Raw genomic sequence first — 144,179 nt, 5'->3', positions numbered from 1 at the left:
ACAATGTCCATTGATAGAGGAAGTTTTCTCACCAAAGAGTTCCCTTTACTAATGAAATCATAAGTCTAATCCCCATTCCCATTATTCCCAGTGCCTAGCATGGTTCCTTGCATGTAGTAAGTGAGCTCAATTGATTTGACTCATCTAGTCGAACCTTCTCATTTCACAGGGCCTAGGAAGAAAGCACCATGAGGAAAACTCATTCCCTTTGACTCTGAAGGGACTGAGAGAGAAGGAAAAGATAGAAAAAGTTTAAACTTATCCCTCTGGATCAAAACATGTTTAACAATTATTTCTAAGAAAAATAAGTATTCAAAATGCAGCATTATGGAATTAACCAATTTGCCCTCCTGAGCCACCTGTAGACAAAATGTTGTTCTAACTCAGGGAGTTTTTACTTGGGGTTGGTGAACTTTTTTTTTTCATATTTTGATAACTTAATGTCAATGTCATCGGGTTCCTTTGTAACTCCAATGTATTTTATTTAACACATTTAAAGTCATTATTCTGAGGAGTCCATAGGCTTCACCTGTCTACTGGAGGGGTCCACAACAACAACAATAAGGTTAATAACCTCTGTTCTAGACTTTGAATGACAAATTCAACTTGTATATATTCTAAAACACACAAAAATCCCACAAAAAACCCAACATTTTCATCCCATCTAAGGCCATGATGGAAGGAGATAGATACTATCCCAGCCCAAGGATATTCAGGCTGACCAGGCTAGACTAGATCTGAGATAACTTTAACATTAGTATAGCTTAGGAAATTTAGGATCGTTCACTCTGGATAATGTGCATTTATTTATGGACAAATTCTTTATCCCAATGTGCCTTAGAGGAGCTATAAAGGGTACAAAAAAGAAAAGATATCTACAAGCAACTGATTTAGACCAAGTATATACACCGAAGATACACACTGGTGATGATACCTCTGTGAGGGTATTGATGGACTGATATACAGAGCATCTGCAAGAGGGAAGATACCAAAGGCATACAGAAAAATCTCAGACTTAATATCAAAAAGGTGACCAAGAAAACATATAATTTCATATCTACATGTTAACTTTCCCATCTATTTGCAGTAATCAAAGGCATCATCAATGAGAGTGTTAGTAGGGAATAAGTAGGCTCCACAAGCAACATTCAGTGATAGATGACTTTAACACTTCACTATTAGCTGAAGGATGAAGGGATTATAAGATCCCATTGTGTGAATGATGTGTTACTTAGAAAAAATAACTTTATTTGCTTTACAGACTCTTTTATTTTAAGGCAAATCTCATTCATACACATCAGAAATTCCTTGAAAAATGTAACAACAGGGAAAAAAGTCCTTAATGACTGCCTGGTAATAACAAATCTCACTAGGGAGCATGAAAGAGGGAGATACACACACACACACACACACACACACACACACACACACACACACATATATATATATATATATATATACATACATACACACGTATGTACAAAGGGATAGGTTACTATGAGTAAAGAGACCTAGCAAAGAAACATGTTTGATGAGGGATTTCTTGAGATTGATGCTCTCAGATGCTCCTATTTGTGCTAATTTAGTCTGGAAGATTATAGTGCCTCCTGGAAGAAATCTATGATTACTGAAAGGTGTTCGATTCATCTTATCCACACAAGAAAGACCAGATGGATTGAAGAATGGCTAATGCTCAACTCATCCAGAACTATGTCTATCTGGGATAGGATGGTAGAGATGGACAAAGACTGGGGCCTAGAGTTGACCAGGATGAGTAGAGAGGACTGTATTGCTTTTAGGAAAATGCAGAGCTCTTTTACTGAACTCCAAGTTTCCCTTGGAAGAAAAGGCTGATTTTTTTAAACACCAACATTTTACCAATGCTGATACATGGATATGAAACATCACTGCCTCGGGCAAATTCATGATTAGTAACCCCAGAAGACAATGGGGATGCCCAGGGGATGTGAGCATGCAACAACACATAACCAATAAGAAACTGCAAAGGAGAACCTAATATTTTGTACACTTTTCTATAGCTGACACAAATGCTCATTGTTTTGAACTGGATTGTATTGCTGTGGTGGCAGGAGAATTTCATTGTAACACTAGTGGGTGACTTTATGATTCCCAAATCAGACTTATCTAATGCTAGAGTAGTCATCAGTGAGACCCATCAATCACTAGCTCAGTCCAGATATATATTAGAGAAATTTAATAAGAAAGGAGAGTTTACATCACACCAAATCTCTCAACCCTATTTCCTTTTTTAACCCTATTTGCTTGTATAGCCTATGTCTACAAACTAGTTAGATGAACCATATTAAGGCTCAACTTCAGCCAGACATATGAGTGTGGTCTATCTCCTTTCTGCAGACTCAGAAGTACTGCTCAGTAGTTCCAGATATGTAGCAAACTTTCAAGTATTGATCAGTTTGATGACATGTGACAGGTGGAAGAGAGAACATTAGATTTGGGGAGACAAGATGTAGGTAGTTTTTGTTTTGTTTTGCTTTGTTAGGATGTAGTTTTAAAAACCTGACTGTGAAACTGATAGGACCTCAGGAAAGTCATTTAATCTCTGTGAGCCTCAGTTTCTTCATCTTAATGAGGGGTTGGACTAGGTGATCTCAAAGGTCCTTTTGATCACCTAAAATCTATGATCCTATGTTCCCATGACCTTAGGCAAGCAACTTCACCTCTATAGGCCCAATTTTTTTCTATTAAATGAGGATCTTAAACTAAATGATATCTAAGATCCTATCTAGCTGTAAGTCTATGATGTATGATCCTATGTGATTTGAACAATGATTCAAACCTTCTGTTGTTGAACATGCTAGTAAGACTTCTGAAAAACTGACTTTGTAGCATTTGATGTCAGTTAGGCAGACCAAATTCCACCCCCCACCTCACCCCCATTCCTACATTCCTCAGATAAAGAGCTATTAAAGTCCATTTGACACCAAGCTCTCAAAACTCACAATCGCTCCATACCCTCCACTAAGAATCTGTGATCCATGTTTCCCAGAAACCTAAAGCCAAGACCTCCCTGCAGAACTGCTTCAGTGAATAGGAATGACCCTAGATGAAAATCTTGCCAGCTAAGTATTTTGCCAGAATAGCTAAGCAAAGAGAAAACGGCCTACAGAGTGATATACACATCCATGTACACTGATGAACCTCAGAAACGCAGTTCTAAAGGGGACTTTTTGAAGAGTGACATGGATTGTCAAGAGAGAATGGAAGAAACTGGAAGCAGGGAACAGATTATAAAGGGATATTAAATATACATCACCCCCTCAAATTCTACCATCAAAATGGTTTTGAGTGGAGTCACTTTCTATGTTGTTATTCCCAAAAAGAGGCATAACTTGGTCTTTCTTACTCCTTTGGAAGTAAGCATGGGGAGCATGGTGGCAGCAGGAATTTTTTTTCTCTTACATCTCCAAGGAAAGCCAAAGGAAGTGCTTGAGCTCACAATAGCACATGAATTGCAGCCAATCCTTCATAGATTTGGGTTCCATAAAAATGTGTTTTGGCACCTTAGAACAATGAAATGTTGCTTCTGTATATCTAATACTGATTTAATTTTTTTAAAATTTTTGGTTTTTTAAAGATACTCGTTCCTCCCTCTTTTTCCACACAAATTTTTTCATACTTTCAATAATCTTTAGCTTTCCAGCCCCTCAAAAATATGAGCATGAGAATTCAGAATAAGGCTAAAATATTCCAGGATCATGTCTCTATAACAAGGGAAGAAGGCAGGGAGAGAGAGACAAAGACAGAGATAGATGTGTGGTTCAAGAGAAGTTCAGTTTTTCCATGATCTAGTTACCCAGATGATAAACACTATATACATTCTCCTAAATAGTACTAAAACCCTGAATAGAGGATGAGCTGTTTCTTTGCTAACATGTAGGAGAAAAATATTGAATTTTCTGTCAACATACTTTACTGGTTTCAGGGACTGAAGGGCTATGGTAAATTCAACAAACATTTATAAATAAATTACTCTGGTGAAGACACTGTGCTAGACAGTAAAAATACAAAGAAAAAGGCAAAATGGATCCTGCCCTCAAGGAGCTTATATTTTACTAGGAAGATATAATATATATGTATACAGTTATAGAATTCAAAGATTATACAAATAAAACTTAATTTCAAGAAATAGGGTATGAATAATTGGGAAATCAGGGAAGACATTAGGTAGGGTGTAAATAATTGAGGAATCAGGAAAGACATTGTGGCATATTAGCTTGGTTCTAAAGAAAATTAGGGGAACTCCTGACACAATTACCCCCAAAACAGCAATAGAACGAGCCCTGGAGCAGAAAAACCCACAAAAAGATGCTGAGATTATTTTCCAGATTAAAGGAGACTGTACTGAGCTGCTAGCAGAATCCAACTCCTGATCTCGCTAATACAGACCCCAAACATGCTGCGCAAGGGGAATTTACCCCCAACCTCTGAAATCAGCTGCAGCACCGGTCTCTTCTCTTCTGGAGCTAAGCTTACCATCAGTTAAAAGGGCTGAATGGCTAGCCCAAGGGATGGAAAACACAGGGGTGTCTTCGGGATCTGAGAAGGAGTTCAGATATCCCACCCCAGCAGGGAACCAGGAAGAAATCTTGAGTGGCAGGAGGCCCAGGTGGGGGAAGGGCGCAGGCTCGTCAAGCTAAAAACTACCTCAGCACTCTGCTGGCTGGTTAACTAGCAAGTTGGCTTGAGGTTACCTTCAGACCAGAGAACAGGCCAGCTGAGAGAAAAACCTGCCCTCCCTCAAACTGAAATAACTGGGATCCTCTAAATCTTGACACAGTGTAGCTTGTAAGTAGGACCCCACCATAAGAGGGAGCTAAAAGTCAAGTAAAAAAATGGCAAGAGGAGCAAGCAAAGAAAGTTGAGAACAATAGAAAGTTTCTTTAGCAACAAGGAAGATCAAGGTGCACCCTCAGAGGAGGATAACAAGCTCAGGGCCCCTACATCCAAAGCTTCCAAGAAAAATATGAATTGGTCTCAAGCCATGGAAGCACTCAAAAGGGACTTTGAAGAGAAAGTAGGAGAGATAGAAGGAAGATTTAGAGAGGTGGAGGAAAGAATGGAAAGAAAAATAAGAGCAATGCAGGAGAGCTATGAGAAAAAAGTCAACAGCTTATAAAGCCAAAAAGAAAAGGAGATAAAAAATCTGTCTGATGAAAATTATTGCCTAAGAACTAGGATTGAACAAATGGAAGCTAGTGAATTTATGAGAAACCAAGACACAGTAAAGAAAATAAGGGGTTGTGTTTCCCCTGGCTGGCCGCATGGAGCCCGCACGATGCCCGGAGTCATGGTGAAGGACGTGAACCAGCAGGAGTTCGTCGGGGCCCTGGCCGCCTTCCTGAAAAAGTCAGGGAAGCTGAAAGTCCCCAAATGGGTGGACACAGTCAAGCTGGCCAAACACAAGGAGCTGGCACCCTATGACGAGAACTGGTTCTACACTCGGGCTGCCTCCACTGCCCGCCACTTGTACCTCCGAGGCGGGGCAGGGGTGGGATCCATGACCAAGATCTACAGTGGGCTCCAGCACAACAGGGTCATGCCCAGTCACTTCAGCAGAGGCTCCAAGAGTGTGGCCTGGAGGGACCTGCAGGCCCTGGAAGGCCTCAAGATAGTGGGGAAGGACCAGGATGGGGGCGGGAAGCTGACACCTCAGGGACAGAGAGACTTGGACAGAATCCGGACGGGTGGCTGCTGCCAACAAAAAACATTGGGACAGACCACACTGGATTCACTAATAAATTGCCTTGTTCATAAAAGAAAGAAAGAAAGAAAGAAAGAAAGAAAGAAAATTAGGGATTGTAAAAGGTATAGGAAAGAGTATGTTTCAGAAGTAAGAGAACTTTAATGACAAGAGGCCGGAGAAGACTATGTACAGGGAACAATAAGTAAGCCACTTTGGTTGGAACAAAAGGTATATGAAGGGAAATAATGTGAAATAAGATAGCAGAAGTAGGTAGGGTCCTATTTTGTTTCTAACACCTTCTTTGAGGCAATCTCTCCAAATTTTCCCTGCACTAGCAGGTTGCATCAACAACAGAGTACTGGCTCCTTTGGATTCTAGGGAATAAGCCTCTGGGGCAGCAATAGTTCCTGAGCTCTCACTGGTGTACTTCCCATTAACAATAAGCTGTTGACTCAATTAGCTTTTAGTAATGCTATTTATTCTACAAGCATAGCAAGAGCTATAGTTATGAAAACATTCTCTCCAGACCCTAGAGTATGAATATGCATGGCATCTATTAGAAGAGTAGCCTCAAATTTTGCGTATGATGGTAATAGAGTCCTCACTCAGCTCCCCATGGGAAGGGAAGATGTCATCAATATTCTTTTATCCCACAAGGGTCCACACTCCCTGAAACTGACCATCCTCATGTCACTGTCTCTCAGTATCCATCTGTCCTTGATATCTCTGCTCCTGCTGTAGATAGCTCTCCCTGCAGTCTTCCAGTGACACTCTGGGGACACCATGACTGCTGGCCTGTAGTACTCTCAGTATCTTTGGACATTTTGTGAACTCACAGTCATCTGGATACTTCCATCTCAGGATACTCATTCATCTTAGGTCAGGAAAAAATTTAACACAGAGACAGAAGCAGCCATCTGCTAATGGTCATCATGACCCTGTAAAAGCCAACAGCCTCCAAACCAATCCAGCTCTAAGGAGGCAACTCAAACTAGTCCTCCCTTGATTGTCACCAGTGAGAAAAGGAGTCAGAAGAGTGCATTGTCATTTTTTAATATCCACAATTGACTGAGTTTATCAGTCAATTGTAAGCCCTTATTCATCAACCCTTAGTGGGCCCTTCCACAATGAGTCATATAAAGTCAAAGTTGATTTTTACCAAGTTTATATGAGGTAGAGTGGAGTCAGTTAGGGAATATCTGTGCATGCTCTAAGGAATGGGTCCCATAATCTAGTCTACCCATATACAATATGTTTGTTCATTTTAAGCACAACATCAAGAGCCAGGCTGAGAATTTTTTTTTATTCTAGAGATAATAAAGAGCTATTAAAGATCTTTGAGTGAGGAAAAAGCATGGCTAAATCTATATTTTACAAGTAACAATTTGGCAGCTGTGGAGGATGGATGGGGTCAAGGAAAAACTGGAATCAGAAAGAGCATTTAAGAGGCTATTGCAACAGTCTATGTAAGAATGATAAGACCCTCAATCATACTAACAGTTCTTTGAGTAAAGTGGAGAGAGAGGGACAAATCCAAGATTTGATGTGCAGTTTGAACTGACAAGTCTTGGCAACTGATTGGATGGGAGGAAGAGGGATAAATCAAGGATAGCCCCAAAGCTGTGAATCATAGTTCAGCCACATACTATCCATGTGGCCTTGATGATATTACTTAACTATTCTGACCCTCACTTCCATAATCTTTAAAATAGATCTAAATTTGTGGCCCTATAGTCCTTTATTTACATCTCATCTTTATGTCCCATAGTCAAAATACTGACTGTTGATTAACTATTGATGTGTTCCAAGACAAGTCAAGTCAACAAGCATTTTTAAATGCTTACTATATTCTAGGTAGGAACTGTACTAAATGCTGGGAAAACAAAGAAAGGCAAAGACATGCTCTCAGGCAACTCATATTCTAATCAGGAAGACAACAAGCAAATGATTTTATATATATCCAATATATATATGGTGAAAATCAAAGGTAATCTCCGAGGAAAGGCATAGGGGAGGGAGAGGGAATGAGGAAAGACCTTTATAGTAGGTGGGATTTTAGTGAGGCTTCAAGGAAGCCAGAGAAGATAGAAGGTGGGGAGGTGAGGAGGTGAGGAGGGAGAGCATGCCAGGCATGGAAGACATCCAGTCACAAGGCGTGGAGATGGGAAATGCTGTGTTATGTTCAAGACCAGTGTCCTTTTTTTTTTTAATTGGGTAGTTTTCAACATTCATTTTCATAAGATTTAGAGTTCCAAATATTTCTCCCTCCCTCCCTTTCCTCCCCCCTCCACAAGATCACAATCAGGTTATATATGTACAATCCACAAGTGTTCTTTTTATCAGTTCTTTCTATAGCAGTGCATAGTAAGCTTCCTCATTAGTTCCTTGGGATTGTCCTGGATCATTGTACTGCTGAGAGTAGCTAAGTCATTTACAATTACTCCCTGAACAATACTGCTGTCACTAAGCACAATGTCCTCTCAGCTCTGCTCACTTCACCATACATCGATGTTCATTAGTCTTTCCAGGTTTTTCAGGGATCATCCTGTTTGTCATTTCCTGTAGCACAAGTCCATTCCACTACAATCATATAACACAGCTTTCTCCATCATTCCTCAATTGATGGACATTCCCTTGATTCTCAATTCTTAGCCTCCACCAAGAGTTGCTATAAATATTTTTTGTGCAATTTTTCCCCCTTTTCTCTTTTTCATGATTACTATTGTTAACTGTTCCCTTCCATCCTATTCCCTTCCCCATGATGTTTATTCTATTATCCATTTTCTTTCATCCTATCACTCTTCAAAAGGGATTTGCTTCTGTCTGTCCCCTCCCCCACTCTGCCCTTCCTTCTTTTGCCCCTCTCTCTTTATCCCCTTCCCCTCCTATTTTCCTGCAGGGTTATAGAGATTACTCCACCCAATTGAGTGTGTACATTATTCCCTCCTTGAGCCTATTCTAATGAGATTGAGGTCTTTGAGCCAATTTTAATGAGTGTTAGGCTCATTTACTGCCCAGATTAAATAGATTACTCCACCCAGTTGGGTGTGTCTATTAGTCCCTCCTTGAGGCAGCTCTGATAAGTTTAAGATTTTTGAGCCTTTTCTGATGAGTATAAAATTTATTTACTGCCCTGCTCCTGTCCCATCTCTTCCCCCACTCCATAAGCCTTTTCCTGTTACTTTCATGTAGGATTTCACTTCTGCCTCAAGGCCAGTGTCTTGATCATAAGTGTGCATGGATGGGTATAAAGTCCAAAAATAATTGAAAAGTAGGAAGAGGCCATGTTGTGAAGGGCTTTAAAAGTCAGAGGATTTTACAGTTTATCCTGGGGGTTATAGACATCAGAGTTCATTGAATAGGACAATTCAACTTGCAATGTGTCAGAATTCTAGGGTGGTTTGGAGGCATGTGTGACCAGAATAGGATAATTCTAGAGAACCAATCTGTGTGGACTGCACTTCTCTGAAGAACCAAGCTAGGCCTTCAAAGGGAATTCAGAACTATTCCACCCATCCATGGATTCTGTGATATGGTCAATGACCCATGTCTTGAGTAATAGTTGTATCTCCAGATCTGACTGATTCTGACTTGAAACCCCTGGGATGCTGAGGGATTTTTAAGTGATGTAAAGGTAAAAGCTAAGACCCTTCTAGACCTCAAGAATATCAGTAAACATTGTTGCTGGGCTACAGAGGTTGGGGGAGGATAAGGAGATCTAGATTTGTCCACAATAACAAATACTGGAAAAAGCAATGGAAAGCTAGACACCCCTTAGGGAAGCACCTCCCTGTTGTTCCACTCCCCGGGGCATCTCACACTCTGAATGTTGCTCCCAAACATGATTCAGTCCTAAAATGACTCTGGAAAAAAAAAACTTGCAGCAGTGATTTGTGACTCTGTTGAAGTTTTAAAAACACTCCCAGTGAAACAATTTTTATGGCCAGTACTTCTGATAAAGGCCTCATTTCTAAAATATATAGAGAACTAAATCAAATTTATAAGAATCCAAGTCATTCCCCAATTGACAAATGGTCAAAGGATATGAACAGGCAGTTTTCTGATGAAGAAATCAAAGCTATCTATTCCCATATGAAAAAATGCTCTAAATCTCTAATGATTAGAGAGATGCAAATTAAAACAACTCTGAGGTACCACCTGATACCTATCAGATTGGCTAAAATGACAAAAAAGGAAAATAATTAATGTTGGAGAAGCTGTGGAAAAATTGGAACACTAATGCATTGTTGGTGGAGCTGTGAACTGATCCAACCATTCTGGAGAGCAATTTGGAATTATGCCCAAAGGGCAATAAAGCTATGCATTACCCAGCAATACCACTTTTGGGTCTTTTGCCCAAAGAAATCATGGAAAGGGGAAAGGACCCACATGTACAAAAATATTTATAGCTGCTCTTTATGTGGTGGCAAAGAATTGGAAGTTGAGGGGATGCCCATCAATTGGGGAATGGCTGGACAAGTTGTGGTATATGAATACAATGGAATACTATTGTGCTGTAAGAAACAATGAGCAGGAGGAGTTCAGAGAAACCTGGAGGGTCTTGCATGGGCTGATGATGAGTGAGATGAGCAGAACAAGAAGAACATGATACACAGTATCATCAACATTGTGTGTTGACCTACTGTAATGGACTAGATTCTTCTCACCAATGCAATGGTACAGAAGAGTTCCAAGGGACTCATGATGGAAGAGGATCTCCAAATCCAGGAAAAAAAAGAACTGTGGAGTATAGATGCTGAATGAACCATACTACTTCTTTTGTTTTTGGTGCTGATGTTTATCTATTTTGAGGTTTTTCCTCATTGCTCTGATTTTTCTCTTAGAACATGACATGCAGAAATATGTTTAATGTTATTATGTATGTATGTATATATATATATATATATATATGTATGTATATATATATATATATAACCTATATCAGATTGCCTGCTGTCTAGGGGAGGGGGGAGGGAGGGAGAAAAAATCTGAAATTGGAGAGCTAGTATAAACAAAAGTTGAGAACTATCTTTACATGTAACGGGAAAAAAAATAAAATACTTTATTAATTTAAAAAAAAAACAATCCCAGTAAGTCTCATTGCAAAGTTCTTCTAGGAGTTATTCTGCTTTGCAATTCCTGAACAAAGCCAAAATCAGATTCACTTTAGAGTGGTTCCAAGGTGTATACATTATTCAGTTAGGCCTCTTTGGGGGTTATCAGTGGCCACTCAACACTATTGGGCCTTTAAATGCATCCTGGCATGAGAGACCTGGATGAGAGACCTAACCTCATACGCCAGGAATATCTGTGTATAAATACCATCCTGGTCACCCAATACTTCAACCACCCTATAATATTATAAGTGACAGAGAAGGTGCTGATGAACATGGGTTGAGGGAGTTTCTTCACCTGGGGATTTTCTATGCTGATGAAATTAAAGTACAGTCTCCAACCCTATCCTATTTTTCAATTGGTCATCTCTGCTGCCTAACATGTCCATCATGTTTCTGCTGCTATCCTAACAGACTGTCCAGGCAACAAGGTGCCTCCCTGGTGGTCCCCACTCACAGTCAGTGCTGAAGAATTTTTTTTTGTTTTATTTCAAATAAATTTTTGGATATGCTTTGTTTTTATGTAACCTGAATACTTTCATTTTTTTCTTTTATTAATCTCTCCCTCCCACTACCCCTTGCTGAGAAATTTTTAAAATAAAAAATAAAACCCTCAAAACATAGATATATAGTCAAGCAAAACAGATCCCCACATTTTACTACATCCAAAAATGTGTCATCACCTCTCTGACAGGAGGTGTTCAAATAACATTGTTTCATCATTATTCTTTTGATTTTGTGGTTTTTTGTTGTTGATCAAAGTTCTAAAGTCTTTCAAAGATGTTTTTCTCTCTAACATTATTGTTCTATAAATTGTTCTGGTTCTGCATACTTCCTTCTGCATTAGTTCATATAAATTTTCCCAGTTTCCTTTGAAAATGCCCATTTCATCATTTTTATGACACAATATTTATTACATCCATTTTACTACAATTTGTTTACTATTTCCCCAAAAGGAGGACACCCTCCTTAGTTTCCATTCTTTTTGGCTATCATGAAAAGAGCTGCTATAAATATTTTCTGTACCTATAGGAATCTTTTCCACTTTCTTTGGTTTCTTTGGGCTGTGTGCCTTGTGGTGTGACTGGGTCAAATGATATACACAGTTTAGTAACTTTGGGGACACAATTCTATACTACTTTTCAGAATAGCCAGACCAATTCATGCCTGTAACCATACTAATCACTCACATACAGCCTATGGTAGAAATATTTCTCTCTATGGTGCTTTGATGTTTCTTAAACTGAAGGATTTTTAAATGTTTCCTAAACCTTATCTCATTTTGGAGGGCTTAACTTATAACTTTATTCTGTGAGGCAGTTTTAATTTGCTGTAGAAATGTATTAGCTTGGGGCAGCTAGGTGGCGCAGTGGATAGAGCACCAGCCCTGGAGTCAGGAGGACCTGAGTTCAAATCCGGCCTCAGACACTTAATACTTACTAGCTGTGTGACCCTGGGTAAGTCACTTAACCCCAATTGCCTCACCAAATTAAAAAAAATGATAATAAAAAAGAAAGAAATGTATTAGCTGCCTTGCTAAGCCTCCCCCAACCCCACTTGATGCTGTGGCCTCCCCTGACTGTGTATTGTGATAGCCTACCATCCCTGGCCTATAGCCAGCACTGCAAGTGGCCCTAAGGCTAGGCTATTGGGTGTAGGCCCTTCACCACCCTATATCAGGAGATGAGACCTATAATGTCTCAGATGTTCAGGGGAAGCACCCCATCCTCAATTCAAGGCCAAGGAGAAATGCCCCCACCTTGCTGGGAGGCAAAGAAGAATGCCTCACTCCCTTCTAGATGGCCAAAGTAGAGAACACTCCAGAAAAAAAAGAAAGAAAAAAATATATATATATGTACACACACACACACACACATACACATACCTGAATTTCTTGATAGTCTTACATTCTTGGCTGATACCCAGAGATCTCCCTCCCCATCCCACAGGGATCACTTAAACTCCTGTACAGATCTCCCCTAGGCTCTGCCCTTTTTCCTCTCCCTTATCCCCAGTTAGATTTCGCTGTGCTGATTGTTACCTACTCATCAACTGCTGGTGCTGATAAAGGTCAACATGGGCTAATGAAGCCTCCAAACAAACCAGATAGATGGGTAATAAGTCAAACCAGGGTCCCAGTTATCTCTCTTTAGTCCATGAGCCACTGAGCAGAAATGTAACTAACTGCCCTGACCACTGAATCCACCATGGATGAAAAACCTAAAGCCTCAGTACTACTTTCCATCCTTCCTTCCTTCAGAAGGCAAAAGAGTTGGGCTACTAATCTACATGCTCCAAAGGATCCCTGTACCCCCTTCCTCTAGTTCATTATACCAAACAAGGATTACTCAGCCAGGGAGATACACTAATATCCTTATGAACATAGTAATGTGACTCAGAGAGGACTATGTGTCTCAACCTCCATGACTCAGTAATAGGGAATACCTTTTTCCCTTAGATCTATGAATGCGGACTAAGGCTAAGACTGCTGCTACCTGCACCAGGATCTGAACCTTGTGCCTCAGCAACAGGGAATCCCTTCCTCCCATGGCCAAGGCAAGACTAGTGCCCTCTAGAAAGTGTGTCTAAATTAGCAATGATGCCACTATTAAAACATAGCCCCTCCAACATCTATCATTTTACTCTTTTGTCATCTTTGCCTATCTGAAGGATGTGAGTTAGACCCTTAAAATTACTTAAGGTTATATTTTTCTATTAATAATGCAAGAGTATTTTTTCATATGATTGTTGATAGCTTAGATTTTCTCTTTTTTAGATTGTTCATATTCTTTGACCATTTATATACAGGGAAATGCCTCTTAGTCTTATTGAGTCATATATGTCATTCATATATATATATACACACACACACACACATATACACACATCATATATATGCCCTATATATGTGCCTTATATGTGTCATATATACCCATGTATATAGTCATGTATACATATAAAGAGCCATATTTATGCATATAAATACATCCATAAATAGAAAGCCCTTTATCAGAGAAAGTTGCTACAAAGATATTTTCCACTCAGTTACCTCTTTCCCATCTAATTTTAACTACATTGGATTTGTTTGTGAAAAAAAAAATTTAAACTGTATATCATCAAAATTTTCCTATTTATCTTCTATGATCCTTTCACTCATTTAGTGATGAACTCTTCCCCTAGCCCCAAATCTGAAAATTAATTCCTTCAAGCTCCTTTAATTTCTTTATGATGTGATCTTTCATGTCTTGGTTGTGTATCCATTTGGAATTTATCTGGGTATTTAATATGTGTGCTAGTCCAAATCTAATTTCCCTCAGTCTGCATCTAATTTTTTGAGCAATTTTTGCCTAGTAGTCCTTTCTCCTAGCTATTAGGGTTTTAGGATTAATTCAACACTATGCTACAGTGTTTATTTGCTTCTGTATGCTGTGTGCCTCATTTGTTGCATTAATTGACCTCTCTCTTTTTTTTAACTAATACCAAATCAGCTGAAGCTGAGGTGTCAAACTCACAGATGCCAACCACATGGGCCCACAAAACTCCCTAGTCCAAACCAGATTAAAATGTCATTGGGAAGTGTTTAACAAAATTAATAAAAATACAATACGAGATTGGTATCTCAGAGCCATACTCTGTGCCATGCCTTTTTCCCCATGAGAAGAAGTCTAAGGATTTCTCTCTTGGTTTCCCTTCCCTTCCCATGCCCCTACATAAACTACTATCTTATTCTAATTGCTTTTGTGTGCAAGAGGGTGTAATTCTTTAAAGAGGAATTCCTAAGTACCCCAAACCCCTAACCCCTATTCCAAACCTCCTACCTATTTTCCCCACATCACTATCATAAAAACCCAGAGAGCAGAGTACCCAGGATGAGAAGGTGGTCAGCAGTGCCTAATGCTGCAGAAAGGTCAAGAATTATGAGGGGGGGGGGCGGGCAGCTAGGTGGCACAGTGGGTAGAACACCGGCCCTGGAGTCAGGAGGACCTGAGTTCAAATTTGGCCTCAGACACTTAACAATTACTAGTTGTGTGACCCTGGGCAAGTCACTTAACCCCAATTGCCTTGCCAAAAAAAAAAAAAATTATGAGGAAGGACTCTCCAGAAAGACTGAATGGAAGTTACTGGATTTTAGGACCTAGGGAAAAATTGAGTATAGGATATTAGTCAAAAAGTATCAGTAACATAGATTCTGAAATCTTCAAGGATGGTGGCATGGGAAGGAGTACAAAGAAAGATTGTAAACTAGGCACTAAGGACATGAAGGAAATCAGTGGAAGAGGATTAAACAACAACAAAAATCAGGGAAGTGTATGATAGTTCGGATGAATTCAAAAGATTGTTGAATGATGGTTGGACGGCAGTGGGGAACAAATATTATGCCAATTCCACCTCTAGGTCCTCTGAGGCAGAGAAATGGAAAAAGGAATGGCCAACATTAGAGAAGACAGAAACTGATGTGGAGTCCTCGGATTTTATTGATGTGAGGAGGTAGAAAGAGAATAAGAACAAGAGAGCAAGGTCAAAGAGGAGTTAATTAATATCTTGGGGGGAAGAGCCAATACCTAGATATTCCTGGGACAAATAGAATGGGAGAGTAGAAAGGAGGTCTGGGGTGAATAAGAATGAGAGCTTGAGAGGAAGTAGCAACTTGCTTAAACACTCTTTAAGGGCAGGAATGCTTTCATTTTTATTTTTCCAATGCTTAGCACTGTGCATAGCACATAATAGATACATCTGGATAGGGAAATAAAAAGTTGGGAGGTGGTTTAAACTGAGAAGTAGAAAAATACTCCAGTGGGCAGAGATGGCTAATGGGAAAGCTTATAGATTCATTTATATATTTTTGTATTAGTGTTTCCAAAATCTAGACCCCATCTAGGTACTGTGTTCCCCCTGATTTCTTAACTGTGGGAAAGGAAGTAGCACCCAATAAATATTGACTGACTAATTCAATCTCCATTCCAGACCTATTAATCCATTTTGGTAGGAATACCAATTCTTAGTCAAAACAATAACCTGGCTACTTCTATTGCTATAAGAATGGAAAGGAATGGTATGACATACAGATGTATCAATCACTGAGTTATAGTGTCCCTCTTCTCTTGTCATTATATCAGTAAGTGGAATAAATTGAAAATCACATTTCCCAAGCAAACTCTTAAGGCAGAGCTCCCAGCTCCCTTGTTATTTCATGACTACTAGAGAGACAGAGACAGAGACAGACAGAGAGACAGACAGAGACAGACAGAGAGAACAAATACATGCATACACACATAATGCATACATACATAAATAAGTGAATGAATAAATGAATAAGTAAATAGATAAATAAGATTCCCTATTCAGTTGATAATTGTGCAGTGTGGGGGCTCTTTGTGCCTGTATATGTCATACATTTATCATCTGAATCATTTCATAATGCAGTAAGAACTGGCTGGAGAAATCTACAACCCTGGATTGCATTAAGAGAACTCTTTTTGAAATTTATAGCAATATTAGTTCCATATGATATGACATATAAAATACAATCCAGGGGCCAACAGGATTAGAGAAATGTGGTTTCTCCCATTTTATACAGATAAGCAGAAGGCAGTAAAGATTTTTATTTTTTAAAATTATTTTAAAATTATCGCCTGAGGTATTTCTAAAAAAAAAAAAATCCCTCTGTGACATACTAGGGAGATCACCATTAAGAGAGTGACAGCATATTAAGGCCAGAAGGGACATCACACAATCACATCAGGAGTGGTTGCTCAATATAGCATCTTGCATTATGTTCAAGTATCTGTTATCCTTGTTAATGGAAATGAGAAGAGGCAGGAATAAAACAAACACTCATTTACATTTGGATTTGGACCACAGGCAAAACCTTGCATATTCAGATGCTCACTCAATGCCTTCTGGCTCAGGCCTCCTGTCAGTGACTTAGGATTCAGCTGGGTGGCATGGGAAGGGAGACCTAAAATCTCTGGAGATCATCCATAATGCAAGATGATAACTGGTTGCATATTGCATGATAATGAAATTCAGGGACTATCTCAAACAATCTGAGATTGTTGAATCATGAGTAGATGTGACACTTGTCCTTTGTGGGAACTGACAAATAAGTCTCATGTTCAAGTTACCCTTCTAATACCAGAGTGAAATAGCTTAAGGAAGGCTCTTAAGTCCAGTATCTATTTGGCAACATAGTGTAGTGGAAAGAACACCAGCCTTAGTGATCTGACTTCATAACTCAATGAGTCAATAGTATGAAATGGCAGCCAAGAAAACTAACGTAATCTTAGGCTACTTAAAGAGAGACAGGAATAAGGAGGTGATAGGAATTCTGTTACTATGCCCTACTCAGACCACATCAGGTCTCGCATCTTAGTTCTAGACACCACATTTTAGGAAGGAAATAAATGTCCACTGATTTACTGGAAAGTGTCCAAAGGAGGGCAACCAAAATGATGAAAGACCTTAATTTCAGGAAGGCTTGAAGAAACTGGAAATGTTTGGTCTGGAGAGGAAGTTCTAGGGGATACATAATAGTGGTCCTCAAGAATTTGGAGGACTATCACATGAAAGAGCAGCTAGGTTGTACAGTGGATAGGATATCAGACCTGGAGTCAAGAAGACTTATCCTCATGAGTTCAAATCTAGCCTCAGAAATTTACTAGCTGTGTGACCCTAAGCAAGTCACTTAACCCTGTTTGCCTCAGTTTCCTCATCTATAAAATGAGCTCAAGAAGGTAATTAAGAACCATTCTAGTATCTTTGCTAAGAAAACCTCCAAAAAGAGGTCATGAAGAGTCCGACACAATTGAAAAATTACTAAACAACAACTAATGAGAGTAAGATTATACTTGTTCTGTTTTACCCCAGAGGACAGAACTAAGAAACTGAAGAGAGAGAAATTTAGACTTCATGAGAAGGGAAGATGCCTTACTATTAGCTATCTCAAAGGAAAATGTTTGCCTCAGGAGGAAGTGAGTCCTCACTCTACACTGGAGTTCTGTTTGATGGGCTATGGAGGAATTTCTTTTTTTTGGGGGGGGGGCTAGAAGGAAACATTAAAGTCCCATCCAACACCAAAACATAGACATGGAATCAGAAAGACCTGAGTCCAAACCTGGCCTCAGATATTTTACTAACTGTGTGAAATACTAGGTAAGTCACTTGACTACTAATTGCCTCAGTTTCCTTCTCTGTAAAATGAGAATAATAATAACCTACTCCTCCATTTTCTTGAGGGGAGTCCTCAATTCTTTTTAAAAGATAAAGGGCTGGGGCAGCTAGATGGTGCAGTGGTTAAAGCACCGGCCCTGGATTCAGGAGGACCTGAGTTCAAATCCGGCCTCAGACACTTAACACTTACTAGCTGTGTGACCCTGGGCAAGTCACTTAACCCCAATTGCCCCGCAAAAAAAAAAAAAAAAAAGATAAAGGGCTTACTAGCTGTGTGACCCTGGGAAAGTCACTTAACCCTCATTGCCCTGAAAAAAGAAAGTTAAAGGGGTCCTGAGACCAAAACATTTGAGAACCACTATACTATACCATGCTGTCTCTTGTCTGGAAAAAAGGAATAATAATACACTGGAGCTACCTGTCTCAGCATCAATTGAAGAAAAGAGCTTCACAATCAGTATATTATCATCTTCATGTCAATAGTCCCTAACAGCCTGATAAAAACAATGCTGGCACATTGCTAACTACATACAGATGATTGGGGAAGTATTCTCCCTAAAACAGGGACCACCCTCTTTTTTTCTTGGGATCCCCAGAACTTACTGCAGTGATTGGGACATGGTAGATACTTAATAAAGCATACAACTGAATTGAATTGAATTAGAATGAATGCTATAAATGCATGCATATTTTCTCTTAAATAAGTTTTTCCTTCATCTCTGCCTGTTTGTGAGTAGATTGTTAACACAAAGGGGAAGGAAGAGCAGGAAGGAGGAAGGAAGTTCTAATTGGCAACTCCATCCTGGACCAACAGGTTCCCAGTGTTTCATTTGGAAGGAAAACACCCAGATGCTTTCCCCACTGTTTGCTTTAACCTACAAGGCATCTGATCCATCCAATTACATCCCCTAGTGAGGGCTAATGGATATTAAAATTACATGGGTCAGGACTCCAATAGAAGTGAAGTCTTTCGGCTTGAGTCAAATCAAGTATTTACTTTGAGACCAAAAGTACAAATTGTGGGCTGTTGAATCAGCTGGAGTTCTCAAAATAGAATTTGACCTGCATAAAGATAATTCCATGAAAACACTACTGGAAATCCAAATACTTATCTAATCTGCAAGTTTGGCAACATGGATAGCATTACTGATCGCTGGGCCTGGTGAAAGGGGCCTAACTTTTATGTCCGGAGGAAACTGAGCCAAGGAAAAGAGAACCATTTAGTTCAGAGGAAAGATGTTCATACATTTTATACTTTAAATGACTCCATTTGAGAACTTGGAAAATTAAAGGGGCACAGGGCCAAAAATAGCTCCATGTCATTGGGCTGTGTGTAGCCTAAATAAGGCTTGGCCTTATCTTACTTCTCAGAAGTACACTAACCAGAGACGCTGCACAAGAGTTCCAAAACTATCATATGCCTACAAGGGATTAGAGAATAACTAAAGTGAAGAAAAGCAATTTATTCATAATGGGGATCTAAAGTGCCTGGGACTAAACTAGGGCAGATAGAGTCTGTGAAAAGAGCTATTCAGGTCATCCAGTAGACCTTCAGGTTCATCCTCAATGAGCAGCTGATTCCGAGGTGTGCAGGAAAGAAGATGTGTTGGAATCCTGGTCAGAAGTACTGTTGGTCTCTGAATCTCTGTAAACTACCCTTTTTCCATTGGCTGGGACACACTTGGTACCTCTCTGAGGAGGGGAGGGAGGAGGCACAATGTATGTTGCTTTTGAGTTCTTGCCAGTTTGGTGATAGGGTTCTGTCAAAGACAAGGTGGTATAATTTTGTGGGAAAGCAGATGTCTAAAACTCACTCTTCTCCTCCCCCTGCCCTAAACCTACCTTCTCCATTCATAAAGCCCGTGCCTGGAATTCCACAATCAGAATACTGTTTCCTTGGGCAGAATCCTTATCAAACACTTACATGTCAGTGTCAGGGTTTTTTTTCAGAACCTCACTGAAGATAGGTTTTAATGGAAATAAGTAGTAGGAAAAGAATGTATGTAGGAAAAATAGTAGGAGAATGTGAGAACATTGATCATCTGTGATTGGAAGTGAAAGGGCACTCAAGGTAAGAAAAAAGACAAGAAAGGCTTAAAAGCTAACTCCGTCTGCTTGACAAGTTTTTCTAGGCCTGGTCCTGGGTGCTGGGGTTAAAACTTAGACTCTAGTGGGGTGGCTAAATGCAGACAAGAAAACCCAGAGTTAAGAAAATGTTGTTAAGGAAAAATGAGTGATTCCCACATAGAAAATCTGAAAGAACTGTTTACCATGAGGGGACAACATGGATGGGAAGACAAAACTAGATTTCTAGGAATTTGCTTTATAATTATTTAATTTTGTTATATTCATAGCCATGAAAAAGAAACTCAGTGGCTAGCACATAGGTGTTTTGTAAGTATTTATTGAATTAAACGCATGTTTCTAAGAGTCAGATTGGCTTTTTTTTTTGCCCACTAATTTTTCCTCTCTGTAACCCCAGTGCGTAGCAGAATAAATAAATGTATGTTGATTCACTGATTTATTCCAAATACATTCTCTCTCGTGATTTTTCTCTTTGACCAACTTCCAAACTCCTCCAAAGTTGAATTTCCCACTATTGCTTGTAGAATTCATCCAGGCTCTTATTTGACAACAAGTTGGACCAAAGACCATCTGTGACTACTAAATGCTTTTCTTTGGCTTAAGTTTGAAGACCTGGATTCTAGAAAAGGTAGAAGGGGTGGGGAGGTAGGGGTGGTGACCTATGCAAATTACCTTGACAGAATCCTTTTGTCAGTCCTCTAAAAGCTCTACCTTCCATCCCACCCTCTAGTCCGCAGTCTCTTAGTTCTATTAACAGTACGTAGAAGAAATACACAACTAATTAGGGATGAAGCTGAGACTAGAACCTAGTTGGAACTCACAGTCTGGGTGAACTACTACACTGTACTGAACCTTCCATAGAAGAACATTGGATGATTCTGTTCATTTATGAGGGCAGTTATCACAGGATTATAGATTTTCAATTGTACAGCCTGTGTTGCCGTTGGTGTTCAGTCATGTCCAACTCTTTGTTACTTTATTTGAGGTTTTCTTGGCCCTAATTAGAGGGTAGGTAGGTGGCATAGTAGATAGAGTGCCAGACCTGGAGTCATCTTCCTGAGTTCAAAGCTGGCCTCAGACACTTATTAGCTAGGTGACCCTGAGAAGTTACTTAATCCTGTTTACCTCAGTTTCCTCATCTGTAAAGCAAGCTAAAGAAAGAAATGGCAAAGCATTCCAGTATCTTGGGTCACAAAGAGTCAGACAGTACTGAAATGACCCAACAAGTGGCAAAAATGGGAATGATTAAACAGAGTTAAGTAATTTACCCAGGATTACATAGCTAGTAAGTATCTACAGCTATAGAAATCATCTATTCCAATGCCCTCCTTTTTACAGATAAGGAACCGCAGGTTCAGAGGTAAAGTGACTGGGTCAATCGAAGTGACTAATAAGTGATAAGGCTAGATTTAGGACCCAAGTACTTTGATTACAAAGTCAGTCCCCTTTCCACTAAACCACACAGCATCTATCACTATACAGGATATATGCAGTGACTGCATATTTGCAACCTGGAACATCTGTTCTCATACCATAGACTGAGTTCACATTATATGCATGTGGCTACAGTGGGAAGTCTTCCCTGTACTAGAAATAGGTAGAAAGGAATGGAGGATGAGAGTGGATGGGGAGCTGTTCCTAGTTTCACAGCTTCCACTCCCCTACTTCCAAGTGAATGATGCAGACCACCTACAGGGGCCTCTTCATTTCCTTCCCTTCTTTTTCCTTTGTTCTTTACCTAATCAGAGTAACAGAACCACAGAATTTCATAGTTGTATGTATGGCAGATCAAGGGCTATCTTGTCCAATCCATACCTAAACATCCCTGAGAATTGGTAGAGTAGACCATCCTAGAAGATCTTTTATGAAGGGCTAAGGGGAGGGAGTATTACACCAACTTCTTCCTAGAGCAGCTCATTCTGCACTTGAATAGCTTTAATTGTTTAGAAGTTTTTCCTCTCTATTCATTCTTTTTCCATGCCTCTTGCTAATTTCCTCTTCCCAAAGCCCTCAAATAAGGATGGATATGGTCTGAGTTGAAGGGAAAAGGGTAATCAGAGTTGGAGGAGAGAGAAAGTATTTTGTTATTGTTTTTTTTCTTTGCCCAATTCAAGCCCCAAGCCTGGAGCTCATCCAGAGGTTGTGCAATTAGCCTGCCACCCTTCACCCATCTGTCACCTGCTGCTCACCCGGCAGAGACCCCACCACAGCCAGAGTCAAACAGTGGGCACAACTGCAGATACCAACACACCCTAAGTCCCTGAGGACTGAACACTTGGTTCAGGGGCTCCTAGGGTCTTCAACAAAAGAGCTTCAAGGCGATCCAAACGCTAACCAGATGCCCCAGCTGCTTTTGAATGTTCTCAGTTGGATGTGGGGTGGCGTGAAATGGGATATTTGGAACCCAGCCACTTCCAAGGCTGCAGGCTGCTGAGCCTGAGGCAGCCATGCCAGGGAGAATGCAGCTGCTGCCCCTGACATGGTGCCCATATAATGAAAGATGGGTTAGGCTTCCAGTTCTCTAGCCCAGAACAGAAAAGGGGAGAGGACCAGGGCGGGGGAAAGCATCCACCTTACTCCTCTTTTCCTTTTTTCCTTTAAAGTTTTTTGGCCATGAAAAGGAAAGCTGCCAAGAGAATGGGGCAACATGGGAAGAGAGAAGATTCTTCTACTTGGGAGGGAGTATCCCTGCCTTCACATGATGTATCGGCCTTTGGAAGCCAATAGCCTCTGAAGATAAAGTGTATTTGTTTTCTGCTGCTTCAAGCTGACATGGGGAGGTTTTCTGGCGGGATGGTTTCCGGGATAATCATTCCTCTGGTAAAACTGCATACTGTATTAGGAGAAATTGTCTGCTATGTTTCCTTTCCCCTCCGATGGACAGCTAAGCACTTGTTGGGAACAGGGAGCTACTGCTAAATAACACGTGGGAACTGGACCTCATAGCTGGGTCACATTGGGTGCTGCCATCCTACTGCACCAAGGATACTTCTAGCAACCCCTTACTTACTACTACTGTTAATTACTATTCTAAATGTGATAGGCCTAATGGTGCGAAGGTCTTCTACAAAGGGGCAGGGAACTCAGGGCTCATATAGCCTTGCATATGACATTGGCGGAGCTTAGTTTATAGAGAGGTGTCAGGGTTTTTCTCATTGCCTCAGACCCATCAATCACCATTCTCGAAAGTCCAATCATTCAAACAGTTTTGAATTCATATTGTCTTCCTTTGCCTGAGGAGAGTTATTCATTCCTGGGGGAAAAAAACCCAAACCTTGGGGCGAATAAGTTTTTATAAGTTGAAAATGTAATTACAATTAATTTCAACAGGTTAAATTTTAAAGAATTCCTGAGGCCCTAGTTAACACCAATGGATACTCAAGTTTTATACAATTGAATCTTTAATGTTAAAAAAAGCAGAAGAGCAAAGATGAAAGAAATCTATGAAAACAATACAAGAACAAGATGTGGAAAGAAGGGAAACATATATCTGTGTTATTACCAAAAGGTTTGGAAATCCAGAAATCCACCAAACAAGAGGGAGAGAATATTATGAAATGCAAAATAGATTCTTTTGATTACACTAAATTAAAAAGTTTCTGTACAAACAGAAGTAATGCATCCAAAATTATAAAAGAGGCAGAAAGCTGGGAAATAATTTTTATGGCCAGTACTTCTGATAAAGGCCTCATTTCTAAAATATATAGAGAACTAAATCAAATTTATAAGAATCCAAGTCATTCCCCAATTGACAAATGGTCAAAGGATATGAACAGGCAGTTTTCTGATGAAGAAACCAAAGCTATCTATTGCCATAGGAAAAAATGCTCTAAATCACTATTGATTAGAGAGATGCAAATTAAAACAACTCTGAGGTACCACCTGATACCTATCAGATTGGCTAAAATGACAAAAAAGGAAAATAATTAATGTTGGAGAAGCTGTGGAAAAATTGGAACACTAATGCATTGTTGGTGGAGCTATGAACTGATCCAACCATTCTGGAGAGCAATTTGGAATTATGCCCAAAGGGCAATAAAGCTATGCATACCCTTTGACCCAGCAATACCACTTTTGGGTCTTTTCCCCAAAGAGATCATGGAAAAGGGAAAAGGACCCACATGTACAAAAATATTTATAGCTGCTCTTTATGTGGTGGCAAAGAATTGGAAGTTGAGGGGATGCCCATCAATTGGAGAATGGCTGGACAAGTTGTGGTATATGAATACAATGGAATACTATTGTGCTGTAAGAAACGATGAGCAGGAGGAGTTCAGAGAAACCTGGAGGGTCTTGCATGGGCTGATGATGAGTGAGATGAGCAGAACAAGAAGAACATGATACACAGTATCATCAACATTGTGTGTTGACCTACTGTAATGGACTAGATTCTTCTCACCAATGCAATGGTACAGAAGAGTTCCAGGGGGCTCATGATGGAAGAGGATCTCCAAATCCAGGAAAAAAAAAGAACTGTGGAGTATAGACATACTTTTTCTTTTGTTTTTGGTGCTGTTGTTTTTCTATTTTGAGGTTTTTCCTCATTGCTCTGGTTTTTTTCTTATAACATGACTAATGCAGTAATATGTTTAATGTTATTATATATATATATACATATATATATATAAAACCTATATCAGATTGCCTACTGTCTAGGGGAGGGGGGAGGGAGTGGAAGGAGGGAGAAAAATCTGAAATTGGAAAGCTTGTATGAATAAATGTTGAGAACTATCTTTACATGTAACTAGAAAAAAATAAAATACTTTTATCAGAAAAAAAGGAAAGAAATCCAGGAATCCAGGATTATGGATATAGAATTAGAAAGGGCTCTCTAGTTCAGCTAGGCCAACCTCCTCATTTTCTAATTTTAGAAATGAGAAAACTGAAGCTCAGTGAGTAAAGTGATTTTACATAGGTAGTAAGTGTCAAGGAAACAGCTAGGTAGCTCAGTAGATAGAGGTCTGGGCCAGGAGTCAAGAAGACCCTGAGTTCAAATCTGACCTCAGACACTTACTAGCTGTATAAACCTGGGGCATCTCACTTAACCTCTGTTTGCCTTACTCCACTGGAGAAGGAAATGGCAAATCACTCCAGTATCTTTGTCAAGCATTGGCTGTACTATGGTCCATGGGGTCACAAAAAGAACACACCTAAACAACAATAGTACCAAAAACAGGATTTGAAGCTGGGTCCTCTGACTCTGAGAGACAGCTTAATACAATGGATAGAGAACTTGCTTTGAATACAGGAAGGATTTTGGGTGGGGAGAGGGGGGACACAAGCATTTATTATTTAAGACTATGTACCAGCCACCATACTAAGCACTTTATGCAAATTATCTCATTTGATTCTCAAAACAACCCTAGAATGTAGATGCTATTATGAACCCCATTTTACAGTTGAGCGTTTGCTCAATGGAGGCAGAGTTTAAGTGACTTGCCTAGTATCACCAGCTAGAGTCTAAGGCCAGTTGGTTTTTGTTTTTTTGGGTTTTTTGGGTTTTGGTTTTTGGGGGTTTTTTGCTGGACAATGGGTGTTAAGTGACTTGCCCAGGGTCATACAGCTAGTATGTGTCAAGTGTCTGAGTCAGGATTTAAACTCAGGTACTCCTGAATCCAGGGCCGGTGCTTTATCCACTGCGCCACCTAGCTGCCCCTTAAGGCCAGTTTTAAACTCAGCTCTTCCCAACTCCAGACCCAGCACTCTATCCATTGGGTCATATAACTCAAGTCTCACCTATCCCTATCTTTTGACTATATCCAGTGCTCTTTTCCATTTCTACATATATTTAGGGAGATGATTCTTTCTGGTGGAGACCACCATCTTCACACCCTAAACTGGTATATCCACCTTATACTTCCATTCTCAGGTCTTGTTGCCATGACATCTCTTTCCTGGAGTCTGTCTACCTTTCTCTTAACATCTACAGAGCATGAGCCAAGGTTCATGAGTGACAGCCCACCCCATTTCCCATTGCATCTGTACTGGTGACCAAACTCTCCCCTCTGCTATTGTCATTTCTTACAAAGTAAATTTAGTTCAGGGGCCATGACTACTAATAAAGGTTCTCTCTATTTGGGCTGATTGGCAACATGCATTGAGTGCTAGCCAATTGTTTGAAGATGATGACAAGAAAAGCAGCTTTCACTAAAAAATGAAAAGTAATACTTTGTTGTGGGTGTTATTGAGTAGAACTGTTTTTCTCAACATTTTCTTTGCAACTCAATGCATCCCACAGACTAGGTAAACTCATAGGATAAGAGAAATAAAGGTACATCCAGGGATCTTCCAGTCCATTTCCTGCCACCAGGTAGCACACACCCAAGTGAATGGAATAAAAGATTCTGCTCTTAAAATTATCTTTGGAAAGAACTTGCATCACGATCTCCATTCCAGTTTGAACACTTTATCTCCCTGTCATTAATCATCAAATTTGGCAGAGAAGTTTGGGACCAAGAACACCTCCAGGGGGTGGCCGTAGAGACCACTAGAAGGCTGAGGACCCAGTCCAACCATGCCATATAGCTTCCACCAAATTGGGATGAATTCAGAAGAAACCAGGATATTATACAGAGCTTCCAGGGGCAACAGGCCATTTCTACTCTCTGCCCAACATGGAAAACTACCAAAAATGCAGACCATGCAGACTCAGCCAGTTAACAACATCAAGACCATAAAAAAAAAAGAAAAGAAAAATCTGTCAGTTAGCATGGAATCACAGAATCATTAACTTTCCAAAGTTGCAAGGGACCTCATAGGTCATTTAGTCCCAACTGACCCCAAACAAGAATCTGCTCTACAACTTCCCCAACAAGTAGTCAGGACTCACCACTTCCAAAGCAGCCCAATCCACTTTGGGATAATTCTAATTATGAGGAATTCTTTCCTTCTATTGAACCAAAAGCTGCTTCATTGAAACTTCCACCCACTGCTCCTAATTTTGCCCTCTGGGGCCAAGAAAAGCAAGTGTAATCCTTCTTCTACATGACAGCCTTTCAAATAGATGAAAACAGCTATCGTGACCTCTCCCCTACCAGCACCACCAACTCTTCCATTCTCCAGAATAAACATTCCCAGCTCCTTTGACTAATCCCGTCATGGCCCGCTTTCTAGTCCGCTTGCCATGCTGGTCACCCTTCTCTGGATACACTCCAGCTTATAAATGTGCTTCTTAAAAAGTGATGCCCTGAACTGAAGACACTCCAAATGTTATATGATCCGTACAAAATACAGAAGAATTCATTAACTAATTAATCTTTAATTCTGCATAGAATGCTTCTTTTGGTATTTGTTGAAGCCCTGTTCTGGTGCCTCATCTCAGTGATTCTCAGAGGTGATGCCAGCAAATTTCACTCTCTGATGGGTCCTACCAAGCAGAGAAGTCTTTGAGAGTGTAGTCTAGTGATACACTAGATATTTGGAGTCCTGGTACCAGCCCAGCCAAATTTATAGATGCTTATAGCTAGAGGATTGGTCTTTCAGTAATAATTTTTTTGGCCATAGCAATTCATTAAACTGTTTCCTAAGGGTGGAGTGGTTACAATATAAATTAATAGAAGGAGTATGCAGTTGGATGAAATCATGGATTCTTAAAATTAAAACTGAAGATGAAATGCCAGTTCTGGCTTCAGTCTCACAAACTCCCTGCACACTGGCAGGCAGGGTCTCCAGAGGGTGTCTGGACATTTCTCTCCTAAGGGTATAGGGATAATCCAGAAGGATTAAGAGTGTATTTCAGGGGCAGCTAGGTGGCACAGTGGATAAAGCACTAGCTCTGGATTCAGGAGGACCTGAATTCAAATCCAGCCTCAGACACTTGACATTTACCAGCTGTATGATCCTGAGCAAGTCACTTGCCCCTCATTGCCCCGCAAAAACGTACAAACAAACAAAAAAAAGAGTGTATTTCTAATGCTATTGCTCATGAGCCCCCTCGGGTATGCTTCCTCACATTATCAGTTGATATTATCTAGGCAGCTAGTCTTAATTAGCATTTAGAAGTGAATATTTGCTAAAGTGGTGTGGTAAGAAAAGTTGATATGAAACATCCCAATATAGGGGTATATCCTCCCACAAGAACATACAGAATCCAAGGGAAAGAAGATTCTGCTTTGAAAGCAAAGGGGTAACTCACAGTTCCTGAGTTTTGGAAGGCTTTTCTTTAATTTATGGGGTCCTAATGAAGCTTCCTATAAGCACAGTATAGCTATCTTGACTCCAGGCCTGATGCTCTGTCTACCAAGGAATCTAGCTTCTCCTACAATGATGTAGGAGTGATTAATTGATTGAAAATTGCTTATCATTTTTCTCAATCCCCACCCTTGATCACCCCAAGTTAGATCTTAGTGATTATTGATTTTCTTTCAAATGGCTAGTAAAGTCATCCTTTAAGAAATATATTTTAGAATTTTCCATGAATTTAAATCAAGCATATTGGAATTTAGTTTTGAGAATCTACCTTAGTTTCCTATTATATTCTTTCATTCCTTAGAATGTACCTGACCTGGGTTTGATAACTTGAACTCTTTGAAAGCAGCTCTCAGTCAGTATTCTCCCTACAAATATAACCAAATGAAACTAGTTCCCTCTACTACCTACAGAAACAAAAAAACACAGACAAAACAGTTTTCTAATTTAAGATCCTGATCTCTAAGAGGATATATATATATATATATATATATATATATATATATATATATATATATATATATCTTGTGAGTCATAAATGAGACAAGAGAGTTAGTTGAGCAATCCTTTTGAATTGAGCACTATGATAATCACTTCTAGAGGAGTGAAGATAGTGTAGAGACCAAAGTTGTGTTTTGTTGATATTTGTTTTACTAAAGATTTTATTACTCTCATTTGCCCTAATATTTTTTCTCTTTCTCCGAGGTAAGTCAAGTTAGTGTTGATCTCTGGTCTTTGCAAGTCTCTGGTTTCATCTATGACTCACCAGCTGCTTTACTTAGGCCAATATTTAATTTTAAAAATCAGCTTGTTTTATGTGCTATAAGTTGTTTTATGAAACAGTCAAAACATTTGCTGATAAGTACATAGACTGTTAGAATTGGAGAGGATCTCAGAAATCATCATTGCTCTCGTTTTAAAGATATGAAGTAAGGAACAGGGAGTTGAAGTGACTTTTTCAAGAGCATCAAGCTGGCAAATTCAACCTAGGGCTCAGACTCTGAGTCTAATATTTTTCAGCAATAACCATTCTGTTAAACTTTCAAATATGGTAACTTGCTTCCCACATCTGATTCTTCAACGTTCAGTGGCCTGGTGTTTGATCTTTACAAGGAAGGCTGTTTAAATGGCTGAGACAGTAACTGAAGAGGTGAAAAAGCAACTGTCTACAGTTATGATTCTCTCGGGTAAAATTGGAAGACCAACTTTGGCCCTGCATAGTACAGGAAAAAGAGTGCTGACTTGGGAGCCAGGACTAAAACAAAATCTGTCTCTGATGCTAGTAAGGACCTGAGTAAGTCATTTCAACTTCATGACCCTTCATTTTCTCATCTTTAAAATAAAGGCATTGACCTACATGGCCTCTGAGGTCTCTTGTGGCTCTAAATCTACAGTTCTATAATCTGACATATCCAGAAAGTGAGGTCAACTTATGCAAAGGAGCTACACAAAATATATTGACTTTCTTAGCTGGCTCAGCTGGAGAGTTCAACCCCTCAGTAGAAAAAAATAAGGTCTAGAAAGGTTTTATTCTACAGATTTTATACTGAATTGAGAATACCTAAATAACAAATGTAGAAATGATTTATTTCAATCACTTTCAATTTAGTGGTTTGCTAAGAAGTACTCTTCTGGTTTATCAGACCTACCTATGGTCAGTTGATAACTATTATCAATCATAAGAAAATCAGAAAAAAGGATCCATCCTTTCTTTGTCATTGATACTCATCCCCTGCCATTCCATGGGCATTTTTTTCTGCCTGGCTCAGTCAGTATTAACAAATTCTTCTTCTTTTAGTTCTTGCATCTTTTTTTTTTTTTTTTTTTGCTGAGCAGTGACGGTTAAGTGACTTGCCCAGGGTCACACAGCTAGTAGGTGTCAAGTGTCTGAGGCCAGATTTGAACTCAGGTACTCCTGAATCCAGGACCCGTGCTTTATCCACTATGCCACCTAGCTACCCCCAGTTCTTGCATCTTTTTGAGCAAAGGTCAGTCTGAGGTTTTATCTCTATAGAACTTTTTCCATATATACAATGTTTGATTGATAAGCTTAATAAAATATTCAGCACTTGTGTATCCATGTAGCCAAAAGTGCCCTTTAAATGGAAAGCAATATGTCTTTTTTGGGGGGACCCTGGGACATTCCAAGATTGTGTTCATTTCAGAGGGAAAATAGGAAATTGAATAAATGAAAGAAAAAGAAAAATGTCAAAGAAATCATGGTTATTTGGCCTCAATACAAAGTGTCTACCCATACCTTCACAGGATTGAAGTGACTAAGGATCAAGGGCACCTCACAGCACTAGGAATGCTTATCAGAGGGTTGAATAAAAGACCTTGCCTCAATAGAACCTCACGACATGTATGAGCTTCTGTTCTTGATTTCCCTCATATTATTGAAAGACTTAAGAAGGAGATAGTAATGTTGAAAACAGGTTAGAGCTCCCTTCTTCTCTCCTATTCTGTGTGGCCTATACCCTCACCATAACCACTCATTTCTCTAGAAATTAATTTTTACAGGGTCACTGCAAAGTGTTTCCCTCTACCAAATTTAGTAAAAGTTGTTTCCCATATGGAATTAGTAAGTTATGTTGGTATTTTCATCCCCAATCCACAGATGAGAAAAACAAGGCCAAGGAATGTGAATACTTTCCCAAAGCCAACAAACAGTAAAGAAATGGGAAAAATCTGCCTTTGTAAGTAGTCATAGGATCATTAAAAAATTAGGGCTGGAAAGTAAAAAATTAGAACTAGATGACCTCTCCTATCTGGAGGTCATCCAATACCTTCCTTTTATACATGAAGAAAGTGAAGTATAGAGAGGTCAAGGATCTTATCCAAGACCACATAGATCGTATTTGGAAGAACTAAGGTTGCTACCCAGGTCCTCTGGCTCTGAATTTATCTCTTTCCACTATGACATAATGTTTCCCACAGGAGGTTCTAAGTCACAGGCTCTGAGTTTCTTGACCAAGTTTTATCAACCTTTCAGAAACTGGGTGTCAAGGTTCTGATGCCTATTCTGTTATGGGAAGTTGTAGTGGGGTGGAAGGAGAAGTGGAACTAGGAAGCCATAAACTGTATAAAGTAGTTGGGGGAAGGATTAATATGAAATATGCAAGGCCCTGATGTGTGAAGTAGGAGGAAGATAAGGATGGCAGTTATAACTAGTTCAAAAGCTACCTTGATGTGATCTCCTCACCACTTTTCTTTCCTTCAGACTCTGATAATAAAGTGACTCTTCTATTTACCCTGCCAATCTCTCTTTATATGCCCTTGATCCCATCTCTTCCCATCTTCTCCAGCAGATGGCTCCCTCAATCATTCCTCCTCTCTAATTTAAAACTTCCTATTTATTGGTTCCATTCCTACTACCTTCAAATATGTCCAAGTTTTCTCCATCCTTAAAAAACCTGAATTATTATAAGGGAGTTATACTTTCGATGAATAACTCTTTGAGAGTATGAACCTTGACAGTTTACTTGTCTGGGGAATAAATCTGTTTCTGTGAAAATATTAGTTACTGAGATAATTCTACATTGACAATTCACTTCCCTGAGACAGAGGTCTGCTTAGAGTTCTAAGAGAAGCATGTAAGAAAGAATTTGGAGGAAGTATGGAGAATCCATTGAGACGGGAGGGGTGCAGGTGGAAGAATGAACAAAGATTAGGTAAAAAGCTATTACAATGGTCCCAGCAGGAAGTAATGAAGATGTGTTTTAATATAACAGCAATAGTATAAAAAGAAAGGAAGGGACAGGGAGACTGAAGAAGTTGAGTTAACAGGAATTTGCAATTGATTGAATTTGATAGATGAGGAGAAGGTAGGTTTAAAGATAACAATGAGGTTTTTAAGCATACGTGACTAAGTAAATAGTGATGCCATTGACCAAAACAGACTTATTAGGAAGAGATGTGTTTGAAGGAAAGAGAATAGATTACATTTTGAACAATCCCACTTCTCTGCCTACTACTGTGCTCCACTCTGCAAATACTGTGTGTGTACATGTGTGTGTTTGTGTGTGTACATTTTTGTGTGTATGTGTATGTGAGAAACAGAGAGAGGGATAGAGAATGACAGTATGATATAGAAGATATAGTTGGAATCAGGTTCGAGTTCAGCCTCTAAAGAAGACTCTGAATTCAAGAATAGTTGTGGATCTGCTTTGGTAGAAGAATCCTCATGAAAATATTCCAAACATCAATGAAATCACAGGTCTGGACTATCTCGACCTACTTATCTATTCACTTACCTATTTATTGATCTATTGACCTATAGATCTATTATCTCTATTTGTGTGTGTCTGGGTATATATGTTTATTTACCTATATATATATATGTATATTTATATATGTATTAAGTGTATATCAATTACTGGGGGAGGAAAAGAGATCATTACTCAGCATCTATATTCAAAAGAGCTTCTGCTTGAAGTGAGATTCATCTAAAAGGCTTAGAGGGAAGTAGTCTAGTGTGATTTTGTTCAATGTCTGATTCTCACTCAACTCCTCTAGATGTACAAGAGCAAAGTAGGCACCAAGATCTCCACCTAAAGTTTAAGCTCTAAACTGCCTCTTGTTGACATGAATTTAGATGTTTCTTCACACAGAGACCCCTCAGAAGGTGGTCTTTGAGCTTGTATTGGTACATTTTCAGCCAAGGTCAATGGACCCATCTTTTTTAACTGGGCTTATTTGTTTTAGGATAGGGTTCTACTGGGGAGGTGGGGTAAGGGAAAGTCATTGGGAAGTTACAGTGACAAAAAGAAAAGAGATTACCAAACAAAAAACATAACTGAAAGAGATTTGTATGAGTACATTCAAGAAAAAAAAATCAATCAAAACCTAGAGACACCCAGCAAGAACATAGGTCAAATGCATCAGATCAATTGATTCTCCTATTTTCATTTCTTCTTTTTATCCAGAAGATGCTGCTGTTGCCGCAGATGTTGATTGCAGTTACAAACACATGGAATTAATTAATCACCAAATTGGTCAAAACAAACAAATTTGCTGCATTTGTTTTAGTTTCTCTTCCTTTCCAATTACTTTCAGTAAAGGAAATCCTGAAAACCAGGCTTTGAAAAGAGGCAATTCCACCGTGATGGGATGTAATCTGGAACACCCAGAGTCCTTGGCAAAAGCCATCATTAATCCCAAAGGACAAGTGAGCTACCACCCTCTATGCATATGGAATGAGAAAGAGTACAGAGCTGTAGGCATGTTCATGAAATTACAGGATTGGAAGAGAACTTCAGAGAGGAGCTAGTCAATGTTCCTGCCTCTAAGCAGTACTGAAAATAAATGATCTGAAAGAGATGGCTTCAAGCTGATATCTATGGCTACCAGGCATTACTTTCTCAGACCCTTTGATCACTTCCTTAAGTCTCAGGCTTTAATTGCCAGTGCTATAGTGAATGCATTAAAGAAGGCCAACAAGTGTTCTAGCCAAATTGTTGCATCCAGGGAAGCCACAGATGTGGAAATCGCTATACAACCTAAAGCTATTACTAAGGCAGGGTGACTAGGGCTATGCCCCAGGGGACTGAAATTTAGAGAGTGCTGACAGTACTCACACTCTTTCAGCAGTGAAGAAAAAGATCAACTTAGCTAGGTGCAATAATATTTGGTTATAACAAGAAGTTACCAGATGGCAGGCTTCCTCTCTTCCTGTCCCATCCCAATCTACACCCCAGGTGATTTCCTTCCCAGCATGAATTTTTCTCACTCCTACCTAAGTGACCTTCACCAAAGTAGTTTGATGGGGTCCTAAGATCCCACTCACATGATAAGCAATTCAATACCCTGCTGAGCTGAGACAGTAGGAACTCAGTTGCTGATCTATGCTGCAGCTAGGGGCTTTCTGCTAGCTTGCCCATATACCACCTGTGCTGGGTTGTACTCTCCTTTTATCCAAGTGAAAAAGACCTTTCCTGCATCATTCTAAGTTATTGTAGGCTATAAAATTGTTTCACCTTGTCTTTTGTGGGTTCTTTTACTCCAGAATTTATTTTGAGGCTTTATTTAAAGTTGTTTTGAGGGAAACTGGGAAGAGCTCAGGCAACTTCCTACCATTTCTCTGCCATATTGGCTCCACCTCCCATAGTGGCTCTTTGTGCTTGGGTTCTTTTGTTTGTTCATTCTTCCAGTCTCCTTTTTGATTTTAGACTTTATGTTGCATTCTGCTAACTTCTGGGAGAGAATGTCTGGCCTGAGATTCTGTCTTTTTATTATCTTCCTCTGTTTTCACAGCTCAGGCTGGGGGCTTGCAACTTTTTGTTACTTCCAAGGTGATGTAGTCTGGGGAGAGGTTTGGTTTTTTCCTTTCTGATATGAGCTTTGCAAATTCTTGACTTGTTTGGGTTTGTTGGATTATGTGTGGTTGAGTTTCAATAGATTGTTGTACTGTTAGCTGGCTGGGAGGTTTTGCAGGTTCAGAGTTACTTAGCTGCTAGAATCCCCTTCGGTGTTGGTTTCTTACTCTTGCTATTCAACTATAGGGTTAAAAATTGTAACTGAGTCTCCCCTCTAGTTTTGGGCTCAGAACCACACAGTTATATTTTTGGACAGTGGACCAGCCATGAGGCTTCCATCCACAATACAGCAAGCTAGTAGCCAGGCCTGGCAGGCCCAGAAAGTGTTACTGGGCAGGTGATCCCATTGCAATAGGAGAGCAACCAGTCCCAGAGGCCCCAGCTCAGCAAGGTGAACCAACTGTGCCCAGCCCTTTGGCCTCTGGAACAGAAAGCTTGTGGTAGTGTCCTCTGTATCCTGGGAGCAGAGCTCAACTTTAAGTCACAAAATAGAGACTGGAAAATGAGCAAAAAAAAAAAAAAAACAATCAAAAAATCCCTTAAAAAAAAAAAAGAACGGGGCAGGAAAAGGTGGTGCAGTGGATAGAGCACCGGCCCTGGAGTCAGGAGTACCTGAGTTCAAATCCGGCCTCAGACACTTAACACTTACTAGCTGTGTGACCCTGGGGAAGTCACTTAACCCCAATTGCCTCACTAAAAAAAAATCCCTAATGATAGAAAACTACTATGGTGACAGGGAAGATCAAAACACAAACTAAGAAAGGACAACAATGTCAAAAATGCCTACATATGAAGCCTCAAAAAGAAATATTAATTGGCCTCAAACCCCAAAAAAAACTTCATGGAAGAGCTCAAAAAGGATTTTAAAAATAAAATAAGAGAGGCAGAAGAAACATTGGGAAAAGAAACAAAAGTGTTGCAAGAGAATCATGAAAAAAGAGTTAACAGATTGGTAAAAGCAGGACAAAAAATAATAGGAAAAGATGCACAAAAACTCACTGAAGAAAACAACTCCTTAAAAATTAGAATTGGCCAAATAGAAAAGGAGGCCCAAAAGCTAACTGAAGAAAACAATTTCTTAAAAATTAGAATTAGGCAAGTTGAAGATAATGACTCTATGAGACATTAAGAATCAATCAAATAAAATAAAAACAATGAAAAAGCAAAAGAAAATGTAAAATACCTCATAAAAAGCTGCTATGGTGACAAGGATGCTCAAGAAACAAACTTGCATGGTTGTTTGCATGGTTGCAAACAAATGCTTCAAAAACAAAATGCAGATTGGAAACATGCCCAATAGTTTCTTAGAAGTGTTAAAGAAAGAGATTTTAAAGGAGAAAAAAAAATTTTAAGACCTAATAAGAGTGGTAGAGGAAAAATGGGAAAAGAAGTGAGAGTTACAGTAGATGGTGGAGCCAAGATGACAGAGGAGAGGCTGTGACTCCTACAAGCTCCAGATAAATCTGTCCACTCACTCCCAAATAATGAGGTAAAAAAAAAAACAGAACAGCCAAATGCACATAAGAACAGAGTGAGATTATTTTTCAGCAAAAGAGGGGAATTGCAATGACCTACTAATCAGGCTGAACAGCTCAGCATGCAGTCTGGACCCAGCCAGCCAGGAACAGACAGAGCTTCTAGCACCCATCAGAGTCTTCAGCCCAAGCAGCTTCTGAGACTTTGATCGCAGACTGGTAAGGGGGTTCGGCAATAGACCAGAGTAAAGTGGAGGCAGTGTCTACTGGAGTTGGGGTGAAGTGCCCTGGTTCTGAACCAGGGGGCTGAATTGAGTGGTGTTGGCCCAGTGGGGGAGAGGGACAGGCATGCCAAGCTTCAGACCATAGAGAAGCAGAGTTCAATCAGACTTCTCTTTCTGGGTCAAAGAGAAAGTTTCTATGGTTACCCACAGGCCAGGCAGCCTGAGAAGAAGCCCAATCACCCCCTTGGTCACACTGTAGTTCAAAGCTGGAAGCAGCAATACACTTTAAGAAGGACTTAAAAGCCAAAAAATAGCCAGCCAAGATGAATAAGCAGAGTAAGCAGAAGACCATCAAAAATGTCTTTGGGGGAAAGATAGACCACAATACATCCTCAAAAGAAGAAGATAATAACAGGGTCAAAGCTCCAACATTCAAAGCTTCCAAGAAAAATATGAATTGGTCTCAGGCTATGGAAGCTCTCAAAAGGGACTTTGAAGAGAAAGTAGGAGAGATAAAAGGAAGATATAAAGAGATGGAGGAAAGAATGGAAAGAGAAATGAGAACAATGCAGGAAAGTCATGAGAAAAAAGTCAACAGTTTGAAAAGCCAAATGGGAAAAAAAAAATAGAAATGCTATCTCAAGAAAATAATTGCCTAAGAATTAGGATTGAACAAATGGAAGCTAGTGATCTTATTAGAAATCAAGATATAGTAAAGCAAATCCAACTGAATAAAAAAAACAAATAGAGTATGATATGAAATATCTCCTTGGAAAAACAGCTGACCTGAAAAACAGATCCAGGAGAGATAATTTGAAAATCATTGGACTACCTGAAAAGCATGACCAAAATAAGAGCTTAGAAACCATCCTCCAAGAGATTGTCAGGGAAAATTACCCTGATATTCTGGAAGCAGAAGGCAAAATAGAAATTGATAGAATCCACCAATCACTTCCTGAAAAAGATCCCAAAAGGAAAACCTCCAGGAATATCATTGCCAAATTCCAGAGCTCCCAGGTCAAGGAGAAAATACTGTAAGCAGCTAGAAACAAGGAATTCAAGTACTGTGGAGGTCCAATAAGGCTAAAACAGAATCTAGCAGCATCTACATTAAAGGACTGGAGGACATAGAATATGATATTCCAGAGGGGAAAGGAACTGGGACTACAGCCAAGAATCATGTACCCAGCAAAACTGATTATAACCTTTCAGAGAAAAAAGTGGGACTTCAATGAACAAGAGGACTTTCAGGCATTTGTGATGAAAAGACCTGAACTGAATAGAAAATCTGACTTTCAAATACAAGACCCTGGAGAAGCATAAAAAGGTAAACAGGAAAAATACTTCATGAGGGATATTAGAAGATCAAACTGTTTACATTCCTACAAGGGAAAATAATACTTTGAAGTTATAAGAACTTTCTCAATAAGGAATTCACAGAAGACACAGGTCTGAACTGAATATGAAGGGATGATATCCATAAAGCATTTATGTTTTGTTCTCTGTGAGGCAAACAGGGTGGGGTGTCTTGTGTCTGGGACCAGATTTTGGCTTGGGACCTCCTGGGTCCAGGGCTGGTGCTTTGTCCACTGTGCCACCTAGCTAATCCATGATGACATCTTTAAAATAGGGTTAAGGTGTAGGAGGAATAGCCTGGAGGAAGAGGAAGGGGAGAGATAGTCTGGGCAGAGGTAGTTCACATGAAGGAAACAAGAAAAAAGCTTATAGAGGGGAGGGGAAGAGGGGGAAGGAGTGGGGGAGTGAGTGAACCTTAATATCATCAGAATTGGCTCAAAGAGGGAATAACATACATACTCAAGTAGGTATAATAATATATTTTTGCCCTGATGGAGGGGAGAGAAATAAGGGGTGGGGGGGGAGAAGAAGGGAAGGATTGAAGGGCAGATTGGGGGAGAGAGTAGTAAAAAGCAAAACACTTTCAAGGAAGGTGAAGATGTTCTGCATTACTGCACAAGTATGACATATTGAATTGCTTGATTTCATAGGGAGGGTTGAGGAGGGAGGGAGGGAGAAAAATTTAGAACACAGAATTAGTTCAAAGACCTTAATCTCATCAGAGTGGGCTCAAGGAGGGAATAACATTCACACCCAATTGGGAGGAGTCATCTATTTAACCTTACAGGAAAGTAGGAGGGGAAGAGGATAAGGAGGGAAGGGTGAAAAAGGGAGTGCAGAATGGGGGAGGGGATAGTCAGAAGTAAAACAATTTTGAGGAGGAATAGATTAAAAGAAGATAGAAAACAGAGTAAATATCATTGGAAGGGAATAGGATGAAGGGAAATAGTTATGGTAATTGATTATAATGGCAAAACATATGGTACCTACTTTGCTGAGCTAATATGAAGAAAATTCTTTGTCAAGTTTAAGGTACTATATACAGGTTATGATGAACAGGATACTATCAGAAAAACCTGGAAAAAACCTATATGAACTGAAGCAGAGTGAAATGTACTGTATACAAAATAATAGCAATAGTGTAAGATGATCTGCTGGGAAACATGTGGATATTTTCAGCAAAGCAATGATCCAAGAAGGATTTATTAAAATTGCAATCCATCTACAGAGAAAGAACTGATAGTATCTGAACACAAATGGAAACATTTTTTTTAAATTGACAAAAAAAGAGCTTAGCATAGTACTTGGAACAGTAGTTGCTTAATAATTGCTTGTTTCCTTCCTTCCTTTCATATCATACTCACCCTCATGACCCCACCCTTGGTCATTAGATTACTCATTTTCTCACGTTATTCAATTTCTTCATTTTGAGGTTGTTGTTCCTTCCATTTCTATTGTTTATTTTAGTGTATTTCATTTTCATGTCTGCTTTCTTTGCATCAGTTCATATAAACCTTCTCATGATTTTCTGAATTCTTTATTTTCGTAATTTCTCAATGCATAGCTATGATCATGGACTATAATTTATTTAATTATTCCTTGGTCAATTAGCATCTACTTTGTTTCCATTTCTTTGCTACTACAAAAAAGTATATTACTTTCAATGACCCCCCCACCCCTACCCCCAAGCTTCAACTTGAGTCAAAACCCCACATTTTAAACATAGATTATTCTGGCAATTTTGCATGGTTGTAACTGATAGACTATATAAAAGAATCTCTGAAGAATTAACATTGAGGCTCACCCAAAAGGCAATGAAAAGGTGTATGGTGGGTGTGAGCAGGCTGCAACACATTACCCACAATGAATCACATTGGAAAAGTGGAGTAAAATATAGTATCTGAGAGATGTATGGTTGGAAAAAAAACAGATTGCTGATTAGATTTTGAGATCCTTGGGGGCAGGGGCTGTCTTTTTAGAACTCAGTATAGTGCCTCGTACATAGTTGGCACTTAATAAAAGCGTGTTGACTTGGTTAAAAAAAAAGTGAGAGTTAGAAAAGAAAGTTATTAAAAGAGAATTAACAGCTTTGTAAAAGAGGTGCAAAACCTTACTTAAGAAAATAAATTCTTGAGATTTCTTTAGAGTCTCTGAGAAGCTACTGCAGCCAGATCCCTCAGACCATGACTCAACTAGGATGGGCATTGCTGTTCCTGGGCCTCATGACCATGGCTGAAGGGTGTCTGGATCATATGCTCAATGTCTGCATGAAGTCTAAGCACCACAAGTTACATCCTGGCTGAGAAGATAACTTTTATAACCAGTGTAGCCCATGGAAGAAGAAAGCCTGCTGCATAGCAGACACAAGCATTGCTGCCCATGAAAACCCCTCCTCCCTGTACAGCTTCACCTATGACCACTGTGGGATGATGACCCCAACCTGCAAATGCCACTTTATCCAGGACACATGTCTCTATCAGTGCTTCCCCCACTTAGGACCCTGGATCCAACCGGCGTCCTCAAGTATGAGGAAGGAATGGGTCCTGAATGTTCCCCTGTGCACAGAGGATTGTATCCAATGGTGGAAGGACTGCCAAACTTCCTATACCTGCAGAGATAACGGGCACACAGGTTGGAATTGGACTTCAGGGATTAACAAGTGCCCCGCTAATGCTGCCTGTCACCTTTTACCATTTTACTTCCCAACACCAGCCTCCCTATGTGAGAACATTTTTAGTCATTCTTACAAAGTAAGTTCTTTTAGCTGGGGCAGTGGCAAATGTATCCAGATGTGGTTTGACCCAGCCTCAAGAAACCCCAATGAAGCTATGGCTAAATACTATGCTTTTGGCTCTGCCCCAGGCATCTTCAGTTGGAAGGCCAGTTTCCCCTTCTTGATTTTGACACTGCTGTTGCTTCTCTGGGCTCAACCCTCATCAGGAAAAAAATCTCACCAATCTACATGGAAAACCATAGCCAAAAGTACTCCCAGTGTGAGACACTTGGACTCAGGCACTTCCTGCCTGACACAGCCTGGCCCTCCTGAAACCCTGACTTTTCCTCCCAATCTGGATTCTTCTGACTGTGGGGACCAATTTTTAATTGGGGAGTGCTAGCTAAGCGGCTCGCCACAATATTGGGGCAAGGAAGGAGACCTGCAGCCTCCCTCAAAACAGAACAAAATTTATTTTAACAAGAACGAACTTAAAAAAAACACACACAAAAAGGATCAGTAGGATCAAGGGAAAGGAAATAAAATGGGGAAAGGGAAATTATAATACCTGAAAAAATACCACCACCCAGGAATCAGCTGAAAATACACAGCAGAACACCTGTCGATTTCCAGCTTTCACCTAGAATGCCCCATTCTCCTCCCCCAAACCTAGAAACACCCCACACAGCCCCAGCCAATGGGATGGCCGCTCTGACAGTCACATGACTGCCCTCACTAGGCTTCCAATCATTTAAATTTTGCCAGGCCCATGTAGGCATCAGCGAGTGGTGATGATGTGAGGTGCCAGAGCCCTGGCAATGGCTACAACCAGTGGGTGGAGCACCATGTGGTTTGCAGAGCCCCAGGCCAGTGCGCTCCAAGGCATAAAAGCCTCAAATAACAATTAATTCTTTACACCCCTCAAACCTGATAGGAAACCTCCAACCCCCTACACATTACTGAGTGAGGCAGGGAGGGAGTGCCTTCCTTTCTACCCACTTTTAAGTGACTCCAGGTCTAGACTCCTACATTTTTCTCTGCATAGCAAAATCCACCCTTCCCTCCTTCTTTTCTTTAGGGGAAATTAAATATTGTTTCTGCCCTCTCTAAAGTGAAATCCTCCTTAATACTACTCCTCTCAAGTAGGAATTATTTCATTGATTATATTTGTATCTCTAGTACCCGGTCCATATATGTTTAATAAGTTTAATAAATTTTGATTGATCAAAAAAGAAAAGAAAAGAAATTCTTAAAAATTAGAATTGGCCAAATGAAACCTAATCACTCCTGAGACATTAAGACATGCTAAAAACAAAATCAAAAGACTGAAAAAATAGAAGAAAATATAAAATATCTAATAGGAAAAACAACTGACCTGGAAAATAGATCAAGGAGAGATAATTTAAGAATTGTTGGACTACCATGCAAAGCCATGAACAAACAAACAAACAAAAATAGAACCTAGCCAATACATTAGTAGAAATTATAAAGGAAAGATGCGTTAGAACTAAGATGGAACCTTAAAATCTTAGAATCTTAGAAACAGAACAAAAAGTGGGAACTGAAAGAATCTACCAATTACCTCCTGAAAAAAATTTTAGTTCCCAATAATATTATAGCCAAAATCTGGAACTCTCAGATCATGGAAAAAGTACTGCAAGCTTTCAGAAAGAAATAATTCAAACACCAAAAAGCCACAATCAGACTCACACAAGATTTAGCAACTACAACTATACAAGAATGCGAGCTTGAGGAGTGATATTATGGAAGGCAAAAAATCTAGGATTACAGCCAAGAATAACCTATCAGCAAAACTGAGCACAACAGTCTTACTAGGAGGTAGGAGTAATGGACATTTAATAAAGAGAATAGTAAATAGAATACTATTAAACAACTAAGAAAATGATAAAGATAAAACTTTCAATCATTCCTGATGAAGAGTACAGAACTGAAAAAAATGGACATTCAAACACAGATCTCAAGAGAAGCATAGAAAAATTAGACACAAGGGAAAAATCATAAGATATCAAACAAAGTTCAATTATTTACATTCTATGGGGAAAGGATATATGTAACCCCTCAGAATTTTATCATCACTAGAGTTCTCAGAGTCTAATTAGAAGACATGGGTGTGATTCTATTATGTTGGGATCATCCTAAGAGAAGAAGGAAGTGTAGAGAAGAGTAATGCACTGGGAGAGGAGGAAAAAGGAATGAATAATGTAAATATTTACTTCACTTAAATGGGACACACAAGGAAGACTTTATACAATGTATGGGACACAGGGTAGGGAACAGGTAACACTTGAACCTTACTTTCATCTGAACTGGTTCAAGGAAGGAAAAACAAACATGCACACAGTTAGGTACATAAATTCATCTTGCCCAACAAAGAAGTATGAGGGAAAGAGGTTAAGAAAAAGGGGAGAGGAACAAGGGGGGGTAGATTAAAAGAGGCAGCAGCCAGAAGGAAAACAGACTGTTGGGGAGGGGACAGGATTAAAAAGAGAAGGATAAATTCAAGAAAATACATAGTAATTATAACTGTGAATATCAATGGGGTGAACTTACCCATAAAATGGAAGTAGATAGCAAAATGGATTAGAAACCAAAATCCAACGATATGTGATTTATAAGAAACACACTTGAAACATAAAGATAAACAAAGATATAAAATAAAAACTGGACCTGAATCTATGCTTCAGCTGAAGTAACAAAGGTAGGGGTGACAATCATTATCTCAGACAAATAAAAGCAAAAGTAGACCTAATTAAGAGGGAAACAAGAAAACTACATTTCACTAAAAAGGTAACATGGAGAATGAATTAGTATCAACATTGAACATATATGCACCAAATGGCAACAGAATTCATCTAGGGGAACAAAAGGTCAAGAATATCAAGGGCAGGGGCAGCTAGATGGCGCAGTGGATAGAGCACCGGCCTTGGAGTCAGGAGTACTTGAATTCAAATCTGGCCTCAGACACTTAACACACTTACTAGCTGTGTGACCCTGGGCAAGTCACTTAACCCCAATTGCCTCACTAAAAAAACAAAAAACAAGAATATCAAGGGCATCAGTTAAAAATGGGAAGGAAGGGAGTCTAGTGGTATAAGAGCTCAAACTATACTACAAAGCTGTAATCATCAAAAACAATTGATGGTGGAAAAAATAGGTACACAATATACACAAGCAAGTGAGTATAGTAACCTAGTATTTGATAAATCCCAGGTATTGGGGCAAGAACTCACAATTTGACAAATACTATTGGAAAAACTAGAAAATAGTCTAGCAGAAACAAGGCACAGATCAACATCTCATACTGTATACCAAGATAATGGGTACATGGTTTAAACATAAAGGGTGAAATAATAAGCAAATTAGTGGGGCAGGAAAGAAATTATCTATCAGATCTATGAATAGGAAAAGAATTCATGACCAAACAAGAGATGGAGAGGTTCAAAAATGGTAAAATAGATCATTTTGATTATATAAAATTAAGGAGCTTTTTCACTAACAGAACCAATGTAACTAAAATTAGAAGAAAAGCAAGGTATATCACCCCAATAAGAGAAAGGGGGAGAGGGCAAGAGGGAAGGGATCTATATGAACAAAGAAATGAATAAATGGATGGATGACTAGATCAACAAAAAACATGTTATGCCCTTATTATATACTGTGTCAAGATAATGGAATGTGATAGATGAGATTTAGCAGATACTCAGGGGCTCACCTGGAGATTGGTTTAAACTGATCGAATTGGATAAAGCGACTGACTGCTGACTGGATTACTGGCTTACTTCCAGTTAACTAGATTGTAAGCACATCTGGCATGTGCTTAAGGGTACTTAAGAAAGTAATCGTTCTCAGAAGTTAAAAACTTTGAATTTTACATCGAGACCACCTTCAGGTCCAGTGAAGCAATGAATTTGAATGACACTAGCCAATCAGCTTGAAGAACCTCCCATTTCTGGGAAGGGAACATGAAGCAGGAAGTGGACACTGGGGAGAGAGTTTTTCCTCTTTGGCTGTGAGATATCAGCGTGTTGGCAGAGAACTTCAGAAGGGAGAGATTAGGAAGGCTAGATTTGCTAGGTTATAGGAAATCTGTTCTCAATCTTTCTTTCTTTTACTATTTTTTAAATAAACCCTTAAAAAACCTAAACTTGTTTATCAGTGATTTTAGTCAGTTTCCCCCCAAAACTTGGGGGACAGATTAGAACCCACATTTAGAATTTTAAATTACACAATACCAAACATTGTGCTAAGTTTGGTGAAAGCATTCTCTGCACTTGAGAAACATACATTCTAGTGGGAGAGAAAACACATTTGGGTAAGTGATAGCCAAGAAAGAATATATTAGTCTTTAAAGTGAAGGGGAATTTATTAATATAATCATAGGGGATTAAATTAGCATACCCTTTCCAAGAGGAAGGGTCATTTAATTTTGATTCCAGAATAGGAAAAACAAGGTGGATTTTGGAGGGAGCTAGAAGTGCACCCATATAGTAGCATGGCAATTTGTGAGATGGAAAAAATATAAAAATATCAATTGCAGAATGGATGAATAAATTATGGTTTATGAAAGTAAAATATTATTGAGTTCTAAGAAAGGATGAAAGGGATGAACTATGGAAATCTCAGAAGACTTGTATGAACTGATGCAGAGAAAAATTAGCAGAATCATAACAATTTATTCAATGGACACAATATTATAAAGGTAAGTAATTTTGCAAGACTTCAGAAATCTGATCAATACAATGACCAACCACAACTCCAGCAGACTGATGATGAATTATGTTTTCCCATGGCTTGGCTTCAGAATGAGACATGAATTTTCAGACATGACCAATATAATCCAGATTTGGTTTGTTTTACTATATTTATTTATTATTATGTTGGGGGAGTTTTTATTTAGGTAGGAGGAGTGTTGTGGGGTGGGGAGAATAAGGAGGTAGTGATAGTGATACCAAAAAATGAGGAAAACAGCATCAATGAAACATTTCAAAAATATACATGAGGGCAGAAAGAAATTTAGAATGGGGTCCAACAAGCAGGGCAGTTCTTGTTATTAGCATATTAGATTTAATAGTATGTTTTGGATTTTTTGTTTTTGAGGAAGCCTTCCACCTTATTTTTTTCTTTTTAAAAATGTAATATATTTTACTTTCCCCCTATTACATGTTAAAAACAATTTTTAACATTTTTTTGTTTTGAATTCCAAATTCTATCCCTCCCTCCCTGTTTCCCTTCCCTCCCCTCCCCTCTCCCTAATGTGGGAAGCAATCAGATATAGGTTATACATGTGCAATCAATAAGACTCAAATAAAAGAAAAAGAATGAAAGAAAGTGAAAATAGTATACTTCAGTCTATATTCAAACAATATCAGTTCTTTCTCTGGAGGCAGATTGCATGCTTCATCATTAGTCTTTTGGGATTGTCTTGGATCATTGTATTGCTGAGAATAGCTAAGTCATTCACAATTCTTTGTTGTACAATATTGCTCTTACTATGTACATTGTTCTCCTGGTTCTGTTCACTTCACTTTGCATCACTTTATGTAAGTCTTTCCAGGTTTTTCTGAAATCATCTTGCTTATCATTTCTTATAGCACAATAATATTCTTTCATAATCATATACCACAGCTTGTTTAGCCATTTCCCAATTGATGGGCATCCCTTCAATTTCCACCACAAAAAAGCTGCTATATTTTTTATAAATAGGTGCTTCTCACTTTTTTATGTCTTTGGGATATAGACCTAGAGGTAGTACTGCTGGATCAAAGGGTATGCACAATTTTAAAAACCCTTTGGCATAGTTCCAAATTGCTCTCCAGAATGGTTGGATCAGTTCACAGCTCTACCAACAGTGTATTAGTGTCCCAGTTTTCCCACATCCCTTCCAACATCCATCATTTTCCTTTTTTAAAATATTAGCCAATCTGATAGTAGGTGTGAGGTGGTACTTCAGAGTAGTTTTAATTTGAAATTTTCCAATCAATAGTGATTTAGTGCATTTTTATATGACTTTGGTTTTGATTTTGTTGTTGTCTGAAAACTGCCTGTTCATATCCTTTGACCATTTATCAATTGGAGAATGACTTAATTTTTTATAAATTGGACTAAGTTATCTATATATTTGAGAAATGAGACCTTTACCATTAATACATGTTGCAAAAAATTGCCCCCAGTTTTCTGCTTTCCTTTTAATTTTGGTTGCATTGGTTTTGTTTGTGCAAAAGGTTTTTTATTCTATTTAATCAAAATTATCTATTTTACATTTTGTAATTCTCTTTATCTTTATTTTTTCTTTGGTCCTAAATTTTTCCCTTACCCATAGATTTAATAGTACTTTAAATAAGAGATTCATGGTCTCATGCACACTCCTATTTTTCTATCCTTTGTATGTGGAAATATTCAAGTTCATAAATAATTATCAAGTTCATAATAGAAATAGAAGAAAAAGTCATTTAAACTCCCTGAGCCTCACTTTCCTCTTTTGTAAAATAAAACAGTTTATATAGCTTCTTTTATTTCTAAAACACTGGTTATTTAGTTTAGTTAAAAAATTAATTCCATGTATGTTTACTCTTAATATTTTATAGGTGATCATCTGAGAGCTTTTTTTTTTTCTGACCCAGACCTGTTTTCATCAGTGACAGACTTTTATTATAGAAACTTCCTCCACAGATACAAATCAGCACTCATCTGTAATTTATCTTAGAGCGCTGTCCGGGGTGCTGACCTGCATATGGTCACACAGCAATGTATGGGGAAGTTCTTCCTGACTCCAAGTTCAGTCCCTCTATCTATCATCATATGACTTCTCATAACGCATTGATTAGTTTTGACCTATAAGGCAGTATGGAACACAATAGTCCCCTTCTACTTTTTCAATAGGAGCTTAAGGATTCTAACTAATGTGCCAATAAATACCCCACAGATGAGTTTGGAGACAGTGTGATTTCATGGAAAATGCTAGGCTTGAAGTTAGAGGATCTGGGCCCAAAGATGACTCTGTAATTTACTACCTCTATGACATTGAGAAAAATCACTTAACCTCTCTAAGGTCTCAGTATTCTCATCTGTAAAACTGAAATCTTAAACAAGATACCCTTCCAATCCTAAATTTGTGATCTTCAGCTAGATCTGGCTCTGAATGAGAATACTCTTTCCCCTCTGTCAGGAAACCACCACATATCTCATTAGGGGAAACTATGAAGATCCCCAGCAAGGGCTGGTATCCAGTAAGATCCCCCTTCCCTGCTTCAGGCCGGTCAGGGCACACTCCAAAACTTTCTGCCGATGTCTTTTTTCTTTTTTTTAAATCAAAATGCATTTATAAAGCACTTATTATTGCCAGCACTGTACTAAGTGCTGGGAATACAAATAGAAGCAGAAAGGCAGTTCATGCCCTCAAGATGCTTATGTTCTAATTGGTGGAGACAGTATATAAAATGGGAGGTTATGTAGAAAAAAATTCTGTAGAGAGTACAGGACGATATTCTGGTTGTACACTGACCCCTCCCCAACCCCACCCCTAAAGAAAGGAAAGAATCTCTGTTCTAATCTGACCCTTAGACTCACTTATCCCTACCCAGTGGTGGTGAGCCACCTGCTTCCATGCTCTCCATTTTAAAGGATAAATGTCTTGGCATATTCTAAGTATTCCTGGGCCTCTGCATCTTCCCTGTACCTGAAACCTCTTTCTTATCTGGGCTATCTCCTCCAATTAGAGGGTGAGTCCCCTGAGAGGTATTACAAGATTTAAAAAGGACAAATGTCTCAATTTTCACAAAAGGGAAGAGAATATACTGTATACCACAGAGCAGTGAGCTTGGCTTCACTTCCTAAGAAAATTCTAAAATGGTTCAATAAAAAGACTGTTGGAGAACACATAGATAAGGAATCAGAAATAACAAAGGGATGACATGGTTTCAACCAGAATAGGTCACACCAATCAATCAACCAATCAACAAGTATTTATTAAGTTCTAGTCAGTGGGGTACAAGTACAAAAAAATGAATCATTTCCTACATTCAAGGAGCTTACCTCCTAAGAGGTAGACAGCAAGTATATATAAAAATTAATAGAAAATGAATAAATGCAAACTTACATAAAGTAAATACAAGAAAGTTTAAGAGGGAGGGCACTGACTGCCGTAATAAGTGGGGGGGGGAAGGGCAGTCAAGAAAGACTTCATGCAGGGGCAATTAGGTAGCACAGTGGATAAAGCACTGGCCCTGGATTCAGGAGGACCTGAGTTCAAATCTGACTCCAGGCACTTGACACTTACTAGCTCTGTGACCCTGGGCAAGTCACATAACCCTCATTGCCTCACAAAAAACAAAAAACCAAGAAAGACTTCATGCAGTAGATTGTACTAAGGGAATGGCTTAAAGGAAAAGAGGGACTGTGAGGCAAGAAGTACATTCCAGGCATGGGGGATATTCAGTGCAAAGGTACCAAGACCTGAGATGGAGTGTCATGTATAGGAAGTAGAGACAAGACTAATTTGCCTAGATTGCAAAGTGCCGGTCAATAAGTTAGTCAGGCAACAAACATTTATTAAACTGTTACTATGTGCCAGGCACTATACTGAGCACTAAAAATATAAGGAAAGGCAAATATGCATTTGCTGCCCTAAAGGAGCTCACATTCTAATGTGACAGACAACATGTAACAATGAGGGGGTGGTAAGAGAAAGTCAGATGGAGAGAGAGGCCATGAAAATGGAAGATAATCTAATAAGGAAAGCACTGGGGTGAGGTGGGGGTGAGGCTAACAGAAAAAAGCCTCTTACAAAAGGTGGGATTTGAGTTGAGTCTTGAAGAAAGACAGATAAGTGAGCAAAGTAATCAGAACATAGAGAACATTCTATACAGTAACAACAATATTGTTTTAAGAATCACTTTGAGGGGCAGCTAGGTGGCGCAGTAGATAGAGCACCAGCCCTGAAGTTGGGAGGACCTGAGTTCAAATCTGGCCTCAGACATTTAACACTTACTAGCTGTGTGACCCTAGGTAAGTCACTTAACCCCAATTGCCTCACACACACACACAAAAAGAATGACTTTGAGGGGCAGCTAGGTGGCACAGTAGATAGAGCACTAGCCCTGAAATTCGGAGGACTGAATTCAAATCGCACCTCAGATACTTACTAGCTATGTGGCCCTGGGCAACTCCAGTTCCCTTAAATTTTATGGAGCCCTCTTCAGTCATCCTGATACATATCTAAAAAATGACTTTGAGTGAATAAGTCTTTTTGATAGCTATAAATATCCAAATTAACTATTAAGGACATATGAAGAAAGCTGCTATCTGCATCCTAAAAAGAACTTAGAAATATGTATAGAATAAATTTACATATATAATTACATATTATACCTATCTATGTTTAATGGTAGCCGTCTCTGGGGTGGGGGGAAAGGAAAAAAGAAAAAAAATATGCATGATAACCTTATATATTTTAAAAGAGTAGCAAGTTGTACATAGTGGATTTGCAGTTTCATGAACAAACATCTCTTTATTTTTCTATGTTATGGAAATGCTTGTTTTATTTAATAAAATAAATGTGAAAAAAGGAAAAGGCATAGGTTCGGGGAATGAAATATGGTATATTGGATCATGAAGCACATGAAAGAGAGTGAGGCATAAGAAGACTGAAAAGCTATGAAGAATACTGCTCATAAAGGACTTCAAAAGTCAAAATAGAGGAGATTTATATTGAATTCATGAGTCAACAGGGATTCACTGAAGTTTACTGAGCGGGGAGGGTGATATGATCAGACCTTTTCTTTAGGAAGATCAATTTGACAAGTGAGTGGAAAATGAACTAATATGAAAAGAGAATTCAAGCAAGATTATCCAGAGGGGGACAGCTAGGTGGCACAGTGTATAAAGCATGGGCCCTGGATTTAGGAGGACCTGAGTTAAAATCCAGCCTCAGACACTTGGCACTTACCAGCTCTGTGACTCTGGGCAAGTCACTTACCCCTCGTTGCCCAGCAAAAAAATATATTCAGAAGCCTATTGCAATAGTTAAAACTTGAGGGGCTGAAAAGCTGGACCAAGGTTATGGCTTTGTGAGTAGAAATCAAGGGACATGTACAAGAGATGTTAAGAAGTTTGCAATGACCATACTTGACAACTGTTTGGTTATGTGGAGTAAGTGCCAATGAGAAGTCAGCATGACATGGAGGCTGAATAATATCTAAATCCATGAGGTTGGAAAAATAGGCTATAAAAGGTGTTAAAAGCTAAACAGAATTTTCATTTTATATTGCTTAGATACAATAGGAAGCCACTGGAGTTAATTGCTTTGGCAGCAATGTGTAAGATCTACCAGGAAAGTCAGAAAGTAAGACCAATTAAAAGGTTATTTCAATAATCTAAATGAGATGAATCCTAAACTAGTGGCAAATATTTTAGTGGAAAGAAAGGGGGCAGGATATGAGAGAGATGTTGTAAAGAGAGAAATGTCAAGTGTTGGCAAATGATTTGATATGTTAGAAAAGAGAGAATGAGGAGTCCAGGATAATTCTGAGATTATGAATTTGAGACATTAGAAGAATGATGGTGCTTTTGACTAAAATAAAGAAGTTCGAAAAAGGGGAAGGCTTGGGAGAAAAGAAAATGAGCTCAGTTTTAGATAGATAGTTTAAGATGTCTCTGGGATACCCCACTTGAAACATCCAATAGGCAATTGGTCATGTACTATGAAAGGTTAGTGGAGAGACTGGGGTGGGATTTGTAAATTTGTGAGTCATAATAGTCACAGATAAACATTTAAGGGTAACATGATAGCTGCAGAGGGATTAGACTTGTCCTGTTTGGTCCAAAAAAGCAAAATTACAAGTAATGAGTATAAGTTGCAAAGAACCAAGTTTATGTTTAAAATAAAGAAAAGCTTGCCCAGAATTACAACTGACTAAAAGTGGGCATGTACTGCCTAATGGTGGTGATTTCCCCCTTATTCCCACCCCACTGTAAGTTTTCGAACAAGAGAATTGACAGCTTGCTACGGATACTATAAAGAGAATTCTTGTTCAGGGATGGGCTGGACTAGACATCCTCTGAGGTCCTTCCAATGCTGACCTCTGTTTATCTGAATCTCTCTCTCTCTCTCTCTCTCTCTCTCTCTCTCTCTCTCGGAACCATGGTTACATGTACTGTAGGGGCACACACTCTATCACTCTCATAATTATTTTCTAACACAAAGTCACATAAAACATGTCATTAAGCTCAGGAAGAGGTATTATTATTATTAATGGATATATCATTATTATGGAGCTGGATAAATATGGCCACTGTAATCAATTTCAGCATAACAAAGTTTGGGGATTTTTTGAGATTATATTTTATTTTGGTTTTCAAGATCCACACATCTCTAAAATCATTGTGCCCAGGAGACATCTAGGAAGTGTCTATCCCAGGCTCCCTCTTGTGCTTATCTACAGTGTGTCTGAAAATGAAGCATTCTGTTTCATGCTTAGCTTGGGCTTTTTAAAACAGATTCAACTGACAACTGATTTACACACCCCAGCCAAAATTCCCATCTTTATTGCCAGGGAGAACTGCAGGAGTGGGAAGATGTGAATTCTTCCCGAATCACCTAATAGGAAAGGAAGCTTGTGCGAGACAGTATCAATGCTACATGCCCCCTGCCCCCCTAAATTTCTGGCCTGGAGCCATTTCTACTGCAGAGAGGATTGTTTTTAAAATGTCTTCAGGGCTGCAAATTATTAGTGGACATACTAGATTCACTCCTGGTTCCTTATGACTTGAAGAAATTGATTAAAAACTATAAACACAAGAATGTTGACTTCTCCATTGTTTTACTCTAGGTACCCAGAAGCTGTCAGTCTCTCCTCTTAATATGTTTTCCTAACTGCTTTCTTTTCTGGCACCACTTACCTCCTAGCAACAAAAGGGAAAAAGATTAGGCAGAACCTGACCCACACTGTGGATTTCTTCATCCCCGCCACTGACACATCCCCTCCTGTTACCTTATTCCCCTATTTCCCCCCATTTCTCCCTTCCAGCCCAGCTAGTACCTCCTGCTTAGGCTCATTAGCCCTCTCCTTCAGCCAGTTCAGGAAATCTTCCAAGGGCTCCCTGCAAAGTACCTGACATTTCCCCCGTCCCCCATTTCAATTTCACCAAAAGCAGAGATAAATTTGAAGTTTATGGAATATCTTCTTTCTTTCACACATTCTGATGATGCCAGAAACCATAAATCATGTCAGAATAATTCATGAATTTTCAAGGTAGGGAAGAGAAGTGGTTGGTAGGTGTAGAAAGTGGGGAATGAGTGGAGCAAAAGGGTCTCCACTGTTTGCTAAGCCTTGCAGTAAAGGATCAAAACTCTTCTTAGATGCCCAATGAAGCCCAACTTCCAGAATTATTATTATTATTATTTTTAAATGAATGGAGCCCCCCAAATAGCTGAGGCATAAAAAAACTTTAGGAGGTGACTATTCCTTCCTCTAAACCCATTTTACCTGTCAATCATCATGTAGGCAAATTGTTATTGGTTGTTTTGTTTTTGATTAACAGATCAATTGATCAGAATCTCAGGACTTAAGAAACTGACAGCTTGAACCCACTTGTATTCCTACTTTCCCATATTCTACTAATTTAAATGCAAGAAAAAAGTCCTGAGTAGCAGTGTGAGAATAATGAGTGTTCATTGTAGCCTTCAGAAATGCCATATTTTCTCAAACTGTTTTCTAATGTCTCCCTGGCCAGCACTTGTATAGGGGAAGAAGAGTGGCCTTTCAGCTGGCAACTCTTCTAACTTGTCTAACCACTCATTTCTTAAAATAATATTTTATGGGCCAACTAGATGGTACAGTGGGTAAAGCACTGGCCCTGGATTCAGGAGGACCTGAGTTCAAATCCAGCCTCAGACACTTGACACTTACTAGCTGTGTGACCCTGGGCAAGTCACTTAACCCTCATTGCCCTGCAAAAAAAAGGGGAAAAATTTTTTACCTGATTACATTAACATTCGGTATTTTTTTTAAAGTTTTGAGTTCCAAATTTTATCCTTCCTCCTCTCCCTCCCTGAAATGGTAAGTGATCTGATAGAGGTTTTACATGTGCAATCACATAAAACATTTCCATAAGTCATTTTGTGCAAGAAGACTTGAACACACATACACACAAAAAGAAGACTTGAACACAAATAATGAGAGAGAGAGAGAGAGAGAGAGAGAGAGAGAGAGAGAGAGAGAGAGAATGCTTCAGTCTGTATTCGGATATCAATTTTTCTCTAGAGGCAGATAACATTTTTTATCATGAGTCCTTTGGAATTATCGTGGATCATTGTACTGCTGATACTCACTGTTCTCCATTGTACAATATTGCTGTTACTGAGTGCAGTGTTCTCCTGCTTCTGCTCACTTTACTTTATATCAGTTCATGTAAGTCTTTTCCAGGTTTTCTGAAATCATCCTGCTCATCATTTCTTATAGAACAATAATATTCCACTACAATCACATACCACAGCTTGTTCAGCCATTCACCAATTGATGGGCATACCCTCAATTTCCAATTCTTACCACCACAAAAAGAGCAGCTATAAATATTTTTGTAGAAATAGGTTCTTTTCCCTTTTTAAAATCTCTTTGGGATACTGAACTAGCAGTGGTATTGCTTGATCAAAGTGTAGGCACAGTTTGATAGCCCTTTGGGTATAGCTTCCAATTGTTCTCCGGAATGTCTAACCACTTGAATTTCCTTTGCTAGATAGGGATAGAGATAGAGATAGAGACTTGACCTGTGATTTTATTGGTATTTGAAACAGCTAGATGAGGAAAGTCTCTCTACCAATACATGTTGACATCTTCTTTGCAACTTACAGTCTTGTAAAATTGTTGATAGCACTGACTTGCTATGGTCACACAGCTGATAAGGGCTACATCTTCCTGATCAGTTCTCTATCTACTGCCCTATTCTACTTCTCTATGTAAAATAAAGTCTTAGCTTGAAGGAACCTTAGATAACATGTAGTCTAACCTTCTCAGGATCAATATCCATATCCTGACCCTTTTGGGTAGATGTCCCATAGACTCTGTCCTAGACTTCCTTCTTCTCCTCTCTCTATGACTTTCACTAGCTCCCAAGGGTTCAATTATCATTTCTTGTGTGTGTATACATATATATATGTATATGTATATGTATATGTATGTGTATATGTATATATATATGTGTGTGTGCATGTATGCATATGCATATACATATACATGTACATATATACACACATGTGTGTATCTATACATATATATTTGTGTTTAGTGGTAGCCATCTCTAGAGTGGAGGGAAGAGGGAGGAAAAAATAATGAAAAAACATTTACATGATAACTTTATTGTGTATTTTTAAATAGCAAGTTGTACATAATAGATTTGCAATTTCATATACAATTCATCTTTTTTATTTTACTGTGTTATGAAAATGCTTGTTTTATTCCATAAATTAAAAATAAAAGAAATAAATGTGGGGGACAGGAAAGAAAAAATCTATTTAGCCAGCCCTAGTCTCTCTTTTGGGCTCCATCACCAATTGTTTGCTGGTCATCTCCACCCTGAATGAATCATGTACATCACAAATTCAATAGATCCAAAACAATTTATTACCTTCTCACCCCTTTCCTTAAATCCATCCTGTCCCTAAATGTTCACGTTTCTATTGAGATAGATAACCACCATCCTTGTAATTGCCCAGGTTTGTAATTTCAGAGTCATCTTTGATGCTCCATCTCCCTCCCCCTCCATATCCAATCAGTTGCTAAGTGTTGTCAGTTCTACTTTTATAACATCTCCTGTATCCATTCTCTACTCTCTACTACTACAACTTCTGCCCTGATTCAGGACCTCATCTATTCTCATTAGACCATTAAAACAGCCTTCTAGGGGCAGCTAGCTAGGTAGTGCAGTAGATAGAGCACCAGCCCTCGAGTCAGGAGGATCTGAGTTCAAATCCAGCCTCAGACACTTAACACTTACTAGCTGTGTGACCCTGGGCAAGTCACTTAACCCCAATTGCCTCACTCCCCCCAAAAAGCAGCCTCCTACCTGGACAGCTTGTCTTCAAAATCTTCCCTCTTAAGTCCATCTTACACTGAAGCAACTGACAAAATTGCCTTCCTAAACCCTAAGTATGACCACATCATTCCTCTGCTTAAGAAATATCAACAACTCCTTTGAGCCTCTGAAATAAAATATTAACTCTATCTCCCTAAAGTTGGCATGGAAAGTCCTTCATGAGAACAAGCCTGGCAGCAAAGAATTGATATGAAAAGATACCTCCCCCTTTCTCTTTAGCAGAGGTTGGGCTCTATACATATGATGCCAGATATTTGTTTATGGGTTTATTGGTTTTACTGAGGTTTTTGGCACTTTTTCCTCTCTTTTTCTTTTTTTTGCAGGGCAATGGGGGTTAAGTGACTCGCCCAGGGTCATACAGCTAGTAAGTGTCAAGTGTCTGAGGCCGGATTTGAACTCAGGTACTCCTGAATCCAGGGCTGGTGCTTTATCCACTGTACCACCTAGCTGCCCTCTCTTTCTTTTTTTAATAAATTAAAGTATTTTATTATTTTCCAGTTACATATAAGGATAGTTTTCAACATTTGTTTTCATAGGATTTTTCATTCCAAATTTTTCTCCCATCCTCCCTTCCCCCCCTCCCAAGGCGGAAAGCAATCTGATATAGGTTATATATGTGCAATCACATTAAACATATTTCTGCATTTTTCATCTTGTGAAAGAAGAATCAGAGCACAAGGGAAAACCTCAAAAAAGAAGGAAAAAACAGCCCAAAAGTAAAACAGTATGGTTCAATCTGCATTTATAATCCACAGTTCTTTTTTTCTGGATGTTGAAAGGACTCTCTATCATGAGTTCTTTGAAATTGTCTTGGATCATTGCACTGCTGAGAGGAGCTGAGTCTATCACCATTGTTCATCATACAATGCTGTTGTTACTGTGTACAATGTTCTCCTTGTTCTGCTATTCTCAGTCAGCATCAGTTCATGTAAGTCCTTCCAGGTTTCTCTGAACTCCTCCTGCTCATTGTTTCTTACAGCACAATAGTATTCCATTACATTCATATACCACAACTTGTTTAGCCATTCCCCAATTGATGGGCATTCCCTCAATTTCCAATTCTTTGCCACCACAAAGAGAGCTGCTATAAATAATTTTGTACATGTGGGTCTCTTCTCTTTCTTTTTTAAAAAATTATTTCAGGCAGCTAGGTGGTACAGTGGATAAGGTGCCTGCTCTGGATTCAGGAGAACCTGAGTTCAAATCTAGCCTCAGACACTGGACACTTACTAGCTCTGTGACCTTGGACAAGTCACTTAACCCCCATTGCCCCACAAAAAGCAAACCAAAAAAAAAATATTTAAGGAATATCTTGGGGTGTGGGACAGACAGGAAAGGGATATAGGCAGAAATCTAGGTGACAAAGACAAAAGATAAAAATAGAAACTTAAAAAAAATATAAAGTTTTATAATCTTACTCCAACCTACCTTTCCAATTTATTGCATATTACTTCCTTTATACTCCATGTGCCATCCAAACTGTCCTACTTGTTGTTCCCTGAAAAACATACTCAATCTACTACCTCTATACCTTCACACAGGCTGACCTCCATCCTGGGAATGCACTCTATACTTGCCTTAACTTGTCTTTCAAAACCCCAGCTCCTTTCATAGCCTAGCTTCTGTTCTATCTCCTTTAAAAAAAAAAAAACCTTCATGATCCCCTTAGGTATTTGTGCTCTCTCCCACCTCGTTCTCAAATCAATGTGTTGTTAATTACATGTTGTGTCCATTCAGTTTGGCATAAGCTCCTTGATGGAAGAGACTGCATTTTTGTTAGGTTTTTTTTTTGTTTGTCTTTATAACCCCAGAACCTAACACAGGGCCCTATACATTGTAAGTGCTTATTAAATGCTTGTTGAATTGGATTGAATTGGATTAGGGTCTGGATGAGTCAGAGTTTATGGTGCATTTATGGCCCTTATAACCAATCTCCAAAATGTTCTCCTCACATACCCCACCCATTCCTTTCATTGCCATATTTCCACATGACTCTTCTGGCTTAGGATGAACTTGACCCCTTCTCACTGCCTACCTAGTTTAATTTAATCTTTCCTCTTCCATTGAGTCTTTCCTGACTACTTCATCCCACAAGATCCTTAAGGGACCTGATTATTTATTTATTTATCTGTTTCTTTATTATTATTTATTCTTCCCTTGTATCTACCATGGTACCTAGCAGTAGTCAGCATGTACTATGGCTCAATAAATAGTTTTTTCTTAACATGGATGGTTGATGTGCCCGTGTTGTGGTTGTATGTGTGTGTGTGTGTGTGTGTGTGTGTGTGTGTGTGTGTGTGTGTGTGTGTATGAGAGAGAGAGAGATCAAGGTTGTTGTCATTTCTCCCAGGCTCTAAAAAATGAATAAGATGTAAATTTTTCTGATCAAATCACCTAAGTAATTTAGGTGATTAAAAACTAGACTCCTTCCTGTACTAATTGGTTTGTCTACCAAAGGTCGGTCCCCCCTAACCCTTTTATAGAGTGGTGGATTTTGAGTCAAAATGATCTGAATTGGATTCTTACCTCAGAAGCTTACTAGCTTCATAATCACGGGCAAGTCACATAACTTCTTTGGGCCTCAATTTTCTCATCTGTAAAATGGGAATAATAATGGCACCTACCTCATAGATTTGTTGGGAGAATCTAATGAGATAATGTATGTAGCATTCTTTTCAAACCTTTGCAAACACTTTGCAAAGAATATATATATATATATATGTATATATATGCATATATGCATACATATTACATGTCAGCCATTATTGTTATTAAAGGATTGTATTCAACTTTTTTTTTTTTTGAAACTGACATGAAATTCAAACTGCATTTTTTATTTGGGTTTTTGGTTTGGGAGGAGAGGATTTGGGAACAATGGGAGTAAGTATATAATATCCAGAACTGCTACCAGACAAGACTGCAAGAGGTAGGTGAAGTTTGTCTTCTAGCCTCCTTGAACCATTTTCATACTTAGTGACACCCAGACATTCTTCCTCTTAGCCTCCTAGTCTACCAAAAATTTGTTCCTAGTACTATTTCAATACATTGATTAATCTTTGATATCACCTTTGTAAATACTCTCTCCACCAGTACACATCATAAGTCATCCATGCTTTCTAATACTGCCTTTTTATAAGGAGCAATTTGTTGCTGAATTAAGTCCACTTTCATGAGAGTAACAAGAGAATTGGTAATTCTAACTCAGTTCTGAGTCAGTCATTGCTTTGTGAATGTGCTGTTAGTATACTGGAAAAATGTGGATATCAGGACTATTCAGTGATTATATGGAAAATGTAGTTAATCTGATAATAGAAGATGAAAATTTATTTACTAGCAACAAGCTAAGGTAGAGCCATTAGCAAAGAGGATACAAAGTCCGAGTCCTGAAGGGTAAGAGGAGAGAAAGAGACAGAAAAAGAGATAGAGACAGACAGAAACAAAAAGAGACAGAGAAAGAGAAACACGCAGGCACAGAAAAGTGAAAGAAAACTATCAGAACTATAGCAATTGGGGCAGCTAGGTGGCACAGTGGATAGAGCACTGGCCCTGGATTCAGGAGGACCTGAGTTCAAATCTGGCCTCAGACACTTAACAATTACTAGCTGTGTGACCCTAGGCAAGTCACTTAACCCCAATTGCCTCACCAAAAAAAAAAAAAAAAAAAAAGAACTATAGCAATTAAGTTTGAAGCTGGGAGTGATGGATAATACAGATGCTATTGAGGAATAACTCCAGATAAGAAGAAGAAAAGCTTAGAAACAGAAAATCAGAGAAATCACTCAGTGGAATGATTAGTTTGATGAAGACATCTCACCTAGTGAGGTGTTCTTCAAGGACAGTATATATCAATGCAACTTAGCATTGGAAATATAACTGCTCAATGCAGGAGCTTACATTCATCAAAATATTTTTTATGGATAGTTCCTGACCCCAAAGTTTATCTTTCTAGAGTTATGAATTACCAAATGAGATAAAAACTATAAAGCACTTGCTATATGTTTGGCATATGGTAAGCAATATATAAATGTTAATAATTATTATTAATATTATTTTTTAAATTATCTCAAGCACATGGGTTTTCCATACTCATGTATCTCCTTGACAAGTTTCTATAAATGTGTGCATGACATCACATAGATACTGAGTACACTGGTTAGAGAGTATAGCCCAGGTTTAGGCATGGATTAGAATGTTGCTATTATTCTTGTATTTGCCTTATATGAGTACCTCTGGGATGATGGTAGTAGTTGTTGTTGTTACTTGCTACTGTAACGATTGGAATAACGCCACCTGCTGGATACTAACTGTAGAAGAGTTCTGCCCATGAAGCGAAGGTCTTTGAGGGCAAGACCAGGAGTCTTGTCTTTGGTATCAGGAAGTGACGCGGACTAGTGGGAGGAGGAAGGAAGAGACTGGCGCTCAGTCTCGCGCTCTTTCCTGTGGACGCTGGGGGAGAAGGGAGCTAGAAATGTGCTCTCCCTTTAATAGATAGGAATCTAGGCCTTTCTCTCTCTTTACCAAATTCTTATTCTCCTTAATAAATGCTTAAAAGTCTAACTCTTGCTAAAGCTTATAATTTATTGGCGACCACTCATTAGATATTTTAGACAGACTAGCTAGGATTTTAGCCCTTAACACTATGCAGCCACATAGATCTCTTTGAACAGCAACTAATTCGTTTGTTTGTGTCATCAGAATTTCATTCATAAACTGACTTTCAAACAAACTTCTACACTATGTTCTGTGGAGCCTTTAGGAAAATCAATTACAGGGCAGCCAGGTAGCATAGTGGATAAAGCACTGGCCCTGCAGTAAGAAGAAGCTGAGTTCAAATCTGGCCTCAGATACTCATTAGCTGTGTGACTCTGAGCAAAACACTTAATCCCAATTGCCTCAAAAGAAAGTGAGAGCGAAAACCAATAACTTGCCCCCAATCTCCCTTCCTTTCTTTATAAAAAGTGTCAAATAATCTTGTCATTCACAGGACTATAGTGAAGGTCAAATGAAATTAGCTACAGAAAATTTTTTAAAACTAAAAATGACCATGTAAATGTGTATCAGTGTCATTGAAAGAGATTTCTGAAATTTCTTTCTAGAAGCTATGTTAGTAGCTTGATGAAAACTAAAGCCTGAATGTGCCTAGCATAGAAAATGTTTGATGAAACACATAATGAGTTCTTAACAGATGTTGGCAAGATGATAAAATACTAAGTTTCTCATCCACCAACCCCCTCAGTCAGTCAATGAGCGCTTATTAAACACCAACTATGCAACACTATGCTAAGCATTGGAGATACAAAAAAAAAAAAAAAAAGAACAGACGCTGTTCTCAAAGAATTTGTGGTCAAATGGGGGAGAAAGCATGGAAGCAACTGTGTACAAACAAGATATATACAGGATAAATCGGAAATAATGAACAAAGGGAAGGCACTAGAATTAAGGAGGACCAGGAAAGATTCCTCTAGAAGGTAGAATTTTATCAAGACTTGAAGGAAGCCAGAAGGTAGAGAGGAGGAAGAAAAGCTTTCTAGGAATGGAGGAACAGCCAGTGAAGAGATAGAATCAAGAGATGGAATGTTTTATTTGAAAAACAAGAGGCCCCATATTCTAGATTGTGGAGCATCATAAATTGTAAGAGACTAGAAAAGTGGGGGGCATGGAGGCAAGAGAGATAGGTTATAAGGAACTTTGAATGACAACTGAGGATTTTTTAATCCAAGAGCTGTTTTCCTTTCCTTAAAATCTCATTTTATCTAAACCCTTCTACTCCTAACCTACATCTCTCCAGTCTCTCAGTATTTCAGCTACATCCACTTACATGGGGTTTTCTCTGCCTTGGAATTTCAGTTCTGTGCCAACCTCCAATCTGGAGACATTGAAAAGTAGTGGAAAGATTAATGGACTTATCATCAGATCTAGGTTCAAATCCCAACTCTGCTATTTACTACCTGTGTGACCTTGGGCAAATCACTTCTCTGGGCCTCAGTTTTCTCAGCTGCCAAAAAAAAAAAAAATGAGAAGCTATTAGACAAGACAATTCCTTCTTGCTCTAAGTCCTATCATCTTACATGGCAACTTTAGGACCGTAATTACTCTAGTTAGAGTGCCTACTCAGCCGCTCAAAGAGATAACTGACTTAGATCTTGAAGGGAAGTTACAGGCTATCTAATTCAAGTGTCCTTATTTTACAAATGAATTAACTAGGGGCCCATCAAGGGAAGCAACTTTCGTAGTCACCTAGATAAGTAGGTAGCCACAGTGGAATCTGACCTGAGATCTCCAGTTCCAAATACAACTCCTTGAGAACAGAGACTATTACTTCCTTTCTTTGTATCCCCAGGATTTAGCAACAGTGCCTCACAGTTGGTGTTTAATAAATGCTCGTTGGCTGAATGAGTGGGTGGATTGATAAGACTTTTTGGCATTTTATCCTCTGTCCAAGTACCCTTTCAACCACACTCTCTACTCCTCCAGGTTAATGTTCAACCTCAACAAAACGGAAACTCCACATCTTAGTGGGTGTTTAAGGCAACTTCATGGAGTTCTTGGAAACCGGAAGTGGAGAGTCATGATGTAAGGATCTGCCCCAAAAGTGCAACTACAAAACCAAACAAACGACAACACTCAGTCCTGAAAGTTTGAGTCTATCCAGAGACTCCAACATGTTTGCTTTGAGGTTTTGTGAAAGGTCAGGGGGCCTAACAAGGTTCAGATGCAACTTGGCTGCTTTCATGGCTAGGCTCAGGCCCAAAACTAGTGGTGTTTCATGTGGTTTGGGGTTTTAAAACACAACTTTTGCACAGTGCTAATAAATGGCTGCTTCTCAGCATGGAAAGCAATTAAACACACAGTCTCTTGGGTTTTAGTCCTAGAACCAGTGTTTATTTATTAGGAGCCTGGAGAAGGGCTAATGGCCTAGAAGAGGGATAACAGTATAATGAGGTGGCCAGATTTGCTGAAGACACCACATTTTGGATTGTTCAAGACTTGAGAAGCATGAAAGGAACTCCCGAGGAACCTAATAAAATTAGGCCACTGGGAAACATACTAATGGATGAAAGTCACCATTAGCCTAGCATACAGTAAAGTGTACTTGGAGGGACAATTACAAACTACTAACAAACCCTATATTTAAAGGTCCCTGGTCCATTCATCAATCTTCAGGCTTTTCCAATCACTTCTAAGTGTCCCCATAGATTTTCCAGTCTGCATGATAATTACTCAAACTTATATGACCCGATGGTTTACAAAGGGCTTTCAATACAACAAGCTTGTGAGAGTGCAAGCATTATTATCATCCCCATTTTAGAGGTCAGGAGACCGAGTTGCAGCGGGGTAAAGGGACAGGCCTACAATCTCACTATTCATATGATCTAAAAAGAAAGGGAATTTAGATAACATAGAATCACAGAATAGAACTGAAAGTGACCTCAGAGGCCATCTTATTCAAACCCCTATTTTTCAAATGAGAAAACTGAGGCCCAAGTGTAGAAACTTACACAAAGTAACTAGAGAGTAAACAGCAAAGCCGAGATTCAAACTCAAGTCCTATGACTCCAAAATTCATCCTCTTTCCACTGTACTACATGACCTCCTCCTAGGAGATCTCTGAAAACAGAAACGTGGGCTTTCTGCCTCTAAGACCAGCACACTTTTCACTGAGTCATTCTGTCTTCCCAACTAGGGAAAGTCATTGGGTCACAACATCATAGATTTTTAGCTGGAAGGAACCTTTAGGGGTCACCTAGTCAAATTATCTCATTTTACAGATGAATAAAGTGAGGTTCCAAAATTTGTCTTCCCTGAGGTAGTAAATTGCAAAGCTTAGATTTGAACTCAGGCCCTCTGACTTTAACATCCATACTCTTCCCACTTCACCACAATGCCTACTAACAAGTCTCCTTTTAACTCCTTTAACTCTGACCTCTTAAGAAAAGGAATCTTCCTTTCAATTCAGTAAAGACATCTACTCAATTTGTATTTAACTTTTTTTTTCCAGTCAATGAGGGTTAAGTGACTTGCCCAGGGTCACCACAGCTAGTAAGTGTCAAGTGCCTGAGGTTGGATTTGAACTCAGGTCCTTCTGAATCCAGGTCCCATGCTTTATCCACTGTGCCACCTAGTTGCCCCTCAATTTGTATTTGCTGAACATCCAGTTCTCCTGTCAAAAGTCTATTGTATTCATTTGAAGAGAAAAAAACATCCTTATAAACACAAACCTTTCTTCCCCTTTAGCATCTCCCATCTATGACTTTATTTTCCTTTGGCTGAAAAGTCCAGAAAAGGAAAAGAAAAAATGCAGAGCAATCAGAACAACAAAGAGGAACTTGAGGCCAGGTAAAACCCATATAGAAGAAAGGTTAATGAAGAGAAGGATGAAAAGATTTGTATGAATTGATGTAAGGAGAAATTAGTAGAAGTGAGAGAATTTTTAGGAAGATCACCATAAGAAGATGAGATAAAACAGCTCTGAAATACCTCAGAACCCTGACCAAAGTAGAGACCAAATATGACCTCAAAAGGCCGAGGATAAAACATACTTTCCACTCTTTGGCAAAGAAGTGATAAACCTAAAGGTACAAAAGCAGATATTCATTCTTACACTAAAACAACATGTTGATTTGTTTTGCCTGGATATAATTATTTGATATAAGGTAGGGTAAAGGGAAAAAGTAGATTTCCAACTAGTAACAAACCTGAGGGAAAAAAAATAAATTATATGTGTGTGTGTGTGTGTGTGTGTGTGTGATTGGAATGATGCCACCTGCTGGAGAACTACTGTCAGAAAGTTCCTCCACGAGGAGAAGGTGTCTGAGGGCAAGCCATGTGGTCAAGGTCCTTGGCGTCAGGAAGTGAGTTTGCTCATGGGTACTGTCTATCAAGGCTACCAGCCAATCAACTTGAGGAACCTCCCGTTTCTGGGAGGAGGACATAAAGTAGGAAGTGGATGCTGGCAGAGGGCTTTTTCCTCTTTTGGTTCCTGACCTCGCCATGGTGGTTTGGACGATGGGGTCTCTTAGAAATAGTTAGATTTTTACCTTTCTCTCTGATCATAATGCTCTTTAATAAATACTTAAATACTCTTGCTAAAGCTTATAATTTATTGGCGACCACTCAGATATTAGATAGTATAGCTAGAATTTTAGCATCTTACAGTATGTATGTATGTATGTATAATTGTATGTACTATTGTACATGTTTACTAAGTAATCTTATAAAGCTGACTTGATGATCAGTATTAATTTTTAAATAAAACTTTTTAAAAGAAATGAAACAATAGACCAGTTCTAAAGAAGACTCCAAAATTGCCTCTGAACTTGGGATATCCTCTGGTTCACCAAATTTTCATTAGTCCTTTATTTAGGTTTATCCAAGCAATTATAGTGTGAAGAATTGACCAATTAAAGGGGCCAAAGAAAAGGCTCTTGTAGATGTCCATCAAATGGGTAATTAATGAGATGAATACCTTAGCAACATCCCAAAGGGAATGAGGACACAGGAATTTGAAGATTTCCAGTTTCTGACTAGGCCATATCTTCTTCCAGGGAATCAGCCAGGATGCCAATGCCTCAGCCTCAGGACATACATGCACAAATTGCCAGATGGTAAGGGAAAGAACACATTGTCCCCTTTTTCTGAAACATCTGGCCCTAGTTCCTATTGGATTCAGGCTCCTGAACTTCATGGACCACTGGCTGTTAGAATTTGGCAAGGAAATTCTGGCAAGAGCCACAACCTTCAATCAGAGAACACTGGTGTGTTCCAGCAATTCTGCTCCTTTATTCATCTTAAGAGCACACAGCCCATCACCAGAACCCAATGGAAAAAGTCCAGCTATTTGGAACTAAGTTTAGACAACAGACTTAGTGCTCTGAATTTAATTTAGCGAGCTTAGCTAGACAACTGAAGAACTAGAGTTAAGGTGCTTTGATTCACAGACCTGGTCAAGGTGCCATCCTTCATCCTTGAGGCCTTTTTATACTTACACCTTCCTAATTCCCAACTCCTATTCATTCTTGTCAAAGGACCTCTCTGTACCAATTCCAGAGCTAAGACAGCTATTGGAAGTCCTGAAAATGTTCTGTCTGGATTCACTAGAAAAGCATTCTCTAATCTGAATTTGACCTTCACTGCAATTTTTCTTTTCATGGAGGCTGACTCCCTATCACATTGTTCCAAGCCTTTTGCCTTCTCCTCAATATCCCAATTACATCCTACATCACTTTCCCCCAGCAATTGACTTTGAACTACTTTATTGAGAAGATTGAAGGTCCCTAATTGCTCAATTAGGCCTCCTTAGATTCTCACCCATTCTGGTCCTCCTTCTCTCCCGTCTCAGAGGATCTCCACCAATCCCATCATTCTTCAAACCTTGCTCCATTAACTCCTTTCTCAGAGCTCCAATCTCTCCCCTTCAACTGATACATATTCCTTCTATAAACATTATCAGGTCTCTCCTATCCTGGAAAAACACTTCCCTTGACCCTGCTACACCCTTAAATGATCATCCTACATTTTTCCTCTCTTTAATTAAAATAGAATGTGTCATACTTGCTGTTTCTGCCCCCTCACTCCTCAATTACTGCTCAACCTCATTGAAATCTTATTTCCATTCCTGTCATTCTACTGAAATTGCTCTCTCCACATTCTCCATTGACTTCCTCATCTCCAAATCCAAGAGTTTTTTCTCAGACTTCATCCTCCTTGGCTATTCTGCTATCCTGAGAGGTAATGAGTGTGTTTTCCCTCACTTCAGGTTATCAAACAAAGACTAGTTGGCCTGACCATATGATGGTAATTTCTGCTCCTGGGGGAAGTTAAGGATGGAGGATCCCTTGAGTTCCAGAGCTCTGAGGACTGAAAGCAGGACTGAATCAATTAGGTGTCTGCAGTAAAACTGACACCAATGTGGAGAGCTCTCAGCAGCAGAGAAGGACAGTTAGGTGGCACAGCAGAAAGAGTGCCAGGCCTGAAGTCAGGAAGACTCATTTTCCTTAGTTTAAATCTAGACTCAGACATTTGTTAGCTATGTGACCCTGGGAAAGTCATTTAACCCAGTTTGCCTCAGTTTCCTCCTCTGTAAAATGATCTAGAGAAGAAAATGGCAATCTACTTCATTATTTTTGCCAAGAAAACCCCAAATAGGGTCACAGAGTCAGACATGACTGAAATGACTGAATAAAAACAACCCAGGAGCAGAGGACTACCAGGATGCTTAAAGAGGGTCCAATATGCCCATGTATGAAAGATCACAGGTCAAAGATTCAGTGATGTTAAGTTTTGAGATCAGGCCTGTGAAGAGTCACTGTACTTCTTGCCTGGACAAGATGGGGAGACCCATTTTCAATCAAACAAACATAGTTCAAAACAAAACAAAGACTGGATGGCAACCTATCAGGTTTGTTAATGATATGGTTCTTTTCAGGTGGAAATTAAACAAGATGGCCCCTCTGGTCTCCTTCACACTGATTTTCTGAGATATGACTATATGATACTTCTTGAACATACTCTTTCCTTCTTGGTTTCTTTGCACTGTTCTCTACATATGCTCTTCCTCAAGAGACAATTTTCTTAGATTCCTTCTGACCATTCTCTTAGATTCCTTCACTGGCCTATCTTACTCCTCCCACACTTTAAATCACAACAGAAACCTGTTTTTTCTTCAATCTTGTCCTACTTTATTTCACTTCTAGAAAGAGCATATCTAAGGAAATCTAGACTTCTGTGTCTCTTACAACATCATTCTTTTTTTTTCCTCAGTGAATAGGCTTTTATTAGGAGCATCTTCTGTGTATATAACAGTATTGAATATGACTTAAAATTTCTTTTTTATTTCTTTTTTTAATCATAAAAGCATTTTATTATTTTCTAGTTACATGTAGAGATAGTTTTCAACATTTGTTTTTGTAAGATTTATAGTTCCAAATTTTTCTCCTTCCCTTCTTTTACTCCCCCCTTCCCAAGACAGCAAGCAATCTGATATAGGTTATATATATATACACAATCACATTAAACATATTTCTACATTAGCCATGTTGTCAAAGAAGAATCAGAACAAAAGGGAAAACCTCAAAAAACAAAAAACTAAAACAAAAAACAACATAGAAACAGTGCGGTTCAATCTGCATCTAGATTCCATAGTTCTTTTTTCTGGATGTGGGGAGCATTTTCAATCATGAGTCCTTTGGAATTATATTGGACCATTGTATTAATGAGAAGAGTTAAGTCTATCACAATTGATCATTACACAATGTTATTGATGCTGTGTACAATGTTCTCCTTATTCTGCTTATCTCACTCAGCATCAGTTCATGTAAGTCCTTCCAAGTTTCTCTGAAATCCTCCCGCTCATCATTTCTTACAGCATAATAGCATTCCATTCCATTCATCTACCACAACTTATTCAGCCATTCCCCAATGGATGAGCATCCCCTCAAAGGCCTAATAGTGGGGATCAGCTTGGTGGCACAGTGGATGAAGCACTGGCCCTGGATTCAGGAGGACCTGAGTTGACACTTACTAGCTGTGTGACCCTGGGCAAGTCAATTAACCCTCATTGCCCCCCCCCAAAAAAAAAACACCTAATAGTGATATTTCTGGGTCAAAGGGTATGAACAGTTTTATAGCCCTTTAGGTATAGTTAGAAATTGCTCTCCAGATTGATTAGAGAAATGCAAATTAAAACAACTCTGAGGTACCACCTGACACCTATCAGATTGGCTAATATGACAAAAAAGGAAAATAATAAATTTTGGAGAAGCTGTGGGAAAATCAGAACACTAGTGCACTATTATTAGTGGAGCTTTTAATTGATCCAACCATCCTGGAGAGCAATTTGGAACTATACTCAAAGGGCTATAAAGCTATGCATACCCTTTGACCCAGTAATACCACTATTAGGTCTTTTTTCCCCAAGAAATCATAAAAAAGGGAAAAGGACCCACATGTACAAAAATATTTTAGCTGCTTTTTTTGTGGTGGCAAGGAATTGGAAATTGAGGGGAAGCCCATCAATCAGGGAATGGCTGAACAAGTTGTAGGATATGAATGTAATGGAATACTATTGTGCTGTAAGAAATGATGAGCAGGCAGATTTCAGAGAAACCTGGAAGGACTTGCATGAACTGATGATGAGTGAGATGAGCAGAACCAGAAGAACTTTGTACACAGTATCAACAACATTGTGTGTTGATCAACTGTGATAGACTTGACTCTTCTCAGAAATACAATGGTCCAAGATAGGTCCAAAGAACTCATGATGGAAAATGCTCTCCAAATCCAGAAAAGAAAAAGACACTTACTAGCTATGGAATCTAAATGCAGATTGAACCATACTATCTATTTTTTTTGTTTTTCTTTTTTGAGGTTTTTCCTTTTTGCTCTGCTTCTTCTTGCACAGGATGACTAATGCAGAAATATGTTTAATGTTATTGTACATATATAATCTATATCAGATTGCTTTCTGTCTTGGGGAGAGGGGAGGGAGGGGAGGAAGGAGAAAAATTGAAACTAGAAATCTTATAAAACAAATGTTGCAAACTATCTCTACATGTAACTGGAAAATAATAAAATACTTTTATAGGGAAAAAAGAAAAAAAATTGCTCTCCAGAATGGTTGAATCAGTTCACAGTTCTACCAACAATGCATTAGTGTTCATATTTTTCCACAGCTTCTCCAACATTTATTATTTTCCTTTTTTGTCATTTTAGCCAATCTGATAGGTGTCAGGTGGTACCTCAGAGTTGTTTTAATTTGTATTGCTCTAATCAATAGTGATTTAGAGCATTTTTTTCATATGGCAATAGATAGCATTGATTTCTTCATGTGGAAACTGCTGTTCACATCCTTTGACCATTTCTCAATTGGGGAATGACTTCCATTCTTATCAATTTAAGTTAGTTCCTTGTATATTTGAGAAATGAGACCTTTATCAGAAATACTGACTATAAAAATTGTTTCCCAGCTTTCTGCCTCCCTTCTAATTTTTACTTCATTGCTTCTGTTCATGCAAAAACTTTTTAAATTTAGTATAATCAAAATCATACATTTTGCATTTCATAATATTCTCTATCTCTTGTTTGGTCATAAATTCTTCCCCTCTCCATATATCTGAGAGGTAAACTATTCCTTCCTCTCCTAATTTACCTATGGTATCCCATGTTACGTCTAAATCACGTATCCATTTTGACTTTATTTGAATATATGATGTAAGATGTTACAACATCATTCCTGAAATGCACTCCCTCCACATCTCTACCCTATCAGGATGCAGCACTGTAAAATGGAAAGAGCATTGACTCTCGAGTTAGAAAATCTGGGTTTCAATCCTCCCTCTGCCAAGTACTACCTGTATGTCATTGGGCAAGTCTCTTAACTGTCATATGCAAAATTAGGTGGTTGGACTATATAGCCTCTGAGGTCTCTTCTAACAGCTCTAAATTGTTATCTCTTGTAATCTTTCCTTCTCTGTAATTCCAGTTCACGGAGCACCTATTTCATAAACACTTTCCTGATACACATAACTGAAAGTGAGCTATCTCTCCTCATATTTCCTCTAGGTTATCACCTTAAGTTTAGACTCCAAACTCTTCTTTTGCCTTTATCTTATCTATCTGTACTTTTCATTTCCTATTACATGAAAGGGTCTTTGAAGGCAGGGACTATATTATTTTTTATCATTCTATCCATAGCACCAAGGATCATGCCTTGCCTTTTGTAGGTGCTAAGTAAATGCTAATCGAAATTAAGAGAAATGGACATTGGTCACTTGATTTAAATTTCCCTTCACATATGCACTAGGTAACTGAGAATGCTGGATTCTGGTCCTGTGTCTCTCAACAATCAGCTGTGCAATGTGAATTAGAGTTCTTTAAGTTTAGCAAAGCCCTTTGGATGAAAAGATGATGGCCTCAAAGCTATTTTGTCCCATCTTATTACCTGACAGTTGAAGAATCTGAGGGCCACAGAAGTGATTTGTCCAAGATCACATGGGTAGTAGGCAACAGAGTTAGTGTATGAACTCATCATGATTCTAAATTCGACAGTCTTTCCCTTATGACATGATTCGTGATCTCACTTTATTTTTACAAAAACCCTGTGAGACAGATACTTGTCTTCATTTTACAAATGAAGAAACTGAGGCCCAGAGAGGTTAAGTGACTGATCCATGGCTATATCACTAGTGAGTGTCAGAATTGGGATTCCAACCCAGGTTTTTCCTGAATTAAGTATCATACTCTTTTCACTACAACACATTGTATCTGTGTATATTTTACCAGCTTTGACATTCTGTTGTATGGTGTGTGTTTTTCAGTCATTGTCAGTCATGTCCTACTCTTTGTGACCCCATTTGTGGTTTTCTTGGCAAAGATACTGGAGTGGTTTTCCATTTCCTTCTCCATCTCATTTTATAGATTACAAAACTGAGGCAAACAGGGGTAAGTGACTTGCTCAAGGTCGCACAGTAAATGTTTGAGGCCAGATTTGAACTCAGTAAGATAAATCTTCCTTGCTCCAGGCCTAGTACACTACCTACCACACCACCTGTAAATTAAAGAATTGAACTAGATGGTTTCAGGTCCCTTTTACCCAAATATGTTCTGGTAAGTGTTTAGCAACTACCTCTCATTAGGAAAAAATGCGTATCTAAAACCCTTTTAAATTGAATATGCATTAGCAAGATTAGTTGACAATCACCAAAACAATAAATTTAGCCTTGATTAATCATATTTGCTCATTTCCAAGATTTAACTGCTCACATTAAAATTTTAACGATTGACTTTTGGAAGCTGGTATGAGACAGCTCCAGTGTACCACTGCTTTCACCTCTAAAATTCTAACATTTTATGATTTTGTCATTATATTTTAACTTTATTAGAGAATAAACTATAACTGGATACTTAGTGACTCCCAAGTACCTGTTGTCCTTGGAACTCCAAAAAAAGGATTCAGCTAAGCCTAAATTAAAAGCTAAATTAAAAGTTTGACTAAAAGGGGCAGCTAGGTGGCACAGTGGATAAAGCACTGGCCCTGGATTCAGGAGGACCTGAGTTCAAATCCAGGCTCAGACACTTGACACTTACTAGCTGTGTGACCTTGGGGAAGTCACTTAAACCTCACTGCCCTGCCCCCCCAAAAATTTTGACTAAAAGTTCAATTTTCTTTATTTAAAGAGTAAAGAGCAGAGTATATGTGACTAAGGGTAATGTGGGATAAAGATGTATATGGAAGGGTTAGCTAGGTGGCACAGTGGATAAAGCACAGGCCCTGGATTCAGGAGGACTTGAGTTCAAATCTGGTTTCAGACACTAGACACTTACTAGCTGTGTGACCCTGGGCAAGGCACTTAACCCTCAATGCCCCCACGAAAAAAAAAAAGAAAAGAAAAAAAGAAAGAAAGGAAGAAAGAAAGAAAGAGAAAAAGATGCATACAGAATAGTGAATAGGGCCCTGAACTTGGAGTCAGGTAGGCCTGAGTTGAAATCCATCCTCAGATGCTTCCTAGCTGTGTGAGCCTGGGCAAGTCACTTAACCTCATTGTACCTATTTCCTCATCTGTAAAATGGAGGGACGGGAGGGAAAAGACTTGATGGTCTTCTAGCTTTAAATCTCTGACCAATACCAAATTGTTTTCTTATTGATGCATCTCCTTACGTTGGAAATGAAAACTTTTGAGTGTACCCAGGTTGGTCTGAACAGAGAAACCAATTAAATCAAGCTAATGTCAAATGGCCCGGTTTGGTTTAATCAGGCCTTAGAAAATAGGAAAAATGAATTGGTACATCCCTGCCTTCTCTGAGGTATCTTCCAGAAAAAGAACTACTGTGTTTACTGCCCTGGTCTGCTTATTACAATGAAGGATATTATTACTTTATTTGTAGTGTTGTCAGCAACTTGTTAAAGTAGGTTTATTTTTCTTTTTTCTTTTTTTTTTTGATGTGTGTTTATTTTTAAAAGCAAAAGAAGTGAGATCCAGGGGGCCAGAGCATCTGGAAGAGAGACCACATGCATTCGGGTCAAGTAGGCAGCAGGAGAAGAGAGCAGGGAGAAGGGAGCTTAGCAGCCAGCAGGAGGGAGACCAGATGTGAGGAGGTCCAGTATCTAGCAGGAGGAAAACCAGATGTGGCAAGGCCCAATGTCCAGCAGGAAGGAGAAGAACAGATGTGAATAAGTCCACACCACTGGCGACCACACCAGCTGCAAAAAAAAAAAAAAAAAAAAGGCTGAATAATCCATAAGAGCAGAGTTCAGATCCAGAGAGGATCTGTGGAAAGAAGACAAAACATGGAAGAATGGCCAGAAAATGAGAGGGCACCTGCTAGGGTGGAGACAAGATTATCCAGTGAGCAGGAATAGCAGACACCAGAGCCATGTGAGCAATGAGACCAGAAACTAGTCATCAGCCAACTATTTATAAAGAACAAAGGGGGGAAGCAGCTAGGTGGTGCAGTGGACAAAGCACTGGCCCTGGATTCAGGAGGATCTGAGTTCAAATCTGGCCTCAGACATTTGACATGTACTAGCTGTGTGACCCTGGACAAGTCACTTAACCTCATTGCCCCCACAAAAACAAGCCAACAAACAAAAAAACACCAAAGAAACAAAGGTGAGAAGGAGGACCAGAGCAGAATGGACCTTGGGAGATGGGACAAGTGCAAAATGATCTATAAAAACAGCTGTGTGGAAGACACTCCATATGCAAACGTTGGTCCAGAGGGAACAAGGGATGAAAGTAGGAGAAAATGATTCAAGGAGCAGAAATGGTTGTTGAGTACAAAGGGACTGACTGATAGACTATTAGAGATCTGAAGAATAAAGAGAAAATGGGGGGCAGCTAGGTGGCGCAGTGGATAAAGCACTGGCCCTGGATTCAGGAGTACCTGAGTTCAAATCCGGCCTCAGACTCTTGACACGTACTAGCTGTGTGACCCTGGGCAAGTCACTTAACCCCAATTGCCTTACCAAAAAAAAAAAAAAAAAGAGAGAGAGAGAAAATGGAAGGAAATAAGGAAATCCAGACATTTCAAATAAAAGAATGAATAAACATTGATGCAAGTATTTACTCTGTGCAAAGGACTTCTCTAAACACTAGAAATATAAATAGAAAAGGAAGACAGTCCCTGTTCTCAAGAAGCTTACATTCTAACAAGGACAAGCAGCACAGAGAACAAATTTCAGCTGTAAGTCAAATGGAAAAATCCCATGGTCCTCAGGATACAGTAGCAAAGCACATGCTACTTTAAACTTTGCCGAGCTCTAAGTTACTAGAGTGAAAGAGTTTGTTCAGAGGCGAGCTGTGGCTTTCTAAATCCATCCAAGACAACAATTAGTCTGAGCTTTTCTAGCTTAAAAATCAATATAAGAGGGGGCAGCTAGGCGGCGCAGTGGATAAAGCACTGGCCCTGGTGTCAGGAGGACCTGAGTTCAAATCAGGACTCAGACACTTGACACTTACTAGCTATGTGACCTTGGGCAAGTCACTTAACCCTCATTACCCAATCAAAAAAACAAAACAAAAAAATCAATATGAGGCAGCTAGGTGGCACAGTGAAGAGAGGCTTGGACCACAGTCCAGAAGACCTGGGTTCAAATACAGCCTCAGATACTTAATGGTTATACAATCCTGAGCAAGTCACTTACACATTGTTTGCCTCATTTTCCTCAATTATTAAATGGGGATAATAACTATACCAACCTCTCAGGGGTGTTATGAGGTATTTGTTATTACTATCCCTATTTTAAGATTAAAAAAACTGAGCACCATAGACATGATATGACTTGCAAAGACTTTGGAACTAATAAACAAAGGAGTTGGGGTTGTTTTAAGTGACAAAATTGATAAGCCATTAGCCAATTTGATCAAATTTCCAAAATTTAAAATAAAAAGGTGAATTCACAAGAGAAGAAATACAGAGAATGATCAGATTCTGCTGAATCTAAATATTTGCCAGCACAATTTAGGATTATTATTATTAAACACAGAGTTTACTGAAGGCTTCAGATATTTGTCATCTATATTTATAAATCCATTTGCCATATTTTATCTTCATAACAACTCAATGAAGTAGCTACTACTTATTATTATTATTATTATTATCCTAATTTTACAAAAGGGGAAATGGAGACTCAGTATTCTAGATTGGCTAGCAAGTATAAAGAATTAATTGTTAGGGGCAGCTAGGTGGCGCAGTGGATAGAGCAGGCAAGTCGCTTAACCCCAATTGCCTCACAAAAAGAAAAAATAATAATTAATTGTTATTTGAGGTTTTTATGCCTCAGGGCTCACTGGCCTGGGGCTCCACAAACCGCACAGTGCTCCACCCACTGGTTGTAGCCATTGCCATGGCGCTAGCACCTCATATCATCACCACTCACTGACACCTACATGGGCCTGGCAAAATTATAATGATTGGAAGCCTAGTGAGGGCAGTCATGTGACTGTCAGAGCGGCCAGACAATTGGTTGGGGGCTGTGTGGGGTTTCGGGGAATGGGGAGAAGTCGCCATTCTAGCTGGAAGCTGGAAGGCGACAGGAGTGGGGCTGTGTATTCTCAGCTGATTCCTGGTAGGTGGTATTTTTTCAGGTTGTATAATTTCCCTTTCCTTATTTTATTTCCTTTCCCTTGATCCTACTGATCCTGTTTGTGTGTGTGTTTTTTAAGTTCATTCTTGTTAAAATAAATCCTGTTCTGTTTTGAGGGAGGCTGCCGGTCTCCTTCCTTGCCCCAATACTGCAGTGAGCCGCTTAGCTAACACTCCCCAATTAAAAATTGGTCCCCACACAAGTTTCAAAATCAGGACATGAACCAGGTTTTTATGATGCCAAGTCCAAAACTTTATTGTGTCACAATAAAGAAAGTGAATGAGAACCAATAAAAAATATTTAAAAATTCAAGTTAATGGAACAGATATTTGTTATTATTGTTTGTTTGTTTGTTTTGAGACTAAGTCTCTTTATCTCACCTAAGATGGAAGTTCAGTGGCCATTCATGGGCCCAAACTCACTGCTGATTGACACCAAACCTGTCTGTTTCTCACCTGGAACGGTTCACCCCCTCTTTCGGCAACCTAAAAGTCCACCAATGAGATGGATAGATAGTATCATGGAAACAATAATTATAAACTTGAAAAAACTTTGAGAGATAGTGAAGGATAGAAGGGCCTCACTGCTATGGTCCCTGGGGACATGAAGAGTCAGACATGACTAAACAACAATTAAAGGTAGCACCTAAAGTGTCATTTAAAGTAACATAGGGAGTGTATGAATAGAAGTAAGGAGAAAGTGTAAAAGTGAGGTAGGATAATATATGATGAAAAACTAAGAATAAGATAGAAATAAGATAGAAAATAAACTAAGAATAAGATAGAAAATAAGATAGAAAAACTAAGAGATTCAGTGAAAATAATAATCAAGAGGATTAATTTCTTCTGTAAGCTGGCAAATAAATACACCCAAATCATCAGCATTTCTGTATGTTAAGTATATAGATATTGGTGCTTCAATATCCATGGGATTTCAAAACCCCAGAAAAAGGCTAAGTGGATTTCAGTGGAATGTCACATTTTAGACTCATTCCTTAAGGTGATGTCATCTTGAGAAAGGGAGATTTTTTTAAAATCTCCATCCTCAAGACACTTTGCTAGATTTTTATAAGCTGAGAGAGAGGCTTTCATTGACATTTCATTACTTCTTTGTCATGAGGTTCCTTTCAGCTACAAATCTATTATGTTATCCTCACTGCTCAGGTTCTTTATTTTTTAAAAATAAATATTTTTACTTAAAGCTTTGAGTTTCAGATTTTATCCCTCTTTCCTATCCCTCCTGTCTCCCTGAGACAGTAAGCAATCATATAGGTTATACATGTGCAATTATGTAAAACATCATCATGTTAGTCATTTTGTACAAGAAAACTCAAATAAAAGAAAAAAATGAAAGAAAGTGGAAAAATAGCATATTTCCATTTGTGTTCAATCAATATCAGTCCTTTCTTTTGAGGTAGATAGTATGTTTTATCATTAGTCCTTTGGGATAGTCTTGGATCATTGTATTGCTGAGAATAGTTGTCATTCACAGTTCTTCATCAAACAATATTGCTGTCAATGTGCACAATGTTGTCCTGGTTCTGCTCACTTCACTATACATCAGTTCGTGTAAGTCTTTCAAGGCCTTTCTGAAGTCATCCTGCTTGTCATTTCTTATAGCACAATAATATTACATCATACTCATGTACCACAGCTTGTTTAGCGATTCCCCAATTGATGGGCATCCCTTTGATTTCCAATTCTTAGCCACTACAAAAAGAGCTGCTATAAATATTTTTGTACAAATAGGTCTTTTTCTCTTTTGGAGATGTCTTTAGGATATAAACCCAAAAATGGTATTGCTGGATCAAAGGGTATGCACAGTTTTACAGCTCAGGATTTTTTGTGATCATCACTGACATATATACAAGGGGTCCTTGAACTCTTAGTTCAGTTTTAAATTTTAATAGCCTCAGAAATATGTTACAAACTTACAAAAAAAGTTGAAGGGTTAATTGTTTTACATTTTATTTTATTTTTTTTAATTTTTAGTGAGACAATTGGGGTTAAGTGACTTGCCCAGGGTCACACAGCTAGTAAGTGTTAAGTGTCTGAGGCTGGATTTGAACTCAGGTACTCCTGAATCCAGGGCTGGTGCTCTATCCACTGCTCCATCTAGCTGCCCTGTTTTACATTTTAAAATATGTATTTCTTATTAAATTAGATATATCTCCTATCTTGTGCTATACATTGTTCTAGTAAGTTTTTGAACTGTGTAAAAAAAAAAAACTCACATCAGCTGCTGCTCAGTGACTGAAAGGAGTTTCTAATCTTAACCTTAAAATCATCCAAAGAATGAAATTTTACTGCTTACATGATAGTTCTGATATGACCTCACAAGAAAAAGTCTGATGGAGATGGTTCAGATGACCCAGGTGGCCAAGCAAGAAGACCTCTTCTACCAACCAATCAGTTTGAGAAAGTGTCTGGCAGAAGCAGTCTCACATCCAAAACATAATAACAGCATACCCTGTCTTGTCAAAATTGCAATTCAAAAACTGTTAGAGAAATTTAAATAGTTAATATCTCAAATGATGTTTTTGCAAGTTTATAACATTTAGACTTCTGAGGTTATTAAAGCTGAAAGTGGTACTAAGATTTCTAGGATATAATATATGTTAATTTAGATATTCAGGAGAAACAGCGGATTTGGACATGTTTTAACATTGAAATGTATTGTCCCTTTTATAAGTGAACATTTTGATTGATGAAAGGGGCAGAAAAGGAATATTTGGATAAATAACACTGACACAATCAGCTTGAATAGAAATACAAACCCTTAGAAAAAATGGTGAGAAGAGATGGACTATATTGAGAACCTGAGAGAAAATTGCCACTAGATAAACAGGCAGAGAAAGACATTTTGAAAACAGCATCTACTGAAGTAAAAATGGTGTATGGAATTATGATCCATCAGATCATTTATACATGACTATTCTAAGTTTTGAAATCTATAACTTAGAAATTCTAATCACATAACCATTTGGGTATTCTAGGGCGATTATGTAAGGATTACTACAGTTATACTTGACAGAAAGGTGAATTCTTTGAATTTCACATATAGTCTTTTTGGCTTTATAGGGTTATTATTATTATTATTATTATTATCACTCATTCTGATGTTAGGTCCCTCAGAGTAAGGTTGCTAGCTACATTTGATGCTTTCACTGTTCTAAGAATGCCCCGGAAGGGTTCTGGACTTTTTTTTTCTAACACTATCTACTCAAGCCCCAATTTGCATTTATTCTCCTCATTATAAATTGTCAGTGATTAGTGCCCCACGATCTTATTAACAATTAGCTTTTGGAAAATGTTATTTACTGGGAAGATACAGCAAGAACAGCAGTAAAACATTCCCCCCTCCCCCGACATCTGGGACCACACTCTCCCTATACCATCTCAATCCCTTTATAGATATAGAGTGGATTCAAACTTTAGAATAATTACTCCAAGGCATTTGCCCCACTAATTTGACTTTTGAATGCAGTATAGCCAATGGACAAATTATTCCTTCTTAACTCACTTGGCTTCAATCATTCACTGCTATACTGAGTGAAGATTGTTTGGGACTTGACCCCTCACTAGGCTCAGTAAACTCTGGCAATGACCTCTTGGAGCTCACTCATCCCAACTTTTTGAAGTTCATAAGGTTGCAGATTTATCCATTTCATCTCCCTTCACCTAAGACAACAAAAAAAGTAGACACACCGGAGACAGAAACAGCAACAGAATCATACTCGTGGCTTTTTTTGCCAACCAGGATTAGGAGAGTGGGCTGGTGGTGCTAGCTCGCTCTACCAAAAGGCTTGTGGTAGTCCTTGCCCACTCAGGCAAACACAACCAGGCAGGAAAGAGAGAAGAGTTTGCTTTGACTAGTAGTGCTTTTTCAATGCATACCCAGCTCTGATTGAGCAGCCAGTCAAAAGTCTGCTTCTTTACCATGGGGTTAACAGACTAGAAATAATCACAAATCACTCAAACTTGCTCTGAAGTGCATGTGGTGGATTGCATCCAGTTGAATATTCCACCTATATTCATAAGGGCAGGACTCTCATTGAACAGTTTCCCCTCCAGCATCTGATAAATTAGTGTGCTGCTAACTATGAGGAGGCCCTGGTTTAAAACAGTAGATGTTACTATATAAGAGGTGTAGGGGACAACCAAATGAAGATAGAAGCAGGAGAGAAAGCTGATCACAAGAGGGATCAGAGACAAAAGAGGAAATAAAATCTTACTATATAATTTATATATAAAAATTACTAAAAGTATAGGCACCAGGGGCAGCTAGGTGGTGCAGTGGATAAAGTGCGGGCCCTGGATTCAGAAGGACCTGAGTTCAAATCTGACCTCAGACACATGACACTTATTTACTAGCTGTGTGACCCTGGGCAAGTCACTTAACCCTCATTGCCTCACAAAAAGAAAGAAAGTATAGGCACCAAAGGCCACAACTGTATGCTAAAACAGCTTCCTAGTACTTCAACAGCATGAACGTTGCAGAGAAGTAGCTTTGCCTAGCAGGTGATGGATGTGTGGTACGGATGCTTCTCCAAAGGGACTAAAGCCAGTAATTTTAGAAAGCAATTTGAAATTATACCCCGCAAAATCACAAAATGATCCATAGCTTTCAACTCTGTGATACTACTACTACTAGGCCTAGATCCCAAAAGAGATGAAAGAGGAAAAGAACCCATATATACAGAAATATTTATAGCAGCTCTTTTTATAGTGGCAAAAGATTAAAAACTCATCGGATGCCCCCCTATTGGGAAGTGGCTAAATAAATTATGTTTCACGAATATAATGGAATATTATTGCCCCATGTGAAAGGCAAATTCTACTATTTCAGAGGAAATTGGGAAGGCTGCTATGAACCAATGCTGAATAAAGTGAGAAATGGGAGTGCAATAATAACAAGATAAAGAAAAGCAACTTTGAAAAACTTTAGAACTCTAATGACAAACCAAAATTCCAAAGGAAGGAAGATGATTGATTCTTCATGCTACCCACCTTCTGCTAAGGAGGTGATGGACTTAAAATGAAGAGTAAGATATATGTTTCTGCAAATGATCAAAATGGGAAGTTTTTGCAGGCCTAAGCTTATTTTTGTTAATAGAATTCCATTTCTCTTCTTTCATTATGGTTCATGTAAAAGGAGATGAGGTGAAAGGGGAAATAAATGCTTGAGAAAAACAAAAATTTTAAATTAAAAAAATAAAAGAACAAAGGGCTTAAAAACCTGCCACCAAAAGTTGTGAGATGTCCCTGGCTAGGATTCCACAAACATGTGCCCAATCTTCCCCACAGATACTGCATGCATTTGTTTTGTTTTTCTTTTTCTTTTTGTTTTGTCAGGCAGTGAGGGTTGAGTGACTTGCCAAAGGTCACACAGCCAGTACATGTCAAGTGTCTGCATCCAGATTTGAACTCATATCCTCCTGAATCCAGGGCTGGTACTTTATCCATTGCACCACCTAGCTGCCCCCTACTGCATGCATTTGTGCAAGAACATGATCAAGGTTTATAGGTGGACTCGTATTTTTGATTATTCTTGCTTTTGCCTCCTATTGTGTACATGTTATTTCTGCTTTTTGGTTATTTTTATGTTGAAGAATCAATGTCATTATTGTGATTGACTTTGTGTAACTGGGGAGCACCACTGGGGGATGAGGAGCTCTGGTGATGCATAGTAGGAGTAGGAGTATATCCTTCCCTCACCAGAATTATCCCTAGCACCAAGAAAAAGTTTGACTTGTAGTGGCACAGTGAGGGCTGAGGCCAGCCTGGTCTGGAGAAAAAACAAACAAGCAAACACATCAAACCTACATTGAGAAAGAAGAAAGGAAGTGTAGATACTATTCTCAAACTGTACTTTAAAAAATAGTTATAGTCTTTAAATTTCTGTTCACATTCCACATTAGAAAGTTACTTTCTTTGTAACCTTTAGCTAGTCATTTAACTTGCCTAGACCTCAACTTCTTTCTTAAAATAAGAAGTGTAGACTACATGGCTATGAGGTCCTTTCCAACTAGATTTGTGTGTTCCTATGTGTACTTTTTAAAAAGTTTCACAGATAATTTTGCGTTCTACTTAGATTGAGTTTTCATAAGCCCTAGTTACTTTTCGTATTACACCTTTTTAAAAAGCATTGTCACCAAGTTTTGCTCCCATCCATCTTTCTGTATACTTCAGTGTGTGAATTTTCTTTTTTCCCTTGATACTGACAGTTATCATTGATCAAGTAAATAAGAATATTCTGTGGTATCCATCTGAGAAAATCAAACTATGTTGAGGCAAAGTTAAGAACATTGAGCAGAAATTCTGTTTAAAAATCATGTCCATTATTGGGTTGCCAGATTTATTTAATGTAAATATAGAGCAAAATTGTACATTTTCTAAATCCCGATGTTTCATGGAGAAAGAAATTTGATTTATCAGACTTATCTAGGTAGATGTTAAAATTAAAATCAAATCTATTTTAGTTTATAAAATTTGTTATTAAAATTCATTTTTCATGCTTTAGAAATATTTACAGTGCATGTTACATATATACATATATATAAGTGCTTTGCAAACCTTAAGGCACTGCATAAATATCAATGATATATCATTTTAATGTTTTTCATTCTAAATTGCTTATTGTAAACTTAAAATGTCAACAAGCCTGATTAAACACACTTTAGAACTGTTTATATTAAATGTGAATTTCAGCATTTAATCACAGAATTTAAGAGTTGAAAAGAATGTCAGTGGTCATCTAGTCAAACTCACACCCAAAAGGAATTCCTATTATAATATACCTGATCAGGTAGTCTGATGTGATCTTTTCTAGATAAAGTCATGTTGACTCTTTGTAATCACCACTTCCCTTTCTAGACATTCACCAATCATCTCTGTAACGATCCATTCATGAATTTTTCCAAGCACTGAAGTCACAATCACTGGTCTAGAGTTTGTAGAATAATGAATAAAACTGTAATTTATTCACTGAATGTTATTCTAAGTGTGTCACAATAACTCCTTTATTTATGCATATTGTTTTCCTTTTATACAAATTTAATTAGTTTCATTTGTTCTTCTAGCTCTGATTTCTTTGGTTGGAATTCTTCTGTAAAAAGTCTTTAATTCTTGGAGTGACTAGGTGGCGCAGTGGATAGAGCACTGGCCCTGGAGTCAGGAGTACCTGAGTTCAAATCTGGCCTCAGACACTTAACACTTACTAGCTGTGTGACCCTGGGCAAGTCACTTAACCCCAATTGCCTCACTTAAAAAAAAAAGTCTTTAATTCTTTATATTTGTCATTTTTAATAATATTGAATTCCATTGGTGTGCCATATTTTTCACCCATTAATCCTCTTAATTGTTCTTTGTCTCCCATCTCTTCCCTTCTCTAATCCATCCTTCACATAACTGCTAGATGAATATTCCTAAAACACATCAGATTCTGTCACTCTGTTACTCAAGAAGTGTTCCTTAGCCTCTAGGGCAACATGTGAATTCCTCTTTTAGGCATTTTAAGACCTTCACACCCTGTATGCAACCTACCTTCTCAGACTTATTACTCTTAATTTTCCTTCATACATGCTATACCAGAGCTTCTTAAACTTTTTCCACTCATAATCCCTTTTTGCCCCTGAAATTTTTATGTGACCCCAGGTATAGATGTATATAAAATGGGTATTTATAACATGTTGACAAATTTTTTACAACCCCCACTTTCAGTTATACCACTGCACATGGGGTTGCAACCCACAGTTTAAAAAGCTTTGCTTTGGGGGCAGCTAGGTGGCGCAGTGGATTAAAGCACTGGCCCTGGATTCAGGAGTTCCTGAGTTCAAATCCAGCCTCAGACACTTGACACTTACTAGCTGTGTGACCCTGGGCAAGTCACTTAACCCCCATTGCCCCGCAAAAAAAAAAAAAAAAAAAGCTTTGCTCTGTACTACTACAAAACTGGACTACACATTGTGTTATACATAATATTCTATCTCCCATCTCCATGCCTCTGCACAAATTTGTACTTCATCCTAGGGATTTACTTCCTCCCCAACTCCCTACTCTGCCTCATAAGATCCATTTCAAAGTGATTTTGTATGTATAAAATGATTGTGATGTAACCTATAACTTTCATCTATCTAAAAAATCATTAGATAACTTTTTAAAAGGTCGTAATAATAGCTTCTATACCCACAAGTTGTTTGTGAAACTCAGGTAAGAAAATGTATTTTAAAAAGACACTTTGCAAAATATTTAAGCACTATACAAATGTTATTACTATTTTATAACTATTATTATTATTATCAAGGGTTGTACATTCTTTTCTCTAAAACATGAGTAGTATATAGGCCTAAAGAACAAAAATATGAATATTTTTCTATAGTGCTTTGTAGTTTTTGCAAAACACCATCACATTTACAAATGCCTGGCATATTGTAAGTATTTTTAAACACTAGAATTTAAATAGTTTTTTTTTTAAGTTTGCAAGGCATTTTATATATGTTAACTCATTTTGCCCTCCCAATAATCCTGTAACATAGATACTATTATTGTCTCCATTTTACATATGAGGAAACTGAGGCTTAGAGAAGGTGAGTGGTTTGTCCAAAAACAGCTACCAAATGTATGAGACAGCATTGAAACTTTCTGACACCGAGTCCCAAACTCTGTCCACTATGCCACTCAGTCTGTTATGCACAAACTTAATAAATGCTTCTTGTCTGACATCTGTTATTTCACTGTTAATCCTTATGATAACTCTATGAGTTAGAGAGAGAGCAGGTATTATACAGCCTACATTTTAGAGGTGAGTAAACTTTAACAGTAGTGAGAAATTCACTATATTGCTGGGGGTCACAGAGCAAATTAGTGGTCAAACTAGAGCTTAGGGCTCCTAACTTCCTTAACTAAACTCCTTTGTGATGTGTCCACAAGCATCAAAGTGGGTGATATGGTAGATAGCCTGCTGGGGCTACAGTCAGGAAGATCTGAGTTCGAATTTGGCCTGAAAACACCAATGGCTAGCTGTGTGACCCTAGGCAAGTCATTTGACCACTGTATACATCAGTTTCCCCAACTATAAAGTGAAGATAATAAAGCTTTTCTCCCAGGGTTGTGAGAATGAAATGAGATTATATTTGTAAAGAACTTAGCTTAGCGTCAGGGATATAGTAATTATTTAATAAATGTGTATTTCCCTACTTTTGTTCTGTTAAACATTTGAAATTAAGCACATCTAATTTTGTGAAGAAAAAAAAGGAAAAAAATTTTTTTTTAAAGTCAAGGAGATTTTCTCCCTCTAAGCTAGAGATATGTTAAGTGATCCTTAATTACCAGTGTCTTAAACATTTAATGCCTGGAATGGAAGGGAATTGCATTGCACCCTCCTGTCCTTCTCCTCCCCCTTTGGTCCCATTGGGAAAAGAAAAATATAAAAATGCAAACTCCTAGTACAAGCCGTAGGTCCCTAAAGCTTCAAGCAGGATTTGGTGAGCCGGTCAGGTTGACTGAAGGCACAAAGTGGCCACAGATTAAAAAACACTAGAGATTGTTTGAGACGGGACACATGAGAGACATCTGCTGGCAGGACTCAAGAGACCTCAGTTAAGTTCTCTGAACTGCTTCCCCAGAAACTGGCAACAGAGGGGCTTGCTTTTCTGTCCCCCTTTATTCTTTTCCCCCCTTTTTCTGAGGCTTCATGTGCTAAGTGAGAGAATACTGCTCTTTTAAAACAACAGAATCCCAAAAGGAGGAACATCAGCCCAGCAGGGAGAGCAGGTGACTGGGCATCTAATAGCACCATGGCAAGAAGCCAGTCATCCCCCTGGGGCTGCAGCACCATAGTAAAAGTCTGCAGTAGCTTTTTACACCTTAGGATGTTTCTCTAATCCTAGAATCTAATATGAGAGAGACAGAGACACACAGAAACAGGGAAACAGAGAGCAAGGGAGGGAGGGAAGGAAGGAGGGGAAGAGACAGAGACAGAGAGACAGACAGAGAGAGACTGAGACTGAAACACAGACAGAGGCACAGAGATAGAGACACAGAGACAAAGAAAGAGACAGAGAGGGGAGAGAGATGGAGATACAAAACCACACAGAAACAGAGAGGCAGAGACACAGAGAGAGACAGAGACAATGACAGAGACAGAGACAGAGAGATAGACAGGAGGAAAGCAGAAAAAACAACCTTAAACCAGGAGAGACAGGCTATTTATTGATCACTGTCACACAATAACCCTCTTTATCTGCTGCTAACATCTTTGAAAACTAAAGAGGAAAATCCCCTAATTTCATATTATATATTCCTAAAGTTACAGTAGCCACTGGTCTCTATGGCTTTCCACCAGCTTCAGGCAATGTTCCTGTCAACACCCTCTGAAATTCATCTGTGTTCTGTATTTTACACAATAAAAAATCGAGAGCTCCGTCCAGGAAACACTACCCCACCCCCAACTCCAACCTTCTTCACATGTTTCAGATCATTTCCTCACTGCTATCACAGATTTGCAAATGGAGATTATTGAAAAGCATTGTGACCTGGTGGCATGAGCCTTGAACTTGGAGTCAGGCAAGCCTGGGTTTAAATCCTAGGGCAAATGTTTACTAATTGCCATAACGCTGGACAAGTTGCTTCATCTCTCACATATTCAGTTCCCTCATGTGTAAAATGAAGGGAATATTATTTGTGGTACCTACTTCATATGACTGCTATTAACATCAAATGAGAAGGATAATATATGTAAAAAACATTTTGCAAATCTTAAACTGACATATAAATGTTATTATATTTGGTTCTTCTAACACTATTAACATGGCTGTGGTTAGCATGAAATGAGATAAGTAATATATGTAAAAAGAGCATTTTAAGAGCCTTAAATCTTCATATATGTTTATTACTTTTGTTTCTTCTGCTAAAAACTGTTCATTTTCACATTTCAAATCAGTGGATACTACTGTATCAAGGCCACTGGAACTCCTGAGGTTGTTTTTGTCCTGTTTCTGGAAAATACCGACCCCTTTGTCCTTGGTCAATTACTTCCCAAAATTGTCTAAGGAACTTGGGGGAGCTATGGTACTACTACGCCAACCCCAAAGAATCTCCTACTGACTCCTAAAGTGTTAGATAAATAGAATGATTCCTTTCTCAAAACTGTATATAAATTCAAGAACACTCTTTAATGTCAAATGAAGGCATTTTTCTATTATGGTAAGATTAGAAATAGGGTATGTATTCCTAGCTTTTAAAATGTAGATTTAGGGCAGCTAGGTGGCACAGTGGATAAAGCACTGGCCCTGGATTTAGGAGGACCTGAGTTCAAATACAGCCTCAGACACTTGACACTTACTAGCTGTGTGACTCTAGACAAGTCACTTAATCCTCATTGCCCTGCCCCCCCTCCCAAAAAATGTAGATTCCCCCTGGTCCCACCAATGCAGAGGATCATTCAATGAATATTCTAAAGTGAAAGTCCTTGTGAATCAATATAAACTTTTATTAGCAGTTTTTCTTTCTTTTCTAAACATTCCACACTCCCTTGAGAAATCACTGACAGAAAATGAATTCAATCTACAGGTACTTTACAGGTAAGCCATAGGTAAGCAGACTATTAACTATTTTCAAGACTAGCAATGTGGTCTATCTTGAAGAAAAACAACTATATAGCAAGTTGAACATCAGAGAAATATATTTTGCACTTCAGTCCTTCAGGAATATAACCAATACTTTTCTAGATTAACAAAACCATGGATTTGGAGAAGTTAAAAAATATAGTTTCATTTTGTTTTATTCTACCCTAGTCAGTTTAGGCTAAGAATGTGATGGATCAAAAAGGAAACTAATCTTCCTTTCCTCATTGCTTAAAAACAAGCATTTAACTCATCTCTTTCCAGTCCCTGAATTCCTTGTTTTTTAACTTTCTTTTGATGCCCAACACTAGAAATTTTCTGATCACTTCAGATAAATCCTTCCCCCTGAACACTAGTCAGCTGTCTCACAATGTGTGCTCCTGATCCCAAGGAAACTAGAAGAAAAGTGTGGATTACTCATAACAGGGTATCAAAAGTATTAGAATAATAATGCAGTTGAGCAGAGAAAGATTCACTTTACATACATCATGGAAGGAGCTATGAACCATGCCTAGATTTCTTCAGTCATATACAGATCATGCATACGTCATTTCAAACAGCACCATCTTTTAAGAAAAGGAAAACTATGTATTTACATACTTCTGGACATTTATAACATATTGGCATATAGTCATACAAATATACTTCAAAACTCAATACTTTAATGATTTGTTTCCTCATGGATATGAGTACTCCCTTCAACAATGCATATAGCAACTCATTCATGACTCTTTGTCCCATACAAGTCTTATCCATATCTTCACATAAATCCTCTACAATCTTCCCCAAGCGTCTGCCCATTGTGCCAATTCCTCTTGTTCTCTTAATATTATGCAAATATCAATGGAGAACATGGGATAGCCATCTGTTATCCTTCACACTTGATTCATGATGATTCTACCTTCTTTCTAGTACAACATATCTCTAATAACATCCTTTATGCCACTTCCTTTACATAGTTATTGGCTAGATTACAGGCTATTAAACCCCACCATGTACTTTGTTACCCTTTGGATGACAATTTGGAATTTAATTCTATGTAGACTGATATTCAATGACTCACAACTATATAACCTCATTGTAAGAATTTTGTTGTTAAAAAAATTAGCCTTTGATTTGAGGCAAATTAATGATTTGGGTCATTAAAAGCACCGCTCAGTTTCTTGTGCATAGTTTTTCTTTGTCTATTAAATTTGGGACTCAGTTCATTATCTATTTGCAGTACCTATCAAAAAGTACAAGATGTGTATGTACATACACATGCATATATGGATGTGTGTGCACATTCAAAAGGTGTCCCAAATGTCTTAGTATAGCTGCAAATTATACAGTACGTGAACATAAATACAAACATATGCACGTGTGTGTGTTTATATGCTGATGGACCAACTTTATTGGTTGCCTATTCAATTGTTTTTCATAATATTAAAAAAATATGATTCTTCACCTGCTGGATTTCTTTTTTTTTTCAGTATGGCTAATTAAGCTAAACTCTTTTGAATGATTATGTATCTCAAGATTTGATGCAATCAGAACAATGTGATGTGCAAATAGTAGCATCTAGAGGACTTTATCATTTCTGAAATAGTTCTTTTCCATTTTAAACCTTGTACTTACTACATGACAGTGGTAACTACCTTTGGCAAGCTTGCATAGTCTTATTTTATTGCACATTGGATAGTAATAGTCAGAGGATTACCTAACAAAGCTACCTCAGGTATTATAAATTTCAAGGAATCTTGTATGATTTGGGCATGTGCATGGGAGACCCTTTGGCCGAGGACAGTCCTTAAAGCAATGAATTTCTCCATTAAATGAATTGCTTTTTAATAGGATCCTGTATTCTCCATACCTTTTGGCCAATGGTATAACTATAATGATGTAGTTGGTGTAGAATATTATTTGCAAAATATTGCCTGTAGCCTTTTAGTATTTTCATTTAAGAGGTCATAGGTGTATATGTAGATTGTTCTCATAAAAATATTCTAAAAAAGTATAAAATAGTTATATGGATCAGCAATTATTAGTATTCTCTTAGACACCTTTTTGGCAACAATGAGATAAGATGTGTTTTCAAGTCTCCCTTTTCATATATCTTGAGAACTGATCCTATAATATCCTTAAAATTACATTATTTCAAGCATAGGTCTCCTTTATGTATATGTGCCCTAGTCCAACTATTTTGCCTATCATTGTTGTCTTTAGTGTCATTTCTACTTCCCTATGGACTATGGACATTTGATTCCAAATGTGGGAGCTCTATGTTCATTGATAGAGAAATTAATTTGTTATAAAAATATATTCAGATATATTTTCCATTTTTTGCCTGTTGTTGTCCATCCAATTTCATCCTCAAATGAATAACCATAGTTAGTTGAGTATTTTGCTAAACTTTATTTCAACTTCTTTTTCCCCCTCTACTTCAGCTTACTGTTATATTGAACAATGTTACTTATGCTACTCTACCAACTTCCTCCATAAAGATCTTCCATATGAATGTATACTTTAATCTTGTGATTATCCTCCAGTTAGAAAATCCTTCTAACAATGGGTTGGGAGTTGGAATCACAACCCTATACATTGTAATGGAATTTATTAATTTGATCATTGACAATGCTATGCTAAGGTTTAGTAAAAATCCAGCAATTCAAACAATTAAAGAAGAGAATCCAGTTTTCCAGATCAGAGTCCAGAGCCCAGTTTTCCAGACCAGAATCCAGTTTCCTCCTAATGACATCTTACCACTTCAAGAAGACAAGAGAACTCAGAGACTTTATATGAACAGTTTTGTTTTGTTAGTTTTTGTTATCTCCTTCTGTTATTATACACCATCTGTAACATGTACTCTCTGCAGAGGCTCTCCCTCTGCAAGACCAATGTCAAAGCATTGCGTTCATGAGTGTTGCCCCTCTGGACGAAACTTTTCTCTCTCCCTATTTCTATATTGATATTAACATTATTAGCTAGCACAGGATACTATTTTTTGGCTGTTTCGTTGAGCAAACTCATTCGTTTTTCAAATGAAACAAAGGGGGAAATGTGGTAAAAAATGGAAGTTTTAGCTGAATCATTTGAGAGTTGAGTGCATGCTACTGGAGTGACTTTTGAAGGACCTCCCTTTTGGGGTGGAGTCTGCGACCAACTTCCGACACACCAGCTTAAAACTGAGGGTGGAGGGGCAGCTAGGTGGCACAGTGGATAAAGCACTGGCCCTGGATTCAGGAGTACCTGAGTTCAAATCCGGCCTCAGACACTTGACACTTACTAGCTGTGTGACCCTGGGCAAGTCACTTAACCCCAATTGCCCCGCAAAAACAAAACAAAACAAAAAAACTGAGGGTGGAACGGAAGTTTGGTCTCTGGCTTTTCAGCTCAGCCATGGTGGTGCACATGTTTGGTGTTCAGTGCTGGTTCTTGGCCTGGCAGGCAGTTTGGGATTCAGTGAGTTTTATAAAGGAATATAGACTAAGCTTAGATCTAAGATTATTCATTTGTATTTCTACTTTCCTATTTCCCTAATTGGTATCACCTTTGTTGTCTAATTAATTCCCCAACAATAAAAACTAATCCCTCACTGATTAAAGCTCAGAAGCTTCTTTTTCTTAGTGGTCTGGGAAATATATAAGGGAAAAGTTAAAAGGGGGAGTTTAATGCTCGTATATCAAATTTTACATCTCACACTATGAAAGATAACTCTTCCTTGTGTGACTCCCAGAGCTGGTGTGTACCCTGATCCTTTAAACAAAGGGACACAAGGAAAGGCAAAAGGCAGTCCAACCACAAGTATCTAGGAAAAATTAATCTAAATGATTCAGATGAAGCCATTAACAGAATAAAAGAACTAAGATCCAGTCACACCAAGCTTAAGGAAGGAAGAATAAGGGAATAAGGAATTCTAATTCCTCTATATTCCCCTCCCATGTTCCAGTCAACAAATCAAGCATTCATGATTAAATATATACATATACAGATATTATACACATACATGTGTGTGTATATATACACACACACATGTATTTATATAGACATATATACATATATATGTATATAGGACAACATACTTAGCTGCTTTCCCCTTTATCTTTCACCTTTTCAGTGTCCTATGAGAGGGCTTAGGTTTGAGAGGGGGAACTTCCAATGTTGCCATCAATGCTGTTGGTGTGCTTCTGGCCATGTGTTCTGGGGAAAGCCCTGCTACTTCAGATTTATTAATGTTTTCATTCCCGTTCTCTTTAGCAAGCTGTCCTTTTAATTTATTTCCAAAACATGTTATGTGTCCTTGGCCTGAAAAGATGAGAAAAAAACTCCAAATCCCAGAAGTCTATCCAGGTCCCAGCCATTATTACTCCCTCTAGGAGAAGTATTATGCTTAATTTATATTAAATATTTGGAAAAGTATCATTCTATGGAAGTAACCACTCACCAGTTGTACTGGGGAAGGGATGCCCAAACTCATGGCTTTCCTTATAAAAACTGAGATGCCCAGTAAAGTTTAGACTTTCTGATAAGGGAAAAGGACTAAGAATTTGGTAAACTGACAGACGACACTCTTTAAATCTCATTTTCTTTGACCAATATATTGCTCCAGTTTGAGTCAAGCACTCCATACCTACTTCCATTTTAGAATGGTTATTATAGTCATATTGTAAGTAAACAGAGCTCTGAACAAGATCACTCTCTACTCTACTGTCCCTTATAATGTGAATGAAATTGCCAGGTAAATCTGTATTCAAGGGTCTTTGTAGTTGGTGGAAAAACTTGAAGCGTAGAACTAAAATACATTCAGGTTTGGTTCTGTTGTGTCTATTGGGTAGAAGGGAACCAGTTTTTGAAACAGAAACATGAAGAGGATGATTGCTGAATAGAAATAAATACTGAAATCAAAATATCATTTCCTTGGGCTTGGTTGCAATTTATATGTTAATTAATTATATACACTCATAGGGGAAAATGGTAGCCACATAATTATTCAATAAATGAAAACAATCAATAGACATAGAAAGGATATATCTTTATGGCCATCTCAATCATCCTCTTGTATATAATGTAAAATTAATTGAAATGTTATAACAATCACATTGAAAAATGTCCTCTAAGGTTTTTAAGCAATAATAATCAAAGCTATTTTAATTCTGGTTAAAAATTTAAAAGTAGAGTAGATAAGGAAGAATAAGAAACATTAGAACTCAATAACCTAACATTCAATAAAATCAAGAATATGTTCCTTGGCAAGAATTAGAAAATTAGAAAATAGGTTTGATGAAATTATGGCTAAACAAACATCTTATATCATACATTACAATAAATTCAAAATGGAAACATAACCTTAATATTAAAGTTCACATTATTTTTAAAAATGTAAGAAAGAAGTCAGTTATATTTCTTTTTTATTTAGAATAATACTTTATTTCCCATTTACATGAAAAAATTTTGACATTCTTTTTTTTTAATTCATGTTCCAAATTCTCTCCTTTCCTCATTTTCCTCATCCTTCCTTTAAATGATAAGCAATTTTATATAGGTTATACATGTTTAAACATGCAAAATATATTTTCATATTAGTCATGTTGTGAGAGAAAACATAGATCAAAAAACAAAACAAAACAAAACCATTACACACACACACACACACACACACACATATACACAAGAAAGAAAGTGAAAAATAGTATGCTTTGATCTGCATTCAGACTCCATCAGTTCTTTCTTTGTAGGTATTCTTTCTCATGCGGGGCTTTTTGGGGTTTTTTTGGAATTTTCTTGGATCATTTTATGATTGAGTCATTCACTGTTGATCATCACACAATGTTGCTTTTACTGTGTACAATGTCCTCCTGGTTCTGCTCACTTCACTATCTATCAGTTAATGTACATCTTTCTAGGGTTTTTTCCCCTGAAATCAGGCTGCTCAATTTTTCTTACAGCACAATAGTATTCCTTTACAATCATATACCACAACTTGTTCAACCATTCCCCAATTGATGGGTATCCCCTCAATTTCTAAATTTTTGCCACCACAAATAGAGCTGCTATAAATATTTTTGTACATGTAAGTCCTTATTCCCTTTTTTGATGATCTCTTTGGAATATAGACCTAATGGTGATTTTACTTGATCAAAGGGTATGCATGCATTATAGCCCTTTGGGCATAGTTCCAAATTGCTCTTCAGAATGGTTGGATCAGTTCACAACTCCACCAACAATTCATTAGTGTACCAGTTTTCCCACATCCTTTCCATCATTTATCATTTTCTTTTTCTGTCATCTTAGCCAATCTGAAAGTTGTTTTAATGTGCATTTCTCTAATTAATAGTGATCTAGAGCATTTTTTCAAATGACTGTTGATACTTCATCTGAAAACTGCCTGTTCATATCTTTTGATCATTTATCATTTAGGAATGACTTGTGCTCTCATAAATTTAAATTCAATTCTCTATATTTTTAAAGAAATAAGACCTTTGTCAGAGACGCTTCCTATAAAAATGTTTTCCCAGCTTTCTGTTTTCCTTCAAATCTTGGCTGTATTTGGTTTTGCCAGTTATCTTTCACAGCTATAGCTAAGGGAAAAAAATTTTTTTGTTCAGTATTTTATTATTTTCCAGTTACATATAAGGATAGTTTTCAACACTGTTTTCATTGGATTTTCAGTTCCAAATTTTTTCTCCTACCACCCTTCCCTCCCTTTTCCCCGGGACAGAAAGCAATCTAATATAGGTTATATATGTGCAATCACATTAAACATTTCTGCATTAGTCATATTGTGACAGAAGAGTCAGAGCACAAGGGAAATAACACACAAAAAGAATAAATTTTTTAAAACAGCCCAAAAGTAGAAACAGTATGCTTCAATCTGCATTCCTAAACCACAGTTCTTTTTTTCTGGATGTTGAGAACATTTTCTATTATGAGGTTCTTTGAAATTGTTTTGGACATTTTTTATCACACAATGCTGCTGTTACTGTATACAATGTTCTCCTGGTTCTGCTCCTCTCAGTCAGCATCAGTTCATGTAAGTCCTTCCAGGTCTTTCCAAACTCCCCAAGCTCATCATTACTCTTCACATTGATTTTTAAAAACTTTGTGCTCAAAATTCTCTTTTTCCCCTCCCTCCGCATGCCTCCCTATGAAATCCAGCAATTCAATATGTCAGTTATGCAAAACGTCTTCTCATTAGTCAGGTTGTAAAAGAAAATAGACAAAATACCTTTAGAAAGAGGAGCTAATAAAATTATACTTCAACCTATATTCAGATATCATCAGTTCTATCTCTGTGGATGGTTTGCATTTTTCATATGTCCTTCTGATAGTATCCTGCTCATCATTTCTTTCACGGTTACCATTGTTAACTGTATAACCCTCCATCTTAATCCCTCCTCTTGATATTTACTCTATTATCAATCTTCCTTCACCCTATCCCTCCTTGAAAGTGTTTTGCTTCTTATTACCCCCTCCCCCAATCTGCTCTTCCTTTCTATCCCCTCTCGAGTGTGTAAATTATTCCCTCTTTGAGCCAATTCTGATGAGAGTTAGGCTCACTCACTCCCATGCTCCTTCCCTATCTTCCCCTCTACTCCATAAGCTTTTTCTTATACCTTTAATGTGAACTACTTTTCCCCCAATCTGCCTCTCCCTTTCCCTTTCTTCCAGTGCATGCCTCTTACCCCTTAACTTTATTTTGAAAATGTCATCATGGGTCAGCTAGGTGACATAGTGGACAAAGCACCAGCCCTGGACCCAGGAGGCACCAAGCCCACATCCAGCCCCAGATATAAGCCATCCCACCCATCCTGCTCCACAAAAAAACAAGAATAAACAAAAAAATTAATTCTTTATTGATATCATCCATTCATATTCAATTCACACCTGTGCCCTCTAAGTATATTCCTTTCAGCTGCCTTAATACTGAGAAAGATCTTATGAGTCAGGAGTTTTATCTTGCCATGTGGGCATGCAAACAGTTTAATCTTTTAATATCCCTCATAATTTATTTTTCCTATTTACCTTTTTATGCTTCTCTAGGGTCTTGTATTTGAAAGTCAAATTTTCTATTCAGTTCAGGTCTTTTCATCATGAATACTTGAAAGTCCTCTTTTTCATTGAAGTCCCACTTTTCCCCTGAAAGATTATAATCAGTTTTGCTGGGTACATGATTCTTGGCTGTAGTTCCAGCTCCTTTGCCCTCTGGAATATCATATTCCATGTCCTCTGGTCTTTTAATGTAAATGCTGGTAGATCTTGTTTTATCCTTACTGCAGCTCCACAGTATTTGAATTCCTTTTTACTATCTGCTTGCAATATTTTCTCCTTGACCCAGGAGCTCTGGAATTTGGTTATAATATTCCCTGAGGTTTTCCTTTTGGGATCTCTTTCAGGAGGTGATCAGTGGATTCTTTCAATTTCTATTTTACCTTCTGCTTCTAGAATAACAGGGCAATTTTCCTGCACAATCTCTTGGAGGATGGTGTCTAAGCCCTTATTTTGGTCATGGTTTTCAGGTAGCCCGATGATTTTCAAATTCTCTCTCCTGGATGTGTTTTCCAGGTCAGTTGTTTTACCAAGGAGATATTTTATATCACCTCTATTTTTTTATTCATTTGGATTTGCTTTATTGTGTCTTGGTTTCTCATAAAGTCACTAGCTTCCATTTGTTTGATCCTAATTTTTAGGCAATTATTTTCTTGAGACAGCTTTTCTATTTCCTTTCCCATTTGGCTTTTCAAACTGTTGATTTTTTTCTCATGACTTTCCTGCATTACTCTCATTTCTCTTCCCATTCTTTCCTCCATCTCTCTAAATCTTCCTTCTATCTCTCCTACTTTCTTTTCAAAGTCCCTTTTGAGTGCTTCCATGTCCAGAGACCAATTCATATTTTTCTTGGAAGCTTTGGATGTTGGAGCTTTGACTTTGTTATTATCTTCTTCTTCTGAGGGTGTATTCTGGTCTACCTTTCCTCCAAAGAAGTTTTCGATGGTCTGCTGCTTCCTTTGCCTGCTCATCTTGACCACCTATTTCTTGGCTTTTAAGTCCTTCTTAAAGTGTATTGCTGCTTCCAGGACACACTGATCCAAGCTACACTGTGGCCCAGGGGGTGATTGGGCTTCTTCTCAGCTTGCCTGGCCTGTGAATCACTACGGCTGCTTTCTCTTTGACCCAGAAATGGAAGTCTGATTGAACTCTGCTTCTCTATGGTCAGAAGCTTGGTGTGCCTGAGCCTCTCCCTGACTAGGCCACCACCACTCAATTCAGACGACTGGTTCACAACCAGGGCACTTGCCCCAACTCCAGCAGAGACTGCCTCCACTTCACCCCGGCCTACTGCTGAACCCCCTCACCAGTCCTTGATCCGAGCCTCAGAAAAAGCTGCTGCTGGCACTGAAGACTCTGAAGCATGCTGGAAGCACTGTCTGTTCCTGGCTGGGTCTGGTCCACACCCTGAGCTGTTCAGCTTGATCAACAGGTGATCACAATTGCCCTCTTTTGCTGAAAAATAGTCTTACTCTGCTCTTATGTGCATTAGGCTGCTCTGGGTTTTTTTGTTTTGTTTTTGTTTTTTGTTTGTTTTTTTGTTTTATACTGTATTATTTGGGAGTGAGTAGACTTTTCAACTCTATAATAGAACCCACCCAGAGACTGATTAGGGTGTGTCATCTAAATCACCCATTTCTTGTCCCATTTACATTCTCTCAGTAGCCACTATGATCTTGATATCATTGTTTGCCCATCTCATAATTTCTGTTGGAAATGATCTAAGTGAGTTGACCAAGACTTTCTTATCCAGATACACACACACACACACACACACACACACACACACACACACACACACACACATATACACCCATACATTGACTTTCTCTTTATCTAATGCCTCTTTCCTCAATATCAACAAGCACATCCAAATATCCTCTATCCTTAAAAATCCTTTTTCTTGACCCTGCCATCATCTTCAGCTATCATTCACTACAAAACCAGAAAGATTAATGTTTACCCACTATTTCCACTTGCATGACCATGAAACATTCAGTTCCCAACCCTCTACAATTTGGTTTCCAGTCCTATCCTAACTGAAACAAGTTTCTCCATGGCTACCAATAACCTCTTAACTTATAACTGCAATGTCCTTGTCTTCCTCTCTGATCTTTATGACTCGGTTTAATTGTACCACACCCCACTACCTTTATCACTGTATAAAGTGTAACGATTGGAATGACGCCACCTGCTGGATACTTACTGTAGAAGAGTTCTGCCCATGAAGCGAAGGTCTTTGAGGGCAAGACCAGGAGTCTTTTCTTTGGCATCAGGAAGTGACGCTGGCTAGTGGGAGGAGGAAGGAAGAGACTGGCGCTCGGTCTCGTGGTCTTTCCTCTGGACTCTGGTGGAGAGCGGAGCTAGAAATGTGCTCTCCCTTTAATAGATAGGAATCTAGGCCTTTCTCTCTCTCTTTACCAAATTCTTATTCTCCTTAATAAACGCTTAAAAGTCTAACTCTTGCTAAAGCTTATAATTTTATTGGCGACCACTCATTAAATATTTTAGACAGTTTAGCTAGAATTTTAGCCCTTAACAGATGGCGACCATGAAGGGATAAGCTAAACCTCAGTCTTCTGATCTTCTGGTTGGGTAAGAAATTTCCCCTATGCTCTCCCTTTAACTGCTAAGTACTGGCGTACTGGCTGTGTTTTCCCTTTAAATTTTTTCGAATGGACCTTTTAAACTCTCTAATTACCCTATTTTTGATTTTAGTCTGTTTAACCAGACAAATGGGGGCTAAGATCATGTTAATGCTTTGTTTTTGTGGATTTTCTATTTTTCTTTTTATTTTTGTTAGAAGAGCCAGCAATGTACTCCCACAAAGAAATATCTCCCCCTCTCCCAACCATGCTTTTTCAGAGAAACCTGAAGAGATTCCTGCAGCTTTTCCCAGTTCTAACACTAATTGTTGCTTTAATTTTGCATGCCTGGAGGCAATGACCCACCCTCTAGAAGCTTTTAATCCCCTAGCACCTGGAGGCAAATTGGGGGAAGAGGAATCCAGGCCTGAGTTCAAAATCAAGTCTGATTCAAATTGCGCTGGTCCCTCCCCTCCTCTCCAGACCCCACCCTCTACTCCTCCCATGGCCAAGCCCATTGCTTCCCCTGCCTGGGAAGTCCAGAGATCTGATGCGCATGTGCAACTTTCTCTAACTACATTTGCAGCTTCAGGCTCAGCCCTTCCCCAGCCTGGCTGTGCTTCTGAGACAACCTTAGAAAACCCTTTAAATTCCAGATATGCTCGTTTTGTTCATAATTTTGCTAACCTGCTTTTGTCTTTAATTAGTAATCTTATAAAGCATTTGTATGGTGAAAAGACTGACAGACAATAAAGAGGGGTTAAAGAAGAAAAACTTAAGCTGAATAAGAATGACAATCATCAACATAGTTCAAGACTCTTCTCTTGTCATGGAAGGGTATATGTTTTACAGAAATGTAGAAGTAAGCAGCAAGGTATTGATATGAGTATTGGGGATTTTAGATATCGGAATCAAAAGTGTTCTGAATTTACTCAGAGTATTAATAGTATCAGTTCAGAGGTTACATAGGATTTCTATGCTATTACACATACATTTTGAAATTAATGGTATGGGTTTATTTTCATAGAGATTTTCATGCTTTTGAGATTGTGTCTTATACTTAGTTTTTAAAACAAGGAGAATATTTGTAAAAGCTTTTTAGTCATGTAATCAAGTTTATATTTTATAATACTCTTATTAATATTAAGTTCATGCTCATTTAGATTTCCTTAGTTTGAATTTCACTGTCTTTTATTGTTCCATGTGTATTTTCTTCTATTCATTTATCTAATTTTAAAAAATTGGTTTTGATTTCATAATACAATGTTAATTCTAGTAGTATTGTGCTCCCATATTCTGAGTTGTTTGTTTTTGTTTTTCTCAACTGATTATGTGATCAAACTCTTTAAAGCATTTCCCTGGCAAATTGGTTGCCACGGCAAGTGTAAATTGATTCTAGAAGTACTATTTTTGATAAGCATATTCCAAAAAAAAAAAAAAGAGGGGAACATTTGTAAAAGTTCTTTGAGATTGTGTTGTGCTTTAACTTGTATTTAAATATGTTCAGATTTTTCAAAAAAGTAATTGTATACTAAGTTTAAAAAAAGGGGTATTATTTGAAATTGTTGCATAATTATATATTATATTCTGAGTCAAGATGTATGCACATTTTTTGCAATCATTTATTATCCTCAATTTTTAAATCCATATGAGACTTGGATTATGGGAACTTATCATTTAAGACATTAATTGCCTTTATTCTGAGTTATCAGATGCCAGTTGGCCAAGATGCCATCCAATCACAAGAGGAATACATGCAAGAGCTGACACTGAACTGTCACATGAGGGGAGACATGCATGAAGTCAAGGTATGGCCGAGGGAACGGCTTTTGACAAATGTTGAGGTTGGATTCTCTTGGTTTAATATTTTATTTTATTTTTCCCCACAATATTGTACAGATGGCTGGAAGTATTGATCCCACCCATCTCACTTCTACACCTGGCTTCTATGCTCCCTCCTATATGCCTGATGCCATGAACATCTCAATTCCATGCATCTGATTAAGTCTGACTCAGTTTCCTCCAATATGTTCGGTGGCATGGACATATATTCCATCCACCTATTTTAAACCTGGCATACTGCATGGGCAGTATATATTGCTCAAGTGTGGGAATGCTCATATCCCATCATTTCTCTGTTCTTTTATGGTAACCCCCATAATTATCTCAGGTGTCATGATAAATACAGTGTTGAATTTGGCCTTGACACCTGTTACCAATTATATTAGATTTTCTAATTTCTCATAATGGCATGAGGATAATTAGGCAGATGATGCAAAAAAGTGATGAAACAAAGATAAAAATTATTTTTTTTTAAGTGAGGCAATTGGGGTTAAGTGACTTGCCTAGGGTCACACAGCTAGTAAGTGTTGAGTGTCTGAGGCCGGATTTGAACTCAGGTACTCCTGACTCCAGGGCCGGTGCTCTATCCACTGCACCATCTAGCTGCCCCTAAAAATTATTTTTAATAATTAATATCCCAGCAATTGTCTTCTCAATTACCCTCCATAAAGGGGGACTGTAATAATATTATAATTTTAAAGAATGTTTCAATTTTTGTTTTATTATGTTTCATGTGTAACAACTAAGATTATGAATTCCCTTAGACATGTTTTTGAGAACTTTCATTGTTTGATTTGATTATTGACAAAGCTATTTTAAAGTTGTGTTAAGCTCAATTTTGTAGGAAATTTTCCTGGCTGATTACCAGCATCCACACATCAACCCCTGAAAAGACTTCCATTCTACGACTACATCTAGAGGACATCTGAGAAAAGACTTTCAGAGACTTTAAATGAACAGTTTTGATTTGTTGTTTTTGTTGTTTTTTTCCCTTTCTGTTATAATATACACCATCTGTAACATGTATTCTCTGCAGAGGCCCTCCCTTTGCAAGACTAATGTCAAAGCATCAGTTCATGAGGACAAAAAAAAAAATCGCCCCTCTGGACAAAACTTTCCTCTCTTCCTTTTCTATATTGTTGTTCACATATTATTAGTTAGCAATAGTTATTATATTGTTTTTACTGTTCCGTCAAGGAAACATTTTGTTTCTTGAGGAACAAGAGGGGGGACTGTAAGGATTGGAATGACGCCACCTGCTGGATACTTACTGTAGAAGAGTTCTGCCCATGAAGCGAAGGTCTTTGAGGGCAAGACCAGGAGTCTTTTCTTTGGCATCAGGAAGTGACGCAGGCTAGTGGGAGGAGGAAGGGAGAGACTGGCGCTCGGTCTCGCGGTCTTTCCTCTGGACTCTGGTGGAGAGCGGAGCTAGAAATGTGCTCTCCCTTTAATAGATAGGAATCTAGGCCTTTCTCTCTCTTTACCAAATTCTTATTCTCCTTAATAAACGCTTAAAAGTCTAACTCTTGCTAAAGCTTATAATTTTATTGGCGACCACTCATTAAATATTTTAGACAGTTTAGCTAGAATTTTAGCCCTTAACAAAAGGAATCACATGAGGGTTTATTTTAGACATGAGGCAAACCACAAGACTTCATTAAGCTCTTACCAGGTGATAGGCACTGTACTGGCACTGGGAAGAGTGTTGAAATCTATAAAGTCAGAAGCACAGAGAAGAGAATAAGGGCTGCTCATTCTGGGCCCTTTCATGATATGGAAACCCCACTAGGAACTTGCCAATGGAAGAGAGGAGCCAGCATAGCAGAGATGTCCCAGGATGAAGAGGTCCCAGGCATTATAGAAGGTTCCAGAGTAAAACTACAGCTGAGGCATGATGTTGAAATCTAGAAAGTCAGAAGCACAGCTAAGACATGAAGTAAAGGGAATAATGAAGAACTAGTTCATATTAGGAAGAAGAATGGAAAGAGCACCACTCACAGTATCTATTTCTTCCCTCTGCCACCAAGTAGCTGTGAGATCTTGGGCAAGTCATTTTATTTCTATGATACAAGGAGGAGCCATATTATGACTATTTATCCTTTTCTGGATCATTATCTATATATCACCACCTAAAAGTAGGTATAACTGAGCATTTTATCCTGGATCCTCTCTTCTTACACATCCTCTCTTGGTGACCTCATCAGTTCCCATTGATTCTATTAGTTCCCTCTAGAACACTCCCCAGAGTTATATATCCAGCCCTAGTCTCTCTCCTGAGCTCCAGTTCTGCATCAACTGTCTATTGAACATTACTATCCCATAGGCTTCTCAAACTTCACATGTCCAAAATGGAACTCATTATCTTTCCTTCTAAAACTGCTTACCTCCCAAATTTCCCTACTTTTGTGAAGCTTACCATCATTCATTTAATCAATGAGCTTAAAAACCTCAGGATCACCTTCAAGTCCTCACTCCAACTCATCCCACATATCCAAGCAGTTGCCAGTTTTTAAATCTACTTCTATAACATCTTTTATGTCCATGACAAATGAAAGTATAACTAACTTCTTGATCAGTCTCCCTGACTCATGTTTCTCCTATTTCCAAACTTACAGACACACACACACACACACACACACACACACACACACACACACACACACACACCTGCCAAAGTGATTTTGTGAAAGTGCAATTCTGACCATCATTCCCTTGCTCAAAAAACATCCTATTGCTCCTAATTACTTACCATACCAGGAGGAGAGAATAAGCATTTTTAAGCACCTACTATGTTACAGACACTATGCTAATATTACTTCATTTGTTCAAATACAAACTCTATTATTAACATTCAAAGTTTTTCACAATCTGCTTCCAATATACTTTTCCAAGTTTATTATTCAGTATTACTCCCTTTCACATATGCTACAGTATACAACTCAGTTAATTCTTTATAGGCTACATTTCCTCATCTGTAAAATGAAAAAAATGGGACTAGATTTGTAAAATTTTAGTAGTCTCCAGTAGAGTTAAAACATAATTTAATTTATGCTCAACTTTTAAGGAACATATCTATTACATAAAGTATAGAATATCTATTTTGAACTAAAGTTCAGGGGAAATGTTTATTTGAGAATATACCATTTTCCTGTTTCCATGCCTTTGTCTAGGCAGTTCCCCATAACTGGGAGGAACTCCTCATTCAAATTTACTTCTAAGGATCCCTAGTTTCTTCTAAAGTTCAACTCAAACACAACCTTCTACATGAGACTTTTCCTGATTCCATCATCTGTTAGTGCGACACACACACACACACACACACACACATTACCCTATGATTGTTATTAATCTAGATTTTGTTTATACCTATATCGGGTGTCTATCCTGGTCAAATAAAAGATCTTTGAGGCAGATAATGTCTTTTTTTATGGCTAGTTGGTCATTAAGCTCTTAATAGCACACCAAAAAATATTATGAATAATACCTGTATTGAGAAACCTGCTGTTACAAAACATAGAACCATGGAATATTAGGTCTAGAAGGGGATTGCAACATCATCTTATTTTACAGATGTGAAAACAAGTCACATATAGCAAGTGGTTTTTGAGCCCTAGGAAACTAGGACTTTAAATATCAATACTAGAGTTTGTATTTGTTATATATTTGATCAAATGAGATCACATTTGTAAAGTATTTAGCATAGCAAATGGTAGGTAATAGAATTTCTGATCTTCCAATTCATTGTCCCCTGTTCTTTATACTTCCTACTTCCCAAATTAATTAATGATTAATTGTTCCCTTTTTCAGAGAATTCATCATGGTATCCTTTTAAATAATAGCAAAATTGCAGAATAGCTAACCACATTGTCATGTATAATTGTGATGGAATATTACTGTGCTATAAGAAATGATAAGCCACTTGATTTTAGAAAAACATGGAAAGATTTGCATGAAATAATGAAAGTGAAATGAACAGAACCAAGAGAAAATTGTATACAGTAATAGCAATACTGTTCGAAGAACAGCTGTGAACAACTAAGTTAGTTTGAACAATATTTTTCAAAGAACAACTATGAACAATTAAATGAACTACAAAGGAACTATAAAGGAAGATGCTATCTACCTCCAGAGAAAGTACCAATAAATAGAAGTATGTATAGTATGAGTTTACATAGATAGATGGATGGATAGATAAATAGATGGATAGACAGACAGACGGATAAAGATGGATGGAATGAGAGAGAGAGAGAGAGAGAGATACACACATACCTGTATCAAATGGTGGCCTTCTCTACTGTGGGGTAGGGAGGGAGGAGAAAAAAGTCCATAACAGAGAACAAAAGAAAACTCAGAAGGAAGCAAAGAAAAGGAAGATAGTTTGAAAAATTATGTATAGCATTTATTACATAGTTGATTTTTTTTGTTTGTTTTGGGGGGGGGGGGGTTGCAGGGCAATGGGGGTTAAGTGACTTGCCCAGGGTCACACAGCTAGTAAGTGTCAAATGTCTGAGGCCAGATTTGAACTCAGGTACTCCTGAATCCAGGGCTGGTGCTTTATCCACTATGCCACCTAGCTGCCCCTACATAGTTGATTTTTTTTTTGCAGGGCAATGAGGGTTAAGTGACTTGCCCAGGGTCACACAGCTAGTAAGTGTCAAGTGTTTGAGGCCGGATTTGAACTCAGGTACTCCTGAATCCAGGGCCGGTGCTTTATCCACTGTGCTATCTAGCCACCCCATGGTTGATTTTTTAAAAATAAACCATGTGAAGTGGAGATTTGTGGTTTCATATTAAATCCCTGTTGTGCTATGTCTATGGAAATGTGTATTTAACTTTTTGTATTTAACTTCAAAATGAATTAAAAAACCAAATAAATGAATGAATGAATGGTGGCAAAGACAGTGTGGTATGGTAGAAAGGCCACTAGATTTAAGGAGAAAAGAACTGAGTTCTAGTTTCAACTTATTAATAACTACATATAGAACCTTGGGCAGCCCAGTTCTTTTCTATCTAGATTTTCTCATCCGTAAAGTACGAAGTTTGGACTAAATCTGTAAAACTTTAGAGGTCCCCAGTAGAGTTCAAATATGATTCAATTTACATCTAACTTTTTAAGAATGCAACTATTACCTAAAGAATATCTATAAATGAGCAAAAGTGCAAGGAGAACTTTTATTTAAGAATATACCATTTTCAGGCACTTTAGCACTATTTAGCACTATGCATATTACAATGCTCCCTGAACCCATGATTTCATTCATGTGAGTAGTCACTACATGATCCATATTACAGCCCCACTCCACACCTTTGTAGACTGTTGCATGATGATAATTAATGTTCAAATTAATTATAAGTGAGCCTTATCTTAACATTAAAGCAGACTTGGCAGGCCCTCGATTTGTCATACACTGTTAACAGTAAGTTACTGTATGTACTTGAAAGTAATAAGCCCATGTTTATAGATCATAGATCACAAAATGTCAGGATTGGAAAGGACTTTAGAGAGAAATCATCTGGTCCAACCCTATCAACCTGCAATAATTCACACTTTTCACTAACGGTCCACATTAAGTGAGGTTTGGCTGAACTGTCTACACACACACACACACACACACACAGATTCTAACTAAGCACTGATATATGTACTCACATAAATGACAAATTCTCTCCCAATTATTTAATAAAACCTTCTCTGTAACAACCCTTTCCTTACCCAGAGCTCCTAGCCAATCCCTAAGGGAACTGATCTAAGGATGATTTCTCAAAAGCCTTCCTACTTTTTCAGGATACCTCACTGGTCCTGAAAAGAATTCAGCCATATTTATGTTGTCCAGTCAAAAACTTGGTAGTTTCCACTTTTAAGAGCATGTTTTTTAAACATCTCTGGTAAATGGAGATTTTGACTTTGTGCCCGGGACACCCTGAGAGCTGCTCCTACAGAAAAAACTAATAGGATAATAAATCCCGACTCTTTTTTTTTCTCTCTAAACAAGAGTTGTTTTAGTTAAACTTACATTCACTTTTCTCTGAACACAACCCCCACTCTGTTCAGACTATTGTATTTAATACAAGACTTTTGGCTCATCCATCATTACTCACACTTTCCTGATTTTACTTTAAACACTGTTGGCTAAAACGACAATTTATCAAGACTGTTTTGCCTAGCAGTTGTGGGATAATTTATTTTCATGTTGAAGGGTTTGATATTTATTAGAATGGTGCTGAGCTGCTCACCAGAGATTCAAACTCTTGGGAATGAACCCTTAAAAATCTAGGCCTAGGGACCACCATTTCCATCTCCTTCACTCACTCAAAAGATTTTCTCCTGAGGCAATACCATGCCAAGGGTTTCTCCAGGGGAGAGTTCCAAGAGGTGATACGTGAAGGGGAAGTGGCAATTAAATCAATCAATCAACCAATCAGAAAGTATTTATTAATACCTACTCTGTGCCAGGCACTGAGTTGGGCACCGTGGATAATAAGATGAAACCAGAAATACACCCTGACTTAGAGGAACTAAAGTAAAGGGTGGTCGGATTTCTTCATGCCGTCCCCCAAAAAACTCAAAAATAGGGCCTACAGGCAGGACATGTGTAGTTAACTATGAGAATAACCAGTTCTTAAAATCATGGCACAAAAAATGTGGAAGAAATAAAATAATTGATATCCAAAATATACAACTTATCAAAAAAATTATTTGTCCTGTAAATAGCTATAGATGATGTCTACTGATGTGGAAATATTTTAATTATTTGTTTTCAATAAATAAGTATTTATTTTCCTTTATTCCCACCTCCCCCTGACCCACTGGGAAAGGGAAAAACAAAGTAAAAAAACTTTGTATTAAATATGCTTAGTTAAACAAAACAAATTCCCAAATTAGCTATGTCCAAAAATGTTTCTAACTCTGCATATTGAGTCTATCACCTCTGTGAGAAGGTGGGTATCATGTCTCATCATTGTTCTTCTGGAATCATGGTTGGTCATCAAGTTGATCAGAATTCTTACATCTTTCAAACCTAATCATTTTTCCAATGTTGTTATTCCTTAAAAAAAAAAAGTTAACTTTACTCTGCATCAGTTGATAGAAATCTTCCCAGATTTCTCTGAAACTGTCCCTTTCATTGTTTCTTACAGTAGAATGGTATTCCATCACATTCCTATACTATCATTTGTTCAATCATTCATCCATTAAGTAGTCTCCAGTTCTTTGATACCAGGGGAAAAAGATGCTCTGAATATTTTAATACATATCCACCCAATGAAATCATATACATCCTTCCAGACCCTTTTCCATGAAGCTTTCTCTGATTCCCATTAGGATGTTTTCCTCCTTTTAAGTTCCTATAGCACTTTGTTCTTTTTCCTACAGCAATTATTATGCTCTATCTTTTATACTTATTTGTATGTATGAATGAATGAATGAAAAAGGCTCCATTAAGCACTCACAATGTACAAAATGCTGTATTAAGTGCTAGTAATACATATTTATAGACATATTTTATCTCCTTCCACTAGTATGGAAACTCAGGTTCCATGTCTTACTGATTCTTATATTTGTCTCAGTATCTTGTATAGAGTAGGCACCCAGTAATTGTTAATTGAATATTATTACCTTAATTATTAATGATAATGAAAGATCACGTTTATATATATATAGTGGCTTAAGGATTGTGAAGTACTTGCCTCATAACAACCCTGTGAGGTAAAGTGGTATAACTTATATTATTCCTAATGGATTTAAGTGACTAGGAAATTCCACAAGAAGGACTTCAATGGGTCTTCCAACACCATGTAAAGAAGTCAATAAATAAGCATTTGCTTTTGTTATTGCTCAGTCATTTTTGAGTCATGTCCAACTCACTATGACTCCATTTGAGGTTTTCTTGGCAAAGATACTGGAAGGGTTTGCTATTTCCTTCTCCAGCTCATTTTACAGATGAGGAACAGAGGCAAACAGGGTGAAGTGACTTGCCCAGGGTCACACAGCTAGTAAGAATCTGAACCTGGATTTGAATTTAGGAAGATGGGGGCAGCTAGGTGGCACAGTGGATAAAGCACTGGATTCAGTAGGACCTGAGTTCAAATCCGGCCTCAGGCACTTAACACTTACTAGCTGTGTAACCCTGGGCAAGTCACTTAACCCTCATTGCCTTACCAAAAAAAAAAAATATATATATATATATATATATATATATATATATAGGAAGATGAATCTGATGAGTCTTTCAGGCTCCAGGCCCAGAATTCTATCCATTGTATCACCTGGTTGCCCCAAGTCTTTATGAAGCACCAGCTCTGTGCCAGGAAATGTGCTGAGCGCTTTACAAATTCTATCTTATTTGATCCTCATAACAACCCTGGGAAGCAGGTGCTATTCTTATCTCCATTTTACAGTCAAGGAAACTGAAGCAGAGAGGTTAAGTGACTTGCCCAGGGTCACACAGCTATTAAGTGTCTGAGGCCAGATTTGAACTCAGGTCTTCTTGACTCTAGACACAGAGCTCTATCCACTGCTCATTCCCCTATATCCAATGAATCCATCTAATTTTGCAGCGTGGTATTTGTATGACCTAGAGATCATGTACTCCAACTACTCCTGTTTGATAAACAGGGAACTTGAGAATACCAAAGAGTTCATAACAGAATGCCTGCAATACAGCCTAGCACTGGTCCTTCTGAGAAGGAAGCAGCTTTCAAAATATATAATATGTCGCATGCAATAGGGACAGTTAGGTGGCATGGTGCACAGAGTGCCTGGCCTGGAGTCAGAAGACATCTTCCTGAGTTGAAATTTTTCTGCAACCCTGGGGAAGTCACTTCACCCTGTTTGCCTCAGTTTCCTCATGTGTAAAATGAGCTGGAAAAGGAAATAGTAAACCACTCCAGTATCTTTGCCAAGAAAATCCCAAAATGGGGTCCCAAAGAACCAGACACAGCTGAAAAATGACTGAACAAAATGCATTTTGATAGATTAGGAGAATTATAGGTCTTGAAATCAGAGAACCTTAGAGTTAGAAGTAATCTTAGAAATAATCTCATTCATGTCTCTCTATGCTGTTTGAGGTATGGTCTCTATGTTATTCCTGACATGTGGCCATCTGGCCTCTCCATGACCATGTCTATGAACAGGGAGATCACTATCTCCTTCTTGATGCAGATTTCATTTAAGCATTAATGCTAGGCGGGAATACTGACCTTGTAGTAGTTCTATAGGCTCACTTGTACTTCCATTCCCACAGACAATGCAAAATTTCTCATCTAGCCAACAGATGGAAGACAGAACCAGGAAAGTCTAACAGCCTTACAGTAGATTGTTTTTAACCTATGAGCACACCAAAATTTATGATAGCCAACAATATATCCCCAGGCTCTCAACAGTAATCACTATATGTGAGTGTGCACATGCATGCGCGCGCACACACACACATATGTATTTTGCGGGGGCAGGTTGGTAAGTTTTACATTTTATGGTTTTTCTAAGCATGGGGCTTTCTGATGAAGTCAGATATGACTGAAATGACTGAACAACAATAAATCTGACATAAGGAGATAAATTTAATTTCACAGGAACACAGACTTTTTAGGATATTAGCCTTAACTAGAATTTTAAAACAAAAATTTATACTTTATTCAAAAATAAGAAAATAAAGTAAAATCTTCCTCCCTCTTCTAAATTTCCTACTACTATTGAGAATATTACCAACCTCCCAGTCACCCACACTGGCAACTTCAATGTCATCCTTGACTCTCTTCACTCTCTATCATCCCATCTCTCCAATATGCTGCCAAATCTTGTCATTTCTACCTTCATAACATCTCTCTTCTTCTTGCTCACACAACCACACCCTGGTGTAGCTCCTCTTCATCTCTTGCCTTTGTACTATTGCAACAATTTCCCATTGGTCCTCTGCCTCAGGTCTTTAGGAAAATCACTTTGGTGGTTAAATAGAAGACTAATCAGAGTGCAGAGAGACCTGAGGCAGAGGACCAATGGGAAATTGTTGCAATAGTACAAAGGCAAGAGATGAAGAGGAGCTACAACAGGGTGTGGTTGTGTGAGCAAGAAAAAGAGAGATGTTGTGAAGGTAGAAATGACAAGATTTGGCAGCATATTGGAGAGATGGGATGATAGAGAGTGAAGAGAGTTTAGGATTACATTGAAGTTGCCAGTCTGGGTAACTGGGAGGTTGTGTAGACCTGTTCATGTAACAACTCTACTTAATAAAGTCCCATGGTCCACTAGGAACTTTTGTTGTTGTTTAATCATTTTTCAGTCATGTCTGACTCTTCATGGCCCCATGTGGGGTTTTCTTGGCAAAGATACTGGAGCAGCTTGCTATTTCCTTCTCCAGCTCATTTTACAGATGAGGAAACTGAGGCAAACAGGGTTGAAGTGACTTGCCCAGAGTCATATAGCTACTAAGTATCTGAGGCTATGTTTGAACTCAGAAAGATGAGTCCTCCTGACTTCAGGCCTGGCACTTTATCTCCCTTGCCACCTAACCACTTAGGAACTTTAGGAACCTATATAAAATCCACTGTTTGACATTTAAAGCTCTTAACAACTCAGCTCCCTTCTACCTTTCTAGTTTTTTATCCCCCCTAGGTATTCTACAACCCATGTACACTGGTCCTGCTGGTTTTGCTTGGCTCCTGACTCCATGTTTTTCAGTGTTTGTCCTCCATTCCTGGGATGTTCTTACTCTGCACCTCCATCTCTTAGCTTTTCTTGCTTCCTTCAAGAATCAGATCAAATTCCACCTTCTATGGGAGGTTATTCCTGCCCGCTCCTCCTCCTAGTGACTTCCTTTTGTGATTACCTTTTCTTTCTTTCTATCTATCTATCTGTATGTATTTATATAGAGAGACACATATACATATGTCTCCCCCATTAGGATATGAACTCCTTGACATTGGGATGATTTTGCCATTTTCTGTATCCCCAGAATTTAGCATAGTACCTGGAATATACTAAGAGCTTAATAAATGCTTACTTACCAACTTCCTACGAGGACATTAAATGTCAACAAAATATATTCCTATGTGGAAACCCATAAACCAGAGGAAGGAAGCATGGTGGAATAATTATATAGCATATATTATATTATGTGATCTTTGCTACAATCCTGTGAAGTATTTAGAAATGACAAGAATTTTAGGAGGAAGTAATCATGATTTCTTAAATTTTATATAAGGAAAGGGATGACATATATGGTCTGATATCCACTATGAACTTTAGGGGAGAAGGTATTCAGAGAATGGGCAGGATCCTTGTTTTTGCCAGATGGAATAATGATAACAGATGATGAATCAAAGACATAAGTAATAGGCTTCTATTTTGCACATCTTAGGAGTAAGTTCGTCAGAAAGAGTAAAGCAAATCTGGTCAACAGAGACTCAAAAGAAAAGTGGGGGGGGGGGGGGAAATGTTAAGACAGCACCTAGCTGCTCTTCATTAAGTTAAGGCATCCGGCCCTGATGGGCTATATTTTAGGATACTAGAAAGAATTTGTAAATGTGATTGCTGAGCCATTGTAAGTGATCTTTGAAAAGTCATGGACACTGAAAGAGGAAGCACAGCACTGGAAACAGACATATGCTGTTCTAGTGTTCAGAAAGAGAAAGACCATATTCAACCAGCTACTTGGTCTTCACCTACTGAATTTGTAGCAAAATTCTAGGATACATTATTAAAAGCACTTAGAAAAGGAAACAGAAATTATGAAGGCCCATCATAGATTCATAAAGAACAAGTCATGCCAGATTGACCTCATTTCCCTTTCTGAGAGAGTTATTCAAGTGGCAGACCCGGGAAATGTTCAAGATGTACCTGAATTTCAACAAGACATTTGACAAAATGTCTTCCATGACATCCTTGTAAACTGAGAAGGAGAGATGTGAGCTGGATAAAAAGTTAAGTAGCACTTGAATGACCATACACAAAGAGTGTCAATGTGGAAGAAGTAATATGTCAAGACTGTCTTTGGCACTATTCTGTTCAACATTTTAATCAATGACTTAGATCAGGAGTCTTAACCTGGGGTCTATGAACTTGGGTTTTTTAACATTTTGATTAATTTACTTCCATAAAATTGATTTCTTTTATAAATCTATGTATTTTTTGTTTATGCTTTTAGCATAGGGCCCATCACATAATAGGTCCTTACTAAAAACTAGTTGATTTGACTTGAAAAGGGCTTTACCAGGCAGCCAATGTGCCCATGGCACAAAAAAAAACATTAAGAATCCTTGACTTAGAGGGCGGAGCCAAGATGGTGGAGAGGAATAAGCAAACTGCCTGAGCTCTCCTTCTGTTCCCTCAAAAAGAACATTAAATCAAGCCTCTGGACAGATTCTGAAACTACAGAACCTGCAAAGAGACAGAGAGACAGAGTCTTCCAACCAGAGATAATTTAGAAGACTTCAGGAACAGGTCGGTCTGACTCGGGCAAAAGGGAGGCCCAGTGCAGGGCAGCAGCCCAGCGTCGAGGGGGTCGGGGCAAGTCAGTAGGAGCTGCGGGCCACAGCCGAACAACTGAAGCCCCTGGAACCTGGCTCAAAAATCTGGTGGCCAAGAAGGACAGTGGAAAGACCTACCTGCACCAGCCGAGAGGGCAAGTTTCCAGCTGTAGGGCCACAAACAGGACAGGCAGAATCAGGCACCTGACTGAGCGCTCAGTCAGGAAGTGCAGGGGGGCGAACTGCACACACTATAAAGGCCTCAGAATAAAAAGGCGGTCACACAGCACCTATACCCCTGCACAAGAAGCCCAAAACAGGGACCCTGGTGCCCCCAGAGCAGACCTCAACTTAAAAAATAAATAAATAAGCTGCAATAATGAGTAAGAAGCAAAAAAGAGCCCTCTCCATTGAGAGCTTCTGTATCAATAGGGAAGAAGCCAACACAAACTCAGATGAGGACAATACCCTCAAATTGTCTACATGTGAAGCCTCACAAGGGAAGGTGAATTGGTCTCAAGAACAAAAAGCCTTCCTGGAAGAGCTCAAAAAGGATTTCAAAAATCAATTGAGAGAGGTAGAAGAAAAAATAGAGAGAGAAATAAAAGCAAAACAAGAAAACTATGAAAAAAGAATCAATAGCTTGGAAAAGGAAGCACATAATTTCACTGAAGAAAACAAAGCCTTAAAAAATTCATTTGGCCAAATGGAAAAGAAGGTGCATAATTTCACTGAAGAAAACAATGCCTTAAAAAATTCATTTGGCCAAATGGAAAAAAAGGTGCATAATTTCACTGAAGAAAACAATGCCTTAAAAATTAAAATTGGACAGTTGGAAGATAAGGAATCCATGAGACACCAGGAATCAGTCAAGCAGAATCAAAAGAATGAAAAAATAGAAGAAAATGTGAAATACCTCATTGGAAAGACAACTGACCTGGAAAACAGATTCAGGAAAGACAATTTGAGAATCATTGGACTGCCTGAAAGCCATGACCAGAAAAAGAATCTAGACACCATATTCCAGGAAATTATTAAGGAGAACTGCCCCGATATCATAGAATCAGAGGATAAAATCATCATTGAAAGAATCCACCAATCACCTCCTGAAAGAGACCCCAAAAGGAAAATTCCAAGGAATATTGTAGCCAAATTCCAGAATTATCAGGTGAAGGAGAAACTATTCCAAGCAGCCAGAAAGAAGCAATTTAAATATCATGGAGCCACAGTCAGGATTGCTCAGGACCTGGCAGCTTCAACATTAAAGGACCGCAAGGCTTGGAATATGATATTCCGGAAGGCAAAGGAGCTTGGATTGCAGCCAAGAATCTATTACCCAGCAAAAATGTTCATTCTCTTTCAGGGAAAAAGATGGACATTTAATGACATTGGGGACTTTCAATCATTCCTGATGAAAAGACCAGAACTGAATAGAAAATTTGATCTTAACATACAAGACTCAAGAGAAGTTTAAAAAGGTAAACAGAGGGAAAAAAAAGGTTACTCAATTAGGTTAAACTGTTTATTTCCCTACATGGGAAGATAATACTTATAACTCTTAAGAACTGTAAATGTATTTGGCAAGAGAGAAGGACTTTACACAGAGGGTATAGATATAAATTGTCTTTGATGTGATGATACAAAGAAAATTAAGGGGTTAAAAAGGGAGTCTATGGGGAGGAGAGGAAAGAGGAGGTGGAATGGGGTGAATTAAATCATATGAAGAGGTGAAAAAAAAACAATTACAATAGAAGGAAAGAAAGGAGGGGTGAACATTGTTTCAACCCTACTCTCATTAGATTTGATTCAAAGAGGGAATAACATATACATTCATTGGGATAAAGAAACTTAGTTCATTCTTTAGGGAAGCAAAAGAGGAATGGAAAGGGGGGGACTGATAGAAGGGAGGACAAAATCAAGGGAGAAAAGGATAAAGAAAAGAGAGGGGGGGTGATAAAAAGGGAGGGCAGATTGGGGGAGGCAAGGGTAAGAAGTAAAATGTCGGTGAGGTGGGGCAGCTAGGTGGCACAGTGGATAAAGCACCGGCCCTGGATTCAGGAGAACCTGAGTTCAAAACCGGCCTCAGACACTTGACACTTACTAGCGGTGTGACCCTGGGCAAGTCACTTAACCCTCATTGCCCAGTAAAAAAAAAAAAAAAATGTCGGTGAGGAGGAATAGGGTGAAAGAAGGGGGGGGGGAGTACAAAGGGGGTAAATAGAATGGAGGGGAATAGACAGTCAGTAATAATAACTGTGAATGTGAATGGGATGAACTCTGCTATAAAACGGAAGTGAATTGCAGAGTGGATTAAAAACCAGAATCCTACAATATGCTGTTTACAAGAAACACATTTGAAGCAGAGAGATACACACAGAGTAAAGGTAAAAGGATGGAACAGAATATATTATGCTTCAGCTAAAGTAAAAAAAGCAGGGGTAGCAATCCTTATCTCAGACAAAGCGCAGGCAAAAATAGATCTCATTAAAAGAGATAAGGAAGGAAATTACATCTTGCTAAAAGGTACTATAGATAATGAAGTAATGTCAATATTAAATATGTATGTGCCAAGTGGTATAGCATCCAAATTCTTAGAGGAGAAGTTAAATTAGTTACAAGAGGAATTAGACAGTAATACTATACTAGTGGGGGATCTGAATCTCCCCCTCTCAGAATTAGATAAATCTAGCCAAAAAATAAATAAGAAAGAAGTGAAAGAGGTGAATAGATTACTAGAAAACTTAGACATGATAGATGTCTGGAGAAAATTGAATGGGGATAGAAAGGAATATATCTTTTTCTCAGCAGTACATGGCACATTTTCAAAAATTGACCATGTATTAGGGCACAAAAACATCATAGTCAAATGTAGAAAGGCAGAAATAGTAAATGCATCCTTCTCAGATCATGATGCAATAAAAATTACATGTAAGAAAGAGCCAGGGAAAAGTAGAAAGAAAATCAATTGGAAACTAAATAATTTCATTCTAAAGAATGAATGGGCCAAACAACAAATCATAGAAACAATCAATAATTATATCCAAGAGAATGACAATAAGGAGACAATATACCAAAATCTATGGGATGCAGCCAAAGCAGTACTTAGGGGAAAATTTATAGCTCTAAATGCTTACATAAATGAAAAAGAGAAAGAGGAGATTAATGAATTGGGCATGCAACTTAAAAAGCTAGAAAAAGAACAAATTAGAAATCCCCAATTAGATACTAAACTAGAGATCCTGAAAATTAAAGGAGAAATTAATAAGATTGAAAGCAAAAAAACTATGGAATTAATCAATAAAACTAAGAGCTGGTTTTATGAAAAAACAATAAAATAGATAAAATATTGGTTAATTTGATTTAAAAAAAGAAAGAAGAAAACCAAATTACCAGTATCAAAAAATGAAAATGGTGATGTTACCACCAATGAAGTGGAAATTAAATCAATAATTAGGAATTATTTTGCCCAACTGTATGCCAATAAATTTGACAATCTAAATGAGATGGATGAATATTTACAAAAATACAAACTGCCCAGGTTAACTGAAGAGGAAATAAAATCCTTAAATAAACCCATATTAGAAAAAGCAATTGAACAAGCCATTAATGAACTCCCTAAGAAAAATCCCCAGGGCCAGATGGGTTTACAGGTGAATTTTACCAAACATTTAAAGAACAATTAATTCCAATATTATACAAATTATTTGGAAAAATAGGTGAAGAAGGAGTTCTACCAAATTTGCTTTATGACACAAATATGGTGGTGATACCAAAACCAGGCAAAGCAAAAACAGAGAAAGAAAATTATAGACCAATTTCCCTAATGAATATTGATGCTAAAATCTTAAATAAGATATTAGCAAGGAGATTACAGCAAGTGATCACCAGGATAATACACTATGACCAGGTGGGATTTATACCAGGAATGCAGGGCTGGTTCAACATTAGGAAAACTATTAACATAATCAACCACATCAATAAGAAAACCAACCAAAATCATATGATTATCTCAATAGATGCAGAGAAAGCTTTTGACAAAATACAGCACCCATTCCTAATAAAAACACTAGAGAGTTTAGGAATAGCTGGAGCTTTCCTTAAAATAATAAACAGTATCTGGGGGCGGCTAGGTGGCGCATTGGATAAAGCACCGGCCCTGGATTCAGGAGTTCCTGAGTTCAAATCCGGCCTCAGACACTTGACACTTACTAGCTGTGTGACCTTGGGCAAGTCACTTAACCCCCACTGCCCCGCAAAAAACAAAAACAAAAACAAAATAATAAACAGTATCTACCTAAAACCATCAGCAAGTATTATATGCAATGGAGATAAATTAGAGGCCTTCCCAATAAGATCAGGGGCGAAACAGGGATGTCCATTATCACCCCTATTATTTAATATTGTACTAGAAATGTCAGCTTTAGCAATCAGAGAAGAGAAAGGAATTAAAGGAATTAGAATAGGCAAGGAGGAAACAAAACTATCACTCTTTGCAGATGATATGATGGTATACTTAAAGAATCCTAGAGAACCAACTCAAAAATTACTTGAAATAATTAACAACTTTAACAAAGTAGCAGGATATAAAATAAATCCACATAAATCATCAGCATTTCTATACATGACCAACAAAGTCCAGCAGCAAGAAATAGAAAGAGAAATTCCATTTAAAGTAATGGTAGATAATATAAAATACTTGAGAGTCTACTTGCCAAGACAAACCCAGGAACTCTGTGAACACAACTACCAAACACTCTTCACACAAATCAAATCAGATCTAAATAATTGGAAAGATATCAATTGCTCATGGATAGACAGAGCTAATATAGTAAAAAATGACAATACTGCCTAAATTAATTTACTTATCCAGTGCCATACCAATCAGACTACCTAAAAATTATTTTATAGAGCTAGAAAAAATAATAACAAAATTCATCTGGAAAAACAAAAAATCGAGAATATCCAGGGAAATAATGAAAAAAAAATTCACAGGAAGGTGGGTTAGTGGTACCAAACCTGGAGCTTTACTATAAAGCGTCAGTCATCAAAACTATCTGGTACTGTCTAAGAAATAGAGTGGTAGATCGATGGAATAGGCTAGGCACAGGAAACGCAGTAGTAAATGACACTAGTAATGGAGTGTTTGATAAACCCAAAGACTCCAGCTTCTGGGATAGGAACTCAGTATTTGACAAAAACTGCTGGAAAAACTGGAAGATAGTATGGCAGAAATTAGGCATAGACCAACATCTTACACCTTATACTAAAATAAGGTCAAAATGGATACACAATTTAGACATAAGAGGTGATATCATAGGTAAATTAGGAGAGAAAGGAATAGTCTACCTATAAGATCTTTGGAAAAGAAAACAGTTTATGACCAAACAAGAGATAGAGTATATTATAAAATGCAAAATGGATTATTTTGATTACATTAAATTAAAAAATTTTTGTACAAACAGAAGCAATGCATCCAAAATTAGAAGGGAGGCAGAAAGCTGGGAAACAATTTTTATGGCCAGTACTTCTGATAAAGGCCTCATTTCTAAAATATATAGGGAACTAAATCAAATTTATAAGAATCCAAGTCATTCCCCAATTGACAAATGGTGAAAGGATATGAACAGGCAGTATTCTGATGAAGAAACCAAAGCTATCTATTCCCATATGAAAAAATGCTCTAAATCTCTAATGATTAGAGAGATGCAAAGTAAAACAACTCTGATGTACCACCTGACACCTATCAGATTGGCTAAAATGACAAAAAAGGAAAATAATAAATGTTGGAGAAGCTGTGGAAAAATTGGAACACTAATGCATTGTTGGTGGAGCTTTGAACTGATCCAACCTTTCTGGAGAACAATTTGGAATGATTCCCAAAGGGTTATAAAGCTATGCATACCCTTCGACCCAGCGATACCACTTTTGGGTCTTTTCCCCGAAGAGATCATGGAAAAGGGAAAAGGACCCACATATACAAAAATATTTATAGCTGCTCTTTACGTGGTAGCAAGGAATTGGAAGTTGAGGGGATCCCCATCAATTGGGGAATGGCTGGACAAGTTGTAGTATATGAATACAATGGAATACTATTGTGCTGTAAGAAACGATGAGTAGGAGGAGTTCAGAGAAACCTGGAGGGTCTTGCGTGGGCTGATGATGAGTGAGATGAGCAGAAGCAGAAGAACATTGTACACAGTATCATCAACATTGAGTGTTGATCTACTGTGATGGACTAGATTCTTCTCACCAATGCAATGGTACAGAAGAGTTCCAGGCAACTCATGATAGAAGAGGATCTCCAAATCCAGGAAAAAAAAAAAAAAAAGAACTGTGGAGTATAGATCCTGAATGAACCATACTATTTCTTTTATTTTTGGTGCTGTTGTTTTTCTATTTTGAGGTTTTTCATCATTGCTCTGATTTTTCTCTTATAACATGACTAATGCAGAAATATGATTAATGTTATTAGGTGTGTGTGTGTGTGTGTGTATGTATATATATATATATATATATATATATATATATATATATAAAACCTATGTCAGATTGCCTGCTATCTAGGGGAGGGGGGAGGGAGGGGAGGGAGGGAGAAAAATCTGAAATTGGAAGGCTTGTATAAATAAAAGTTGAGAACTATCTTTACATGTAACGGGAAAAAATAAAATACTTTATTAATTTAAAAAAAAAAAAAGAATCCTTGACTTAAATGAAGGTATAGTTGGGATGTTTACCAGATTTGTTGAGTATGCAAATCTGGAAAGGATAGCTACGGCAAAATAGCATGAAATTTAATAGAAATAAATGCAAAGTCCTACACTTGGGTTTAAAAAAAAAAAGCAATAGTATTTGATCCCTAAGTACAAAATTGAGGAGATATACCTAAATAACTGTTCATGTGAAAAAGGACCTAAACGTTTTAGTGAACTCTTTTGTTTTTGGTTGGTTTGTTTGTTTGTTTGTTTGTTTTTGTTTTGTTTTTGTTGGGGTTTTTTTGTTGTTTTTTTTGTTGGGCAATGAAGGTTAATTGACTTGCCCAGGGTCACATAGCTAGTAAATGTCAAGTGTTTGAGGTTGGATTTGAACTCAGGTCCTCCTGAATCCAGAGCTGGAGCTTTATCCACTGTGCCACCTAGCTGCCCCCTTAGTGAAGTCTTTAGTTCCATATGAGATGATAGTATAAGAAGGCAAGCAAAACAAAAACCTTAACAAAATCTTTAGCTGCAGTAATAGAGCCATAAGGTCCAGGACAAGGGAGACTATTTGCTAACTGGACTCTTTTCTGATTAGACCAATCTGTAGTACTATATTCAATTCATTTTAAGACGGTTATAACAAGGTGAGCAACATGTAGAGAATGGTGACCAGGAGGGTGTTAGGAAGCAAAACCATGCCATATGAGCACTGTATGAGAAACTGAGGATGTTCAGTCTGGAGAAGAGAAGACTAAGGCTTACATAAACCCAATGTATGAAAAAACTTCCTAGCAAGTTGAGCTGTCCAAAGGTGGAATGGGCTGTCTTGGAAAGTAGTGACTTCCCCATAAATGGAGGTGTTCAAACAGTAACTATTGGCTTGTCAGATTTGCTCACTCCATCAAGTACCTACCAGTAACATTCAGCCAGTTCCAGAAAACAAATCCTGAAGGCCTTAACTTTTTCATACCTAAAGGTATAGAAACAATAATTATTTGAAAGAAAATTATAATAATGAAAAAACATACTGAAAATTTCTGGGATGCAGTTAAGAAGTCCTCAGGGGAGAAGGGAAGACCTGGCTTCAATTCTCAACTTAAATATTGACTGTTTAGTCAATTTAACTCTTTGGGCCTCAGTTTCCCAAGCTATGAAATAAGGAGATTAAACTTGATGGCTTCTGGAGTCCCTTCTGACTCTAAATCTATGATCATATGATCTATGATACAATAATATAATCACTGTCCTCAAGGAGTTGATATTCTATTGGAGAAAACAACACACACACACACACACACACACACAAAGAAAGAAAGAGAGAGAGAGAGAGATGCAAGATAGTTTGTTGGGAAAAAGTATTATCAGAGCTTAGGCTCAGAAAACCAGATTGCTGGGGGCAGCTAGGTGGTACAGTGGATAGAGCACCGGCCCTGGAGTCAGGAGGACCTGAGTTCAAATTCGGCCTCAGACACTTAACACTTTCTAGCTGTGTGACCCTAGTCAAGTCACTTAACCCCAGTTGCCTCACACACACAAAAAAAGAAGAAAAACACTGAGGTTACAGGACACCCCAGTCCCACAATAAGCCCCAGGGACCTGAAGGAATCTTGATGATGACACAGAATCAAGGTTCAATGAGAGAAGAGACAAGAAAGAAAAGGGAAATGTAAAAGGGAAGTTCTTAACACACTCCCAACTATTCTGGTATGGAGAAAGAGCAGACCTATCTCTAGTGAAGTCTGGGAATCAGAAGTAAAGCCTTTGGTTCTAGGTGTTCTTAGAAATAGATAAACTAGTCTTGTATATTTCCCTAAAATTCATTTGCTATGGGGAACAAGGTTGAAGGCATCCAATGATTTCACCCTTTCAGCACTAGCTGAAAGCACTGTGGTACTTAATGAATTTAACCTTGTGAACTTGGAATGTTCTCCTCACTCACCTCCAGACCATAGAATTCCTACTTTCCTCCAAGTTTCAACTCAAGTGCCACACTCACAATTGCCAGTATCCACTTAAAAATTGTATTAATTCTGTGTATGTTTTTAAATGTATGTAAATGTAACCTTTGTTTCTGTTTCATTTGTGTCTTTGTAGTTTCTGTTTCATTTATGTCATTTGTGTCTATAGCAGTGTCAGGCATATAGTAGACAAAAAATAAGTACTTATTGAATCGATGGATGGATGAACCTAGCCATGAAAAACAATAGCCTTCCTCAATATCACTTTCTCTTTTGTCATTTTCATTATATGTCCCCTGTGTCATTTTAATTGCTAGTATAGAGCCCATAGCTAGAATTTTGGATAATTAAAACATCTCTCCACTCTCCATCCCTCCACATATTAAATTTCTCAAAAAAACAAATGCTTAGAAGAACTTTTTTCTGTAAGAATTCCCAGGAATGCCTGTAACCTATAGTGATTAAAGATGGGCAGCTGCCTCAAGACCAAGGCAGCAAATGTCTCCAAGTTCTAGAGAGAACTTAAAGTGTAGATACACACAACCTGCCCAGCTATCAGTTCATTAAGGCCAGGTTTCCCTAAGGCTTCCTCTTCCAAACAGTCACTGAGACTTCAAAGAATTTAAAGCCCCTATCACAATGGGCTCTATATGTTAATAAATCTAAAACTAAATCTACAATAAACTAAATCACAAGACTGTGATTACTTCATATAACTTAAATCTATCAAAATGACTCTTTATCTTTTTCTTCCATATCTTCCTCTCTCCACTGCCCCCCCCCCCCCCCCCCCCCCCCCCGCAAAAAATTTATGTGATTTTATCAGTATTTACAGATGCAGACTGACCACTCATCTCTAATCAACAAGCATTTGCTAAGCACTTAATATGCACCAGGCATTGTGCTAAGTGATGGAGATACAAAGGAAATTAAAAACAGTCTTTGCCCTCAAGGAGCTCCCATTCTATTGAGGAGCTTGATGATGATCATGATGACAGGACCATGATGATCATTATCATGATAATGAGGAGCATAATGAGGACCATCAGGACGATGGTGATCGCCATGATTATGATCACCATGAGGATCATTGCACTGATGAAGATATAAGCGCATTCACACAAATATGTATTTACATGTGTGTACTTGATTTTTAATCAATTCACCCTACCCCAACTTAAAGTAAATGATAAGATGGCAACTCAATCAATTTTGATCATAGAATTTATGACATATAACAATCTTTGAAAGCCATTTGATGAAATGGAATGGCACAAGCCAGAAAGCCTGTTCCAATTAACTGAGGGATTTCATCATACCCTGGTTGTTAGCTGGAATCAGGAAAATTCAGGACCTGGTATGAATATGGAGTTCTAGCTAAAATCTTTGACCAGGAACTCTCTGGCATGGGGAGAGAACAGGCTCCCACTGCAGCCTTGGATCTCCTCCTCCCATTTTAGGTGGAAGCAGACCTTGGGATGGAAGAGTTTAGACTTTCCCTCTTCCCATAAGTATCCTGGTAGTATGCCCACTGATTCATGTGATGGCACTGTCTACCTTAGGAGACAAGGAAAGACTGAACATAGATTCATCATACTTAAAGGGAACTTCCTGAGCACTCCGCAAATGGGAGAAAATGAATTCTAGCAACCAGAATCCATAAGTTGCTCTTTATCAGATGTGCTCCATAGGCTTGAATCCACTTTCCCCTAGGCTGTGTATGTACTTGTGTCATAGGCTGTCACAGACTACTGGGAGGTGGGGGACAGGTTGGTATTTCATACCAATTGACCTTACTGTATCTCCTGAGTAAATAAATATCCCTAACTAAAACTAAGCTGGCTGACTATATTGATTCTCCCTGTTAACCTTGGGGAGAAGAACCCCAGTAGGGGCTTGAGATTAGAGAATAACCCCTGACCCTGTAAGGGTACCTCTAGAAATCTGAGGGGATGATATAACCAGGCTGTGGGGTCTGAAACTCATCTGTGAGAATGGGAGTTGGGAAAAGGATCCTCAGAGTTTTTATATACAAACACATATGCATACCATACATACATACATATATATATGTATATATATATACACACACATACTATATATATATATTTGCGCACACACACACACACACACACACAGAGGATAGGGGCTTCAAGAAAATAGATGCTACAAGATAACCATAGAGAGAGAGAGATCACACTAGCAGCTGAGAAAACCTGGAAAAGTCTCTTACAGGAGGTGGTATTTTTGAGTTTTAAAGGAATTTGGGAATTATAGAGACAGAGGGGAGAAGGTAAAGCATCATAGGAATGGGGAATAGCCAGTTCAAAGGCATGAAGATGGGAAATAGAACAGCCGCTGTGTAGAACAGCAAACAAAACTATTCAGTATTGTTTTTTCCAGTATTGAGTGCATGAGTGGGAGTGGGGCATAAGAAGATGGGAAAGACAGGTAGGGAATAAATTATAGAGTCTTAAATGCCAAACAGAAGATTTTAAATTCAATCCTGGTGGCACCAAGGAGTCACTAAGATTTATTGAGTAGAAAAGTGACATGGTCACTTAAAGCATATCTTTAAGAAAATCATTTTGTACTGTGACATTTAAAATTTAGTGTGTGGTAGCCTTATTTCTGTCCCAAGTTTAGGGAAAATTAGCTGGGATTTCTAATACATTTGCTACTTATAAATTAGAAGCTTTAACACCAGTTTGGGGGCATTAAGCATTTATTAAAGCATGCCAATTATTAGTAAAAAGAGAACACCTGGGTCAGAAAGTTAAGAAAAGGCCCATCTAGGGGGCAGCTAGGTGGTACAGTGGATAGAGCACTGGCCCTGGAGTCAGGAGGACCTGAGTTCAAATCTGGCCTCAGACACTTAACACTTACTAGCTGTGTGACCCTGGGCAAGTCACTTAACCCCAATTGCCTCACTTAAAAAACAAAACAAAACAAAAGGCCTATCTAGCCTAGAGTTCCAGCCTCACCTGGTTCTTCCTCCTGTCCTCCTCCACCAGCCTGTTGAAGAGCCAAACTGACTGAGGAAGCCCCTTCTGAATCCCAAGAAGAGGCAGTCCTTATATACTGCTCCAAGATAATTGGCTAGCATCACCCAAATCCATTGATTCACTGGACTTGAGGGTGGTCCTGAGAACACACCCTCTTGAGACTCAGCCAGGTGTGGTTTCAATCAACTTCAAGTCAACTTCAAGTGAGTCAATCAGCAGAGTCAGTCAATCCAATCAATTCAATCAATCAAAATCAATCCCCTTGAGCTGGGGCCTTTGGGCATTTGGCAAAAGCCATTATTTTCTCATAGTACTTAACCTGATCTTAGAAAAAGAAATTTAACAAGCCAACAATGAACTTCCTATGAAAAAATCCCCAGGACCAGATGGATTTAAAAGTAAATTCTAATAAATATTGAAAGAACAATTAATCCCAATGCTATATAAACTATTTGGGGAAATGGGGGAAGGAATCCTACCAAATTCCTTTTATGACAAAAATATGGTACTGATACCCAAACCAGAAAAAGCCAAAACAGAGAAATAAAGTTATAGGTCAATTTCACTAACGAATATTGATACAAACATTTTAAATAAAATGCTAGCAAAAAGATTGCACTAATATATCACAAGGATCATACATTATGAGCAATGGAATAGAATAGGTACAAATCACACTATAGTAAATGACATAGTAATACAGTCCTTGACAAACCCAAAAATCCAAGCTTTTGGAAGAAAACTTATTTGACAAAAAATTTGAAAGTACTTCAGCAGAAACTAGGTATATATCAACATCTGACACAGTATACTAAAATAAGATAAAAATGGGTACATGCTTTATATATATAAAGGATGATATCATAAGCAAATTAAGAGAGCACAAAATCGTTTGTGTCAGATTTGTGGACAAGGGTCTTCCCTTGGTACCAAAGAAGACATAGAGAGCATTACAAAATATAAAAGAAAAATTTTAATTATATAAAATTAAACAGCTTTTGCACAAATAAAACCAATGCAACCAAAATTATAAGGAAAGCAGAAAACTGGGAAAGAATTTTGAAAAAAAGCTTATCAGATAAAGGCCCAATTTCTCAAATATATAGAGAACTGAGCCAAATTTATATAAACACAAGTCATTCCCAATTGATACATGGCCAAAGGATATGAACAGACAATTTTCAAACAAAGAAATCAAAGCTATCTATACTTGTATGAAAAAAAAATGCTCTAAATCACAATTTATCAGAGAAATTCAAATTAAAAGAACTCTGAGGTATCACCTCACACCTATCAGAGTGGCTAATATGACAAAAAGGAAAATATTGGATGTTTGAGGGGATGTGGGAAAACTGGGATGCTAATAATCCACTATTGGTAGATTTGTATAAGTGATCCAACCATTCTGGAGAGCAATTTGGAGCTGTGCCCAAAGGGCTATAAAACTGTGCATACCCATTGATCCAGCAATACCACTACTAGGTTTATATCCCAAAGATATCCAATAAAAGGGAGGGAGGACCTATTTGTACAAAAATATTTATAGCAGCTCTTTTTGTGGTGGCTAAGAATTGGAAATCAAAGGGATGGCCATCAATTAGGGAATGGCTGTTGGTGGTGGTTCCTTGTTCTCCAAGATGACATGACATCCTGGTGATGTCATGACTTGTAGTAAATTGGATTTAAGTGAGGGAGGGTGCAAGGTCACCAACCTCACTCTCTCCTCCAGAACCATCTGTGTTCAGTGGCAAGATATACATCAGGAAGATTAGAGATGGCCCCAGATGTTTAAGGCAATTGGACTTAAGTGACTTGCCCAGGGTCACACAGCTAGTAAGTGTCTGAGGTAAGATTTGAACTCAGGTCCTCCTGACTTCAGGGCCAGTGCTTTATCCACTACACCATTTAGCTAACACTGGGGAATGGCTAAATAAGTCATGGTATATGATTGTAATGGAATATTATTGTGGTATAAGAAATGACAAGCAGAATGATTTCAGAAAAGCCTGGAAAGACTTATATGAACTCACGTATAGGGAAGTGAGCAGAACCAGGAGAACATTGTACACAGTAACAGCAATGTTTGGTGAAGAATTGTAAATGATTTAGCTATTCTCAGCAATACAACGATCCAAGATAATCCCAAAGGACTAACGATGGATGAAGCATACTATCCATTTCCAGAGAAAGAGCTGATATTGATTGAATAGAGACTGAAGCATGCTATTTTTCACTTTCTCTTTTTCTTTTATTTTAGTGTTATATAAAATCACTAATATGATAATGTTTTACATAATTGCACATGTATAACCTATATCTGATTGCTTACTACCTCAGGAAAGAGGAGGGGTGGGAGGAAGGCAGAGAGGGAGAGATTGAATTTGGAACTGAAAACTTTAAATAAAAATGTTTAAAAAATAAAAAATGAAGGAGTTAATTAAAAATAATAGAAATAGATGAGGCAGGGACAATAATTCAGAGGTTCTTGCAATAGTGCAGGTGAAGAAGTGCTGAGGGTCTGAACTGGGGTCGTGCCTGTGTGGGTGAAGAAAAGGGGAGTTTTGTAAATGTTGTGTAGAAAAATCTTAAAGAGTTGCTCAGAGACACTAGGATGTTAATTTACTTGTGTATATTGACATGGTTAATATGTGACTAAGACAGAATTTGAATTCAGGTCTTCTTGACTCCAAGGTCAGCCCCCTCCCCACTAATCTACCTCTCTTTCATGTTCATAATGAGGTTCGCCTTGAAAAGGGTTTGTGGTGTATTAAAAAAAATGGCAGTGGGAAACAAAAACCTTGCTTCTCCAATCTCCTACCACCCACTACGCACAAGGACTCAGTTTCAGGGCTCCACTCCTGGGTTACCAGCATGGGAAAGAAGCATAGCATAGGATCATTCTATAAACTAAGAATTAATAACATGAATAGGTGGGTGAATGAATGAGAAATCATTTACTAAGTGCTTACTATGTTTCTGGCACTGTGCCAAGTATTGGGGATAGAGATAAAAGAAAATCCCTGCCCTCAAGAAGCTTACATTATATTGGAGGAAGGCAACACATAACAGGGAGCTTAGAAAGGAGAGGGAGCATTCATGGGTGGCAGGATGGTTTAGTGATATCTGAGAAAAGAGATGTATCCTTGGTTTTGAGGAAAGATAAGGCAAAAGTTCAAGCCTTCCAGTCAAGGGACTAAGAAACATAGTCCAAAGGGATTGATGGCAGGGGGTTAAAGATGATTGGAGAAGAGTCAACATAGTCTAGAAATGGCTGGGAAATGAACAAAGAGCTAGAAGATATCCTCTCATTTTAGAGATGAGAAATCTGAGACTTAGAGGAAGGGAAGAAGAGAGGGAGAGAGGGAGGAAGGGAGGAAGGGAAGAAAGGAGGTTGTGAGGAAAGGAGGGAAGGAGGAAAGAAAGGAAGGATCTTTTATTAAGTACCCAGTATATGTAAAATCCTGCACTAAGCACTTTATAAATATTATCTCATTGAATCCTCACAAAAACCCTTCTAAGTGGGTGCAGTTATTCACATTTTACAGTTGAAGAAACTGAGGCAGACAGTGGTTAAATTGCCTAGGTTTGTACAACTAGTAAATGTCTCAGGCCAAATTTGAACTCGGGTTTTCCTGACTAGACTTTTTTGTTGTTTGTTCAATTGTTTTCTAGTCATGTCTCACTCTTTGTGACCCTACCTGGGGTTTTCTTGACAAAGTTGCTGAGGTAGTTTGCCGTTTCCTTCTCCAGATCATTTGACAGATGAGGAAACTGAGGTGAACAGTGTTAAGTGACTGGCCAGCTAGTAAGTGTTTGAGGTCAGATTTGAACTCATGAAAGTGTCTTCCTAATTCTAGACTTAGCACTCTGTGCCACCTAGTTTCCCATGAACGAGGTCAGACACCTAAGTGACAAGGCCAGGCTTCAAATCCAAGTCTCCTTACTCAAAATCCCACACTCTTCCAACATTATCGCATAGCTCTTGTACCTTCACCCTGCTCAAAACCAAGAAAGCAGCTTGTGTCACTGGAGCACTGATGACCTAACACAAACATTGTAATTTTATTCCAATTTTGAATTGAAAATCTTGCCAATGCGTGACCATATTTATTAGGATTATATCTGTTCTATGGCTGATTCAGGGTTAACAACTGTATGGTATCCATTAAGGAGGAAGGGCTGAACCCTGTTCGTGTTCTGGGTTCACTGACCAGCTCATTTGGGTTCCGGCAGAGCCTGAGGCATTTTTGCCAAACCTTTTTTTTATTTTAAACCCCTCCCCCTTTAATTTTCAAACCCTTGTGTATTTTAGTGGAAATTAAATACATCTGTTTCTAATTCATTTACACTTAACTCATCAAAATCTGTTGCTGAGCTAAAGCAGGTCTAAGGAGACCTATAATAGGGTGCCATTTTTTAATCCTTTTCTGAGCAAGAGGAAGTGCTGTGCAGCCAGACAAAAAGATGTTCCAGGCCTTACCGGAAGAGGTGGTGAAGAGAGAGGGTTCCAGTGGGCTCCCGATTCCAAAACCACAGTCTTTAAGTTTGCTCCAATCTTGGCAGATCTCTCTTCCCATCCATGCTGCTGACAGGCCACTTGATTGAGATGTTATTGTTAGGGTGAGCGTCTCCATGAGTGTGTGTGTGTGTGTGTGTGTGTGTGTGTGTGTGTGCACGCGCGCACGCGCATGTGCGCGCGCATTAGCTTCCTTGTGGTTAAAGTTATTTCATGGGACTAATTCAAACTTCTTGTGGCTTTCACTCCTGTGCACACCTCCCTCCACACACACAAGGATCCGATGGTACAAAATTAAGTGACCTTGACCACCTATAAAATAAGGCAAAGTAAAGAGCAATCCCAGGCTCCTCAGAGAGGATCTCAGAGAGAATCTATGCTCTATGCAATTGCAGTGTTCCCACACCCCCTCCCTTCCCACAGGCTTAAGCCAGGTGGAAGAGACAATGCCAGCATGACCACAGACAGGCCACGTGCTCTCTTCTGAGGCAGCTGAGAAAGGGAAAGAGATTCCACCTCGCTGGCATCACATCAGCTGAATGATGTCAGGACAGATGTCCGTGTCAAACCAGGTCACCTGTATCCTCCATGGATCACCTCCAAGGAGCCTAGAGGGCTCTAGGTTGGTTGGACCATGCACCCTGGCCTGAAGATCAAGCCTGTAGGTATCTTGTGGTGAGTCCTACTGTCCCCAGTGGATGAAAATGGAAGTTCCCTAGATTGGGAGAACAATGAAGTTAACCAAGTAATTAACTATAATCAAGCACTTATTTAGAACATTTGACATGTCAGCTGATATATCAACTCTGTTTGGAACTGTCAAGCTGTGTGTCCTTGGGCAAGTCATTTCCCTCATCCATAAAATTAAGGAGTTAGATTATCTAATTTCCCATATCCCTTCCATCCCTAAATCTATATTCCTGTATTAACCCACCATAGCTCTAGCTTCTTCAAATTTTACCTCCATATGAAGTTTGGAAGTGATGTTCCCAAACTCTGATTATCCTTACCCCTCTTTCTCCCCTCGCAGTACCTTTCCTAAAGACTAATCAAAGAAATTTCATCTGGGAAAAGAGGTTTTTTTCTGTCTTTTGCCAAATTATAGTTGAAGATATTATTTATTTTGTGACTTTGATTTGAAAAAGTTTTCTGCCTTTTGCCAAACGATAGTTGAAGATATCATCTATTCTGTGATATTCATTTGAAAAAGGTTTTTTCTATATTTATAGCAGCTCTTTTTGTGGTGGCTAAGAATTGGGAATCAAAGGAATGCCCATCGATTGGGGAATGGCTAAACAATCTGTGGTATATGATGGTGATGGAATATTATTGTGCTATAAGAAATAACAAACAGGATGGTTCCAGAAAGGCCTGGAAAGACTTGTATGAACTAATGTATAGTAAAGTGAGCATAACCAAGAGAACATTGTGTACAGAGACAGCAAGATTGTTTGATGAAGAATTGTGAATAACTTAACTATTCTCAATAATACAATGATCCAAGACAATCCCAAGGAACTGTTGATGAAACATACTATCCACCTCAAAAGAAAGAACTGATATTGATTGAATACACACTGAAGCATGCTATTTTTCACTTTCTTTCATTTCTTTCTCTTAAATGAGTTTTCTTGTACAAAATGACTAATATGGTTATGTTTTACATAATCACATATGTATAACCCATATCTGATTGCTTGCCACCACAGGGGATGGAGAGGGGAGGGAGGAATGGAGGGATAAAAATTGGAATGCGAAACTATAAATAAAAATGTTTATTATTTTTAAAAAGGTTTTTTCTGTCTTTTGCAAAACTATAGTCAAAGATGTCTATTTTGTGACCAAATGTCTTCCATATAAGGATAAATTCCTCTTTAGAAATAGTTTGCAGGACAAGTTATGTCTCTCCAATTGGTCTTATAGTAGATGATTCCTTTTTAATAGATGAGACCTCCCCCAAATCCAATCCATTTCTCTTTCTGCTTTAGCTGCCAGGAAGTACCCAACTACATTTAGGGTCCAGTTCCAGCAACTAACTTACACCAGGTGGCTAATGCCAGGTGCATCAATTTATTGGTCCTTTTTGATTGATTTTCATTCTGCAGCAAGGTGCAGAAATTTCAAATACATAGCCCATGGGCAGCATAGAGCCCACAATACCTTCAAGTGTGGCTTGAGCTGGATTAAAATGTATTTCCTATCTGAGTTCAATACATGGATCATTATTTTTAAAAAGAAATATATAAATGTGTGGTTTTCTAAATCAATATGCAGCTTGCAAGGATCCTTATGTATGCTTTGGTGGGCCCCATCACTATTTGTGTTTCACACTGATTCAGAGCTGACTAATATTCTGCCTCTAACATACTGGCTTTGATACTTCAGATAAATCTCTTAACATGTCAGTGTTATAGGCAACTTCCTAAAATTATAAATTACAAAGGAGATGACAATCTACTTTGGTGGAGGAAATGTCCTCATAACAGGAGTCCCCCTATTTGAATGATATCAGGTCCAACCCCTATCCCTATTATCTTTGCTGGTCATAAGCTGCCTCTGATACTTTCTGGAAACAAGTGAGTCTAAATTTAGGAATTAATAGTTTGTTTATTGCTATAAACAGGACATTAGAATGCTCCAAAGTCCTGAGCAAGACCTCTTGTTGCTCATGGTAATGACAAATTGCTGAATCCTGCTTACCAGAGGCTTAGATGTTCCCTATTTATTTGCATGCTTTTGAGTAAGACCTAGAATCTGGCATGATGTTGGATTCATGGGGCACTCTGGGATACTTGGCTTCCTACACTAGTGTCCCTGGGGAAAGAGCTTCTCATCATGTGCAATGCTGACCACAGAAATCAGAATTCAGGTTACATCAGGAAAACAAGTTGTCTTAGAAATGCCACAGGATAGTACATCATAGAGATTTCATCACATCAGTGATAAAAATGTGCCTTATTTTTTTAACCCTTATTAATGCCACAGAGGGGCCCTGTGTGGTTATTTTTTCCATATAGGATCTCACATATGACTGAATGATTTTTGTGTAAAGAATTAATTGTTATTTGAGGTTTTTATGCCTCAGCAAGCACTGGCCTGGGGCTCTGCAAACCGCACAGTGCTCCACCCATTGGTTGTAGCCGTTGCCAGGGCTCTGGCACCTCACGTCATCACCACTCACCTACGCCTACATGGGCCTGGCAAAATTATAATGACTGGAAGCCTAGTGAGGGCAGTCATGTGACTGTCAGAGCGGCCATCCCATTGGCTGGGACTGTGTGGGGTGTTTCTAGGTTTGGAGGAGGAGAATTGGGCATTGTAGGTGGAAGCTGGAAAGTGACAGGCATTCTGCTGCGTATTTTCAGCTGATTCCTGTGCGGTGGTATTTTTTCAGGTATTATAATTTCCCTTTCCCCATTTTATTTCCTTTCCCTTGATCCTACTGATCCTGTTTGTGTTTTTTTTTTTAAGTTCATTCTTGTTAAAATAAATCTTGTTCTGTTTTGAGGGAGGCTGCCGGTCTCCTTCCTTGCCCCAATATTGCGGTGAGCCGCTTAGCTATCACTCCCCAATTAAAAATTGGTCCCCACGTTTGGGAAAAGGATATTTGAATGTTTTGAGCTTCAGTGTCCAAAATAGTATTACTAGGCCTTGTCTCATGCTGGAGTAAGCTCAGGAGGAAACATTCTCTCATATATATGTGTGTGTGTGTACACACACACATATATATATATATATATATATATATATATATATATATATATATATATACACACACACACATCCATATACATCCATATATACATGCATATATATACATATATATATACACACACACACACATATATATGTGTACTCAAAGCTTGTAGGAAGGGGTCTTTAAAGTCAATTAATCCATCCTGAAGTAAAGCATGAATCTTCAATCCAAGTTCCAGAGAAGTGGCCATCCAGGACCTTTTGGAAGACCTCCAGAAATATCAAATACAACTCCTTCCATTTGGGACTATTCTAATTACTAGAAAATTCTTCCTTACATCTATAATGTCTATCTTTTCTTGCTTCAGATCTCACATTGTATTTTTGACTCTCTTATATACTTAACATGTCCTAGAGTTATCAGTGCATTTGCTTTATCCTCCTAGATTCTAAACCTTGTGAGGACAGGGCCTGTGTCATTTAATCCTTCACTATTTCCCAGCACCCAGTATAGTGGTCTGCATGTTATGGTTAGGGGAGTGGAGAGGGCAAGAGGGTGGAGAACAGAACTGTGATTTCACAATTATAGGGAACTCCCAATGACTGAACTCCTTCTACAATGAAAATCTACACCTGTTTTAGAACTTAAATTTTTTGTGAGTTGCCTGGGGCACTGAGGAGTTAAGTACCTTGACTGGGGTCACAGAGCCAGGATGTGTCAGAGGTAGGACCTGAACTCAGATCTTCCTGACTCAAAAGTTTGTGCTTCCTACACTTTACCATTCTATATATAGTAGGCACTTCATGAATGCTTTTGAAATGAATTTGATTGAATTATATGCCACAGAGTCTTGTAACTACCCTGGATCACAAATCACAATGATCTCTGCTGCATAGTCTGGTTAGACTACCAGGATGCTAAACAAAGCCCAGCCTAAGATACTAATGAGGCAAATGTCACCCAGGACTCAGGAGTTCAAACCCCGTGTAGGCAATTAGCCTTATCTTATTCTATCATTCTAAATTACACCCCCCCACACACTTCATTCAACTATATCACAAACATACCAGTAGGTCCCAGGGGGAGAAACAGGGGGTAATCATGGTTAACTATGCCCCATCCCTGGAAAAACTCAAAGATTTTTCTCATCACTGAGATTAAGGACACCATAGTTTCCTTTTTAAATTATTTATTCTTGGGGGCAGCTAGGTGGCACAGTGGATAATGCACTGGCCCTGGATTCAGGATGACCTGAGTTCAAATTTGATCTCAGACTCTTGACACTTACTAGCTGTGTGACCCTGGGCAAGTTACTTAACCCTCATTGCCCCACAAAAAAAATAATAATTATAAAATAAATTATTTATTCTTTTGAAATCATTAATAATTGTTCACTCTAGAATACACTTTTCCATTTGGAATGTAAATCGAGAAATCTACCCAACCAAGTCAGAGAGTTGCAAAATGGTCTTAGGTCAACACAAAGTGGTATTTAATGCATTGTTGTATCCCTCAGTGGAAGGTGATCTCCTAAAGGGAGGAAATTGCTTTGGTTTTGTCCTGTATCAAGGCAGGTGCTTGATAAATCTTCATTAAATTTAATTGGATTCGATTTCTTTGTCCAGTACATAAACTTGGAACTCTTCATTTCTGGTTACCTTGTAGCATAGGCCACAGTGTTACCATGCTTTTGCAGTCAGATAAATCTCTCAATGAGATCCACCAAGGCAAAAGCTGATTGTCACAACTCCTCTCCTGTACCCATTAGCAAACACTCAGGAAAAGAAATTAGGGGATGGCCTTTTAGTCTGCCAACTGTCCCAAACCTTTTGTCATGATCGAGCTTTCTAAGATGGCTTCCAGAGTCCTTTCATTTAGCATGTGAGATTCTGTGTTTCTCAGCAAAGTGTAAGGTCCTTTGCAGCAAAAACCACTCACTTTTTTGTCTTTTATTCCCTGCACTTGGCAGACTATAAGTGTGGTATCAATCATTGCCTAAGGAATGTCGGTTGATTGATTCATTGATCAACCTAATTGAATATGTTTTAAATGGTTTTTTTTTTTTACTTATTTGTATGCTCATGGGCTCACAGCTCTAGAACTAGAATAGAACTCAGTGACCAACTTCTGAATTTTACAAATGAGGAAACTGAAGTGTGGGGAGGTCAAGGAACTTTAAAATCCCATAGGTAACAGGTGTCCCAGTTTGGGTTTGAACCTAGGTCCTCTAACTCCATCCTTTGCCTAAGTAAACCTCCTTCTGGCCTCCCAGCTATGTCCCCTGCTATTTTCTTTCTTTTTTTGTGGGGCAATGAGGGTTAAGTGACTTGCCCAGGGTCACACAGCTAGTAAGTGTTAAGTGTCTGAGGCTGGATTTGAACTCAGGTCCTCCTGAATCCAGGGCCGGTGCTTTATCCACTGCTCTACCTAGCTGTCCGCTCCCCTGCTATTTTCAATTGAATTTATGTTTCTCACATTTAAAATTAAATTTGATATATTATGACCTTTTATATGGAAGACAGTGTATCAACTTAACAAATAAAGATCACTAAGTAATACCTTCATGGAACTTTAAAGCTTAAGAAGTTCTTTGCATACACATATCATCTCTCTTAAACTTCAACACAGCTCAGTGAGGTCAGTACTGCAGGAAATAGAATCTCCACTTTACAGATGAGAAAGCTTCAGCTCAAAGAGGTCAGTGACTTGCTGGTGACCACAGAGCTAGTAAGAGTCACAGGGGTAATTTAAACTCAATCTGCCTGGCCTCAAGTCTAGCAGTCCAGCAGTACCCAACACTACCACAACTAAATGACTTTTATCCAGTTCCAGCAATGGGAAATTCTCTCTTCCCTTGTCCCAAATAAAAGAAAATATATTATAGAGTACAATTCTTGACCTACAGATGACTTCTCTGGAATCTGAGCTGTGTGAGCAAACCTATCCAGACCTCAATGCCCATTGGAGAGAAGCAACCCAGTCCACATTATCCTTTTTTTGGAGAAATAGCACCAATCCCCTGCACACAAATTTCCCACTTTCGGTATTACAAAGGGCTAGCAGTTCTGTAGATGGGAATGACTGCCCAACTGGATGAAGGCAAACAGCTCACATTTTCCTGCCCATAATACTTTTTCCATCTCCTCAATCATCAGCTGCTTGGGAGCCAGGCATATTTACTTATGAATGACACGGCTTGACTCTTTCCAAACGCCGAAGTGGTTGGTCATCCTCAGTTTGGTGTGTGTGAGCCAACCCTCTGGAATCGAACTTCAGCGGCACCCTGTCCACAGTCGCATTTGGGATTAAAAAAAAAAGCCTGAGGTTGAGGAATTAATTCATAGATGTAGCAGTTCCCTCCAAGCTGAGGAAAAATTAAGCTCAAGATGGTTATCGTTGATCCCTTGGCACTAGCTGGTTCAGAGTTTCCCCAGCTTGGTTAATTCACTCCTTATGTTCACCCCATGTGAGTTCCAGAGTAATCCACCCACCAACTCACCTCAGTCACACCCATAAACCACTTACTTTCACCACAGAGGCGCCAATTGAAGAGAATCTCAGGACACCCTACAGGTTCTTCCAGCCTTGAATATACCCAGCCTTCTTTACTCTATTCCCTCCCATACCCCTTCCAAAAGACTTCAAGGCCATTGATGCTCCCATCAACTCTCTTTTAAAAGCAAAATCCCATGTTGGGCTAAACTGGTTACAACACTAAAATACTAGACTAGAATTCTGTAAGAACACATTTGTATGTATGACTGACAATATTCTTTTAATTTGGAGAGGATATCCACAGGGTCCATGATCATCTAGTCATTTTGTTCATCCATCTCTCCAAGATACCTTTCTTCTGAAGAGTAGTCACTCAATAGATATTTAAGTGTCGGCATGCCAGGCATTGTGCTAAGTGAAAGCATTGCCCCTCAAAGAACTAACATTCTAATAGGAGAGACAGCAGGAAAAAAAAAAAAGGTGTACGTGCATATTGGGCAACAATATCAAGTAGAACTTCTGATAGCATTAGATCCATTATTCTCCTCTCCCCTTCAGTACAGTGTTTAGCATACCCTCCTGTTTTATTAAGAGACTTCTACTGGAATGGAGACAATTAGAAATCGCAGAGCCACAGAGATGCCTGTCTGGGTATATGTATAGATAATGTACAGCTTCAAGGTTTGCGAAGTGTTTTACATATGGAAGCTCAATTGAACTTCACAAAAACTCTGTGAGGTAGATGCTATTATTCCTGTTTTACATATGAAGAAATTGAACCTAGAAGAGATGAAGTTAATTACTCCCTCGTTCATATATTTCTGGTAAACCTATGAATATATATGCATATATATATATATATATATATATATATATATATATATATATGTGTGTGTGTGTGTGTGTGTGTGTCTCTGTGTGTCTATGTCTGTGTGTGCACAAATGCAAGGAGGGTGAATGTTTCTTTAGCCTTGCATATTTTCTAACTATTAAAAGCTGTGAGGTTCAATAACATGGGCAGTTATTAGATTTAAAATATATTGTCTTCCAGCTTCTCTTCCTTTTCCTTTTCTTCCCTCTAAATTTATCTGCCTCTTCTCTCTGATCCATCTTCCCCTCCTATCTCTGTCTCTGTCTGTCTCTCTGTTTCTGTCTCCCATACAACCCAAACATTTCTAAGTCAATCATTTCAGCCTAGGGTTTTGAAATAAAGCTGAATACAGACAAGCAGGTTGAGAACTGGAGAGAAGGAACAAGGCTCAAAGTTTATACTTGAGGAGAAAGAGTGGTAGAAACAGTACATGTCTAAATTGTGCCATGTAGTTTTCATGGACTGTTCATTCCAGAAGTGAAAAGTGTTATGATGAAGACTATAATGATAATCTCCAACAGAGAGGAAAGAAATATAATCATCACCAATTTATCACATGCCTGCAGCTTATGGAAGGAATGGTGTATAGTTGCCAGTCTGGAAGATTCATCTTGTTAACAGGAAATTAACCCTTAAAAAGGGCCTATTGACTCTAAGGCAAATATGGTCTCCTAGTTGCCAAAAGAGAACCTTTTTGCTAAGAATAATAATAGTTAATATTTATATAGTGCTTATTACATGCTAAGCACTATCTATCATATATATATATATATATATATAAAACATACATGTATTGTCTCATTTAGTTCTCACAATTCTGGGAGGTAGGTGTTATTATTATCCCTTTTTTACAGATGAGGAAACTGAGGCACACAGAGACTAAGTGACTTACCCAGATTCATACAAATACTAAGGTCTAAGGCTAGATTTGAATTCATCCCTTCCTGATTCTAAGCCCGGCACTCTTTCCTCTGTATCAACTAGCTACTCTGATCTGATACAGGTCCCACCACCAGGGGGACAATTTGGGGTAAGTCACTCATTTTTCTGTGCCTCATTCTTTTAATCTGTAAAATAGACATAATTATATGATGGAACTTCCTTTGTTTGAAAGGCAGGACTGACCACTACTAGCCTTGTTTTATGTGTAAACAAAGATGAATACTGCTTCCCTAGTAGGATTCAAAAAAGCAGAAATACTCCAAATCTATCCCTTACTCACAATAAATCTTGTTCTTGCACTGGCCTGCCATTGTACCAGAGAACCAACCTAGGGTAATGTGTTTTACTGAATGAAGGAGTTACATCAGTGTCCCCCTTACTAAAATTACCTAACAGACTGTATTTACTTTGTACACATACATATTATACATGTATGTGTACATGTTGTACCCTTCCCCCTGACAGAATATCAGCTCCTTGGAAACAGGAGGCATTGCTTTGTCTTTGTATCCCCAGTGCTTGGCACATAGTTTGGTACACAGTAGATACTAGTGTATGTTGATTGATTTGTTACCTGGAAAAAGCTAATGGTTAGCTAATCAATGCATTAGTGTGTGTTGATTGAAATGTTACCTAGAAAAGCTAATGGTTAGCTAATCAGTGCATTAGTTAGCAAATCTAATCAAAAATAACCAGATTAGTGGTGGGAGTGAGGCTTTTAAGAAGCCTTGGCTTTTTGGAACTATGCCCAAAGGGTTATGGAACTGTTCATACCCTTTGACCCAGTGGTACCACTGCTAGGTCTATATCCCAAAGAGATCATAGAAAAGGGAAAAGGACCCACATGTACAAAAATATTTATAGCAGCTCTCTTTGTGGTGGCAAAGAATTGGAAATTGAGGGAATGCCCATCAATAGGGGAATGACTAAACAAGTTGTGGTATATGAATGTAATGGAATACTATTGTGCTGTAAGAAATGATGAGCAGGTGGAGTTCAGAGAAACTTGGAAGGACTTATATGAACTGATGCTGAATGAGAGGAGCAGAACCAGGAGAACACTGTACACAGTAACAGCAACATTGTGTGATGAACAATAGAGATAGACTTGGCTCTTCTCATCAGTGCAATGATCCAAAACGGTTTCAAAGAACTCATGATAGAAAATGTTCTCAACATCCAGAAAAAAGAACTGTGAATTATGAATGCAGATTGAATCATACTGTTTCTACTTTTGGACTGTTTTTTTCCTTCTTGTTTGAGGTTTTTGCTTTGTGCTCTGATTCTTCTTTCACAAAATGACTAATGTAGAAATATGTTTGATGTGATTGTACATATACAACCTATATCAGACTGCTTTCCATCTTGGGGGGAGGGAGGGAAGTGGGGGGAGAAAGGAAAAATTTGGAACTAAAAATCCAGTAAAAACAAATGTTGAAAACTATCTTTATATGTAATATGTAACTGGAAAATAATGAAATTAAATTTTAAAAAAGAAGCCATAGCTTGTCCTCTGTGGAATGATGTGATGAATGTCAGCTGTTGTCAGGTGATAGATTATGCAATAAGCAGCAGAGGAAGAAGAAATGGGTAATGTTGGTTACTGAGAGTTTGTCAAGTTGGCATAAATAATAAAAAGGTCTGCTGCTTTCCTGGGATATGAATTCAAGATAGGACAGAGAACCTACAAAAACTTGCCAAACCAGGGGACTATTCTACACTTCTGGTGATTTATGTAGTCCAAAATGATACTGCTAGATGGAAGCAAGAAAGCAATGATAAAGATTATACACCCTGGTCAAGAAATTGAAGACCTATGGAGCAAAGGTGGTATCTTTATCACTGCTGACAAAGATAAGAGTTTCAGAAGAGAAAGGCACATTTTGCATTTGGATTTCTGGGACACAACTTAAAAAGTAGAAATGACTAGCCCATGGCCAGGAATGAAGTGTACCTAACAAAGGTTGATAAGAATGAATTTGGCTGGAGCATCATTCTACATCTTCTCCATCTTTTTTGTTCTGATCTCAGGATTAAATATCTCTTTTCCTTGGAAAGTCCAGCACCTCTACTTGTTTCATGAATGCCCTCCCCAACCAAATATTTTTTGCTTTTAACCATTCCCTCTTTACCAAATTCTTGGTTTTGTTTTTAAATCTTATTTTATTGATATCTTTTATTTTTGTGACACTTTCATTTCCAAATGTAACCCTCTCCCCCACTACCACCTAGAGATCCATCCTTCATTACAAAGATTTAAATGAACTAACACATCAACCATGTCTGACAAGTATATGCAGTATTCTCCATCCATTGTCATATCACCTCTGTAAAAAAAGAAGGTTAGTGCATTTTCTCATCTCTTCTCCTGGGTCATATGTCTTCACAACAATTACACTCTCCCTAGTTTTCAACCACTCCTCACCCATTGACTCCTTCCTTTCTGCCTTCAAACATGACCAGATCCATTTATTCTAATGAACAAACAAACAAAACACTTCCCTTGGATCTACAATCCCCTTGAGGGGAGGGGAGGTTCAAATTTCCCTCAGGAAAAGTTTCTTCCTTTCCACAGCCAAACTCCTATAAAAAGTGATCTACATTCATTGCCTCTACTTTCTCTCTTCCCACTCACTTTTCAACTTCTCACCCTCTCCCTAGTGCCACATAAGCCTCCATGGAGTTGCCAGTGCTCTCTGCATATGCTATGCATTTTTCTAAGAGATAACACAAGATACTTATACTCACTATGCATTTCTTCACTTCTCTCTGATAACCATTTTTTTTCAATCTTTTGGAAACTGTTGTGTTCTATTTCTCCCATACAGACATTCAACAACATGTTAGAACAACCTTGGGATCATTAAAGGAGTCTTGTAATTTCCTGAAAGCAATTCAGAAATGCTCTCCTGCTTCTATTTAATTTAGGGACAAACTCATTGTTCATTTGCATGGTCTGTGTTTCTGAGGTTGTCAATTATAGGTAGATATTCATTTGTTTTGATGAGACTAGTTTCCCCATTGGGCATTCCTTATGCTGATAAAATCACAGACCCAGACACCCCCCCAAATCTTCTCAGGGTTACCAATGCCAAAAAACCTCACACCTCAAGAATATAGCCTCTTTGATTCTTCTTCCCCTCAATCCTAGCCTATTCACTAATCCCTTTTTCCAATTTCATGCCAACAGATAGTCAAAGTAACAGTTGTGGATAGATCCAAGGATGATTGAAAGATCATGGCAAGAGGTGCATCCATCACAGGTGTCACTTGTACCTTTAAGTCTTCGATTGCAGCCACACTGATGATAGAAGTAGCTGTCTACATAGAATCCCTTTATAAGTATCTAAGGAAAAAAGAAAGTCTCCAGCCCATGAGTAAGCAGCACTCTTTCTCAATAGCTCTTCACATTCTCAAGTAGCCCTGGGAAAGAGTTTAATGCAAGTCAAGGACCTTTGACTCTCAATAAGCTTTTTGTGATCCCGATGTGAAGTTTTGAACAAATAGCATATCCTCACGTGGCACTCATGTGATACTTTATCCCAGGCCCCCACACGCTTCTTCTCCCCTTGTCTGATCTCACATTGGATGCAAACCACAGAATTTCCCAAGAACCCAGAGGGAAACAATAGCAATTCTCAGATCTGTGTCTCATTCTGGCAGCAGGTTTCCCAAAGGGCAACAGGTTCAGGAATTTATTTATTTCCAAGCAAGCCCAAATGTCATTCCTGAGTGGAAAGGGAACAATATGGTGTCCATGGTAGTAGACAATAGGTATAGCTATACTCCTTTTGGGCCTAATCATATTTACATATGTGGAGAAGGAGAGTTCTTTTGGCTATTGATTCAGAAAATGATTTTTTTCCCCATCCACCCGAAGAACCCTCAGAAGGGAGCTGCTCAGAGGATCTTTCCACATCTGGCAGCAGGAGTTCCATGACTGCAAAGTAAAAATGAAATAATGCACATACCAAAACATAAACACATTGTAAAGTGTATTCGGCCTCGGATTCCAACCCCAGCAAATGCTGCGTGATTTAATGATGGGTAAGTCCAGACTCATGTCCCAGTGGAGGGAAATGAGGCCTCCAAAATGACAGCTGCTATCATTCCAGAACAAGTCATTGTTTACAATTGAATATTCTTTGTGATAAATTATTGAATTACATGAAAAACTGTATGATTGTCGGGAGCAGCCAAATTCATTTTCTGTTTCCCAAGCCACGCTGGAAGGCACTAAAGGCTGAAAGCAAAACTCTCAGCTGCTGGTTGCTTCTCATAGATTCTCCCATGGACTTTCTCAATGGCCTCCAAGCCTGAAAAGTGGGAGTTCTGAAGGCCAAGATCTGGAGAACTCTTCAACATGTTCTAAATATGTGAAATTTCAGAGGACCTTGACCCAAGCAGAGTAACTTTTTTTTTTTTGGTGAGACAATTGGGGTTAAGTGACTTGCCCAGGGTCACACAGCTAGTAATTGTTAAGTGTCTGAAGCCAGATTTGAACTCAGGTCCTCCTGAATCCAGGGCTGGTGCTCTATCCACTACACCACCTAGCTGCCCCTAAAGTAACTTTTAAGTAGATAATAGTCCTAGTTTTATAGCTGGTTTTATCTTGACTTTCATTTCACACCCAACAGGTCCACAATTCTGCTGATATAGCCAGAAACACAAAAGCATGGCCTCAGAATGCTTCTTTTTGTTCACCACCCTCCTATCTAGGCATTTGGTGGGTGAGATAAGAGGAACTTATGGAGGTGGGGTTGTTTTCTAAATATTGCCATATTCCTTTATAAGGCAGGGGTTGGGAGACAGCCCTAATATTTGCCTAGAATATAAGCTTCTTAAAGGATTAATATGTACAAAAATATTTATAGCAGCTTCTTTTGTAGTGGTAAAGAATTGGAAACTGATGAGCCATCAATTGGCTAATGGCTGAACAAGTTATAGTATATAAATGTGATAAAATACTATAGTACTATAAGAAATGATGAAGGGGCTGGTTTCAGGAAAATCTGGAAAGACATATATGAATTAATGCAAAGTGGAATGAACAGAACCAGGAGAAAATTTATTCAAAATAACAACATTGTAAAACTGAACAGCTTTGAAAAAGAGAAGAGGTCTGATGAACACAATGACTAACCATGATTTCAGAGGACTCAGTGAAACATGCTCCCACCTCCAAAATAGAAGTGATAAAGTCAGAGTACAGATTGAGATTTCATTCATTCATTCGTTTGATTGCTAGACAGCTAATGCAGGGATTTGTTTTGCTTGATTACAATGTTTGGACAGGCTTTGTTTGCCTTGCTTTCTCAATGATAGAGAAGAAAGAGAATTAGGCTGAGAATGAAATTTTAAAAATTGTTAAGAATAAATGCTCCTGATGATGAGTGAGATGAGCAGAACCAGAAGAACATTGTATACAGTATCATCAACATTGAGTGTTGACCTACTGTGATGGACTATATTCTTCTCACCAATGCAATGGTACAGAAGAGTTCCAGGGAACTCATGATAGAAGAGGATCTCCAAATCCAAGAAAAAAAAAAAAGAACTGTGGAGTATAGATGCTGATTGAACCATACTATTTCTTTTGTTTTGGGTGCTGTTGTTTTTTTTTCTATTTTGAGGTTTTGCATCACTGCTCTGATTTTTTCTCTTGTAACAGGATTAATACAGAAATAGGATTAATGTTATTGTGTATATATATATGTGTGTGAATATATATATATATATATATGGATATGGATATGATATATAGATATAACCTATATCAGATTATGTGCTGTCTAGGGGAGGGGGGAGGGAGGGAGAAAAATCTGAAATTGTAAAGCTTGTATAAACAAAAGTTGAGAACTATCTTTACATGTAACGGAAAAAATAAAATATGTTAAAAATATGTTAAAAAAATATGTTAAAAAATATGTTAAAAAAAAAAGAATAAATGCTCCTTGAGGGCAGGGAATTTGCCCCCCCCCACTTTGTATCCCCAATGTTTGCAACAGTGCCTGGAACATGGTAGATGCTTCTTATTAAGTTTTTGATGAATTGATGCAAATTGAATTTAATTGAATTATATTCTATAGTACAGTAAGTAGACTTTTACTGAATAATTATTTTTCTTGAGGGCACAGTTTTCCTCTAATCATGGCATAACCAAGGTTTGTTTAACATAGGCTGTCTTAGAAGTAGGACTTCCTAGGTGGAAGTATGGTATAATAGATATTATGCTAGAGTAGGAGTCAGGAGAACTGGGTCATAGTCCAGGCTCTGCTGGCTACTATTTGTTGTAACTTTGGATATGTCATTTCTCTGAGACTCAGTTTCCTCATCCTTAAAATGAATGGGTTGAATGAGGGCATTTCAAAGTTAGAACTTTCTGGATCACACATCCTAAGGTCCAACATATAGAAGTGAAAACCAACAAACCTTAAATTAGTCTTCATTTTCAGGGCTTATTCCATTTTTACCTTTGACAGACAGTGGGCAGAATGCTCAGCCTAGAGTCAGGAAGATCTGAGTTCAAATATAACCTCAGACACTTAGTAGCTGTGTGACCTCTGCTTCAGTTTCCTCAATTATAAAGAGGATAATAATAACACCTTCATTCCAGAGTTACTGTGAGGGTCAAATGAGATAAAATTTATAGAACACTTAGTACAGTGTCTGGAACATGATAGGTTCTTAATAAATGCTTGTTCTCTTCCTCCTCTCCCTTTATCTTTGCAATGCTTATATAGCTAGTAAAATAGGAAAAATAGTTCCTATACGATATGATCTGCAAAGAGGCTTTTTTAATTTTTAAAAAATCATTATTTGTATTGATGATGTTTCCTGTTTTCTTTCCTGTTGTGTCTTCCTTTGAGACTAATATTCACTCTTCCATCTTCCTTCCTCCAGCACCTGGGCCAAGACCTGACAGTCATGGGCACTTAATTCACATTCCCTAATGATTCGTTCACTGGCTAAATAGTGATAATGATAGTTAGCAAATTAGCCAAGTGAAACTGGTTAACGGTTTTAAAAATATCTTTTAAAAACAACCCACTTTCTGCTACAGGACCTTTGTACATTTTTTCTTCCCTATGTAGAACCCATTTATATCAATTTGACTCTGTTTGTTATGAATTAGGGAGTGGGAAAGAGGAAGTGAGTAAGGGGAAGGGCCAGAGAGGAAATAGAAGAATAAAGAGAAGGAAAGAGATTTCAGACAGAGATTCAGGGTTTATTGGGGGTTTCTGGGGCTACATGAGGAAAAAGAGGGAGCTTAATGAGCATTTTTAATTACTCCAGCAAGAGGGACAGGGCCAAAACTGCATAGACTATAGCAATGAGAAAAGTACATCACTGATCTACACCAGTAATTACAGAAAAGAACCAATAGGATGGAGACATGAGCATCCCAGA

At 38.3% G+C, this 144,179-nt stretch overlaps 2 pseudogenes; both read left to right on the top strand.

Moving 5' to 3' along the window:
* The first annotated feature begins 5,311 nt into the window (after positions 1-5,311).
* Positions 5,312-5,777, top strand: LOC122746625 (annotated as a pseudogene).
* A 34,053-nt stretch (positions 5,778-39,830) lies between these two features.
* Positions 39,831-140,001, top strand: LOC122746618 (annotated as a pseudogene).
* Positions 140,002-144,179: the final 4,178 nt, after the last annotated feature.

This window comes from Dromiciops gliroides, chromosome 1 (assembly GCF_019393635.1).
Source record: "Dromiciops gliroides isolate mDroGli1 chromosome 1, mDroGli1.pri, whole genome shotgun sequence".
NCBI lineage: Eukaryota > Metazoa > Chordata > Mammalia > Microbiotheria > Microbiotheriidae > Dromiciops > Dromiciops gliroides.
The sequence above is the reverse complement of the archived record's forward strand: the minus strand, read 5'-3'. Positions and strand labels throughout refer to the sequence as shown.